The 144,179-nt window shown below is 39.8% G+C and overlaps 1 protein-coding gene across 4 annotated transcripts; it reads left to right on the top strand.

Moving 5' to 3' along the window:
* Positions 1–41,808: 41,808 nt before the first annotated feature.
* On the top strand, positions 41,809–114,661 carry TMEM185A (transmembrane protein 185A). 4 transcript variants are annotated; one of them, XM_066356810.1, is made up of 9 exons: positions 41,824–41,988; positions 42,711–42,868; positions 48,592–48,730; positions 100,483–100,659; positions 102,989–103,196; positions 107,848–107,931; positions 111,033–111,209; positions 111,735–111,858; positions 112,995–114,661. In XM_066356810.1, exons 4-9 carry the CDS (start codon positions 100,601–100,603, stop codon positions 113,237–113,239), a joined length of 897 nt encoding a protein of 298 aa, XP_066212907.1. In that variant the 5' UTR covers positions 41,824–41,988; positions 42,711–42,868; positions 48,592–48,730; positions 100,483–100,600; the 3' UTR covers positions 113,240–114,661. The 4 variants fall into 4 exon arrangements, with proteins under 4 accessions (XP_066212905.1, XP_066212908.1, XP_066212907.1 ...); XM_066356809.1 differs by lacking the exon at positions 48,592–48,730; XM_066356808.1 differs by lacking the exons at positions 42,711–42,868; positions 48,592–48,730 and having other exon boundaries at positions 41,809–41,988.
* Positions 114,662–144,179: the final 29,518 nt, after the last annotated feature.

Genomic DNA, 144,179 nt, shown 5'->3' with positions numbered 1-144,179 from the left:
TTTCTTTGTATTGTCTTTGCCAGGTTTTGGAATCAGAATTATGCTCGCCTCATAAAAGGAGCTTGGAAGTCTTCCTTCCTCTTTAATTTTTTGAAATAGTTTGAGAAGGATAGGAGTTAGTTCTTCTTTGAATATTTGGTAGAATTCTGTTGTGAAGCCATCGGGCCCTGGACTTTTCTTTGTTGGGAGTTTTTTGATGGCTTTTTCAATCTTCTTTATTGTAATTGGTCTGTTTAGGTTTTCTGATTCTTCCAGATTGATTTTGGGAAGATTGTATGTTTCAAGGAATTTGTCCATTTCATATAGGTTGTCTAGTTTTTTGGCATAGAGTTCTTCATAATATTTTCTTACAATATTTTGTATTTCTGTTGTGTCAGTTGTTATTTCTCCTGTCTCATTTCTAATTTTATTTATTTGAGTCTTCTCTCTCTTTTTCTTGGTGAGTCTAGTTAATGGTTCATTAATCTTGTTTACCTTTTCAAAGAACCAGCTCCTAGTTTCATTGATCTTCTGTATTGTTTCTTTAGCCTCTATGTCATTTATTTCTGCTCTGATCTTTATTATTTCCTTCCTTCTACTACATTTGGGCTTTACTTGCTGTTCTTTTTCTAATTCTTTTAGATGCAGGGTTAAGTTGTTTATTTGAGCTTTTTCTAGCTTCTGAAAGTGTGCCTGTAGTGCTATGAACTTACCTCTCAGCACTGCTTTCGCTGTGTCCCATAAATTTTGAGTTGTTGTATACTCGTTGTCATTCGTTTCTAGGAATTTTTTTATTTCTTCTTTGATCTCATTCTTAATCCATTCATTATTTAACAACCTGCTATTTAGTTTCCACGTGTTTGAGAATTTTTTAGCTTTTCTGTTGTGATTCATTTCTAGTTTCATGCCGTTGTGATCGGAGAAAGTGCTTGATACGATTTCAGTCTTCTTAAATTTGTTGAGAGCACTTTTGTGCCCTAACATGTGGTCTATCCTAGAGAATGTACCATGAGCACTTGAAAAGAAGGTATATTCTGCTGCTTTAGGGTGAAAGGTTCTGAAGATATCTATTAAATCGAGTTGATCTAGTGTTTCCAATAAGTCTGCTGTTTCTTTGTTAATTTTCTTTCTTGAGGATCTATCTAGTGATGTTAGTGGGGTATTGAAATCCCCTACTATTATACTATTGCTGTTGATCTCACCCCTTAAATCCATCAAAGTCTGCTTTATATATTTAGGTGCTCCTCTATTAGGTTCATAGATATTTATAATAGTTATATCTTCCTGTTGGATTACTCCCTTTATCATTATGTAGTGGCCTTCTTTATCTCTTACTATATCCTTTGTTTTAAAGTCCAATTTGTCTGATATAAGTATTGCTACCCCAGCTTTTTTTTCATTTCCGTTTGCATGAAACGTTTTTTTCCATCATTTTACCTTCAATCTATGTGTGTCTTTTGTTCTAAGGTGTGTCTCTTGTAGACAACATATGTATGGGTCCTGTTTTCTTATCCACACAGCTACCCTATGTCTTTTGATTGGATCATTTAATCCATTTACATTTAAGGTTATTATTGATATGTAGTTGTTTATTGCCATTTTCTTCTTTAAAGGTGTATTTCTTTTTTTTGCTGTATTCTTTTCCCACTTTGATCTGTTTACAACAGGCCCCTTAACATTTCCTGCAGTATTGGTTTGGTTGTAATGAATTTCTTGAGTTGTTTTTTGTCTGGGAAACTTTTTATTTCTCCTTCGATTTTAAAGGATAGCCTTGCTGGATAAAGTAGTCTTGGTTGTAGGTTCTTGTTCTGCATTACTTTGAATATTTCTTGCCATTCCCTTCTGGCCTCAAGTGTTCCTGTTGAGAAGTCAGATGTCATCCTTATGGGGGCTCCTTTGTAGGTGATAACTTTTTTTTCTCTTGCAGCTTTTAATATTTTCTCTTTATCGCTTAGCTTTGGTATTTTAATTATGATGTGTCTTGGTGTAGGTTTCTTTGGGGTTCTCTTTAATGGAGTCCTCTGTGCTTATTGAACTTGTGAGAGTTTCTCCTGCATTAATTTAGGGAATTTTTCAGCTATGATATGATTGAACAAAGTCTCTATCCCTTGTTCTTTTTCTTCTTCTTCAGGAACCCCTACGATGCGGATGTTATTTCTCTTCATGTTGTCACAGAGCTCTCTAAGAGTTTCCTCTGACTTTTTGAGTCTCTTTTCTCTTTTCTTCTCTGCTTTCATGCATTCATTCCAGTTGTCCTCTAACTCGGTGATTCAATCCTCTGCTCTATCTATCCTGTTTTTAATTCCTTCCATTGTGGTCTTTATTTCTGATATTGTATTTGTCATCTCGAACTGATTCTTTTTTATACTTGCTATTTCTTTATTTAGGTTTTCATACTGACCCTCCATTGTTGTTCTAAGATCCCTAAGCATCCTTACAATCATTATTTTGAAATCTGCATCTGGAAGTTTGATTATTTCCATATCACTCAGTTCATCTCTCGAAGGTGTCTCTTGTGGTTTCATTTGGATTGCACTCCTTTGTCTTCTTATCCTCTTTTTTGTGTGTTTTACTTATAGAGTTGGTTGAGTCTAGGCTTGGTGTTGTCTGCCTCTAGTTTTCAGTTGTGTCATTTTTAGGTCTTCTTGGGTTGGTACCAGCTGTTATCTGTAATCCACTTTTGAATTTGGGCAGCCTTGAAGTCTTGATTTGTTTGTTTTCTTAACAAGTGATAGTCTTGTTTACTGATCTCAGCAGGGGGCTTTCTTGAAACTGTATCCAGGAATGCAATGGGTGTAACCTGAGACTCTGAAGGCCTCTTTAGCCAGCTAATCTCATTGGGGGCAAGGTGTTTTCTCAGCTTCAGTAGGGGGAGGTATATCTCAGATCTCCATGGAGACCTGAGTTACTGCCCCTTCTCCCCACTTCTTGTTTTCAGCTGTGTCTTGGTGCGCTAATTGGAGCTGGAGAGATGTCTGGAGATCTCTGATCCAGAAGCACTTCAGCTCTGTTTTGTGAAAGTTTCAGTCCCTCCTCCAGCTATGGCCGCCTCCAGCATGGATGAGTCAGCCCTTTTAGCTCGTCTCTTGCATTCTTTAGCCCCTCACAGTCTGTCCCTCTCCCTGTCCTTTCCACCTGGGAGATAAGCTGGTCCTTTCAACACACCTCGCTCCCTGGTCACCAGGCAAGTGGCTGTGAGCAGTATTTTCTGCTCCCCTCCCTCCAAGATCCTCTCTGGGCTCTCAGCCCCCCCTCCATTCCAGCAAGCAGAGGAGGTTCAGGGGCTCCCTACCAGGACTCCTGTGGTTTCTTCTTTGCTCCTTGGTTTTTGAGAGCCGTTCTTGCAGTTCAGAGTTGGTTTTTCATGCTGATTTTTCCTAAATTGATTTGTATTCCAGTTTGGTGGTGAGAGCTAGGCGTCTGTGCATCCGCCTACTCTGCTGCCATCTTTTTCCTCCAAGATTGATGAACTTTTAAACAGACTCACCAAGAAAAGAAGACAGAGGACTTAAAAAATAAAATTACAAATGAGAGTGGAGAAATAACAAGTGACACAACAGAAATACAAAATATTGTAAGAAAATGCTATGAAGAACTGTATACCATAAAATTCGATAACTTAGGTAAAATAGACAAATTCTTTGAAACATATAATCTTTTGAAAATCAATTTAGAGGAATTAGAAAACCTAAACAGACCGATTACAACAAATGAGATAGAAACAATTATCAAAAAACTACCAACAAACAAAAGCCCGGGGCCTGACGGCCTCACAAGTAAATTCTACCAAATATTCAAAAAAGTACTAACTCCTATCCTTCCCAAGTTATTTCAAAAAATTCAAGAGAAGGAAGACTTCCAAGCTCTTTCTGTGAGGTGAGTATTATTCGGATTGCAAAACCAGGCAAAGATAACACAAAGAAAGAAAATTATGGGCCAATATCCCTGATGAATTTAGATGCTAAAATTCTAAACAAAATATTAGCAAACAGGATCCAGCAATATATGAAAAAAATCATACACAATGATCAAGTGGGATTTAATCTGGGGAGGCAAGGATGATACAATATTCACAAATCAATCAATGTGATTCAACACATAAACAAAAGGAAAGAGAAAAACCACATAATAATATCAAGAGATGCAGAAAAAGGATTTGAAAAATCAAGCACCCATTCATGATAAATACTCTAAGCAAAGTGGAAATACAGGGAACATACCTCAACATGATAAAGGCCATCTATGACAAACCCACAGCCAACATCATACTCAATGGACAAAAATTAAAAGCAATCCCTTTAAGATCAGGAACATGGCAGGGGTGCCCCCTTTACCACTCTTATTCAACATAGTTCTGGAAGTCCTAGCCACAGCAATCAGACAAGAAGAAAAAATAAAAGGCATCCAAATTGAAAAAGAAAAATTAAAACTATTGTTATTTGTAGATGATATAATGTTGTATATAGGAAACCCTATTATCTTAATCAAAAAGCTACTGGACCTGATAAATGAATTTAGCAAGGTGGCAGGATATAAAATCAATACTCAGAAATAAGAGGCATTTTTATACACCAACAATGAACAGTCAGAAAGAGAAAGTAAGGAAACAATCCCCTTCACAATTACAACCAAAAAAATAAAGTAGCTAGGAATAAACTTAACCAAGGAGACTAAAGACTTGTACTCGGAAAATTACAAAGCATTGATAAAATAAATCAAGAAAGATACAAACGAGTGGAAGCATATACCCTGCTCATGGTTAGGAAGAATAAACATCATTAAAATGTCTATATCTCAAAGCAATTTATAAATGCAATGCAATACCAATTAAAATACTAATGACATACTTCAAAATGACATATTTCAAAAATATAGAACACATATTCCAAAATTTTTTATGGAACCAAAAAAGAACATGAATAGCCTCAGAAATCTTGAAAAGGAAAAATAAAGTGGGAGGTATCACACTTCCTGATATGAAGTTATACTACAAAACCATTGTACTCAAAACAGCTTGGTACTAGCATAAGAACAGGCATATAGAACCATGGAACATAACAGAGAACCCAGAAATAAACCCACACCTTTATGGACAATTGATATTTGACAAAACATGTATGAGCATACAATGGAGTAAAGACAATCTTTTTTTAATAAATTTAATGGGGTGACATTGATAAATCAGGGTACATATGTTCAGAGAAAACAGCTCTAGATTATTTTGTCATTTTCTTATGCTGCATTCCAAGACAACCTTTTAAACAAATGGTGTTGGGAAATATGGACAGCCCTGCAAAAAAATGAAACTAGATGACCAACATATAGCATTCACAAAAATAAACTCAAAATGGATTAAAGACTTAAATGTAAGCCTTGACACTGTAAGCATCTTAGAAGAAAACATAGGCAGTAAGCTTTTTTTACATCTCTCGCAGCAATATATTTGCCGATTTATCTCCATGCTCAGGGAAATAAAAGACAGGGTAAATACATGGGAGTATATCAAACTAAAAAGTGTTTTCACAGCTAAAGAAAATAAGAACAGAATAAAAAGACAAACTACACAATGGGAGAACATATTCGACAATTCGTCTGATAAGGAGTTAATAACCAAAACTTATAAAGAACTTATAAAATTTAACATCAGTTAGATAAACAATCCAATCAAAGAATAGGCAAAAGAAATGAATAGACACTTCACCAAAGAGGACATACAGATGGCCAATAGGCATATGAAAAAATGCTCAACATCACTAATCATCATAGAAATGCAAATTAAAACCACAATGAGATATCACCTCACACCAGCCAGAATGGCGCTCATCAACAAAACAACACAGAATAAGTGCTGGTGAAGATGTGGAGAAAAGGGAACCCTCCTGTGCTGCTGGTGGGAATGCAGACTGGTGCAGCCACTGTGGAAAACAGTATAGAGATTCCTCCAAAAATTAAAAATTGAACTGTCTTTTGACCCAGCTATCCCACTTTTAGAGATATACCCCAAGAACACCATAGCACTGTTTGAAAAGGAGAAATGCACCCCTATGCTTATGGCAGCATTGTTCACAATAGCAAAGATCTAGAAACAGCCCAAGTGTCCGTCAGTGGACAAGTGGATTAAAAAGCTGTAGTGTGAAAGTCTTCCAAAAAATTGAAGAAGAAGCAATACTTCCAAACACATTTTATGAGGCCAACATAACCCTCATACCAAAACCAGGCAAGGATGGCACAAAGAAAAAAAACTACAGACTAATATCTCTAATGAATACAGATGCTAAAATACTAAACACAAAATACTTGCAAATCAAATACAACAACATATTAAAAAAAATAATACATCATGATCATGTGAGATTCATCCCAGAATCTCAAGGATGGTTCAACATACGTAAAACGGTTAACGTAATACACCATATCAACAAAACAAAGAACAAAAACCACATGATCTTATCAATAGATGCAGAAAAGGCTTTTGAGAAAATACAACACAATTTTATGTTTAAGACTCTCAACAAAATGGGTATAGAAGGAAAATATCTCAACATGATAAATGCCATATATGATAAATCATCAGCTAACATCATATTAAATGGCACAAAACTGAAGGCTTTCCCCCTTAAATCAGGAACAAGACAGGGTTGTCCACTCTCTCCACTCTTATTTAATGTGGTACTAGAGGTTCTAGCCAGAGCAATCAGACAAGACAAAGAAATAAAAGGTATCCATATCGGAAAATAAGAAGTAAAGGTATCACTTTTTGCAGATGATATGACCCTATACATCGAAAACCCTAAAGAACCCACAAAAAGACTACTAGAAACAATAAGCCAATACAGTAAGGTCGCAGGATACAAAATTAACATACAGAAGTCAATAGCCTTTCTATATGCCAACAATGAAACATTTGAGAACAAACTCAAAGAATAATCCCCTTCACGATTGCAACAACAACAACAAAAAATACCTAGGAATAAACATAACAAAGATTGTAAAGGACTTATATAATGAAAACTATAAACCATTGTTAAGGGAAATCAAAAAAGATATAATGAGATGGAAGAATATTTCTTGTTCTTGGTTAGGAAGAATAAATATAATCAAGATGGCCATATTACCCAAAGCAATATACGCCACCACCTGGTCAGACCTCTCCTATATTTAAATGTTCATTGGGAACCTCCTCAGAGGTAGACACTTGACTCCTCCTGAAGGATGGGCAGGGGAGATGAACCAAAAACTCTGGACAGGGACCTGCTGCTTCGGCAACTGGCACACTTGATTCAGGTTACTCATCCTTAAAACTAGCTCATTTAATAATGTTTTTTGCAATGGGTTTGGGAAGCCTAATTACCACTTCTGAAATGCCTTCAAGTTCTCAGAAGAAAGGTGATACATCATGACAAACTATGACTATGATAACTGTGATCTCCTCAAGCTGGTCCCAGGGCTAACCCGTATTAAATTGACATTCATGAAACTTTGGTATTGTAACAACTATTATCCATGATACTAATGTCTAAGGCAGTGGTTCTCAAACTTTTTGAAGTCAGGGTGCTTTCAAAGTCCTACAAATAATTGTAGGTGCACTAAATATAAATTTCTGAGACATGTTATAATAATTAAGACAAATATTAAAGAAAAAATATAAAGTCTAAGCATGCTTTTATGGTAATTAAATGAAATAAATATGACAAAATTAAATTTATTCTGACATTAGAAAAAACTTTTATTCAGAAAAAACTAAGAACTGCATGATTCCATACATAGGTGGAACATAAAAATGAGACTAAGAGTCATGGACAAGACTGTGGTGGTTATAGGGGAGGGGGGGAGAAGAGAAAGGGAGAGGAAAAGGGGGGAGGGGGAGGGGCAAAAAGAAAACCAGATAGAAGGTGACAGAGGATAATCTGACTTTGGGTGATGGGTATGCAACATAATTGAATGACAAGATAACCTGGAGATGTTTTCTTTGAACATATGTACCTTGATTTATTGATGTTACCCCATTAAAATTAATAAAAAATTTAAAAAAAGAAAAAAAAACTTTTATGTTACATTTTTTGAGTTATGCTTTTCAGAATTCATAAAAAAGAGGTTAAAAATTTTAAAAAACGACAAAAAAGTTATCTTTATACACACACACACACACACACACACACACACACACACATTCTCAGTAAGATTTAGTAAATTTGGCAGGTCTCAATGCGAATGTGTTGTTTTTTCATTCTTGTGTTTTTGAAAAACATGAGCCTGATGTATCCTAGTGATTTCTTCAATGTTTGGGCATATATTGGAAAGGCAAACTCCCATTTCCTTGTCAATACTTTGAAGAATTCCTCTTTTTACTCTTAATTGTGTTGAGTGCAGAAAACCCCCACCATACATATTATCTTAACTTTACAGCAAACAAAAAAGAAACTTGCCTCCAGTCTTTCTGGAAAACACGGAGGGTAGTGTAAGTAATCCAGAACCACAGTTTAACAGCCTTTTGCAACCTAATCAGGTAAGTGAGGTGGGTGGTTTGGCAGACTATCAGTTTACAGCCAATTCCTCACACTTCTGTCACCCAAAAATCTAAACTCCAAAAACCCTGTTGGTTTTTTGGTCCCCAACAGGCACATATTTCTCTGGAATACCATAGGGCACACCTGGAAATCTTCTAAGGTGGACCAGTGTGCCCTTGCACACACTTTGAGAACCACTGGTCTAAGGTATTGCTGTGCTCATGGAAAACTCTTAAATCATCTGGAAAGAAGTTGTAATAAGGTACCAAAAAACTGCAAAATTAATATTGATATTTTAGGAGGAAAGGTCAGGCTTTCCTCTCCTGTCCTTCCTTTGTGGAGGGGAGGGAGAAGAATGTAAAAGTTTCTGGCTTGCAAGAACAATGAGTCATTTAGTTTTAAATCTAAAATAAAGGTTATCCGAGAAACTTCTTTTCTTTCAATGGGAGACAGAATTTACATACCACCCTACATTGATTGTAGTTCCTCCCCCTTCCTAGAATCTTATTTTTTTTTCTTTTTTTTTACAGAGACAGAGAGAGAGTCAGAGAGAGGGATAGGTAGGGACAGACAGACAGGAACTGAGAGAGATGAGGAGCATCAATCACTAGTTTTTCGTTGCACATTGCGACACATTAGTTGTTCATTGATTACTTTCTCATATGTGCCTTGACCATGGGCCTTCAGCAGACCGAATAACCCCTTGCTCAAGCCAGTGACCTTGGGTCCAAGCTGGTGAGCTTTGCTCAAACCAGATGAGCCTGTGCTCAAGCTGGCGACCTCAGGGTCTTGTACCTGGATCCTCTGCATCCCAGTAGGATGCTGTATCCACTGCACCACTGCCTGGTCAGGCCCTTCCTGGAATCTTGAGAGTAACATACCTCTAGGCAAAGGAGGGAAGATGAACCCTAAAAGATTGTTAACATCTTTAATTGTGTTACTTTGAAAGTCTTAATGTTTCTGTGTATCCCCTAAACAAATGTTGTAAGCTTGTGCCATGATGTCATGCTCTCCCCAGCCTGTGTGTGATCAAGGGTATATAACTAGCCCCTGAGATGTATTTGGGGAACATAATTTGGATTTGCAACTGCCCCATGTCAGCCATATACACCTGGCATATTTAAAAAATCATCTCCTTTAATAAAACTCTTCAAAATTTATCTGGACTTGGTGTTTCTAAGTGAACCCGTGGAATTGAGGTATGGGTACTTTACAACATTTGGCGCCCAACGCGGTGCTGTGGTGTTTTGCATCACTGGGTAGAGACACCCTTAATTGGATGGTCTCTCTGGGGAGCTGCCCCACCCCGCTTAAATCTTGAAGAGAGGCGCCACCTGAGACATTTTCAGGGCTCCCAGTTTTCCTGTGGGTCCAGACAGTTCTTTGATATACACCTCCCAGTTCCCAAATTTGACAATTTGGACAATTCGGCAGAGAAATCAAGGAGGTAGGTAAGGCAACTCTTTTGCTTTACTAAATTCTGGCTTTCCTCTGAATTCTTGCTTCTGCTTTTCTGTTTGGGACTAGTACTGGTCAAATTTGTTTGGGACTAGGTTGTTGGTAGGGTAGATTTGTGGCTTTGCTGATTTGTAACTTCAGAGATTTGGAACTCTGGTGTGTAGGTAGGACCAATCTTCTGCTTTATTGTTTGGAACTAATCTGTCTGGATTGGACACTCCAAAACCGAGACATTGGTGGGGAGTTTTGGGTCCTGTCTCAGACTCTCAGGGATATCTGCTCATACTATAGAAGGACATTAGTGGGAACTGAAATAACCAGGTTAGTCAGTTCTGAACTAACCAGGTTAGTCAGTTCTTCCTCAGGCCTGCAGATATATCTGTTTCTCTAGGGAGAACTTTGTGGGAATTTTATCCTGCCCAGAACTTCCAGAGGTATCTAGTTGTGTTCTCAGTAAAAGACATTTGGGGACATTTGGTGTTGCCACATTTGGTAGTGCTCTCAGGCAGAAACCTGAATAGGGACTGAGTTGATAGTGAGCTGATCAGTTTTGTCTCAGGACTTTCAGGGACATCTTTGTATTTGTTGAGATCTCGTTCTTTGCTTTCATTGTTTCTGTCTGACACCCCTGAGCTTGAGTCTAAAGTCCTTCCAGGGATGCAGCCTGCAAGCACCTTGGAGGCCACTAGGGGAAAACCTTCCCTAGTCTATGGAGCTGTGTCTTTGTTAGTCAGAAAAGTTAAAATAAATAAAGCGCACTCATTATTTGTGTGTGAAGTCTTTGTTTAATGTATAAATGTGTCTGTTTTTAAGGTCTGGCTTGAGTTTTTGTGTCAAAAGTTGGAGGTTTCTGAGTAGAAGGCAATCTTAAGTCATGAACTGTTTATTCTCTTTGTTCTTGAATTTAAGAGCTTTAGGGCACTTTGTCTGATTTCTCCCCTGAAGAAATTATTCTCTTCTGCTGGCTTCTTCCCCTTGTCTTGTGTATTAATTAATACCTCTATAGTCAAACACCCTTTATTCTGAGTGCTAGTTAATTATCTGTCTTATCTTTCTTGCTTTTATTAGTGCACTAATTTCTGGATTTTCCTGGAGTAGTTTTAATTTTGTAATTGGTGGCCTTAGCTATTAAATATGGGAGGAGGGTCCAGTTCACAGAAGAACCCCTTAGGTTGTCTTTTAAAGCATTTTTAAGAAGCTTAGGGAGACAGCCGTGAATACGGAATTAAATGGCTCAAAAAAAGGCTTTGCACTCTCTGTGAATCAGAATGGCCCACTTTTGGGGTTGGGTGGCCAGGGACCAAAACTTTTAATCTCTGGCTAGTAAGGGCAGTTTGGAACATCATAACTGAGGATCCAGGCCACCCTGATCAGTTTCCATACATTGATCAATGGCTAAATTTAACAATGAATTTGCCACAATGGTTAAAAGCTTTTTCAATACAGAAAGGGTGCTACATCTTCCTAGTCTGGCCAGATTTATATCTAGGACAGAAAGGTGATTCAAGAGAAAGAATTAAAATTCTGCTAGGAAAAATCAATGTGTGTATTGCAGTAGGGAATATACCCAGAAAGTGTTTCTTCAGCCTTTAGGGGGAAGGGCTGGTAAGTAAGTGATTTAGGTGGAAAAAGAGTAAAAAGCCAAGCAAGGACGCTTGGTTTGTGGAACGATGGGTTAGGAACGTGACTGCGGAGAAGCAAGCAAAAGCCTGCTCCTTCTCACCGTGCCATGCTCCTGTCTCAGCCACCGCACTGCACCCGAGCGGAAGGCAAACAGCAAACAGGAGATCGAGCAATAAGAGGCGAACCCCGCAGCCACTTCCTGGTGCTTGGCCAGGCTAGGATTCAGCCTGCCTTGGGTTATACAAGGCAGTTAGTTACAAGTAATGAATTGGATTATGCAGGAGAAATGGCAGAAAAAAAAGAAAAAAAAGGTAAAAGTGGCAGGCTCCAAGTCTCCCAGTTCCTGGAGTCTGCTTCTCCCTTGGGTACTCCACTCCTTATATTGACTTAATAATGTAAGTTACTGTGGGTCAAAAGAGGGTTAGTATCTCTTTGCCAACTGAATAATTTATACCAAGAATCCCTTATTGTGTAAAAAGTATTTCCCATGTTAGAAATATATATTTTATCTCAAAGACCTTTTGTAAATTCTTTTTTTTATTTTTATTTTTTATTAATTTTAATGGGGTGACATTGACAAATCAGGGTAAACAAGCTCAGAGAAAATATCTCTAGGTTATTTTGACATTTGATTATGCTGCATTCTCATCACCCAAAGTCCAATTGTCTTTCTTCACCTTCTAACTGGTTTTCTTTGTGCCCCTCCCCTCCCGCAACCCCTCCTTATCCTCCCCCACTCCACGTAACCCCCACACACTTGTCCATGTCTCTGAGTCTTATTTTTATGTCCCACCTTTGTATGGAATCATATAGTTTTTAGTTTTTTCTGATTTACTTATTTCGCTCAGTATAATGTTATCAAGGTCCATCCATGTTGTCGTAAATGATCCGATGTCATCATTTCTTATGGCTGAGTAGTATTCCATAGTATATATGTGCCAAAGCTTTTTAATCCACTCGTCCACTGATGGACACTTGAGCAGTTTCTAGATCTTCACTATTGTGAACAATGCTGCCATAAACATGGGGGTGCATTTTTTCTTTTCAAATAGTGCTATGGTGTTCTTGGGGTATATTCCTAAAAGTGGGATAGCTGGGTCAAAAGGCAGTTCGATTTTTAATTTCTTGAGGAATCTCCACACTCTTTTCCACAGTGTCTGCACCAGTCTGCATTCCCACCAGCAGTGCAGGAGGGTTCCCTTTTCTCCACATCCTCGCCAGCATTTATTCTGTGTTGTTTTGTTGATGAGAGCCATTCTGACTGGTGTGAGGTGATATCTCATTGTGGTTTTAATTTGCATTTTTCTAATGATTAGTGATGTTGAGCATTTTTTCATATGCCTATTGGCCATCTGTATGTCCTCTTTGGAGAAGTGTCTATTCATTTCTTTCACCCATTTTTTTTTTTGTATCCCTCCGAAGCCAGAAACGGGAAGAGACAGTCAGACAGACTCCCGCATGCGCCCAACCGGGATCCACCCGGCACGCCCACCAGGGGCAACGCTCTGCCCACCAGGGGGCGATGCTCTGCCCCTCTGGGGCATCGCTCTGCCGCGACCAGAGCCACTCTAGCGCCCGGGGCAGAGGCCAAGGAGCCATCCCCAGCGCCCGGGCCATCCCCGCTCCAATGGAGCCCCGGCTGCGGGAGGGGAAGAGAGAGACAGAGAGGAAGGAGGGGGTGGAGAAGCAAATGGGCACCTCTCCTATGTGCCCTGGCCGGGAATCGAACCTGTGTCCCCCGCATGCCAGGCCGATGCTCTACCGCTGACCAGCTGGCCAGGGCCTCACACATTTTTTGATTGCATTGTTTGTCTTCCTGGTATTGAGTTTTACAAGTTGTTTATAAATTTTGATTATTAACCCCTTATCAGACGTATTATCAAATATATTCTCCCATTGTGTAGTTTGTCTTTTTATTCTGTTCTCAATGTCTTTAGCTGTGAAGAAGCATTTTAGTTTGATATAGTCCCCTTTATTTATCCTGTCTTTTATTTCACTTGCCCATGGAGATATATCAGCAAATATATTGCTGTGAAAGATGTCAGAGAGCTTACTCTCTGTTTTCTTCTAAGATGCTTATGGTTTTACGGCTTACATTTAAGTCTTTTATCCATTTTGAGTTTATTTTTTGTGAATGGTGTAAGTTGGTGGTCCAGTTTAATTTTTTTTGCAGGTAGCTGTCCAATTTTCCCAACACCATTTGTTGAAGAGGCTGTCTTTACTCCAATGTATGCTTTTACCTCCTCTGTCAAATATCAGTTGTACATTAAAGTGTGGGTTTATTTCTGGGTTCTCAGTTCTGTTCCATTGATCTATATGCCTGTTCTTAGGCCAGAACCAGGCTGTTTTGAGTACAATGGCCTTGTAGTATAACTTGATATCTGGAAGTGTGATACTTCCCACTTTATTCTTCCTTTTTAAGATTGCTGAGGCTATTCGTGTTCTCTTTTGGCTCCATAAAAATTTTTGGAATATGTGTTTTATATCTTTGCAGTAAGTCATTGGTATTTTAATCGATATTGCATTGAATTTATAAATTGCTTTGGGTAATATAGAAATTTTAATGATGTTTGTTCTTCCTAACCATGAGCATGGTATATGCTTCCACTTGTTTGTGTCTTCCCTGATTTTTTTTAATCAATGTTTTATAATTTTCCAAGTACAAGTCTTTAATTTCCCTGATTAAATTTACTCCTATGTACTTTATTATTTTGGTTGCAATGGTAAAGGGGATTGCTTCCTTAATTTCTCTTTTCGACAGTTCATTGTTATTGTATAAAAATGCCTCTGATTTCTGAGTATTAATTTTAAATCCTGCCACCTTGCTGAATACATTACCAGGTCCAGTAGTTTTCTGACTGAGACTTTAGGGTTTTCTATATACAATATTATATCATCTGCAAATAATGATAGTTTTACTTCTTCTTATCCAATTTGGATGTCTTTTATTTCTTTTTCTTTTCTGATTGCTGTGGCTAGGACATCCAGAACTATGTTGAATAAGAGTGGTGAAAGGGGGCAGCCCTGCCTTGTATTTGATCTTAAGGGGATTGCTTTTAATTTTTGCCCATTGAGTATGATGTTGGCTGTGGGTTTCTCATAGATGGCCTTTATCATGTTGAGGTATGGTCCCTGTATTCCCACTTTGCTGAGAGTTTTGATCATGAATGGGTGCTGGATTTTATCAAATGCTTTTTCTGCATCTATTGAAATTATCATGTCGTTTTTTTTCTTTCTTTTGTTATGTGATGAATCACATTGATTGATTTGCAAATATTGTACCAACCTTGCTTTTCAAGAATAAATCCCACTTGATCATGGTGTATGATTTTTTTCATCTATTGCTGGATTCGGTTTGCTAATATTTTGTTGAAAATTTTAGCATCTAAATTCATCAGAGATATTGGCCTAAAATTTTCTTTCTTTTTGTTGTCTTTCCCTGGTTTTGGAATCAGAATTATACTCGCCTCATAAAAGGAGTTTGGAAGTCTTCCTTCCTCTTGAATTTTTTGAAATAGCTTGAGAAGGATAGGAATTAGTTCTTCTTTGAATATTTGTTAGAATTCCCTTGTGAAGCCGTCAGTCCCAGGACTTTTTTGGGGGGGGCGTTTTTTGATAACTGTTTGAATCTCATTTGTTGTCATTGGTCCGCTTAGGTTTTCTGATTCTTCTAGATTAATTTTTGGAAGATTATATGTTTCAACAAATTTGTCCATTTCATCTAGGTTGTCTAGTTTTTTGGCATACAGTTTTTCATAGTATTTTCTTACAATATTTTGTATTTCTGTTGTGTCAGTTGTTATTTTTCCACTCTCATTTCTAATTTTATTTATTTGAGTCCTCTCTCTTTTTTTCTTGGTGAGATTGGTTAAAGGTTCATCGACCTTGTTTACCTTTTCAAAGAACCAGCTCCTGGTTTCCTTGATCCTCTGTATTGTTTTTTGAGACTCTATGTCATTTATTTCTGCTCTGATCTTTATTATTTCCTTTCTTCTACTAGCTCTGGGATTTACTTGCTGTTCTTTTTCTAGTACTTTTAGATGTAGGGTCAAATTGTTTATTTGACCTCTTTCTAGCTTCTTGAGGTATGCCTGTAATGCTATGAACTTTCCTCTCAAGACTGCTTTTGCTGTGTACCATAAATTTCGAGTTGATGTATGCTCATTATTGTTTGTTTCTAGGAATTTTTTAATTTCTTCTTTGATCTCCTTGTTTACCCATTTGTTATTTAATAACGTGCTATTTAGTTTCCAAGTGTTTGAGTATTTTTCAGTTTTTCTGTTGTGGTTGATTTCTAGTTTTATGCCATTGTGATCAGAGAAAGTGCTCGATATGATTTCAATCTTCTTAAATTTTTTGAGACCGCTTTTGTGCCCTAACATGCAGTCTATTCTAGAGAATGTACCATGAGGACTTGAAAAGAATGTATATTCTGCTGCTTTAGAGTGAAAGGTTTCAAAGATATCTATTAAATCAAGTTGATCTAGTATGTCCTTTAAGTCTGCTGTTTTTTTGTTAATTTTCTTTCTTAAGGATCTATCTAGTGATGTTAGTGGGGTATTGAAATCCTCTAATATAATATTGCTGTTGATCTCACCCTTTAAATCCATCAAAGTCTGCTTTATATATTTAGGTGCTGCTATATTAGGTGCATAGATATTTATAATGGTTATATCTTCCTGTTGGATTGCTCCCTTTATCATTATGTAATGACCTTCTTTATCTCTTATTTTAGTCTTTGTCTTAAAGTCCATTTTGTCTGATATAAATATTGCTTCCCCAGCTTTTTTTTATTTCCATTTGCGTGAAATATTTTTTTCCATTCATTTATCTTCAGTCTATGTGCATCCTTTTTTAAAGGTGTGTCCCTTGTAGACAGCATATATATGGGTCCTGTTTTCTTATCCATGCAGCTACCCTGTGTCTTTTGATCGGATCATTTAATCCATTTACTTTTAAGTTTATTATTGATATGTAATTCTTTATTGCTATTTTATTCTTTAAAACTGTATTGCTCTTTTACTACATTCTTTTTCACCTTTGATTTGTTTACAACAGGCCCCTTAACATTTCTTGCAGCTTTGGTTTGGTTGTAGTGAATTTCTTGAGTTCTTTTGGTCTTAAAAGCTTTTTATTTCTCCTTCAATTTTAAATGATAGCATTGCTGGATAAAGTAGTCTTGGTTGTAGGCTCTTGTTCTGCATTACTTTGAATATTTCTTGCCATTTCTTCTGGCCTCAAGTGTTTCTGTTGAGAAGTCAGAAGTCATCCTTATGGGGGCTCCTTTGTAGGTGATAGCTTTTTTACTCTAGCAGCTTTTAATATATTCTCTTTACCACTTAGCTTTGGTATGTTAACTATGATGTGTCTTGGTATAGATTTCTTTGGGTTTCTCTTTAATGGATTTCTCTATGCTTCTTGAACTTGTGAGACATTTTCCTGCCTTAATTGAGGGAAGTTTTTAGCTATGATATGTTTGAACAAAGTCTCTATCCCTTGTTCTTTCTCTTCTTCTTCAGGAACCCCTATTATGCGGATGTTATTTCTCTTCATGTTGTTACAGAGCTCTCTTAGAGTTTCCTCAAAATTTTTGAGTCTCTTTTCTTTTTTCTGCTCTGCTTCCATGCCTTCATTTATCTTGTCCTTTAACTCGCTGATTCAATTCTCAGCTTCATCCATCCTGCTTTTAATTTTTTCCATTGTGTTCTTGATTTCTGATATTGTATTTCTCATTTCTGACTGATTCTTTTTTATTATTTCAATGTCCTTTTTTGTATTTGCTACCTCTTTATTTAGGTGTTGTAATGACCATCTATTGTTGTTCTAATATCTTTAAGCATCCTAACAATCATTATTTTAAACTCTCCATTTGGTAATTTGGTTATATCAGACTCATTCAGGTCCCTTTCTGGGGATTTCTTTTGATTCATTTGTGTTGCATTTTTTTTGCCTTCTCATATTGTCTGTGTAAAAGAAGATTTTGGCCACTGGAGTCCACTGGCTGTGGCCTCTGTGTTCCCTAGGTGTAGTCTGTCTGCAGGTCTGTCACTACCTGTGCTGCTGCTGCCTAGAGCATTCCGGAATGGGTGTTGCCGGTGCCTGCCCACTGGGGCTGTTGCTGTAGTCTCCACCTCTCCTTCCTGGGAGTGGCTGTGATCACATACTCTGGTGTACAGCCCTCGACCTTGGCCTTTGCCCTGCCCCTGCGGGTGGCATTATGCTTGGCCCTGAGGGCAGTGGTGAGCACCTTTGCTCAGCTGCGCATCTCTGCCTGACTCCGGGCTTTTGCCCTGCTCTTGTAGGAAAAGCCTGCTCATGGGAAGGCTGTAAGCCTTGGCTCTACAGGCCAGGCGGGACGGTGGGCTCATGCTTAGTAGCGGGACTTGGCCTGTTCTGGGCTTTTGGCTCCACCCCCGTGGGAGGAGCTGGCTCCCAAGTCAGGCCACAAACCTCAGTTCTGGGAGTTGGCAAGGCTGCGCCTCTGCGCCCTTGCTCAAGGGCAGGTCTCTACCCTTCTGGGGTTCCCACCCTTCCCCCCCTGCAGGCTGGATTACAGATGTCCCACAGCTGGGCTAGACGACTTTTGCACGCACCCTCCTCCCTAGCCTTGCAAGAGTTAGCTCTCACCTGGGCCTCGGTGGTGGCCAACCAGCTTTTGCCCTTGTTGAAAGAACCATGATTCCACCTCCCACCGCTGCCGACCCTCGGGCAAGCCCTCAGCTGTGTGGGTGGGGGCACTGCAGCTCACACCCTAACACTCTCACTACTGTAGTCCCGAAAGCTCCCTCCTTCTAAGCAACTCTGCTCTGAGTGCCGTGGGAGAGCTTGTTTGGCTGGTGTCCTGCTTCCCTTTGCTGGTATTGCTGTTTCTAGGGGAAATATTTGCTACAGAGTTGGGGAGTGACTTGTCCCAGAGGTTAGAGTGTCTGTCTTTCAAAATGATTCTCCCTGTGTTTCCTAGATTACACTCTCTTCCTGCTACTCTGGTCCCCTCCTTTCTTCCTGTCCCCGGGAGCCTCAAGTGAGTGGTTGTGAGAGAGGTTTTCTGTGTGGTCCCTTTAAGGAGAATACTGGGTCTTAGAAAGCAGTCTCTTTTTTTTTTTTTTAAATAAATTTTTATTAATGGTAATGGGATGACATTAATAAATCAGGGTACATATATTCAAAGAAAACATGTCTAGGTTATTTTGTCATTAAATTATGTTGCATACCCCTCACCCAAAGTCAGATTGTCCTCCGCCACCCTCTATCTAGTTCTCTGTGCCCCTCCCCCTCCCCCTAACTCTCTCCCTCCTTCCCTCCCTCCCATGTCCTCCCTCCCCCCACCCCTGGTAACCACCATACTCTTGTCCATGTCTCTTAGTCTCGTTTTTATGTTCCACTAATGTATGGAATCATATAGTTCTTGTTTTTTTCTGATTTACTTATTTCACTCCGTATAATGTTATCAAGTTCCCACCATTTTGCTGTAAATGATCTGATGTCATCATTTCTTATGGCTGAGTAGTATTCCATAGTGTATATGTGCCACATCTTCTTTATCCAGTCTTCTATTGAAGGGCTTTTTGGTTGTTTCCATGTCTTGGCCACTGTGAACAGTGCTACTATGAACATGGGGCTACATGTGTCTTCACGTATCAATGTTTCTGAGGTTTTGGGGTATATACCCAGTAGAGGGATTGCTGGGTCATAAGGTAGTTCTATTTGCAGTTTTTTGAGGAACCACCATACTTTCCTCCATAATGGTTGTACTACTTTACAGTCCCACCAACAGTGAATGAGGGTTCCTTTTTCTCCACAGCCTCTCCAACATTTGCTATTACCCGTCTTGTTGATAATAGCTAATCTAACTGGGGTGAGGTGGTATCTCATTGTAGTTTTGATTTGCATTTCTCTAATAACTAATGAATCTGAGCATCTTTTCATATATCTGTTGGCCATTTGTATCTCTTCCTGGGAGAAGTGTCTGTTCATGTCCTCTTCCCATTTTTTTTATTGGATTGTTTGTTTGTTTGTTGTTGAGTTTTATGAGTTCTTTGTAAATTTTGGATATTAGGCCCTTATCTGAGCTGTTGTTTGAAAATATCATTTCCCATTTAGTTGGCTGTCTGTTTATTTTGATATCAGTTTCTCTTGCTGAGCAAAAACTTTTTATTCTGATGCAGTCCCATTCATTTATCTTTGCCTTCACTTCTCTTGCCATTGGAGTCAAGTTCATAAAATGTTCTTTAAAACCCAGGTCCATGATTTTAGTACCTATGTCTTCTTCTATGTACTTTATTGTTTCAGGTCTTATATTTAGGTCTTTGATCCATTTTGAATTAATTTTAGTACACAGGGACAGGCTGTAGTCGAGTTTCATTTAGAAAGCAGTCTCTTTCTCACAAACAATATCCTGACTTGTTTCCAGCTAAATACTGTCCATACGCCTCTTCTAGGCTCTGGGGCTGCAGGCTGGGGCTTTGTTTCTGGGACTCAGGACCCTCCTCTCTCTTCTAAACTCACTTCCCACCACATGAGACTGTCCCAGGTGCCATTTGGTCTGGGGAGCCGGGCAGCCCTCTCTGCATTCTGCTTTTCCTACCACTCTCTGTGTGGTTTCTTAGGTGTTCCTTGGTTGAAAAGTCCTCTTAGTTTAGTCCAAAGTTGGTTTTTCCAGATGATGGTTCTTAAAATTAGTTTGTAATCCACTTTGGTTCTAGGGGGTGGAAGTTTGTTCATCCGCCTACTCCAACACCATCTTGTCTCTTTGTAAATTCTTTTTATTTACTGTTTTATAGCCCTGTGATATTGAAATTTTGGTTTAAATATTAGGAATTGTTAATAATGTCTTTTTATGTAATGTTTAGTTTATTATCATTTTGAAACAGCATTGTTAAAATTTCTTTTGAATGCTAATATACTGAGTTATTCAGCAGCAGAGTAACTGTGGAATCCTAAAAAAGACACCATACCTGTTTCTCTTACAAACCTCTACCCTCTTTTATTTGATCCAGCTAATAACACTGTTTTTGTCTTTTTCAAGACTTATATAGACAGAAAAGGGCCCTCAAGCCCCTCTGCAAGATCTTCTGAGCATGGCTTTTAAAGTCTATAATGACCAAGAAAGAAACAGAAAAGGCAAATAGAGCCCAAAAAAGATCAGGAAAAATACCAGCTCTTGGCATATGCCATTTAAGGATTCAGTGCCCTGAAGGGATTCCATCAGGGCCCTGCTTCAAGATTGAAAAGAAAGGTCATTGAGCTAAAGCCTGCCAGGCTTCTCCACCCCCACCAGGGGACATACTTTTGCTGTGGGAAAAAGGGACACTGGAAGGTAAGCTGCCCCACTGCTCCTCTAAGGGAGGGTTCAGTCTCTTCCAGCCCTGTTCCAGCCACCTGTGACCTAACCTTGCCCAGCCTGCTGAGACTTGCCACTGAAGGCTAAGGATGCCCAGGGATGTCGGCCTCATCTCATGTCACCATGGATGAGCCTACAGTATTTCTTCCAAGTAGCAAGTAGACTGATCTTATTTGTAAACACAAGGGCCACTTACTATACCTTGCCTAATATTTGAGTTTTATTTATCCCCCGAAGATCCCTTCTGTGGGTATTGACAGTCTTATTTCTGTTGCTTTGTTTAATGTATAGTGTCTCCTTTATTTCTGTTGTCTCAATGCTCCCATGGCTATTTTAGGCTGAGACCTTCTCCTAATTCCAGCTAGAATCAGTGATCATTAGGACTTAGACTCTAGCTACAGAGTGTGGAATGTGACCACAACTCCAATGCCTTGTGGACTTTTCCTGAATATATGTGACTCCTGCTCTTTGGGACTTTTCTCAGACTGAGTGGGAATTGGGTTACATTTGCAAATAATATAAAGCAATAATGGTGTCAACATAGACTTAGTGAAATTACGTTAACATGTTAAGGACATTTAAGACTGTAAGAATTTTATTTTGAATCCTGTTATATTGGTTAGTACTTTGTTTGATAATCTGGTAGGCTTTGGTCACTTCATTGTATTAGGACACTTGTTATAGTATTTGTTAACATTAGCTATTTGAATCTTATTGTTTATTTCATATTTTTCCAGTCTGCCTAAAATCAGAACATAAGAATTAGGAATTCAAATAAATAGAAAGATTCCACCCAGAATCAGTGGGGTTTTGGGACCCTTATTGCCAAAAAGTTTATTTGAAACCAATTAGAAAAATATTTTGCCAACAGGAAAGGGATAATTAGAGAAGCCAGACTTAAAATCTATTACAGAAGGAATAATATCTGAGTTTTTATTTGTGTCCATGTGAATACTAAGCAAAATAAAATTATAGAAAGAAACAAGGAGAAAAGTGTTTCCCAGGTAAACATTTAGAAATAGACTTTAGTAAAATAATTGACAAGTAAATAGAAGCTTTTCCTTCTAGAAGTAGGGCCACAGTGGCAGTTAGGAAATTGCTATATAGAATTCTTTCCAGGTTTAGCTTGCCCATTCTAGTGTTGGGCCTGCATTTATATCCTAAATCTCATCACTGATAGGAAAGAAATCACATATTAATTAAAAGCTAATTTGGGCCCTGGCTGGTTGGCTCAGTGGTAGAGCGTTGGCCTGGCGTGTAGAAGTCCCAGGTTCGATTCCCAGCCAGGGCACACAGGAGAAGCGCCCATTGGCTTCTCCACCCCTCCCCCTCTCCTTTCTCTCTGTCTCTCTCTTCCCCTCCCTCAGCCGAGGCTCCATTGGAGCAAAGATGGCCCGGGCACTGGGGATGGCTTCTTGGCCTCTGCCCCAGGCGCTGGAGTGGCTCTGGTCGCGGCAGAGCGACGCCCTGGAGGGGCAGAGCATCGCCCCCTGGTGGGCAGAGCGTCGCCCCCTGGTGGGCATGCCGGGTGGATCCCAGTCAGGTGCATGCGGGAGTCTGTCAGACTGTCTCTCCCGGTTTCTAGCTTCAGAAAAATACAAAAAAAAAAAAAAAAGCTAATTTGAAGTTACACTGGGCCTACAGGCACCATAAGAATCATGGCAAGTAAAATGCATGAATAAACGTGACCATTTCCTCCTTAAGTACTTGCAGGATTTACAGGTTACTGAACAAGCTGTTCAAAATACTGTCCAAGAGGCACTTCCAGCATTGCCAGGAGATCCAGTAAATCCTTTTCGGCCTGCAGACTCAGTCTAGGTAAAGAAATACATCACCCAAGGACTGACTCCCATGTGGATGGGTCCACACACTGTGATCCTAACTACTCCCACTGCTGTCAAGGTAGAAGCCATGCCCACTTGGGTCCACTATAGCCTGTTGAAGCCTGCAGTCCCAGCAGAGACACCCTCATGGACAGCAAAGACTGACCCCACTAACCCTTGTAAGTTAACCCTGAGAAGGTTGGCATGCCCTACTCCAAACATAAACCAGAACCTGGTTTGTCTACGTACAGTGAATGCATGAAGAAATTCACAAAGAATTCCCTTTTTAATCAGACTTTTGGGGAAAAGGGAAATTAGGGTAAAATGAAATCCAGCTGGTCACTAAAGGTTAAAAGTTTTAAAATTAAGAGTTCTGACTAAAAGTAAATTGTTATAAAAACCAATTAGTTTTATGTATGTTGCAGAAAGGTTTGTACAGTTTGTAGGAAATTGATCGGTAACATTTGTTTCTTTAGTGAACTGTATTGCTATTAACGCTGTCTGTTAAATATCTGTTACATGTTATGAGTTAATATTCCTATACAACAGCCTCATGATCTTCAGTAAATTAAGTCAAGGATTTGACTTAGGAAATAAAACCAGTGGGGAATGTAGTAAGGTACCAAAAAGTTGCAAAATTAATATTGATATTTTAGGAGGAAAGTTCAGGCTTTCCTGTCCCATCCTTCCTTTGGGGATTGGAGGGAGAATAATGTAGAAGTTTCTGGCTTGCAAGAACAATGGGTCATTTAGTTTTAAATCTAAAATAAAGGTTAACCAAGAAACTTCTTCTCTTTCAATGGGAGACAGAATTTACATACCACCCTGCATTGATTGTAGTTCCTCCCCCCTTCCTGGAATCTTGAGAGTAACATACCTTTAGGCAAAGAAGGGAAGACGAACCCTAAAAGATTGTAAACATCTTTAATTGTGTTACCTTGAAAGTCTTAATGTTTCTGTGTATCCCCTAAACAAATGTTGTAAACTTGTGTCATGATGTCATGCTATCCTCAGCCTGTGTGTGTTCAAGGGTGTATAACCAGCCCCTGTGATGTATTTGGGGCACATGATTTGGGTTTACAACTTCCCTGTGTCAGCCATATGCAGTTGGCATATTTAATAAATCTCCTCCTTTAATATATAAAACTCTTCAAAATTCATCTGGACTTGGTGTCTCTATATAAACCCACAGAATTGAGGCATGGGTACTTTACAACAATGTGAAGATAGTAGACTAAATCACCTACTGTTGTTGTAAGGCATCAAAAGCTACAGAATTAATATTAATATTTTATGAAGATTAAAGAACATTTTATTAATTTGGGCTAGGTATGCAGAAATATTTTGTAAGTGTTATTTCTATGCTTGTGTGATTAGCATCAAAACTAAGATGGCTGATGGCATTGTGTTATAAATGCAGAAAAGGAAGGAGACTTGGGTTCTCTGACCTTCTCACATACTTATGGGGGAAGGGTAAATAGCTAGTCAGGTACAGGAAGAAAAAGATTAAATTAAAATATTTTCTTATACTGATGAACCATTTAAAGGCATTTGTCCCTATGGAAATTAGGGACAAATGGAAACTACCCCTCCCCTCCTGAAAGCATGTAGTTAATGTATGTATCTCTAAACAAAAGGTATAAACTTATAACATGATGTCAGGTTTTTCCACTCCCATGTATAATTAGGAATATATAAACAGCCCCTAAACTGTTTTGGGGGGCTACACAAGTTGGGTCTGTTGCCCTGTGTCAGCCATATGTGGCCGGCATATTTAATAAATTTTCTCCTTTAATAAAACTTTTCAAAAACTTATTTGGACTATGTGCCTCTACGAACAACTGTGAAATTGTGGTTTTAGTTATTTTACAACATGTGGCACCCACTGTGGGGCCTACGGTGTTTCACGTCACTGGGTAGAGGCACCCCGAATCGGCTGGTCTCTCTGGGAGCCTGCCTGGTCCCGCTTGATTCCCAAGGAGTGACATGCCACCTGAAATGTTTTCAGGGCTCCTGGTCTTCCTATGGGTCCAGATAGTTCCCCAGTAGACACCCCCAATTTCCAAAATCGGCAATTTGAACTATTCAGCAGAGAAATAATGGAGGTAAGTAAAGCAACTCTTTCTGCTTGGCTGAATTTTTCTGGCTTTCCTCTGAATACTTGCTTTCACTTTTCTGTCTGAGACGTACTGGTCAAATTTGTTTGGGACTAGAATGTAGGTAGGGCAGATTTGGAGGCTTTGCTGATTTTTGACTCTGGGGATGTGGAACCCCGGTGGAGTAGGTAGGGCCTTCAAAGCTACTTTGCTGAGATTTTCTGTTGGTCTTGATTAGGATTCTCTGGGATGCATTTAGTTATATTCTGGAAGGACAATTAGTAGGAGCTGAAAGTGACCAGGTCCATCAGCTTCTATCGCGATTTTGTGCTTGCGCATTTATATATTTCTCAAGAAAGATAATTAATGGGGACTGAGTAGAGCCACCAAACCTCCAGAGGCAGCTAATTGTGTTATGCTCTCAGAGAAACCTGAGTAAAGACACCTTTGTATTTATTGAGATCTCATTCTTCTTTGTTCTACTTACTTTTAATTCTAAAAGTCCTGGGTTTAAAGTCTAAAGTCCTTGCAGGGATGCAGCCTGAGTACACCTGAGAGGTCATGAGGGAAGCCCTTCCCTCATCTATGAAAGTGCGCTCGTGTGTGGTTGTGTGTAAGTCTTTTGTTTAATGTCTAAAATGTGTCTGTTTCTTTTCTTTCCTCTGAACTCTTGCTTTCACTTTTCTGTTTGGGACTAGAAGTAGGTAGAGTGTTTTAGGGGCTTTTGCTGATTTGGGACTCCAGGGATGTGGAACCCCAGTGGAGTAGGTAGGGCTTTCAAAACTACTTTGCTCTTTGTCACTAGTCTATAGTCTTTATGTTTTGGGGTACGGTGAAATAGACCAGACGTGGTTGGCATGTTTGCAGTATGCTTTCCAAGACCGAGACATCGGTGGGGAGTTTTAGTGGCCCTGCCTTGGGTTCTAGTTGCGCTCTCAATAGAATGTCAGAAGTGGAGACGATGCATCTATCTCTACGAAGGCTAGTGGAGGTTAAGTCTGTCCAGGATTAGTCAGTTTCACATCGCACTGAATCAGTGGAGATTGAGCTAATCTGGATTGATTAATCTCGACCCAAGACTTCCAAGAGACGTCTCTGTGTTTGTCGAGATCTCAGTTTTTTTAAAAGGTGTCTGTTTAGAAAACCCTGTGTTGGGCAGATAAAATATATTATGCTCACTTTGTTAAAGACGGCGCTGCCCACGTGAGGCCATCGCCCAGGTGATATTAATGTGTGTTGAGAATCCTTGTAGCCTGGGGCTTGGTTTTGGGATTAAGCCTTTCCCACCCTTTTTGATGTGGGGTGGTACAATCCAATCACGCCTCAGAGAAGTGACTGTATTAGAGACTTCCCTATTTTGTATATTGGATTAGAGATTGTGAAGCTACAATATAAAATGGGGGCAGAACGAGAGTTTGGGCTCTTGGTTCCTGGGATGACTAGCATGAGAGAGCAGAGGGAGCAGAGCAGAGAGCAGAAAGAGGCCATGTGGCCAGGAGAAGCAGCCAAGATGGCAGAGTGCTGAGTGAGATACCAGTTTGTGCAGTTTGTATCTGGGATAAGGAAGGAGATGGGGAAGTGAGGAGAATAAGTCTGGTGAGCTAGAAACCTTTGATTCTAGGAAACTCGGATAAATCAGTAGCTTTGTGAGCACTGAATGTGATTGGGTTTTGGAGCCCAGTGTGTATTTTTTACTTGCCCTCCAGGTGCAAGCTAGGATTAAAGATGAAGGCCCATCAGTTCTTGGCTCCGTTGTTTCTTTACCAACTGTCCGAATCCAATGCGAACCTGCATAGGCCAGAAGGCTGCTGTGATAGTGGCCCTGGCTCTGGCTTCTGGCTTTACACCCTGGTTTAAAGGAATCACTGTTGCAGCCTGTGTGCATCTGAGAGGCCATGAGTGGAAGCCCTTTCCTCTTCAGTGAGACACAGCACCTACAGCATCCTCCCTTGTCTATTAAACTTTGTCTTTGTTTGCCAGAAAAATTAGGATAAGTAAAGCATGCTCATTTAAACTTCTTGATTTGTGTATATAAATTCTTTGTTTAATGTCTAAAGTGTCTGTTTTAAGGCCTGTTTGAGTCTTTTGTGTTAAAATTGGAAGCTTCTTACGAAAAAGAAATCTTAAGTAGCGAACTATTATTCTCTTTGTTCTCAAAGAGAACTAGCTTCAGGGCGCGCTAGAATGGGCAAGCTAAGGTTTCTCCCCTGAAGGAAATTATTCTCTTCTGTTGGCTTCTTCCCTTGGTTTAATGTAATAATTAATACCTCTATAGTCAAACACCCTCTTATTCTGGGTGCTAGTTAACTATCTGTCTTATCTCTCTTGTAAGAGCACTAATTCTTAGATTCTCCTGAAACAAGTTTCAGTTTTGTAATAAGTAATAGCAACAAGGAATTCTAATCCCTGGATAATAAGGACAGTCTGGAATATAGTAATTGGGAACCCAGGTTGTCCCAATCAGTTTCCATATATTGATCGGTGGCTAAATTTAATAATAAATCCACCACAGTGGCTTAAAACATGCTCAATACAAAGTGGGTGCCACGTCTTCTTGGTCATGAAAAATTTGAGTCAAAAACAGAAAAAAAAGAATAACTAGAGCAATAGTAGCAGCATTCCAAGAGACAAACTCTTCTAAGGATAAGGGACCCTGGGTGGAAGAAGGATCATTCTCCCAGGCACGTGAGGAAATAGCTACCCTTGAGAAGGATTATGAGGAAGTTAATGTAAATTCTGAAAAGAAGAAGGAATTCAAGAAAGAATAGGACTAAGCTAGAAAAAAATCAATGCACATATTGTAAGAAAAATGGACATCGAAAAATTAAATGTCCCATATTACAAGCAGCCACGGGAAGAGAAAAAGTGGAGCCCACAAATTGAAAGTGTTCCACCATCCTCTAGAAGACTAGCAAGTAAGCAGTTTGAGTGAGAGAAAAAACCGAGCCGGGCTGTGTGGTGTGTGGAGCGAGGGGGTGGGGCCATGGCCAAGGAGAGGTGAACATAAGCATGCCCCCTCCCCTCCCCATTGTTCTCCAGTCTCTGTCATCGTGCTGCACCCAAGTGGCAGGCAAACAGTAAACAGCCCACTGCCTCCAGGTGCATGGTTAGGCTAGGATTCAGCCTGCTGTGTGTGTGGAGCAACAGGAAAGGCAATAAAGTAAGGATAAGGTAACTAAAAATATAGAATAAAAACTAGTTTCAAATGTCCACTTACTGACCAAAAGAAGTTTTACCCATTCAGAAAATACAGGAAATGTATTAAAATTGGAACTTAGCTTTAGAAAAATCTTAGAAAAAGAACAAGACCAAGTAAAAAGGATTTAAAAATTAACAAAACATAGGTGTGGACCTTGCTAGTTAATTGGTGGTTTCTTAAATTAAATTGCAACTCCAGAAGGAGTAATAAAAGTGTAAGGATCAAGAAAAGATCAAATTGTTAAATTCAGGAAAGTGTGCTGGGATTGCCAGAGTGTAGAAGCAGAGACAGGGAGGTAATGATAGGGACCCTGTAAGGCTAAGAACAAAGGAAGACAAACGTTTGCATTCCATTGGTTAGAGATCCTTATCAGAAGTTTATGTTTGAAGTTCGCCAATGAGTTAGACCCAGCCCCTGTTGCTATGCTATGTGCAACTCCCTTAGCAAATAGGTAACCGCCACTTCTGCTTCTGTATTATATGCTTGCTTACTTAGGATATATAAGGAACTAGCTGTAAGCGCCAGGGGCGATTCCCATTTGCAGCTCCTACTGAGTGCAGTGTCTCCAGACACCAGGGAATTCGCCCCTGCGCAGGTGAAACTGGCCAATAAAGTTACATTTATACCTCTGAAAGTCTCCAACATTTGTTTTTATACCCGGTGGGTGCTTCAGCTGGGGGCTCGCCTGGGATCTGCCTCGGCACAGTTTTGGGGTCAGAGACCAAGGAGACAGCTCAGGCTAAGTAAGTATTCTTTAAGGATCCTCATTTGGTTTCGTTTTGGGCTCCAGAGCATATTACCTGTGGTAGCAGGCAGGACGCTGCTGGTGACCTACCCAGGACTCTCAGAGGCGGGATGCCGCTGTCTGAGACGAGTTTGAAAATTAGGAAGTGACCGGTCACATTAGAAAGTCGCTGCGCTGCGCTGTGTAACTGTTGGGCAATTCAATGAGAGGGGGAAATCTAACTGAGAAGCTTGCTTGTGTGTGTTTAAGTCTGTTTATACTTTTAAGCACAATAGTTCTTGTGTGGTTTTTCCTTGAGGAAGCAGAAAAAAAGGGGATCCAAACTGAAAGCAGCAAAATGGGTCAAAAGGAGTCTGTCCCTAATTCCCCACTGGATTGTGTACTAACTAATTTTTCTGACTTTCAGAAATGAGCTCAGGGATATGGCGGAGCAGCTCCAGATCGGGAGACACTCTGCACCCTGAGCTAGAGTGGCCAACCCTTAACATTGGCTGGCCCGCTGCGGGCACCTTTGATCTTCCTGTTGTGTTTGCTGTACAAGCTATCATATATCAGGTGCCCCACCCAGATCAGTTTTTGTATATAGATGTATGGATTGATATTGCTACTGAGAAGCCAGGGTATATCAAGAAGTGCCTGAGGGAGAATAAGCGAGAAAAAAAGGGCAGTGTGCTTAGCTGCAAGCAATCAGAAGGCACGACAGAGAAACAGGAAGAAGAAAGGAAATTCTGAAAAACTTGGGCCCCCAGAACAGCCCAGTACGCTGTCATCTAGACTTTACCCAGTATTGCCAGGGGCACCAGAAGATCATTTAGATCCAGTGAATTTTCCCCCACCCTATCAGTGGCGGAGGAACCTGATTCTTCGAGGCAGGACGAGAAGGGCTTTTTAAGTCCGCCTCACACTTGAGGAGGGGCGGTTTACAGGGAGGAAGCAGGTTTGGTGGGAGGGACCGCCATCTTGCCTTCTTCTTCAGCAGGTTTGGCGGGAGGGACTGCCATCTTGTCTTCTCCTGCAGGTTTGGCGGGAGGGACTGCCCTCTTGCCTTCTTCTTCAGCAGGTTTGGCAGGAGGGACCACCATCTTGCCTTCTCCTTCAGGTTTGGCGGGAGGGACCGCCCTCTTGCCTTCTCCTTCAGGTTTGGCGGGAGGGACCGCCATCTTGCCTTCTTCTTCAGCAGGTTTGGCAGGAGAAACCCAGGAGAACGTGGCCATTTTACCACTCCGGGAGGTGCCGCCGGCACCAGATGCTGGTTCACGGGCGCCTCCTTGCCTCATCTATGTGCCTTTTTCTACCAGTGACTTGTACAATTGGAAGCATCAGAACCCTCCCTTTTCTGAGAAACCTCAGGGATTAATATCTTTGCTTGAGACTGTTTTTAGGACCCACCAGCCAACGTGGGATGATTGTCAACAGGTCTTGCAAACTCTTTTTACTACAGAAGAAAGAAACAGGATAATGAGAGAAGCAGCAAAGGTTGTTTTAGAGGATGGGGGAACGGATGGGGAAGTCGAGAATGTCCTTCCTAAACAACCCCCGAATTGGGACCCAAATACCTCAGGGGGAAGGGAAGCACTCTTCCAGTACCGCCGGGCTCTGCTTCGGGGTTTAAAGGCAGCAGCCAGGAGACCTACTAACTTCAGTAAGGTAAGTAAGGTTATTCTGGGAAGGGAAGAGTTCCCCGCTGCATTTTTAAAGCGGCTAATAGAGGCCTACCAGGTTTATACCCCTATAGATCCAGTGGCTGAAGAGAATCGCAGGTTGGTGAATATAGCCTTTGTGACGCAAGCTGCATCAGACATTAGAAGAAAGCTTCAGAAATTAGAGGGATTTGAAGGAGAAAATAGAAGTAAGCTATTAGAAATAGCTCAGAAAGTATACGTAAATAGGGATGACCCAGAATTAGGAAGAGCGGCTGTCAAAATCCTCCTTGCCGCTCACAAGTCTGAAGGGAAGGGAAAGAAAGGGCAGCAGCCCTGAGGTAAGGGGAGAGGCCCACCGCAGAAGCAAATAGACAAGGATCAGTGTGCATATTGCAAAGAGAAGGGACACTGGAAGAAGGATTGCCCTAAACTGCGGGCTGAAAGGCCCGAGCGGAAATCGCAAGTACTGCTCCAATTGGACTGACGGGGCCGGGGCTCTATCCCTGTTGGCTCCCAGGAGCCCATGGTCACCTTGACAGTCGAAGGAAAGCCCACTGATTTCCTAGTTGACACGGGAGCCACCTACTCAGTCTTGAAAAGCCCTCAAGGACAAATACAAAAAGAAACTACAAAGATAGTAGGGGTAACAGGAAAAGCAGTAACTTACCCACGGGCCACCGCAAGAATTACTAATTTGGGCCGCAGCACCATCACCCATTCATTTCTAATCATTCCAGACTGTCCTTACCCTCTGTTGGGCTGAGACCTCCTCCAGAAACTCCATGCCACCATCACCTTCAAGCAACAAGATAGCAGCTCTCAAGAGAAGAGCAAGGGAGGTAGTCTGGAGGTAACGGTGCCCATATCTGAAGAATATTTGATAGCAGCCCTCCAGGAAGGTAAAGATGAAGCTATCGGGGTCCCAGAGGAGTTACGGAAACAGGTGCTCGGAGTGTGGGCAGAAATCAACCACCAGGCCTAGCCGCCCATCAGCCACCTGTCATAGTGCAGTTGCTGAGCACCGCTAGTCCAGTGCGGGTAAGGCAATACCCCATACCTGCACGGGCTAAGCAAGGCATAGCACAGCATTTGCAGCGCTTATTAGCGGCAGGTATCCTCCGGGAATGCCAGTCAGCCTGGAACACACCTTTGCTCCCAGTCCAGAAGCCTGGGACCCAGGACTATCGCCCGGTGCAGGATCTGTGAGAAGTAATCGCCCGGGTAGAGACTATTCACCCTACGGTGCCAAATCCCTACACTTTGCTAAGCTCGTTGCCCCCTACTCATATCTATTACTCAGTACTAGATTTGAAGGACGCCTTCTTCTGTATTCCATTAGCCCCCAAGAGCCAGGACATATTTGCTTTTGAATGGAATGATCCAGAGAAAGGACTAGTGGGGCAGTATACATGGACCAGGCTTCCCCAAGGGTTCAAGAACTCCCCCACTATCTTTAATGAGGCTCTGAGCAAGGACTTGCAGGGGTTTCGAGCTGCTCATCCATCAGTTGTACTGCTTCAATATGTAGATGACCTTCTCATTGCTGCAGCAGAAGAAGAACAATGTAAAGAGGCCACCCTAGACCTACTCCTGGACCTCCAGCAGATGGGGTATCGAGTCTCTGCCAAGAAGGCCCAAATTGTCACCCAAACCGTAAGTTATCTTGGGTATAACTTACAAGGGGGACAAAGGACATTATCCAGTCGAAGGATTCAGACTGTATTACAAATCCCAGAACCTACTAACAAGAGGCAAGTACGAGAATTTCTGGGAGCAGTGGGCTATTGCAGACTTTGGATACTAGGGTTCGCCGAACTGGCCAGGCCTCTGCACGAGCTGACTAGGGGAAAGGAAGAACAGTTTATTTGGACAGACAAGGAAAGGAAAGCTTTCCAGGCATTGAAGGAGGCCCTAGTGGCTGCCCCAGCGTTGGCCTTGCCAGACATGGCCAAACCCTTTCAGCTGTACATTGCTGAAAAGAGAGGGGTAGCATTAGGAATCCTTAGCCAAGAGCTTGGGCCATGGAAGAGGCCTGTAGCATACTTGTCCAAAAAGCTAGATCCCGTAGCGTCTGGCTGGCCAACTTGCCTGAGGGCACTTGCTGCTACCTCAACCCTAGTCAAAGAAGCTAATAAACTGACATTGGGTCAGGACCTCCAGATAATTGGAGAACATTATTTAGAACAAGTGCTGCGAGCCCCACCGGATAGATGGCTTTCAAACGCTCGCCTGACGCAGTACCAGGCACAGCTATTGAATCCCCCGGCAGTGCAGTTTTTGAAAACAGCAGCCCTAAACCCTGCCACCTTGCTACCTTTGCCAGACCCAACAGTGGTCCATGATTGCAGACAGATACTGGATACTGTTACAGGGGCCAGACCGGACCTTCGGGACCAGGCCTATGAGAAGGCAGACCTCACACTGTTCACTGATGGAAGCAGCTATGTCCGAGATGGACAAAGATATGCAGGAGCAGCTGTAACCACCCAGAACAGTGTTTTGTGGCAAAGGGCATTGCCAAAAGGTACGTCTGCGCAGCGAGCAGAGCTAATTGGACTGACACAGGCCCTCCAGATAGCTGAGGGCAAAGTGGCCAACATTTACACGGACAGCAGGTATGCCTTTGCCACTGCCCACATTCATGGTGCCATTTACAAGGAAAGGGGCTTGCTAACAGCAGGAGGAAAAGAGATTAAAAATAAAACTGAGATCTTGGCACTGCTTGAGGCCATTTGGCTTCCCTCTAAAGTAGCCATAATTCATTGCAAAGGACATCAAAAAGGGGACTCTCCCATTGTTCAAGGAAACCGTTTTGCTGACATGGCTGCCAGAGAAGCTGCGGAAAGAGGGACTGCAGACATTCTTCCACTCTTGCCTCAACCCTTGCTGCCTCCAAACCCTAAGTATGCTCCTGAAGAAGAGCAAGAGGGAAGGCAACTAGGGGGTAAAAGAAATAACCAAGGGTGGATAGAACTTCCTGACGCCAGACTCTACCTACCCCAAGGAGTAATAGGAGAAATTGCAAAGGAGATCCATGCAAGTTCCCATTTAGGGCAAAATAAGATGGAACAACTAATTAAGAAGTATTATGGGGGACCCCAGATTAGAAATATAGTTCAATCTATAGTTTCTAGATGTAAGGCTTGTGCTAAGGTCAACGCTATTAATAAGAAGCTTCCCCCTCTAGTTAGGTATAGAGGAAAGTGCCCAGGAGAATTGTGGGAAATAGATTTCATGGAAATGACTCCAGGAAAGGCAGGATTCAGGTATCTACTTGTGCTAATAGATACCTTTACAGGATGGACGGAAGCCTTTCCTACCAAGGGTGAAACCGCTTCCACAGTTTGTAAAATTCTACTAAGAGAGATCATCCCTAGATATGGAATCCCTATAGCTATAGGATCTGACAATGGACCAGCTTTCATCTCTAAGATTTCCCAGGAATTAGCTAAGAGGCTAGGAATTAATTGGAAATTGCATTGCATTTACAGGCCTCAAAGTTCAGGACAAGTAGAAAGAATGAATAGGACTTTGAAAGAAACTTTGATTAAGTTGAAAGAGAAGACCTGCGAAAACTGGGTAGAATTACTCCCTTTTGCCCTATTCCGGGTTAGATGTACACCTTACATTAATAAGTGGACCCCTACGAGCTCATGTTTGGACAACCAGTTCCCCTGGTTCCCCAGCTTACCAGGGAGGAAATAGAGGTGTCTAATCATAACTTCCTCAAGTCCCTACAGGCATTGCAACAGATTCGGAGAGAAGTAAGGGAACTGCGGGAGCAAAGGATTGCAGAATCGGGAAGCGACACCCAGAGACCCTCACCACCGGACCCTGGACAGTGGGTATGGATCCTTAACCACTGCCGAGGAAACCTAGAACCGCGGTGGCAAGGACCATTCCAGGTATTACTCAGCACTCCCTCTGCAGTCAAGGTGGCTGAGAAACCTTATTGGATTCACCTCTCCCATGTAAAACCCGCTACGCTCAGTGAACAAGAGACTGATCCCAAGCAATGGAGAGTACATACAGACCCCAAGGATCTTTTAAGGTTAAGATTTTCATCTGTATCCTAGGAATACTATTTGATTTTGCTAACAGTGGGTTTGGACCTCCTGTAGACCCTGGAACATTTCTTAGAAAATTATATGGGCCCCCATGTGAGTGTAGGGGTGGCACATATAGTGTACCACCTGAGCAATGGACAAGGACAGTAGACTGCACCAATAAGGTAGCCTACCTCACTTATCAATGGTGGATACCTACTCTTATGGATATTAAAACAGGCAGACCCCTAAATTCAGGGGGATGGTCACGAGGAACACAAAGTCAGCTACCTACGGGGGGTTGAAAACAACATTGGGTCTGTCGTGTAAAGCCTCACAGTAAGCCACCAACCCTAGGAAAGGATAAGTCATGCCCCAGGGAGTGCGAAACCATTTATGATCAAATGCATTCCACTTGCTATCAGGAATTACAAGAATGCATTAAGGGCAATCTGACAGTATATACTGCAATTCTAATAAGAAACAGAGAAGGAAAAGCACCAGATATTGGGACAAACCACTATATGCAAGCCTCATGTAGAGGTACAGCGGGAAAACCAGTGTGCTGGACCAGGGAGCTACCGCTGCATATCTCAGATGGGGGTGGGCCTCAAGATGCAGTACGAGAGTTTCGAGTCCAGAAGAAATTAGAGCAAATACTGGAGAACATGTTCCCTAGAATAGACTATCACCCTCTAACATTGCCTAAGGGCCGGGATGTTGATTTGGATACCCAAACCTCTGAGATATTGTTAGCTACCTATAAGGCTCTGAACCTTACCAACCCAATTCTGGCTGCTGACTGTTGGCTTTGTATGACTCTAGGCACACCAATACCTATTGCAATCCCCTCCGCAGTTAATGAATCTGCACTTGCTCTTGTCTTAGGAAATAGAAACTGCAGTGGCAACATTCCTTTTAGAGTTCAACCCCTAGAGTTTTTCAATGTTTCCTGTGTAATCAGTTACCCACAAAATAATAGTTTAGACATAGATGTTGGATTGGCAGATTTTGCTAATTGCAGCCAGTTCATCAACTCCAGTTCACCTTATGTGCAGATACGGGGAAGGTATGGCTATGCAGAGGTAATTTAGCTTTCTCCTATTTACCTGTGAATTGGACCGGGGTTTGCGTACTAGCAACTTTAATGCCAGATATAGACATCATCCCTGGTGATGAACCCGTCCCTGTTCCCACTTTAGATTACATCAGTGGACGGCTCAAAAGAGCGGTTACACTAATCCCCCTGTTAGTTGGTCTAGGAGTAACTGGAGCAATAGCATCCAGAACAGCTGGACTAGGGGTGGCCCTTCACTCCTATAATAAATTATCACACCAGTTGATCGATGATATCCAATCTGTGTCTCGGTCCATCCAAGACATACAAGATCAATTAGATTCCTTAGCTGAAATGGTCCTACAGAATAGGAGAGGTCTAGATTTACTAACTGCAGAGCAAGGGGGAATTTGTCTGGCATTACAGTAGAAATGCTGTTTTTATGTTAACAAATCTGGAATAGTCAGGGATAGAATAAAGAAACTACAGGAGGACTTAGTAAAAAGAAGAAGAGAACTCTTCGAAAGCCCTTTGTGGAGTGGCTTTAATGGGATGTTGCCATACCTACTTCCCCTTTTGGGTCCGTGTATTGGCTTCCTGTGTCTTATATCCTTAGGCCCTATAATTTTAAATAAACTACTCGCTTTCGTTAAAGAGCGTATAGACACTGTTAAGTTAATGGTCCTGTCTCAACCCTACACCCTCCTTCCCTCTGATGAAGAATCAAGGGTTTGATTATGCCCCAACAGGAGTAGGGAATGTAAGGATCAAGAAAAGATCAAATTGTTAGATTCAGGAAAGTGTGCTGGGATTGCCAGAGTGTAGAAGCAGAGACAGGGAGGTAATGATAGGGACCCTGTAAGGCTAAGAACAAAGGAAGACAAATGTTTGCATTCCATTGGTTAGAGACCCTTATCAGAAGTTTATGTTTGAAGTTCGCCAATGAGTTAGACCCAGCCCCTGTTGCTATGCTATGTGCAACTCCCTTAGCAAATAGGTAACTGCCACTTCTGCTTCTGTATTATGCTTGCTTACTTAGGATATATAAGGAACTAGCTGTAAGCGTCAGGGGCGATTCCCATTTGCAGCTCCTACTGAGTGTGGTGTCTCCGGACACCAGGGAATTCACCCCTGCTCAGGTGAAACTGGCCAATAAAGTTACATCTATACCTCTGAAAGTCTCCGACATTTGTTTTTATACCCGGTGGATGCTTCAAAAAGCATAAGTAATAAGATTCTAGGAATTAAATTAAAAATAAGCCCTCTGTGGGTTTGGAATAGAGGCTTGCTGCCCTCCACTGGTGTAAAAATGAGAAAAAAGGTTCCAACACTCTCCCATGGGCTGAGAGGGTGTTGGGTTCTCTATAAGCCTCTCAGTTACATAGAAGGCATAAAGTTCATAAGGGCAACCTACTGCATTAGCCATAATGGTAAAAGTTATAAAAAGAATTTTCAGGGAATTGTGGGAAAAAATTGGAAACTTCATATAGGCTAAAGCAACTCACAATTGGGAAAGTAATTTTGTAAAATGTGTATTTCAATTAGCTGCTCAAAGCAAGGCAGTTAGTTTACAGGTGGCAAATTGATTCAAGCCTTGCTTAGGAGAAGTCCCATTATCTTGCTAAGGAGCTTGGCTACAAACTGCAGAAAAAAAAAAAGGGTAAAAGCAGCAAGCTCTTGGTTCTTGGAGTCTACTTCTCCCTCAGGCATCCACCCCATCCCTCATGATTGATGTAATAGTTTAAATTACTGTGAGTCAAAAGAAAGTTAACATCTCGTTGCCAGCTGGGTAGTTTCTACCAAGAATCCCCTACTGTATAAAAGTATTTTCGATGTTAAAATGTATATATTATTTTAAAGGTCTTTTGTTAATTCTTTTATTTGCTGTTTTATAGCCCTATATTAGAATTTAGTTTAAAATATGTAATAATTGCTAATAATGTCTTTTCATGTAATGTTTAGTTTATTATCATTTTACAACAATATTGTTTTATGCCAGGTAATATAAGGAAAGAAGTCATATCCTGGAACTCTTGCGAATCTATTTTATCATGCTTTCATTGAAATTTATTTTGAACGCTATGTACTGAATTATTTAGCACCAAAGAGATTCTAGAATTCTAAAGTAGACACCCAAACCTATTTTTCTTAAATTGATCCAGCTAATAACATTGCTTTTGTTTTTTTTTCCAAAAGTTTATGTAAACAGATAAGGACTCTCAAGTCCCTCAGCGAGATCTTCTGAGCATGGCTTTTAAGGTCTATAATGACCAAGGTAATAACAGAAAAGGCAAATAATGCCCAAAAGAGGTCAGGAAATACCAGCTTTTGGCATATGCTCTTAAAGGCTTCAGTGCTCCAAAGAGCTTCATAGAATTCCATCAGGGCCCTGCTTCAAAAGTAGAAAGAAAGGTCATTGAACTGGGGCCTGCCAGGCTTCTCGGCCCCACCGGAGTACATGTCTTTGCTGTGGAAAAAGGGACATGAGAAGGTAAGCTGCCCCCTTGCTCCATGGAGAAAGGGTTCAGACTCTTCTATCCCTGCTCCAGCTACCTGTGACCTGACCTTGCCCAGCATACTGGGATTTGCCACTGAAGCCTAAAAGGTGCCCAAGGCCGGCCATTGGCCCCATCTCATGACATCGTTCATGAGCCTAAGGTATTTCTTCCAAGTAGCAGGTAAACTGATGTCATTTCTTGTGAACACAAGGGCCATTTACTATGCCTTGCCTGAATATTTGTTTTATTTATCCCTTGAAGATCTCTACTGTGAGTATTGACAGTCTGATTTTATTGCTTTATTTAATGCAGGGGTCTCAAACTCAACTCAGCATGTGGGCCGCAGAGCAAGATCACAGCTGTTCGGCGGGCCGCACTAGGTCTACAAAAGGCAACTGTTACGCAACAATTTTCTCACTGCAGTTGAAAACAAAAAAAAAAAAAAATCAGTACAAAATTGTTCGGCGGGCCGCATGTGGCCCGCGGGCCGCGAGTTTGAGACCCCTGATTTAATGTATAGTATCTCCTTTATTCCTCTTGCTTAATGCCCCATGCCTATTGTAGGCTGGGACCTGCTCCTAATTTCAATTAAAAGCAATGATCATTAGGACTTAGACTCTAGCTACAAAGTGTAAAAATGTGACCACAACTTCAGTGCCTTATAGCAGTGGTCCCCAACCCCCAGGCCGCAGACTGGTACTAGTCTGTGGGCCATTTCTTACCAGTCTGCAGAGAAAGAATAAATAACTTACATTTTTCTGTTTTATTTATATTTAAGTCTGAACAATGTTTTATTTTTTTTTAAATGACCAGATTCCCTCTGTTACATCCATCTAAGACTTACTCTTGATGCTTGTCTCAGTCATGTGATACATTTATTCATCCTACCCTAAAGGCCGGTCCATGAAAATATTTTCTGACATTAAACCAGTCTGTGGCCCAAAAAAGGTTGGGGACCACTGCCTTATAGACTTTTCCTGAATATGTGTGACTCCTGCTCTTTATGACATTTCTCAAACTGAAACATAAATCAGGTTACATTTTTGAATAAAAAGCTGCAATAGTGTCAACACAGATTTAGTGAAATTACGTTAACATGTTAAGGACATTTGTGACTGTAAGAATTTTATTTTAAATCCTGTTATATTAGTTAGAATTTTATTTTGTTTAATAAGCTAGTAGGCTTTAGTCACTTTATTGTATTAAGATGCTTGTTATAGTATTTGTTAACATTAGCTATTTGAATTTTATTTTTAATTGTATATTCTTCTAGTCTGCCTCAAAATCGGAACATAGTAATTCAAATGAATAGATGCCAGCCAGAATCAGTGGGGTTTTGGGACCCTTATTGCCAAAGGTTTATTCGAAACCAATTAGAAAAAATTTAAAAACAGAGAAGAAAGGAATTTTCTCAGGTAAACATTTAGAAATAGACTTTAATAAATTAATTGACAATTGTTAGGAAATTGCTATATATGGTTCTTTCCAGGGTTAGCTTGCCCATTCTAGTATTGGACCTGCATTTGTGTCCACAGTCTCAAAGCTAGTAGAAAAGGAACTGAATATTAATTAGAAGCTAATTTAAAGTTACATTGTACCCACAGGTACCCAAAGGTTCAGGGCAAGTAAATTACATGAATCAAATAATAAAAGAAACATAACCACTCTTTCCTAAATACTTGCAGGATTTACAGGTTATTCAGCAAATTATTTGAAGGACTGTCCAAAGGTGCTTCCAACAGATTCAGTACATCACCCAACAACGACTGACTCCCATGCAGATGGGGCCACACACTGAGATCCTGACGACTCCTACTGGTGCCAAAAATAGAAGGCATCAACCACAAACAGGAAACTGGTTGGTCTACGTATGAAGAATATATGGAGAAACTAAGGACTCTTTAATCAGACTTTGGGAAAAGGGAAACTAAGGTAAAATGAAAGCCAACTTAATTGTCACTAAGAATTAAAGGTTTTAAATTAAAAGTTCTGACTAAAAGTAAGTTGTTATAAAAGCCAGTTAGTTTTATGTAAGTTGCAAAAGGTTTGTGCAATTTATAAGAAATTCATCAATAACATTTGTTTCTTTAGTGAACTGTATTGCTATAAATGCTGTCCGTTAAATATCTGTTACATGTTATAAATTAATATTCCTAGACAACAGCCTTATGCTTATCAGTAAATTAAGTCAAAGATTTGACTAAGAAATAGAATCAGTGTGGAATGTTTTAAGGTGACAAATGCTACAGAATTAATAATATTTTAGGAAGTTTAAAGAACATTTTATTAATTTGAAATAGGTGTGCAGAAAGATTTTGTAAGTGTGATTTCTATCTTGTATGATTAGCATCAAAACTAAGATGGCTGATGGCATTGTGTTATAAATGCAGAAGAGGAAGGAGACTTGGATTCTCTGACCTTCCCACATACCTATTGGGGAAGGGTGAATAGCTAGCCAGGTGCAGGAAGAAAAAGATTAAATTAAAATCTTTTCTTATACTGCTGAACCATTTACAGGCATTTGTCCCTATGGAAACTACCCCTCCCCTCCCGAAAGCATGTAGTTAATATATGTATCTCTAAACAAAAGGTATAAACTTATGCTGTGATGTCAGGTTTTTTCCCCTCCCATGTATAATTAGGAGTATATAAACAGCCCCTGAACTGTTTTTGGGGGCCGCACAAGTTGGGTCTGTTGCCCTGTGTCAGCCATATGCGGCTGGCATATTTAATAAATTTCCTTCTTTAATAAAACTTTTCAAAAACCTATTTGGACTACATACCTCTACAAACACCTCCTAATTGTGGATTTAGTTATTTTACAACACTGTGAGCCTGTCCTGCTCTCCAATTTCAAAACTAAAGATTCCTTGATGTAGGCAACTGAAAGAGTACCAGAGAACAACAGTATTCTTTGAGCACCTAGCGTGCATGATAGTGTTATGCAAGTTATGTCATGGAATCTTCCCAACAAGTTTAGAACATAGGTTTTATCATCTTCGTTTTGCAGCAGAGAAAAGTTAAAGCTCAAAAATGATGACTTGCACAATGAAGATGAACCTGAGAGTTTGAACACGATGGTTTATATTGGCAGAAGAGGCCAGATGTGAGGTAACCAAAAAGTCTATGCAGGAGCCAAGGGACCTCTGAATTAGATTAGTAAAGCTAAAACGATTCCCAAATTTACAGTTTGGGCACTATCCACCCTCCTCAGCAAAAAAGTTCTTCCACAGGATAGTGAACCCATGAAAGGCAGGCTGTGGGGAGGGAAGATAACTTTGATGCAGGGTAACCTGAGTTTAGGACAGCCAGTTTAACTTGAGCTGGATTGGTCCTTGGGAAAGAAATTGAGAAGTGGATACTGGAGTCACTCACAGATCTAACAGGTGAAGCCTGGGATAAGATCACCAAAATGCAAAGTGTCCCCTTGGCCGCAACCTCCAATCCCCAGGAGGCTTAGTGCTCACTAGGGGAAATGTCCAGAAGGCAGGGTGGGCCACGGTGACAGGTGTTATCTTAAGACCTCACTGCAGGCCTCCTAGGCGGCCCGCTCCCTCCCCCCAAAACTCCACCTAGTCAGCGTCCCCGCTAGGCTCTCCGTCCCCTCGCCGGGACCTCGGTCTCCACCAGCCTCTAACCTTCACAGTCTATTCAGCCAGCCTGGACCAGAGAGGGATGGCGCGTGGCGTCCCCCCGACTCCTGAAACCTCCGAAGGTCAGCCAGCGGAGCCTAAGCGCATGCGCGTCCGCTGTACGGAAGCCCGGATGGAGGGCGGGGGTGGCGGGAGGTGGCTCAGGTTTCTCCGGGTGGCGGAGGCGACGGCGGCGGAAGCGGGGACGGGTCTGGCGCGAGCACCATGAACCCGCTCTAACGCGTAGGCTGGGCGGCGAGGGGGGCGGGGGGAGGAAGAGGCCGCCGCGGTGAAGTTCTCCGCCATGAACCTGAGGGGCCTCTTCCAGGATTTCAACCCGAGGTGAGGCGCCGCAGGCTCGGCTTTAGGGAGGCGTAGCGGGTGGGATGCTGCAGTGGGAGGCCAGGCACCTGCAGCCCCTGACGCCTGCTCCAACCTCTCCGCGGGTGCGAGAGATTCTGAGAAAACAGCCATTCTTGGCGCAGGCCCTCTTTCTCCTCCCGCACCCGGTACCTTCATTCTTGTGGCCCGTCGCGCCAGATAGAACCTCCAGGCCAGGGCTCCCATCTGGCCTGGGAGGGAGCGAGCTCATTCTCGGCGTGCCCTCCTTCCTTGATATCCCAACTAACCCTTCTGTGTTCCTGCTTCTCATAACCCGCTGCCTACCACCCCATACCCTGCGCCAGAGCCATTTCACTTGCCCACACACTCCTAATCCCCAACTCAGCTGTTTCCTCCAGGTCTTCTCAGCGTTTGAGATTTTCCTTGGAGGTAAGCCCTTCTTTTCTTACATGTGGAACTGATACCTGGAACATTGAATCCTTGGAGTGGGTGTCAGGGTATGGCAATATCTTACATAATGCCTTTGGTGGTGAACCTGACAACTTTCCATACCCATTTTCTCATGTGTTCACTGTAAATTTATTTGCAGCAAGTAGATATTGCTGTCCTCTTTCCCGGTTGGGGAATATCCAGTGAACAGTGTGGAGAGAAGATTGGCTACAGAAACAAGAATCTGTCTATGCACTTGCCCAAATGTTCTGTAACTCTGTTTCCTTCCCCAGGCTATGAGCTCCCTGAAGCAGAGACCATCTCCTGCGCATCTCCCTATCCTCATCACCTCCCACCATCGTGTCTGACAAATAGTAGGCACTTAAGAAATATTTGGGGAGCTAAACTGGGCCAGCAGACCTAGATTGGAGACCAGGCCATCTGTAACTAGGTGATTCTCTGCTCATCTAAAAAAATAAAGGGTTGGCCTAATTGATCTCTTAAGCCCATTTCTCTGTAAAAGATATACTTTCCCCCCTTATTAACTGGTGAGAAGCCATGCACTCAATAAACCTATTGTATGCTAGGTCTTAAGCCAGGTGCTTCAGATGCTAGGCAGTCCCAGCTTGGAGGTTGAGACATGTAAATAGATGATTTACAGCACTATGAAGAATTATACTGTGAAAACCTAATGGAGCCCATTGCCTGGGCAGCTTGTGGGAAATGAAAGGAAGTCTTGGAGGAGTGTGTTGGGAGTGCAGTCTCCTTAAGAACAGTGACATTTTAAGCTATAAGCTTAAATGTGACTTCCTGGGTGCTCTTGTTCCTCTGAGCACTTTTGAGTTCATATTTGGGTCTGGAGTGCCAGTGTCCCAATCACAGTATAGTCACGGTAATTGTTGGTCTTGAAGGCACGCTTCATAGAGGATCTTATTGAGGGCAGGTAACTGACAACTGCAGTGTCTTCCTCTGCTGCTGTAGGAGTTAGGACTCTTCTGCAGGGTAACAGGATTGGTTGTAGAGTTGGACAGGCCTTGTGTGTCTGCTTTGTTTGGTGAAGATGTTAAGAAACATAAGTCAAACCTGAATTGTTTTGTATCCTTAAGCCACTTGCTTATCTATCCATTTAATCTGTAGAATTAGTATATTCTCCCAGCAGGATAGGAAGGCCAAATTAATGATTGACTGTGAAGTGCTTTACAAGTAGATAGTTCCAGGACTACTTTGTAAGGTGACAGATAATTCAGAAGCCACAAAGAACTGCATGGAACGATCTAACTGGCTTTTAGAGTTGTCAAAGCAAAATATTCACAGATAATATCTTTAACCATTGTTTCTTATACCTTCTCTCCCCCCCAAAAAATTGGTATATGAAAATTACAATGAACTATTAGGTATCTAAACAGATTTTTTGTAGTTTTCTGAAGTGAGAAGCAGACAGGCAGGATGCACCCGACCAGGATCCACCCAGCATGTCCACTAGGGGGCGATGCTCTACCCATCTGGGCTGTTGCTCCATTGCAACTGGAGTTATTCTATCACCTGAGGCAGAGGCCATGGAGCTATTCTCAGCGCCTTGGCCAGCTTTGCTCCAATGGAGCCTTTGCTGTGGGAGGGAAGGAAGGAGGAAAGGAGGGAGAGAGAGAGAGAAAGAAAGAGAGAGAAAGAGAGAGAGAGAGAGAGAGAGAGAGAGAGAGAGAGAGAGAGAGAGAGAAAGAAAGGAGAGGGGAAAGAGTAGAGAAGCAGATGGCCACTTCTCCTGTGTGCCCTGGCCAGGAATTGAACCTGAGACTTCCACACACCAGGACAAAGTTCTACTGCTGAGCCAACCAGTCAGGGCTCATCAATATATTTGTCAACAGTTTAATTCTGAGAAGTTTAAAAATCTTTTATAGAGTGCCATTTTCCTAGATCAGTAGGAGTGAATGGAATTACTTCATGGTGGTGACTACCACTACCGGCACAGTGGCCAGGGAATATCGGCAAGTCTGATTTTTTTAGCTGGTGGTGTGTCATATCTTATGGCCACACCTAGTTTTGACATTGTCCTTTAGTCCATTCCATGATGAGGAGGATCTTCTAGACAATTAGAAAGCAAACTGAGGGATTTAGTAGGAGGTGTTCAGGACCTCAAACCTTATTGCTGCTCCCTGCCTCTAATTCAAAGCCAGTTCAACATCTCCCTCCTACCCCAGGATTTTGGCACACATGCTGTACTCTTTTCCAGGAATGTTTCCTTCTCCTTCTCCTTTCTTCCTGACCTACTTAACTCCTATTTATTCTTGAGTTCTCAGTTTACTTGTTATTTGCTAAGGGAAGCTATTCTCACTTCCCCAAATCAGGTCCACTGATTCCTGTTTGTACAATCTCTGTAGCATGCCATACTCCTCCATCATAGTACTTATTTGTACCTTTATATTTGTCTCTGTTTATTTGATTAATGCCTATCTTCCCTACTTAATGCTCCCCTACTGTACTCTCCTCCTATAAACTCTATGGCAGGGGTCCCCAAACTTTTTACACAGGAGGCCAGTTCACTGTCCCTCAGGCCTTTGGAGAGCCGGACTATAAAAAAAAACTATGAACAAATTCCTATGCACACTGCACATATCTTATTTTAAAGTAAAAAAACAAAATGGGAACAAATACAATATTTAAAATAAAAAACAAGTAAATTTAAATCAACAAACTGACCAATATTTCAATGGGAACTATGCTCCTCTCACTGACCACCAATGAAAGAGGTACCCTTCCAGAAGTGCGGCAGGGGCCGGATAAATGGCCTCAGGGGGCCACATGTGGCCCGCGGGCCGTAATTTGGGGACCCCTGCTCTATGGGGATAGGGCCAAGACACTCTTCATTATGGTATCACACATACTTGAATTGTACCTGGCTCAATAAATATTTTTGGAAAAAATGAATTAATTACACTCTAGATCCTATGAGAAAATTCTAAAGCTATTTCTCTCAATCACTGCTTTCCTGTTGGTCTATGGCCTGGTTCTCTTTTGCTTCACCCTCTTCCCTCCCTCAGAACATAGCCATTCCATTGGAGAGACAAGAAAGATCATGACACTAAGACAGAACATGGTTGCCTTTGCTTTGTGAATTATGTATGTCACATAAATAGTTGCTATCATGGTTTGGTGGGTCCCAATTTGTGGCCCATTGGACCAGATCTCTTGATAAGTCTGAACCCACTGCCATATTGCCAATGCTCTAATAAACTACAGTGACAGAGAATGATTCACAAGTGTCATCATTCATTTGTGGAAGGCTGCCAGCTAACCCTCTGCCTATTTCCATCTGGCATAGAACTGGTTCATCATGAACTTCTTTTTAGTTATACAGATTAGGAAACTGCTTCTTGGACCCACCAAGTCCTTCCTTGAATGCCCAAGGCTTCCTAATAACTAGGGAGCCCTATTCATTGAATTGGCAAACTGTTAGAAGTATACAGAATTGGGAAACTCTGACTCCAGGGTGTTCGAGGAGGTAGCAACCTGGTATTAGGTGGCATTAAGCTGGCACTTTGCCCTCCCTGTGGAGCTTTGGGATTTTCTGCTATCTTGGTGGAGTTGCTGGGTCAGGGAAGGACCTTCAGCTCTGGTAGGTAACAAAGCAATGATCCAAGGCTGTGAGGACTCTGCTAGGCCTTCTGAGTCATCCACTGGGTGAGCTCACTGATGGAGAGCGGTACATCCTATAGGTATGCAGAACTGGGACAAAGGCTGAGGAATCTGCTCTAGGGATTCCTTCCAGTGGGCTTGGAGTACTGAGAAGGTCAGTAGTGTTTAGGAACTTCCATATGCTGCAACTTTTAATGTTATTCTGGAACCTAAGTTATCTTGTCTCTTATTTGAATTCAGGAAGAATAGGAAATGTGATTGCTGGTGATTATTATTAAAGGCAGCTATCTGGCCTTTAAGAGTCTGTGAAATATTTATATTTAAAGAATTCATTACTCAAATATCTCCCAAGTTATTACTGTGTACCAAGAGATGTGCTAGATGCTCTAAATACAAAAAGAAATGTGATATAGTCCCTCTCCATGCTCAAGCCCAGCAAAAGAAGCAGAAATAGAGAAATTACATTTCAACACAGGACGAGGCATTCCAGAGATAGAAACCAAATGCTGTGAGAGCATAAGGGCAGAGTGAGTTTTGTTAGAACAGAGGGCAAGAAAGGCATCTTAGGGGGGACAAAGTATGCCAAGGTACTGGGTCATGGGAGGGTGCGGTATGTTTAGACAGTGGTGAAAGGTCAGTGTGCTGGGAACACTGCTGGCAACATGTCATGTGATTTAAAAATACTGTACACACAATTCAAATTTTATTTACATATTGGGTTTTTTTTAAACAGCACTGGGTGTATGTTGGTATTGTTATCACCCAAATTGTTACCATGTCATTGTGTCATGTCAAAACACCTATAGTGAGAAAAGTCTCTTGATTATATTAAGGTTATTATTAATATTAGCTGTGACTTAGGGGCACCTACCACATTCTAGGCACAGTGTCAGTGCTTTGTATCTATTATCTCAAATCTTTACAACAGCTCTGTGAGTTAGGTATCAGCCTTATTCTGCAGTCTTAGAGAGCTTGTGACTTCCCTAAAGTCATATAAGCAGCAAGGGGCCATGTCAGAATTCTAACACAAGCAGGTCTCCTAATAAAGCCTGTGTTCTTTTCTACATGCCATGCTACCTCTTTCATTTAGTGACATTTCTCTCACCCCCATGACATAGTAGGTCCAGTATACTAAGGAGCCTTCTATTTGTAGTTGTAAGTGATTAAATAAAAGGAACCTTATTCAGAGTTTACACATCCAAATGTGTATTATCTTTTAAAGAAGTTACTTAGGGAAAAGAGAAATATATGCAGGGTAGAACAAAAATAAGTTTACAGTTGTTCATATGGAAAATAATACAATAATTAAATAATAAAAAAATAAGCTCATTTTGCATACTCACAACTATAAACTTACTTTTGCAGCACCCTGTATATATACAGTATATACCTATTCTATTGCTCATGCTCCTTGTTACATAGCTGCAATTTTTTTTGGAGTCAAATTACAAATTATATAAGGAAATCAGTTTTGTTATTCTTTAGTCATATACTATTTCTGAACCCAAATAATGCCACCTAGTTTGATCACACATCTTATTCACTAAACTTGGCTCTGACTGACTTTTGGCTGTTTCCAAAAATCAAATGCCCTTTTGGTGAAGATTTGACAGCATTGACGATATTCAGAAAAACAAGACTGCATGCTCTCAAGTGTTTCTCGAAGGCGGGCTCTAAAGATGCTTTGAACAATGAAGTGGAATTGTGCATTGCCTCCCAGGGGAACTGTTTAAAGGAGAAGAGTTTCATTTGAATGCATAATTTCTGGTTTAAATTTTTTTTTCTCATTACTTGACAATTACACATATATTTCTTGGCTGTGAATTCTTTGAAGGCCAGCATGTTGAGGCATTCAATAAATATACTGATGAGTGATGTTGAGTACCAGTAGACATGTACCACTGGACACTCTTTGTTGTAGGAGAGAGAGAATGGGTTAGATGGGTTAGAGGAGTTTTAGATGGTTTCCTAGGACTCTGGGGATTTTGCTTCCCAATATTGAGCTTGGGGTTTCTAATTGCCTTGCCTGATGCCTGGTTATAGTTCATGCCCTTACAAGGTGACTAGAATTTAAGATGAAAGCCTTGACTTGAACTCTGGAGATGGGCTCTTTATAACTGATAATTTGTACTTTGTCAGCTAAGACCTAATAGTGAGAAAACTGATTGCTAAATGAGATTGTTACTGCTGTTCTCTTTTATAATAGTAGTAGTAACTAAAATAGGTAAAATTGATCATTGACACAGGGCTTTTACTTCACTTATCTTAATGTATTGATATATGAGCAACCAGATGAGGAGACAGGCTTAGGTAGAGAGTGACGCACAAATGCACAGATTTGTGCCAGCCTGGGCTATTTGTAGTCCTCCTTAAAAGTAGTTTGTGCTCATCACCCAAAGGTCAAATCATTTTTCATCACAGTATATTTGTCCCTGCACACAACACAATCAATAGTTCAAATACTATAGAAATGTTTACCCGAAACTTAAGTATTCTTATGGATCAATGCAACCCCATTAAATTTAATTTTCTCTTTTTATTAAGTGAGAGGCAGGGAGGCAGAGGACAGACTCCCACATGTACCCCCACCAGAATCCACCCTGCAAGTCTCCTGCGGCCAATGCTCTGCGCATCTGGGACCACTGCTCTGTTGCTTGGCAACCAAGCTCTTTTAGTGCCTGAGGTGAGGCCATGGTGTCATCCTCAATGCCTGGGGCCAACTTGCTCAAACCATTCGAACCATGGTTGCAGGAGGAGAAAAGAGAGAGAGAGAGAGAAGGGGGAGGAGGAGAGGTAGAGAAGCAAATGATCACTTCTCTTGTGTGCCCTGACCAGGAATCGAACCCAGAACTTCCACACACCAGGCTGACACTCTACCACTGAGCCAACTAGCCTGGGCCAAAGTTTAATTTCCAAATAAAAAAATTAAAATAATTTGTTTTTATTTGGTTTTTGTGTTTTCCTATATATATTGGCTCTTAAACATTTTTCATTTCAATAAAAACCAGTTCAAATTGCCATTAAATTTTGTCACTGAGGTCTCAGTGGGAGAGGTACAGCCCCTTTAGCAGTTTGGGAGAGTGTGAGCAGATTGTTAGCTGGGGTCATTGTCTGGTGTTAGAGAAGCGCTCATAGGGATGTGTCACACAGAATTTTCATATGTGTGGGTATGTATGTCTGTGTGCATGGTGCCTGCTCCAGTTAAGCAATCCAGCTTTCACTGTAGAAAACTGAAGAGTCTAAATGGAGGCCAGTTCTATTCTTTTGATTTTCAGGAAACAGATACTAGAACTTTTTACACTCACAGAGTCATCTCTTTCCTAGGTATATTCCATCCCTCCTTCAGTCCCTCCCTTTTCTCCACAGAGTGGAGAGAGGAAATTTGAGCCTCAAGCCAAGGCTCCATATACATTTTAGAAAGGATACTAACTTTCTAGTTTGACTTATATCTCACTATGAGTGATCACATGCTATCATTCCTGATTCAGATGAGAGAGAAATAAATCTATTTTAAAGGTGTAATTGGAAAAGTAAAGTTTAGGAAGTAGTGATCAATGTCAGAATATCCTATGAAACCTCCAGTTGCTAGTTTGTGGAGAACTAAGAAAAGGTTATTTTTATACTTGCACTCTGATCTGAATGTTTCTTTTTATTTTATTTTATTTTTTGTATTTTCCTGAAATGAGAAGTGAGGAGGCAGAGAGACAGGCTCCCAAATGTGCCCGATAGGGATCCACAGGCCACTGCTCTGTTGTAATAGGAGCCATTCTAGTGCCTGAGGTGGAGGCCATGGATCTATCCTCAGCACCTGGGCCAACTTTGCTCCAGTGGAGCCTTGGTTGTGGGAGGAGAAGAGAGAGATAGAGAGATAGAAAGGAGAGGGGGGAGGGGGAGAAGCAGATAGGTGCTTCTCTTGTGTGCCCTGGCCAGGAATCGAACCTGGGACTTCCACATGCCAAGCCAACTCTCTACGACTGAGCCAAACAGCCAGGGCCTGATCTGAATGTTTCTTGAAAAGTCAGAGTTCTTTAGGCTTTGACCATGACTTTTTAAAAATAATTTTTCTTATTACTGTGTTATTGCTGCATCATATTCTGTTCTTGCCAGTCAGGTTTGGAATTTACTATTTGTTATGCAGTCATTTTTTTTAGATTCTCCAATGTATTAGCATAGTTGAGATACTATTCTTCCTTCCTCCAATTAAAGGTGTATGTATAAATTACATCTTTTTAAATTCCTGATTGTATTAATTTTTTTTGATCAGCTGTGTAGTTCCATTTTCTTTGAAGAACCAGTTACTAGTGTAACTTGTCAATTCCATTTTTGTATCTATATTTCTGCTTTCAGTTTTATTATTTCTTTGGCTTCTTTAGGTTTTTGTCCCTAAATTTTTTAGAAACTAAGTTCACTAATTTTTCTTTGCCTCTTTTTTATTTCTTTTCTTTTTTTCTTTATTTACACATTTTTGAATGGATACATTTTCTCTAGTTTTGCTTGGGCAGCAGTACAGGTGTTTTTATGTTTCAGTTAAGTTGTAACATTATTTTAAATATTCTGTGATAGTATTGCATTTCATCCTTGATTTAGTCGTTATTTAAAGAGGGAAACTAACATTCATTGAATATTTTCTGATAGTTATTCATACTTATTTCAGCACTGCCTGGTAGAGATTACATTACATGGGTTTTGCTCACAAGGAACCTGAGGCTCAAATAAAGTTGCACAAATAATCTCTCAACACAACTATACTGCTTAACAAGTGAATACTGAAAATAGATGCACATGAGTAGACCATTTCCAGTATGTTTTATTAGTTTATTAGGAATTATGTGGAGTTTCTGCCTCTGTTCTCTAGCAATTACAGTCTAGCGTACCTAGTCTTCTATACCTTCTGTCACCCTTTTCCTTGGGAAATCATCAGTATCTTCCTATTGCCTATTAATGAATTTGAAGGACTTTACCTTGATATTTAAATCCCCTACCTTCTTACCTAAGCCAGCCTTTCCCTTATTTCCTCAGATGCCTTTTCTTTTGTTTCCCCAGCACCCCCTTCCCCCAATTCACAGAATGTACTCCATGTGTTCCAGTCTTTTGGGATACAAAAGATTGCCTCCTATTTTTAAAAATCTTATCCTCCTTTGTCTATAATTTCTGTCCCCCACCTACTGCCCCATTCCCACCTCCCTTCCCAGCTTTCCCAGAAAATTTAGTCTCCTAAGTCCCAATATACCATGGTATATATAGTTACCTGCTGATTGATCATCCCTCTCTGCTCTTATTTGTCTATTTGTCTTTGAGCAGGGCATAGACTGTTTTTTTTTTTTTTTATCATCTTTGTAAATATCACATTGCAGACACTCAAACAGTTTTTTAAATTTTAAATTAGACTTGTGTTTATTGTGATCAGTGTCCCATGATTCTTTCCCCACCACTGGGAAAAAATTGTATAATTTTTTTACAAGAGAAATTTACAAAAAGAAAGAAAAGGAAAAGAAAACTTTTTTTTTTGTCCTGCTACTTAATTCTCTTGATAGAACTGTGCTATTTTTTTTTTATCTACTTGAGTTTTATTTCATATTTTCTTTAGGATCTTTGTCTACTTTATTATGATTTAATAATAGTATGTAGAAGCCTACAATGAGAATATTTCTGTATATTCTTTTTTTTTGTGACACAAACAGAGAGGGACAGATAGGGGCAGCCAGGAAGGGAGAGAGATGAAAAGCATCAGTTCTTTGTTGTGGCACTTTAGTTGTTCATTGATTGCTTTCTCATCTGTGCCTTGACTGGTATGTGTGGGGGCTACAGCAGATCGAGTGACCCCTTGCTCAAGCCAGCGACCTTGGGCTCAAGCTGGTGAGCCTTGCTCAAACCAGATGAGCCCTGGTTCAAGCCAGCGACCTTGGGGTTTCAAACCTGGGTCCTCCGCGTCCCAGTCCAACACTCGATCCACTGTGCTACCATCTGGTCAGGCTCTCTGTATATTCTTTATTATTTTTTCTTTTTTGTATTTTTCTGAAGTTGGGAACAGGGAGGCAGTCAGACAGACTCCCGCATGCGCCCAACCGGATCCACCCGGCACACCCACCAGGGGGCGATGCTCTGCCCATCTGGGGCGTTGCTCTGTTGCAACCAGAGCCATTCTAGCGCCTGAGGCAGAGGCCATAGAGCCATCCTCAGCACCCGGGCCAACTTTGCTCCAGTGGAGCCCTGGCTGCGGGAGGGGAAGAGAAAGACAGAGAGGAAGTAGAGGGGTAGGGGTGGAGAAGCAGATGGGCGCTTCTCCTGTGTGCCCTGGCCAGGAATCAAACCCGGAACTCCTGCACGCCAGGCCGATGCTCTATCACTTAGCCAACCGGCCAGAGCTTTCTGTATATTCTTAAAAGAAAAAACTGTCAGATTATTCTGTGGCCATGTTGTTAGGTTTTTGTTATTTATGTTTTCCTTGTTAATTATTTTTGTATTTTAATTATTATTTTTTTTTGCTTTGAAATCTAATTTATCAAATTACTATCCTAATGAACTGCTTCTTTTTTCTTAGTCATGATAAACCTTTGTCATCTCCTTTTTTGTATTTGGTTTGACTTTTCACATTAGTTGCAAGTGTGACTCTTAAACGGAGCAGATTTAGATTTTATTTTTTAATTCAGTAAGTGACCTTTCTTATTATTGGCCTGTGGTAGGCAGTGCAGCAATCCCCCCCAGCCCCCAAGCAAATATGCCCTCATCGTAATCCTTAGAACCTGGGAATGTGTTCTTGGTATCTAGCTAAGAGAAACTAAGGTAACAGATGGAATTATGGTTGGTAATCAGCTGACCCAAAAATAGGGAAATGATTTTGGATCTTCTGACTAGAAGATATCAGAGTGAGTCAGTGTGAGGAGGACTGGACTCTCCACTGCTGGCTTTGAAACTGGGGCCAAGAGCCATGAGCCAAGGGACTTTGAGGCAGCCTCTAGAAATAAGACAGAGAAACTCTTTTTCCTAGTACCTCCTGAAGGATCGCAGCCTTGATGATACCTTGATTTTATCCCAGTAATACCTATCTTAGGTTTTTGATGTCCAGAACTGCAAAGATAAAAAGGTTTTACTTTTTAAGCAACTAGGGTTGCAATTTTGTATGGCAGCAATAGAAAACTAATACAAGGATATTCTACTTTCTTTGTTTTTCCAACCCAAGTATTTGAATTAGGAATTATATTTTTATACCATTATTTCTCCTCTTGTAAGTTCATCTTATATCCTTCCTATTCTTCATGTTTCATGTAATAGACCCAGAACTCTTAATTTCCCTTTAAATTATATCATAAATAATAAAATAATCACTTTTACATTTTAAATATTTTGATATTTCTGTTTTCATTATTTCCACTATTTTCTTTTATTAAATAAGAAAACTCAATTTTTCAAAGTCTGAAACTCATTCAGAAAAATTTTACCTCTACATATCTAATTTACCTATGAATCCTATGTTTATCTTTGTCCTTGCATTTGTTAACATTCTGATTCACGTATTTCTTTTTCTTTTAATATGAAGGGGGAGTTTTGTTTCTATATAAAGTCAAATAAGATTGCCTGGATATGGACTTTTGCCCAGAAGGAATAATGAAATTGAGCCACAGTGAACAATAAAGTTACTGACATCACTAGCCCAAAACTTCTGCTTTAGTTACAGAAAAGAGCACCAGGGTTTCCTTTCCAGCTGTATAATTCACTTATTTCTTTTAAATAGTCTTGTCTGTTTTTTTTCCTTCTTTAATCTGTCTATTTTTTAAAAGGTTTTATTTTCTGGGTCAAAGGGCAGTTCCATTTCTAATTTTTTGAGGAATCTTCATACTGTTTATGGCAGCATTGTTCACAATAGCGAAGATCTGGAAACAGCCCAAGTGTCTGTCAGTGGACGAGTGGAATAAAAAGCTGTGGTACATATATACAATGGAATACTATGTGGCTATGAAAAAGAAGGAAATATTACCTTTTGCAACAATATGGAGGGACCTGGAAACTATTATGTTGAGTGAAATAAGCCAGGCAGAGAAAGAAAAATATCATATGACCTCACTCATTTGAGGGATACAAGGAATAATGAGAACTGTGGAACGGAATTGAGACAGAGGAGGGATCCAAGGGACCAGAGGAAAAGAGGACAGGGAAAGGGGATGATAGGATGGGATAAACCTGAAGGGAAGGGGGAGGGCATTACGGGAGGGGGGCAAGGAGAATGGGGAGAGGGGGGAGGCATTTGGGGTGACCCTAGAATCTATGTAAACACAATTAAATAAAATGTTAAAAAAAGATTTTATTTGCTGATTTTAGAGTGAGGGGAGAGAGTGAAAGGATGGGGGAGGACCGGGAAGCAACTCACAGCAATTGCTTCTGTGTGTCTTGACCCAGCAAGCTTGGGGTTTTGAACTGATTGACCTCAGCATTCCAGGTTTATCCACTGTGCCACCACAGGTCAGGCAATATTCTGTCTATTTCTAAGTTAATTGTTTCTGGTAATGACACAAATAGATAAATTAAGTTGACAAATAAGTTCTGATTTTTTAGATTTTGCAATTTTCCCCTTTGATTTCAGAGTAAAAGTCATCTCAAATGGTTATTTTATTTAGGGTGCTCATTCCATTTCTGTTAGCTTGTTAACCGCCCTTTTTCTCCTCTAAAGTCTGGGCATCTTTCCGTGGTAGCTCTCTTTTTCTTTGTAGCAGCTTATAAAAGCCTTCCTTTGTCTTTGAGCATTAATAATCAAAACTAGCATGTATTTAGTGCAGCAGTCATAACTATTTTCCACAGACCCCTGGGGTACCTTGAGAACCTTTCCAGGGTTCTGCAAAGTCAAAACTATTTTCATTATAATACTAAGATATTCTTTGCCTTTTTCTCTGTGTTGACATTTGCACTGATGGTGCAAAATCAGTGGTTGGTAAACTGCTGGCACCTGAACACAAATCAGGCTGGTGAGAGGAAACTGTACTAGTTGTCTTTGGATTCTTCACCACAGTGTGCTTGCATTAAAAAAATAAAACCAGCTCACTTAAGAATGTCTTTAATGCCTGACCATCGGTGGCACAGTGGATAGAGCGTCGGACTGGGATGCGGAGGACCCAGGTTTGAGACCCCGAGGTCACCAGCTTGAGTGCGGGCTCATCTGGTTTGAGCAAAGCTTACCAGGTTGGACCCAAGGTAACTGGCTTAAGCAAGGGGTTACTCGGTCTGCTGAAGGCCCACGGTCAAGGTACATGTGAGAAAACAATCAATGAACAACTAAGGTGTTGCAGCGAAAAACTAATGATTGATGCTTCTCATCTCTCTCTGTTCCTGTCTGTCTGTCTCTATCTATCCCTCTCTCTGAGTCTCTTTCTGTCTGTTAAAAAAAAAGAATGTCCTTAATAAAGCAGAAAAATACATATTATTCAGTCTTGACCCTTGAGTATACATCTATTTTAATATTCCATGTGACAAAATAGAAACAATACATAAGGCCCTCTGCTGTATATTGAACTACAGTAGTTCACTCAAGAAAAAAACACTTGTGTGCCTGAGTTGTAAGCTGCTGTTTTCATGGAACACCATTTTTACCTGGGACAGTGGCTATTTGTATAGTATGGCATTTGACAGATATTTTCTCAAAATGCAAATGAGCCTATCAGCTTAAGGAAAACAACTGATAGTATTTTTGTAAATGGCAAAATTTGAGCTTTCAAGGGAAAATCAGAATTTATAGAATGTTATATCATCTACTATCATAAGCTTGAGAGCCTCTCAATACATAAAATATCTCTAGTTGTGGAATAACTAATGTGATTTTTTTTTTACTTTTTTACTATTGTATAGTGAAATGTATCAACATATGAAAGATCTTTATTATTCAGTGAACCAATATTTTCCAGAAGTTCATTGATAGTTTCCACACAACAGTCAACCATCCATAAGAAATTGCCATTTGTACAGTTTTGGTATCCTATCAAAGAAGAATATCTTCCCTTATCTGAAAAAGCTATTAAAATATTTAGTTCTTTTCTACCTACATATTCCTGTGAGGCCATATACTTGAACAGAATCAACATATTGCAACAGAATGAATGTAGATATGTGTGTGTTTGTGTGTGTGCGTATTTTTTTTTTTGAGAGAGAGAAAGAAACGAGAACAGACAGGAAGGGAGAGAGATGAGAAGCATCTACTTGTAGTTGCACCACTTTAGTTATCCATTGATTGCTTTCTCACATGTGCCTTGACTGGGGGGCTCCAGCCAAGCCAGTGACCTTTGGGCTCAAACCAGCGACTATGGGGTCATGTCTATGATCCCATGCTTAAGCCGGCGACCCTGCACTCAAACTGGTGAGCCTGCGCTCAAGCCAGCAACCCTGGGTTTCTAGCCTGGGTCCTCATCATCCCAGGTCAACGTACTATCCACTGCACCACTGCCTAGTCAGATGCAGATGTATATATTATAATCTAGGAGTTGTCTATGAAGCCAGACATTTAAAAATATTGCAAAACTGTAAAAATAATTTTGGAAAATAGTGTTTATTAAAATTATATTACTTGTATTAATATGAGTATTAATTTTAATACATTTTTAATAGTTTTAAAATTTGATAAAGTACAATAAATAGCAATAGATATAACCTATATAAACAAAACTCTTTGTGACCCTCAGTAATTTTTATGATTGTGAAGGAGTCCTGATACAAAATATTTTGAGAACCATTAATTTAGTGTTTTACACTTTTCATATTTATTATCTTATAATGACAACTGCTTTATGAGGTTCATATTACACAAAAAGGCAATATATATATATATATATATATATATATATATATATATATATATATGGAAATTAGCAACCTCTCCAAATCACTGCGGTTTATACTCTTAGGTCTTTGCTTCAGAGTTGAATTTTTAAGTTCTTCTCTCCTTACAACATTCCCCCTTTTTTCCAATTGAAGTTCCTAATGTTGTTTTTCATAATATAAAATATACATAATACAAGATGCATACACCTTGTAGAAAAACCAGCAATTGTATGTAAGAGTGTGTGAAGACTATCCTTAATCTTCTTTGCTAGAGATTTCTGTTAATCTGCTTATCTGTCTGGGTGTTTTTCCAAAAATGTTGACTTATCAGTATAAAGTTAGTGTTGTATAATATTCAAAAGGATTTTGGCATTAAATAAATCTTTGTTTGAATCCCAGCTCTGAGCTGCTAGCTGCTTGGACAAATTAGCGTCTAAGCATTCATTGCTCATCTATCTCTAAAGTGGAAACAGGAAAAGTGGCTCCTTCATAGGATTGCTGTGAGGCTTAAGAGAGATAATGCATGAAAAACAGTACAGTATCTGACATTCCACAAACATCTAGTAAATGTTAGCTGTTGATATTCTTGCATATGTGTAGGTAGATCAATAGCTATTCCACATTTATCCAAGTGTATTTAACATGCAGCTGGTCTTAGTGCACAGTCCTATGAATTTTGATGAATCCATACACTTGTATAACTGCCACCCAAAGATAGAGAATAGTTTCATTGCTGAAAAAAACTTTCCTCATGTCCCTTTGTAGTCTTTCACCCATCACAGCCACTGGTAACCACACTGATCTGTTTTGTATCTATATGTTTGCTTTTCCAGAATGTCAAATAAATGGAGTAATAAAGTGTATTATGTCTTCATTCTGAGTTATTTTACTTAGCATAGTGCATTTGAGGTTTGTCCATATTGTTGCATGTATCCCTAGTTTGTTACTTTTTACTGCTGATTAGTATCCCATTGAACAGATAAGCTGCAATTGGTTTAACCATTCACCAGTTTATAGATATTTGGCTTGTTTCCAGTGGCTGGCTATTATAGCTAAGATGCTTTGAATATTTGAATGCAGGTCTTTGTGTGGATGTATGTTTTTCTTTTCCTTGAGTAAATACATAGGCATGGAATTGCTGGGTTGTATAGTAAGTATGTATTTAATTTTATAAGAAACTGCAGAAGTGTTTTCTAAAGTAGCTGTGCTATTTTGCATTCCCACCAGTGCAATATATGAGGGTTTCAGTTGCTCCACATCCTTAGATGTCATAGTTGATCATTTTAATTTTAGCCATGTGGTGAGTATGTAGTTTTATGTCATTGTTTTAATTTGCCTTTCCTTAATGTCTAAAAATATTATGTATCTTTTCATGTACTTATTTGCCTTTTGTACAACTTCTGTTCTTATTTTTTCTATCATTTTAATCAAATTTATTTTTAGTTATGTAAGTCCTTTATGTATGCTGGCTATGGGTACATTGTTACATATATGTTTCTAGAATATGTTCTCCTAGTTTATAGCCATATTTATTTTTTTACTGTCTTTTAGAGAGTAAGAGTTTTTAATTTTGGAGAAGTCCAATTTTGTATACCATCTAAGATCTTTGCCTAATCTTAGGTGGCAAATTATTTTTCCCCTATGTTTTCTAGACATTTTGTAGTTTTTGGTGATTATATTCAGGTCTATGATCCATTTCATGTAAATTTTTATATATGCTTTGAGGTTAAGGGTATAGGTATATTTTACCCATCTATCCAGTTTCAGGAATATTTATTTGAACACAGTCCTTTCTCCATTGTGTTGCCCGGGTACCTTTTATAAAAATTAATTCACTGTATGCATGGGTCTGTTTTTTACTCTGTTTTATTTCTGTGTGACTCAAATACCCATTGTCTTGATTATTGTGGCTTTATACTAAGCTTTGAAGGCATGTAGTATAGGATCTCCAATATTGTTCTTTTTTACAGTTGTGTTGCCCATTCTAAGTCCTTTGTATTTTTATATAACTTTTAGAATCAGTATGTTGCCTGACCTGTGGTGGCGCAGTGGATAAAGTGTCGACCTGGAAATGCTGAGGTTGCCGGTTCGAAACCCTGGGCTTGCCTGGTCAAGGCACATATGGAGTTGATGCTTCCTGCTCCTCCCCCCTTCTCTCTCTCTGTCTCTCCTCTCTCTCTCTCTCTCTCTCTCTCCTTTCTAAAATTAATAAATAAAATAAAAACAAAAAAATTAGAATCAGTATGTCAATTTCTATAGAAGAGGCTGCTGGGATTTTCAATGGGATTGCACTGAACCTTTAGAATAATTGGATGAGTTCTGCAAGCTGAATAATGGCCCTCAGAGATGTCCACTTCTCAACCCATAGAACCCGTAAATATTTATATTAGCTTCTATGGAAAAAAGGTGATAATTACCTTATATGCTGAAAAATGTGATTAAATTAAATGTCTTTCTATGGAAGAGTATCCTGGATCATCCAGATAGACCCTAAATGAGTCATAGGTTTCTATATAAGAAGGAGGCAGAAAGAGATACTATCAAGAGCAGAAGGCAATTTGATGGAAGCAGAGAAAGAGATTTGAAGATGCTTCACTGCTGGATTTGATAATGGAGGACAGAGGCCCAAGGAATGCAGCTCTAGAAACTGGAAAAAACAAGGAATGGATTCTCCCCTAGTCTCTGGAAGGATCAGGGCCCTGCTGACACCTTAGTTACAACTGAGTGAAACCCACTTTGAACCTCCAGAAGTATAAGAGAATTTGTTACAGCAGCCATAGGAAACTAATACACAAAGGATATAAATCTTTTTTTCATTGATTTTAATTTATTGTGTTTACATTGGGCAATATTTGCATGGAGAATTATTTTACAATCTTCTACTTTGAGTCTACTTTTGTCCTTGAAGCTTAGATGTGTCTCTCGAAGGCAGCATATGGTTGGGTTTTAATTTTTGATCCAGTCTTCTATTCTGTGCCTCTCTTTATTTTATTAAGTGTGCTGTTCTTTGTCTATTTCTTTTGCCCATTTTTTTTTTTTTGTATTTTTCTGAAGCTAGAAACGGGGACAGACAGACAGACTCCCACATGTGCCCGACTGGGATCCACCCGGCACGCCCACCAGGGGGCGACGCTCTGCCCACCAGGGGGCGATGCTCTGCCCCTCTGGGGCGTTGCTTTGTTGTGACCAGAGCCACTCTAGCGCCTGGGGCAGAGGCCAAGGAGCCATCCCCAGCACCCGGGCCATCTTTGCTCCAATGGAGCCTCGGCTGTGGGAGGGGAAGAGAGAGACAGAGAGGAAGGAGAGGGGGAGGGGTGGAGAAGCAGATGGGTGCTTCTCCTGTGTGTCCTGGCCGGGAATTGAACCCGGGACTTCTGCTCGCCAGGCCGACGCTCTACCACTGAGCCAACTGGCCAGGGATTTTGCCCATTTTTTGATTGCATTGTTTTTCTTCCTGGTGTTGAGTTTTACAAGTTCTATATAAATTTGGTTATTAACCCCTTATCAGACGTATTGTTGAATATGTTCTCCCATTGGGTAGTTTGTCTTTTATTCTGTTCATATTGTCTTTAGCTGTGCAAAAGCTTTTTAGTTTGATACAGTCTCATTTGATTATCCTGTCTTTTATTTCACTTGCCCGTGGAGATAAATCAGCAAATACATTGCTGTGAGAGATGTTGGAGAGCTTACTGCCTCTATGTTTTCTTCTAAGATGGTATGGTTTCATGGCTTACATTTAAGTCTTTTATCCATTTTGAGTTTATTTTTGTAAATGATGTAAGTTGGTGGACTAGTTTCATTTTTGCAGGTAGCTGTCCAATTTTCCCAACACCATTTGTTGAAGAGGCTGTCTTTACTCCATTGTATGCTCTTACCTCCTTTATCAAATATCAGTTGTCCATAAAGGTATGGGTTTATTTCTGGGTTCTCTGCTCTGTACCATTAATCTATATGCCCATTCTTATGCCAGTAACAAGCTGTTTTGAGTACAATGGCCTTGTAGTATAACTTCATATCAGGAAGTGTGATACCTCCCACATCATTCTTCCTTTTCAAGATTGCTGAGGCTATTCGTGTTCTTTTTTGGTTCCGTATAAATTTTTGGAATATATGTTCCATATCATTGAAGTATATCATTGGTATTTTAATTGGTATTGTATTGAATTTATAAATTGCTCTGGGTAATATAGACATTTTAATGATGTTTATTCTTCCTAACCATGAGCATGGTATATGCTTCCGCTTGTTTGTATCTTCCTTGATTTCTTTTATCAGTGTTTTATAAATGTCCGAGTACAAGTCTTTAATCTCCTTGGCTAAATTTACTCCTAGGTATTTTGTTTTGTTTTTCAATAGTGAAGGGGATTGTTTCCTTAATTTCTCTTTCTGACAGTTCATTGTTGGTATATACAAATGACTCTGATTTCTGAGTATTAATTTTTTATCCTGCCACCTTGCTGAATTCATTTATCAAGTCCAGTAGTTTTTTGACTGAGACTTTAGGGTTTTGTATATAATATATCATATCATCTACAAATAATGATAGTTTTACTTCTTCTTTTCCAATTTGGATGCCTTTTATTTCTTCTTCTTGTCTGACTACTGTGGCTAGGACTTCCAGAACTATGTTGAATAAGAGTGGTGAAAGGGGGCACCCCTGCCTTGTTCCTGATCTTAAGGGGATTGCTTTTAATTTTTGCCCTTGAGTATGATGTTGACTGTGGGTTTGTCATAGATGGCCTTTATCATGTTGAGGTATGTTCCCTGTATATCCACTTTGCTGAGAATTTTGATCATGAATGGGTGCTGGATTTTATCAAATGCTTTTTCTGCAACTATTGAAATTATCATGTGGTTTTCCTCCTTTTGTTTATGTGATGAATCACATTGATTGATTTCCGAATATTGTACCAGCCTTGCCTCCCTAGAATAAATCCCACTTGATCGTGGTGTATGTTTTTTTTCATATATTGCTGGATCCGGTTTGCTAATATTTTGTTGAGGATTTTAGCACCTAGATTCATCAGGGATATTGGCCTATAATTTTATTTTTTTGTGTTGTCTTTGCCTGGTTTTGGAATCCAAATAATGCTCTCCTCACAGAAAGAGCTTGGAAGTCTCCCTGCCTCTTGAATTTTTTGAAATAGCTTGAGAAGTATAGGAGTTGGTTCTTCTTTGAATATTTGGTAGAATGCACTTGTGAAGCCATCTGGCCCAGGGTTTTCGTTTGTTGGGAGTTTCTTGATAACTGTTTCAATCTCATTTGTTGTAATCGGTCTCTTTAGGTTTTCTGGTTCTTCCAGATTGATTTTTGAAAGATTATATGTTTTAAGGAAATTTTCCATTTCACCTAGGTTATTTAATTTTTTTGGTGTACAGTTCTTTATCGTGTTTTTTTACAATATTTTGTGGTTCTGTTGTGTCAGTTGTTATTTCTCCACTCTCATTTCTAATTTTATTTATTTGAGTCCTCTGTCTTTTTTTTTCCTTGGTGAGTCTCGTTAAAGGTTCATCAATCTTCTTGACCTTTTCAAAGAACCAGTTCTTGGTTTCATTGATCCTCTGTATTGTTTGTTTAGCCTCTTTGTCATTTATTTTCACTCTGATCTTTATTATTTCCTTCCTTTTACTACCTCTGGGCTTTACTTGGTGTTCTTGTAGTTCTTTTAGATGCAAGGTTAGGTTGTTTATTTGAGCTTTTTCTAGCTTCCTAAGGAATGCCTGTAGTGTATTGAACTTCCCTCTCAGGACTGCCTTTGTTGTGTCCCATAAATTTTGAGTTGTATGCTCATTATCTATCATTCGTTTCTAGGATTTTTTTAATTTCTTTTTTGATCTTATTGTTAACGCATTTGTTATTTAGTAACGTGCTATTTAGTTTCCAAGTGTTTGAGTATTTTTAATTTTTTCTGTTGTAGTTGATTTCTAGTTTCATGCCATTGTGATCAGAGAAAATGCTTGATATGATCTCAATCTTCTTAAATTTGTTGAGACCGCTTTTGTGCCCTAACATGTGGTCTGTCCTAGAAAATGTACCATGAGCACTTGAAATGAATGTATATTCTGCTGCTATAGGGTGAAAGGTTCTGAAGATATCTATTAAATCCAGTTGATCTACTGTTTTCTTTAAGTCTACTGTTTTTTTGTTTGTTTGTTTGTTTATTTTCTTTCTTGAGGATCTATCTAATGATGTTAGTGGGGTATTGAAATCTCCTACTATTATAGTATTGCTGTTGATCTCGCCCTTTATATCCATCAAAGTCTGCTTTATATATTTAAGTGCTCCTATATTAGATGCATAGATATTTATAATGGTTATATCTTCCTGTTGGATTGCTCCCTTTATCATTATGTAGTGACTTTCTTTATCTCTTACTATAGCCTTTGTTTTAAAGTCCATTTTGTCTGATATAAGTATTGCTACCCCAGCTTTTTTTTATTTCCATTTGCATGAAATAGTTTTTTTTTTCACTTTTTTACTTTCAGTCTATGTGCATCTTTTGTTTTGAGGTGTGTCTCTTGTAGACAGCATATGTATGGGTCCTGTTTTCTTATCCATACAGCTACCCTATGTCTTTTGATTGGATCATTAATCCATTTACATTTAAGGTTATTATTGATATGTCGTTGTTTCTTGCCATTTTATTCTTAAAGCTGTATTCCTCTTTTGCTATATTCTTTACCCCCTCTGATCTGTTTCCAACAGGCCCCTTAACATTTTTGCAGCATTGGTTTGGTTGTAATGAATTCCTTGCGGTTTTTTGTTTTTTTTCTGGGAAGCCTTTTATTTCTCCTTCAATTTTAAACAATAGTCTTGCTGGATAAAGTAATCTTGGTTGTAGGCTCTTGTTCTGCATTACTTTGAATATTTCTTGCCATTCTCTTCTGGCCTCAAATGTTTCTGTTGAGAAGTCAAATGTCATCCTTGTCGGGGTTCCTTTGTAGGTGATACCCTTTTTTTTTTCTAGCAGCTTTTATTATTTTATCTTTATCTCTTAGCTTTTGTATTTTAATTTTGATGTGTCTTGGTGTAGATTTTTTGGGTTTCTCTTTAGTGGAATTCTCTGTGCTTCTTGAACTTGTGTGACTTTATTCCTGCGTCAGTTTAGGGAAATTTTCAGCAATGTTTTGATTGAACAAAGTCCCTGTCCCTTGTTCTTTCTCTTCTTCTTCAGGAACCCCTATGATGAGGATGTTATTTCTCTTCATGTTGTCACAGAGCTCTTTTAGAGTTTGCTCAGACTTTTTGAGTCTCCTTTCTGCTCTTCTTCTGTGCCTTTGTTTATCTTGTCCTCTAACTCGCTGATTCATTCCTCAGCTTCATCCATCCTGCTTTTAATTCTTTCCATTGTGGTATTCATTTCTGATATTGTAATTGTCAATTCTGACTGATTCTTTTCTATTATTTCAATGTCCTTTTTTATATTTGCTATCTCTTTATTTAGGTGTTTGTTATGACCATCTGTTGTTATTCTAAGATCTTTGAGCATCCTAACAATCATTATTTTAAACTCTGCATCCAGTAATTTGTTTATATCTTACTCATTCAAGTTTTTTTTCTGGGGATTTCTCTTGATTCATTTGCGTTGCATTTCTCTGCCTTCCCGTTTTGTCTGTGTATAAGAATGGTATGGCCACTGGAGTCCAGTAGGTGTGGCTTCTGTGTTCCCTAGGTGTGGTCTGTCTGCAGGCCCGACACCCTCTCTGCCACTGCCTTGGACGTTCAGGGGTAGGCATTGCCAGTGCCGGCCTGCTGCGTCAGTCCCTGCGGTTTCTACCTCTCCTCCATGGGAGGGGCCATGTTCATGTACCCGGTCTATAAGCCTTGGCCGGCTTCGGCCTTTGCCCTGCCTCTGCAATTGGGGCTGTGCCCACAAGCCTTGGCACCGCAGTTGGGGCTGTACAGCTATGCTCAGCCGTGGCTCTCTACCTGTTCCCTGGCTTTTGCCCCACCCCCGTGATTGAGCTGCACTCGCTTGCCGGCTGTACGCCCCAGCTCTGTGCGCTTGGTGGGGCTGGGGCTGCTTTCCCATGCTCAGTTGCTGGTCTCTGCAGTTCCCTGGCTTTCGCCTTTCCCCTGTGGGCGTGATTTTATGCAGGCCTGCTCTTGCTCACCTGTCCCACAGCCAGGTTGGACCACTTTCTTGCACCCCTTCCGCCCTTCCCGAAGAGACTGAACTCATGCCATGGCCAGCCCAGCTTCTGCCCCTACCGACAGGACCGCACTTACACGTCCCACTGCCACCCACCCTCTGGCGAGCCCTCTGCCATGTGGATGGGTTTGCTGCTCCTCAGACCTCAGCACTCAATACTGTATCCCTGAAGGCTCCCTTCTTCTAAGTGACTCTGCTCTGAGTGCCACGGGAGAGCTTGTTTGGCTGGTGTCCTGCTTCCCTTTGCTGGTATTGCTTGTTCCAGTGGAAATATTAACTTTAGATTTGGGGAGTGACTCAGCTCACGGGTTTGGGTGGCTGTCCCTCAAAGTGTTTTTCCCTGTGCCTCCTAGATTACATTCTCTTACTGCTACTCTGGTCCTCTCAACTCTCCTGTCTCTCAGAGTCCCGTGTTAGTGGTTGTAAACGAGGTTTTCTTCATGGCCCCTTTAAGAAGAATACTGTGTCTGAGAAATCTGTCTTTCTCACAAACAGTATCCTGGCTTGTTTTGCAGCTAAACACTCTCCATATGCTTCTTCTAGGCTTTGGTGCTTCAGGCTGGGGCTTTGTTCCTGGAGCCCAGGACCCTCCTCTCTCCTCTACACTTTCTTCCCACCACACGAGTCCCTCCAGGCTGCCATTTGCTCCCCGGAGCTGGACAGCCCATTCTGCATTTCCAATTTTCCTACCAGTCTCAGTGTGGCTTCTTCAGTGTTCCTTGGTTAAAGAGTCCTCTTAGTTTAGTCCAAAGTTGGTTTTTCCAGATGATGGTTCTTAAAATTAAGTTGTAATCCACTTTGCTTCTGGAAGGTGGAAGTTGGTATGTCCGCCTACTCCATCACCATCTTGCCACCCAGAGGATGTAAATCTTAATATTGACTTTGTAATCTGTAAACATGGTTTATGTTCCCATTTATTAATATCTTTAATATTCTTCGGTAGTGTTTGGAATGTTTCAGGGTACAAGTCTTGCACATATTTTGTTTCGTTATCTTTATTAAGTATTTGATATTTTGATGCTGTTGTTAGTGATAGTTTTTCAATAAACTTTATTATTTTTAGCATATGCTCGCCTGCGAGAGAAACAGACAGACATGGAAAGACACAGGAAGGGAGAGATGAGAATTATCAATTTATAGTTGTGACACTTTAGTTGCTCATTGATTGCTTTCTCATATGTGCCTTAACTGGGGGGCTCCAGCCAACCCAGTGACCCCTTGCTCAAGCCGTGACCTTGGACTTAAAGCCAGCAACCAACTGGGCTCATGCCAGTGACTATGGGGTCATATCTATGATCTCACACTCAAACTGGCAACCCTTCACTCAAGCGGTGAGCCTGCGCTTAATCCAGTGACCTCTGGGTTTCGAACTTGGGTTCTCAGCATGTCTGGTTGACACTCTATCCATTGTGTCACCACCTGGTCAGGCTTATAAGTTGCAGTAGATGATAATTTTTAAAATTTCAGTATTCAATGTCTCATTGCTAGCATTTTAAAATGCAGTAGTTTTGGTACATTTATTTTGTGCTCTATAACTTTGCCTAATTCACGTATTGGATTTGGTAGCTGTTTTGGTAGATGATTTGGGACTTTTTACACAGATAATCATACTGTCTGCAAATAACAAATTTACTCCTTCCTTTTAAATATTTTCATTTTATTTCTTTTTCTTCTGTTATCACTGTGGCAGAGACCTGCAGTACAATATAAAATAGATATATTGAAGTGGCCATACTTGTCTTGTTTACAGTCTTGGGGGAAAGTATTAAGTCTTTCACTATTAAGCATTATAATTGTGGAGTTTTTATAAATACCCTTCTATTTCTAATTTGTTTAGAGGCTTTATCTTGAATGAGTAGTAAATTATATCATGCTTATTCTGGAGCTATTGAGATATTATATACTCTTTTTTATTCTGTTAATATCATAAATTTTATTAATTGATTTCAAATGTTAAGCCAAGCTTGCAATCTTGACTGAAACCACAGTTGATCATAATATCCTTTTTAAAAATATATATATTGCTGGATTTAATTTGCTGATTTTAAAAGGGTTTTTGCATCTATGTTCACGAAGGATACTAGTTTGTAGTTTTCTTTCTTGGTCACGTTTTGATATCAGGGTAATGTTGGTCTCATAAAATAAATTATGAAATGGTTTTTCCCCTCATTTATTTTTGCAAGAGTTAGTAGGGAAAAAATGGTGCTATTTCTTCCTTGTGTTTGGTAGACATTGGCTGACATTTTCTTTGTTAGAAGGTTTTTAACTACAATTCTATTTTCTTTAATAGCTATAACGTTATAAAGTATCTATTTCTTATGTAAATATTGTTTTTTAAGATATTTTTATTTAGAAATTAAATTTAATGGGGTAACATTGATCAATAAGAATATATAGGTTTTAGGTAAACATCTCTATAGCATTTGAACTGTTGATTGTATTGTGTGCTCATCACCCAAATTCAAATCATTTTCTGTCACCGTATCTTGTGTGAACTTTGATAATGTCTTTCTCTCAACAGATAATTTGCATAAAGTTGTTCATAATTTCCCCTTCTAATCCCTGCAATATTTGTGGGATTTTGTGTAATGTCCTCTGCTTTCATTCCCGATACTGGTAATTTGTGTCTACTATCTTTTTCTTAATCTATAGGTTTACCAATTTTTTTGACCTTTTAAAAGAAACATTGATTTTTCTCTAATGTCTTTATAGTGTATTTTGTTGATTACTGTGCCTATATTTGTCACTTCCTTCCTTCTGTTTACTTTTAAAATCTCCTCCTTGTAGTTTCATAAAGTGAACTTTAGATCATTAACTTGAGATCTTTTTGAAAGTAAACATTGATGCTATAAATTCCTTAAGTATTACTTTAGTTGCACCTCACAAATTTTAGTATATTTTTTCTTTTTAATTGAATTTATTGGGGTGACAGTGGTTTGCAAAACTATATAGGTTTTAAGTATACAACTCAATAAAAGATCTTCTGCACACTGCATTGTGCACCATTGCCCCAAGCAAAGTCTCTTTTTGTCCCCATTTCCCACCCCCTTTGCCCACCTCCACCTACCCCCAACCCCCTTTCCCTTTGGATATCACCACAGTGTTTTCTGTGTTTATGTGTTATATATACGGTTTTTGGCTTAAATCCTTCACATTCTTTCATCCAGCCATGCAAGCTCCCTCCACTCTGACAGCTTGTCAGTCTGTTCCATGTATCTATGCCTCTGTTTCTATTTTGTTCATCAGTTTATTTTGTTTAATAGATTCCACATATAAGTGAGATCATATGGTATTTGTCTTTCTCTGACTGGCTTATTTCACTTATAATAATCTCCAGGTCCATCCATGCTGTTTTAAAAGGTTAGATTTCCCTTTTACAGCCTAGTAGTATTCCATTCTGTAAATGTACCACAGGTTTTTTATGTACTTATCTATTGATGGGTACTTGAGTTTTTTTTTCCCCACATCTTGGTTATTGTAAATGTTGCATTGAATATAGGGGTACATATTCTCCCAAATTAGTGTTTCGGGTTTCTTAGGATATATTTCCATAAGTGGGATCTCTGGGTCAAAAGGAAGTTACTTTTTTAAATTTTTTGAGGAAACTCCATACTGTTTTCCACAGTGGCTGCACCAGTCCACCAACTGTGCATGCGGGTTTCCTTTTTTTCTACATCCTCACCAGCACTAGTTGTTTGTTGATTTATTAATGATAGTTATTCTGACAGGTGTGAGGTTATATCTCATTTTGGTTATAATTTTCATTTCTCTGATAGTGACATTGAACATTTTTTTCATATCTCTATTGGTCCTCTGTCCTCTTTCGAGAAGTATCTCTTCAGGTCTTTTGCTCATTTTTTAAATCGGGTTGTTTGTCTTCTTGGTGTTGAGTTGTGTAAGTTCTTTTTATATTTTGGAAATTAACTCTTATGAGATGTATCATTGACAAATATGTCTCCCATTCAGTGGGTTTCCTTTTCACTGCTGATGGTTTATTTTGCTTGCAAAAGCTTTTTAGTTTGATGTAGTTCTATTTTTTCCTTTGTTACCTTTGCCTGAGGAGATATATTGGCAAAAATATTGCTTTAAGAGAAGTGTATGATTTTACTACAAGTGTTTTCTTCTAGGGTTTTTATGATGCATGATTTACATTTAACTTTTACCTAGCTTCTTCTTGTGTATGGTGTAATTTTGTGGTCTAGTTACATTATTTTACATACACCTGTCCAGTTTTTCCAATACCATTTGTTGAAGAGATTGTCTTGATGCTTTTTGCCTCCTTTGTCAAATATAAATTGACCCTATAGATGTGGGTTTATTTCTGGGTTTCCTGTTCCATTGATCTGTATGCCTATTCTTATGCCAGTACCAGGCTGTTTTGATTACAATGTCCGTGTGTGGTTTGATATTAGGTATTGTGATACCTCCAACTTTGTTCTTTTTTTTTTTTTTTCAGCATTGCTGAGGCTATATGGGGTCTTTTGTGGTTTCATGTAAATTTTTGGAATATTTGTTCTAGCTCTATGAAATACGCCATTGGTATTTTAATAGGAATTGCATTGAATCTATACAATGCTTTTGGTAGAATGAACATTTTAATGATGTTAATTCTCTCACTCCATGAACACGGTATATGCTTCCACTTATTTGTTCTTCCTCACTTTCCTTCTTCAACATCCTATACTTTTTTGAGTATATGTCTTTTACCACATTGGATAAATATATACCTAGATACCTTATTTTTTGTTGTTATAGTAGTAAATGTGATTATTTTCTTAATTTCTCTTTTAGATAGTTCAGTATTGGTGTATAAAAATGCCAACAACTTCTGAATATTAATTTTGTATCCTGCTACTTTGATGTTTTCATTTATTAAATTTATTAGTCTTTTGGTAGAGTCTTTAGGGTTTTCTATGTACAATATCATATTATCTGCAAGTAATGACAGTTTTACTTTCTCCTTTCCAATTCGGATGTCTTTTATCTCTTCTTCTCTGACTGCTGTGGCTAGGACTTCCAGTACTATGTTGAATAGGAATGGTGAAAGTGGATATCCTGTCTTTTTTTCTGATCTTGAATGGATTGCTTTTAGTTATTGCCCATTGAGTATGATGTTGGCTGTAGGTGTGTCATATATGGCCTTTATTATGTTGAGGTATGTTCCCTGTATTCCCACTTTGCTGATAGTTTTGATCATAAATGGGTGCTGGATTTTATCAAATACTTTTTCTACATCTATGGATATGATCATGTGATTTTTATCCTTCATTTTGTTTATGTGATGTATCATGTTATTGATTTGCAAATATCATACCAGCCTTGCCTTTCAGGAATAAATCCCACTTGATCATGGTTTATGATCTCTTTAATGTATTGCTGGATCCGATCTGCTACTGATCTCTTTAATGTATTGCTGGATCCGATCTGCTACTGATTTGTTGAGGATTTTAACATCTATGTTCATTGGGGATATTGGCCTATAGTTTTCTTTCCTGGTAGTATCTTTATCTGGTTTTGGAATTAGGATAATACTGGCCTCATGAAATGAGCTTGGAAAGGTTTCCCTCATGAATTTTTTGGAACAGTTTGGGAGGGATAGGTGTTAGTTCTTTGTGTGTTAAAATTTGCCAGTGAAACCATCCAGTCCAAGACTTTTTTGATCACTGCTTCAGTTTCATTAGCTGTAATTGATCTATTCAGATTATCTGGTTCTTTCTGATTCAATTTTGTAATATTATAGGTTTGTACAAATTTATCTATTTTATCCAGATTTTCCAAATTTGTTGGTATATAGTTGTTCATAGTATTTTCTTACAATCCTTTGTATTTCTGTAATATCCATTATTTCTTCTCTTTTTTCATTTCTGATTTTGTTTGAGTCCTTTTTTCTTTCTTGATTAGTTTGGTTAAATGTTTGTAAATCTTGTTTATCTTTTCAAAGAGCTTTTGTCTCAGGACTGCTTTCACTTTGTTCCATAGATTTGGGGTTGTTGTGTGTTCATTTCTATTTATTTACAAGTGTGTTTTCTTTTATTTCTTCCTTGCTCTCATTGTTAGCTCATTCATTGTTTAATAGCATGCTGTTTAGCCTCCATGTGTTTACATGTTTTTCAGGGTTTTTTTTTATTTCTAGTTTCATACCATTGTGGTCATAGAAGATGCTTGATATGATTTCAGTATTCTTGATTTTTTTTCAGACTCATTTTCTGACCTAACATATGGTCTCTCTTTGAGAATGTTCCATATGCACTTGAGAAGAATGTATATTCTGCAGCTTTGGGGTGAAATGTTCTGTAAATATCAATTAAATCCATCTGATTGAGTGTGTCATTTTAAGGTCACTGTTGCCTTATTGACTTTCTGTCTGTAAGATCTAGCCATTGATGTCAGTATGGTGCAAAAATCTCCTACTATGACTGTTTGTCTATTAATCTGTCACTTAATGGACACCAAGGTTTTCTTGATGTATTTAGGTGATCCTGTGTTGGCTGCATATATGTTTACAAGGGTTATATCCAGTGGTGAGATTGAAATAATTTAACAACTGGTTCTCTGCCCTAATGACCATTTTAAATACAGTGGTACCTTGACACGAGTTTAATTCGTTTCATAGCTGAGCTCATGACTCAATTTGCTTGTATGTCAAATTGAATTTCTCCATTTAAATTAATGGGATTGCAATTAATCCGTTCCAGCCCCCAAAAACCACACGATTTTTTTGTTTTATATGCTTTTAAATAAGGAAATATAACAAATACATATGTGTGTGTGTATACACACATACACATAATAAGAGAGAATGTAAATAAATAAACTGGCTTATGAAGTGTATTTACCTTCAAAGTCAGGCAAAGATGCTGGCAGAGGGGGAGGAGACTGGTGGAGGAGATTTTCATTTCATGTGCTATTGCTTAATGTAACTTACTGTCTACACACTTAATGTTGCATTTAACTATAAAATTTAACTTACACACTATGTATGATATGTAACTTTATCGCTAAACTTAATTGCTATTTTTTTACTTTGCTTAATCATCATTTTCTTCACTGACTTTTGGCTTTTTTGCCACACTTTCCTCACTTTCACTTAGAGGCTGTTTCAACAAAAATCTTTCCATGGAAGTTTGTTTCTTCCTCCCTTTCAGAACGTTCAGCAGGCCATCTAGTGGAGGGTGGTGGAAACTCATGATTTAAATATACACTCATTGCCTGACCTGTGGTGGTGCAGTGGATAAAGCATCGACCTGGAACTCTGAGGTCGCCAGTTCAAAACCCTGCACTTGTCCGGTCAAGGCACGTATGGGAGTTGAGGCTTCCTGCTCCTCCCCCCTTTCTCTCTCTCTCTCTCTCTCTCTCTCTCTCTCTTTCTCTTTATCCTCTCTAAAAAAAAATGAATAAAAAAAATAAATATACACTCATGACTTAAAGCAAAAAATCCCGCGAGTGACTGCTTGTCTCTCAAATTGCTTGTGATTTAAAGTGCTTGTGCGTCAAGGTACCACTATATAAGACAACTATATACTGAAAAGTAGTTTATTATTTCATGCATTTAATACTTAAATAAGAATAATAAATGAGGTATACAAAACTAGATTATAAAAATGAGTTTTAAAATATTAATGAAAAAACATGAAATAATACCTGACAAAAAAGAATACTGTGATTAAAGATATTGTATTTCCATGTTGCTTGATTGTCATCCTCACTTGCAGTTTTCTTCACTTTTATCTGAGCAGCATCCTTGGCTGTGTGATTTATTCATAACCATCTTTTCACTGTAGTATTTCATCAAAGGTATAGTGAGTTTTATGAAATAAATATTACAGGCATAGTTCTGTCAAATTTTTTTCACCTGTGGACGGAATGAACATTACTACAGGTGCTTAGAATATGCTGTTGCACAGATGAACATTAAAAAAGAGTAAGGAATGTACATTTGTGATTTCCACACTGAGCAGGTGCCCAGATGCCCACCTTAGAAAGAACCTTGATTACAAGTGCCATATTAACAACTGGTTCGCTGAACTCAGCAAAAAATTGGTATTGGTTTTGCTGAACTGGTGCGAAGTGGCTGAATTCCACCACTGGTTATATCCTCTTGTTGGGTTGATTCCTTCAGTATTATGTAGTGACCTTCTTTGTCTCTTGTTATGGACTTTCTTTTGAAGTCTTTTTTGTCTGCTATAAGTACCAAAGCTTTTTTTTTTCACTTTCATTTGCATGGAATATTTTTTTTCCATCCCTTCACTTTCAATCTGTATCTTTTGTTCTGAGGTGGGTCTCTTGAAGACAGCATATATTTGAGTCATGTTTTCTTATCCATTCAGCTACCCTATGCCTTTTGATTAGAACACTTAATCGATTTTTACTTATATTATTGGTAGGTACCTCTTTATTACCATTGTATTCTTTGTACCTATGTTTCTCTCTCTCTCTCTCTCTCTCTCTCTCTCTCTCTCTCTGTTTCTAATTATTCTTCTTAAAGCAGGCCCTTTAACATTTCTTGCACTACTGGTTTGATGGTAATGAGCTGGTTTAGTGTTTTTTGTTTTCTTTTTTGTCTGGGAAGCCCTTTATTTTGCCTTTTTGGATAAAGTAATCTTGGTTGTAGGTCCTTGCTTTTCATCACTTTGAATATTTTATGCCAATACTTTGTGGCCTGGAATGTTTCTGTTGATCCACGAAGTCTTATGGGAACTCCCTTGTAGGTAGGTAGCTGCTCTTCTCTTGCTACTTTTAATATTCTCTTTGTCTTTAACACTTGGTATTGTAATTATGGTTTGAGCTCCTTTGAATTTATCTTTATCAGAACTCTATATGGTTCCTAATCTTGTGTGAATTTTTCCTTTATCAGGTTAGGGAAGTTTTCAGCCATTATGTCTTCAAACAGGTTCTCTATCTTTTCCTCCCTGTCTTCTCCTTCTGATACCTCTATGATGAGGATGTTGGCATACTCTGTGTTGTCCCAGAGGACCTGTAGACTTTCCTCATTTTTAAATAATTCTCTTTTCTTTTTGATACTCTGTGTGTATGCTTACTGCTGTCTTATACTCTTAAGTCATTCAGTTGATTCTCTGCTTCATCTAACCTGTTGATTCCTTCTAGTGTATTCTTTGTTTCAGATATTGTATTTTTCATTTCTGGCTGGCTATTTTTTTATGGCTGCTATTTTTTTTAATACTTACTATCTCTTTGTTTAATTTCTCACTGAGATCATCAATTTTTCCCCTAAGGTACTTGAGCATCTTTATAACCATTGTTTTAAACTCTGCATCTAGGGTTGCTTCCACTTCATTTAATTATTTTTCTGGGAATTTCTCTTATTCTTTCATTTAGAGCATATTTCTTTGTCTCTTTATTTTGCTTGCCTTTTTCTGTGTTTGTCTTTCTGTATTATGTAGATCTGCTATGTCTCCCATGCATATTATGAGGGCTTTCTGATGTCAGTGTCATGTGGGTCTCAGTTGTACAAACATGTAGATCATCTGAGCTAGGTGTTCCAGAAATGATTCTTGTGTGATTTAAGCGTCCTCTTTTTCTTTAGCTGAGTCTTTAATGCTGTTGGTTCATGTGTGGGTAGAATTAATCCTCACGCTGGCTGAATATATGAATAGACCGATTTTACTGTGTACAAGTCACTGTTCAGAGGCTGCCCCTTAAGGTGGAGTTGCTTCCAGCAGGCTATATGATCAAGCTCTGGTGTGGCTATCTGATCAAGCACTACTTGCATTAATTTTGGGCTGCCTTGGCCAGGGCTTCAGTGCAGCTCGATGTTGTATGTAACTGGCCTTGTGCTACCCATCTAGAGCTACCACTCTAGTCACTGTGGCTGCATCTACTATGCCAGGGTGTGTGGGAGGAGCCAGGTTGTGTACTAGGATAAGCTTCCTGAATCCCTGAGCTGGGGTTAGATCAATAAAAGTCCAAGACTCTCTGATGTCAGCATCCACCTTTAGACTACTCCACCCCCCCCCCCAAGATTGTCTCAGCCTCCTCCAAAGTCTTATGAAGAAATGCTCTAGAATGTGCCCAGGCTGTCTGCACCCCACTGACCCTCTACAATGCTCAAACTCAGTATGAAGGGGCTAATGGGTCCTCTTTTTGGAGGCATTATGGTCAAGCACTCAGTAGGGAGAATGTGGCCCCTACTCCAGAGCCATACCACTTAGTCTCTGGTAGAGTCTCCAACTCTAACTTCCCCAGGAGGAGTGCACCACAGGTTCAGGGTGTGTGCAGCCAGCTGTCCGCACTGAAGGAGCAAGCTCAGTAGGACAGGACTATAGTGGGACTTGGGAAAACAGATCAAGAAAGACTTATGTTGGGGGTGGCACAGGCTGGGCCATGGGAGAGGGAAAGCTGTACTCCTGCCATTAGCTCTGTAGCCATGCCTGCCCCAGTCCCAAAGTGGCACCCCAAGGGTGATACACTCCAAATGTTCAAACTCTGAGTGGAGCTGCCTTCCCTCTGTAACTGAACCTAGCTGGATGGGGCCAGCAGGACTTAGAAGAAACAGATCAAGGCAGTCTTCCTTTGTGGGGTGGCACTTGCCCACATGTAAGGAGCAAACCACACACCTACCAGCTCCACAGCTGTGTCTCCAGAGAACCCAGTGAGGTTGCAGTCCAAAGGTCCAAACTCTGGGCTCTGCTTCCTGATCCCCCCCACCCCCCAGCTTTGGAACTCAGCCCAGGAAGATGGGGCCAGTGGAACTTGGGAGAAACAGATCAAGGCAGCTCTCCACTGGAGGTGGCACTGGCCCTCAAGTTAGGGGTGAACTGTACACCTCCTCCTAGTAGCCAAGCCTCAAGAGGCCTTGATGGGAAGCTCTGAGGGGTTCACACCAAAGACTCTAGCTGTGAGCTTCACCCTCTTACCCTGTGGAACTGAGCTCAGCATGACAGGGCCAGCAGGATTTGAGAATGCAGATCAAGACTACAGATCAAGGGAGCCCTCCTTTGGGGTGGTACAAGCCCATGGGAGGGGAACAAGCTGCATCCCTCTCCTTAGCTTTCAACTGCACAGGCAGAGACCCTGACTAGGAAGTCTTCCATTGGGGCTGGCACCTGCTGAACTCCTGGGAGTGGAGAGAGATTGGCCCCTGTTCCAGTTACACAGTTCAATTACCATCTGAGAGTCTGCCTATAGTTTCTCCAGAAAAGAGGCACCACAGGTCCCTATTGGGTGCAGCCAAAGTCCTTTCTGCCTGCTCTGACTTGTTAAGGTAGTGTTGTGAATATTTAGAGGACCAGTTAGTATATTCCTCCAGCTGATGCTGTAAGAATAGGAGTGCCTGATCCTGGAAGATGGCACCTGAGGATGGTGTGGGATATTTACTTAAGATCAGGACCTCAGAAGCTGGCCCTCCAGATCTCTCTCTGGAGCCATATCACCCAGATCTTCTCTGTACGGCTTTCTGTATTACCTGAGTCACCTTCTGTCTACCAGAGTCGTGGGTGAGTGTTCAAGAGCGAACTTCTGTGTGTTGGCCTTCTAGGAGAGCACCTGGGATCCTCGTAGACTCCCTTCTCTTTCCAGGGGACAGAGTCCCTGCTGATTTTCACAGCCAGATTCTATGCAGGCTCCTCTTCCCTGCTCCGGTGCTCTGGATTTGGGTCTCAACATAGGGTTGTGACCCCATGCTCTTCGAGGGGAGGTACTTTTGCAGCCAAGATATCCCTTCAGCTTCTGAGTCACTGCACCTGGGTGCAAGGAGCAGCACTCTCCACATCTCTGCCCTTCTTCTCCACATCTCCACCCTTCTTACTAGTCTCTGTGTGGCTTCTTCTATAAATCCTTGGCTAGAATACTCCTGTTCAGCTGTCCTGCCGTTTGTCACTCAGACTGATTGCTCTATATTTTAGCTGTAAATCCTGTTTGGTGCCTGGAGATATGTATAGCTTCCAGCTACTTTGCAGCCATCTTGGATCCCACCAATTTTGGTATATCCACTTTCATTTAGTGATTTTTTCAAATTTTCCTTGTGTTTTCTTTTTCTTTCACCTATGAATTATTAGAAAAGGTGTTGTTTAATTTACACATATTTTGAGAATTTTTCCATATATCTTTTTTATTGGTTTTTAGTTTTTCTTCATTGTGCTTAGATATTTACTTTATATGATTTCAACCTTTAAACTTTGTTGAGTCTTCTTTTATAGCCTACAATTCAGTCTGTCTGAGTGAATGTTCTGTGTGTACTTGAAAGGAATTTTTATTCTACTGGTATTGGAAGGAATGCCTTATCAATTTCAATTAGGTCATGTTGTTTGATATTGTTATTACCATCTTGTATATCCTTAGTAATTTTCTGTTTATATTATCAGTTACTGAGAGATAAGTGTTAATTAGCAATAATTGTGCATTTTTATTTCTCCTTAATATTTCAAATATTAATATTTTCTACATGTATTTCAAAGTTTTGTTATTACATACATAAATATTTACAATTGTTAGATCCTCTTTGACAAATTAATTGTTTTATCATTATTAACTGCTCCTATTTGACTCTGGTAATTTTCCTTGTTTAAAAATATGCCTTGTCTTATATTGTGGTAGGCAGAAAGTCCCCCAAAGATATCCAGGTCCTAAGCCTTAGAACCTGTGAATATGATATATCACTTGGTAAAGGAAACTTTGAAGATGTAATTCATCTTACATTATTAGTTGCCCTATTTTCCAGGACAAATTACCACAGATTTGGTATCTTAAAATTATACAAACTTATCTCACATTCTGTAGATCAGAAGTATGGGTACAGCATGGCTCAGTTGGATATTCTGTTTAGATTCTCACAGGTTGAAATAAAAGTGTCAGAAGGACTGGTTCTTGAATAATGTCATTATGTTTTAACATTGATAAGATGCCATAAGAACTTAACTTTTGTTTATATCAATTTGCCTATAATAAAATTAGTTTTACTTAGAGTCACAGAACCTATCAACAGTGTTAACTGAGAACTTACTATATTTCTTTCTGGAGGCCCTAAGGATTGATCTGTTTTCAAATTTATTCAAGTTGTTAGAATTTAGTTCCATGTGGTTGTAGGGCTAAGGACGCCATTTCCTTGCTGGCTGTCAACCAGGAATATTCTCAGCTTCTAGAGTCTGCCTGCATTCCTTACTTCATGGACACTGTGGGGAAAACATCTGTGTGAGGCTTCCTCGCTGGTTTTCCAGCTGCAAGCATGTGGCAGAAAGCCATGTGTATAGGCTATGTAAAGCTATGAATGCTTGTGCAGATGGAGGATTGCCTGCTTGCCACTGTGAGGAGCCACTTCTGCTGTTTCTTTGCCTGAGAAGTGGTTTTCCCTGCCTGTTTGCTCATCTATAGTTGCAAGAATCTATTAAATGGAAATGACCCAATGCTTTCTGGCTCTGCAGTTTCTATACCATCTGTCTGAATCCAATGTAGACCTTCCTGGCCTTGGCTACTAGCTTTATATCTTGCCTAGTTGACAGGATTCAGATCAGATCACTATGGAGCCACTGACTCCCTTGAAGGGTGGGATAGAAGGGTGTCTATTCCCCATGGCTGTCCCTTTGGGGGCTGTGGGCTGGGTATTTAGCCCTGTGAGCAGAAACCAAAAGCTCTACATGAGAGGCTGCCCGGGTTCGAGACCTCCAAGATGATCTATAGACTAACAGCAGCAGCAACTATAGCATTTGCTGGAAAAAGAGATTGACCATGGCTCGATTGGAGCAAGTTGGCTCTGGGTGCTAAGGATGGCTCCATAGCCTCTGCCTCAGGTGCTAAGAAGAACTCGGTTGCTGAGCAATGGGGCAACGCCCCAGATGGGCAGAGCATTGCCCCCTAGTGCTTGCCAGGTGAATCTGGTTGGGGTGCATGTGCGAGTCTGTATCTCTGCCTCCCCTCCTCTTACTGAATAATAATAATAAAGCTATGGGTTCTTTTCCTCAGGGGCAATTCCCCCAGATTGCTCTCCCACCACTGCAAAGTGCCGTTCCCTAATTCCCTCAGCCACTACCATGAAGGGAAGTTTTCCTGATCCCTTGCCCTCCACTGCTAAAACAAGTTTCCTTGACTTACTTGCTCACCCATCTCTGCAAGCCTCCAATAAATGGGTAATAGTCTGATGTTTTCCAACCTACAGTTCTACTGTCTACCCAAATTCAATGTGAACCTGCCTGGGCCCAACCACCAGCATTACAGACCCTTTTCTCTGTCTTCAAAGCCAGTCAAGGCATGTGTTGGGGAAACGTTTTCTCACTTGTACTTTGCCTAATTAGTATGTGAGCATGTGGCAGTGCCACGTGTATATAGTCTATACAAGGTTATGAGTGCTTGCCCTCAGGGTGGATTGCAGACTATGGATTGCCTGCCCACTACCTTAAGGGGACATTTTTACTGTTTGTTTGCATGAGAAGTGGTTTTCCCCTGTTAGTTTACTCGTCCACCATTGTAAGACTCCATTAAATGGGAATGGCTCAATGCTTTCTGGGTCTGTAGTTTTCTCTGCCATCTTTCCAAGTCCAGTGTGAACCCGCCTAGCCTCAGTCACTGGCATTACATCTGGCATAGTGGGCAGGATACAGGTCAGACCGGTATGGAGCTGCCAACACCGTTGAAGTGTAGAGTAGAAGAGTGGTCATTGTTCTCCAGCTTATGGGTCCCTGTGCCTGTCCTCTGGGGGCCGGGGGCTACATGTTTTTTATAACCCTGTGAGAAGAAACTAAGAGCTCTGTGTGAGAGGTACCTGTGGTCAAAAGCTCCAGGATGAGCTGCAGACTGAGTGCCTATGGCTTGAGCTGGAATGGTTACTGGATAAAAAGTTGGAGATTCGAAAACTGCATAACAGGCTACAAGCTGAGAACCAGCAACAGCTTGACCTGGAATGAGCACTGGAGAAGGAGGCTGACTGCACTTGAGAAATACAGTGTGAGATGCAGGCTGAACACCAGCAGCACCTAGAACTGGGGCGGTTACTGGAGAAGGAATTATGGGTTCATGGGTTGCACTTTGCCTTGGAAGCTGAACATTGGTAGTGACAGTTGTTAGAGAAATAACTGTAGGTTTAAGAGCTTGAGCTTCAGCTTCTGGCTGGGAGCCAACAGCTGCCAGAGCTGAAGTGGGCATGGAAGAAGGAGCTGCATTTGTGCTGGCGGAGTGACTCTGAGTGAATGGTTGTAGTTGTTTTCAACTCCTCTTCTGAGGAGGAGGTTTGGTCTGAAATTACCATCTGCAGACTCAGAGCCCAGCTAGTAGTCAACCAGAAGGTAAAAACCCAGCAGCCATGAGTCTCTAAGAAGCAGGAACAACCCCCTAAGCAGGTAGTGGGGCACTCTGTGGTTCAAGACCTACACTCAGACACAGCTGGTGGAGTTGGGGGCAAAATTTAGGCAGAAACCCACCAAACCCCTGGAAGCCTGGCTGCTGTGGTTGTGAAATATAGGGGTGGATGGCATCATGCTCACTGGAATAGAGATGGACAAATTGGACTCTATTACCACACTCCTCCTTGAAGCAGCATCTTCAGAACTGATATGGCAAATCAGGAAACCATGCCCTATTAGAGTGGGTGATGGCTGCCATTCATACAGTCTGGCAGAGTGCTGGAGACTTGCCGGGGGCAGTGAGTCGGTGGCAGTCAAATACTAAGCTGCCAAAGGTGCTTTGCAAACTGGGTATGAGGAATGCTTCTTTCAATATGAGGTCCTGTGGGCCAGATGAGGAAGTGTTTACAGCAGGCATGAGGAACTTTATTCTCTGTAGTTCCCTGTCAGCCCTTTTGGGGTCACTAGGTCACTATTGGCTATCTTGAGTCCTTACGTGGGGTAGCCTATCAACATGGTTACACAGATGGTAGCAGATTTGGAGGAGCTAGAGACAGTGTGGGACTGTAAGGCTGTGAGGACTGTTGCCCGTACTTCCCCTCCCCTCAACTAAAGGTTACCCAAACACAGGTGTGGGTAGATTTGATTGCGGTCAAGGAAGATAGGGTGACATTTTATGGTAGATCTAATAAAATCTTGTTAGAGCTTTGGCGGCTGCTTAAGCTGGGGCAGAGGTTGCAGCCACTGAATAAGTGGATGAAGTGGGCAGCCCCAGCAGCTGCCAAGAAAATGGTTGGCATTTGGGTTGCACATTTGCAGGATTATATGATGGAGACAGCTGATAGAGAGGAGGATCCCCAAGACCCGTTGTCCCAGATTGAACAGGGGGAAGCCCAAGGGACCCATCTAACAGGGACAGGTGGGGGTTGGAGGCCCCATGTGAAATTGGTAATCCACTGGTCCCCTTCTCTAATGTGCAGCAGGTGTTGGTATTAGAAGATAATAGGTGCTTTTTTTAGTAGCATCAACAGCTAAGAGAACTATCAAGTTGGCACAGGCCTTGAAGGTGTGTGACCTCCTTCAAGCACTGTAAACTTGCTGCGGGGTTTGGATGGGGCTTGTGGCAATAGACAGAACATTTATTGAAAGGCCCTGAGGTCCATTAATAAAGAGCTATATGGTAGTTGCTGTAATAGATGATTTACTAGATGATTTACATAGACAGTGGGGCTGTGTATCATGGCCTAATCACTGAGTGGTGTAATGGACTCTTGGGCTGTGACCAGAGGGTGTTACTGGATCCCTTGCTGAATGGATACGCCACTTGTGGACAGTACTAAAAGAGATCTTGATGAGGAGCCCATGGCACCTGTGGAGGCTGTCTTGCACGGGGCAGTTGCTCCCAACCAGTTGCAGAGATGCACCATAGACACTTTATAGTTTCAATGGACATAGCCCCAGAGTATACTGGCCCTCCTACCTACCATGGGGTGGTGAGCTAGAGATAGGTCTCCAGTTGATGCCCTGGACAGAGTGCTCAGGGAGACATTGTGAAGGGCACTTTTGTAATTATTGTATAACGTCTACTGTTGCTGTAGTCTATGTTTATGTAAAGTATCTCACTTCTTGCACAGGAACCATTGCGGAAGATACCTGTTGCATAGATTATGAAGCAAGCAACCCTTAAGGGGTGAAATGTTGTTTAAAACAGGTGTGTTAGGCTTTCTCACCTGTACTTTGCCTGACTAGTGCGTGAGCACGTGGCAGTCATGTGTGTATAGTCTATGTAAGGCTACAGGTGCCTTCCCTCAGGGCAGATTGTGGATTGTGATTGCATGCCTATCACTGCGAGGGGCCATTTTTGCTGTTTATTTACCTGAGAAGCAGTTTTACCTTGCCGATTTGTTCGTCTGCCATTGCAAGACTCTATTAAATGGGAATTACCCAACACTTTCTTGCTCCACAGTTTCTCTCCTGTCAGCTTGAATCCAATGTGAACCTACCTAGCCTTGGCCACTGGCATTACAGCATATCAGGTCCTTCTCATGTTTGAATTCTCTGAATCCCCCTTCTGCCTCATCTCTCCTCTTCTGCCACATCTGTCTGACTTACTTATGTGCAGCCCTCTAATTTTAAGGGCTCATATAAATATATTGGACTCACCTGGATAAGATGGAATGATCCTCCTATTTTATGGTCAGTGAATTAGTAACCCTTATTCTATCTAAGTTATTTCATGGTAATATCTACATTTGTGTTTGAATAACAAGAGGACAGGACTCTTTGGGAATATCTTTGAAATTCTCCCAATCACAGTTACAGACTTTTAAGATAGCAATAGTTGGCCCTGGCCAGTTTGCTCAGTGAAAAAGCATCAGACTGGCATGTGGATATCCTAGGTTTGATTCCTGGTTAGGACATATAGGAGAAGCGACCATCTGCCTCTATCTGTCTCTCTCTTCCCCTCTCATGGCCATGACTCAGTTGAAGCTAGTTGGCCCCAGGTGCTGTGGATGGCTCCATGGCCTGGCCTCAGGCACCAAAATAGCTCAGCTGCTGAGCAGTGGAGTAATGGCCTCAGATGAGCAGAGCATCACCCAGTAGGGTGCTGCCAAGTGGATCCTGGTTGGGGTATATGTGGAGGTCTCTCTGCCTCCCCACTTCTTACTTAAGAAAAATTAAAAAATAAATAAAATAAAAAATAGAAAAATAAGATAGAAATAGTATCCTGGATTATCCAGTTGAACCCAAACAAATCATATTAGTTCTTAAAAGCATAGATGTTGTAAGTTGGGGGCGCAGAGAGAGAGATCAGCAGATGAAATCATCAAGGACTAGCAAAGGACCACCACTGGCTCAGGCAAATGACCCCGAGTTCACACTGTGTTGTATTTTTATTCACAAGATTTCAAAAAGCTTGTTTACTGAGAAATTGGCATAACATCAAGCTTAACTTTTACTTAAAGATATGTGGAGTACACCTGCATGATAGTTTAATAACAACATAATATCAAAAGGCATTAATTGCTATTGCTTCTATGGTTTCCACAACATTCCTCTCCTTATCTCAAGGGATAACCTTGGAAGGAACAGAAATCTTATGAGAATGTTTTACTGAGAAAAAAGCCCAGCAACTGCCTTCAGTCACATAGACCTGTTTCAGTGACCCGCCTTCAAGTCACAAAACAATTTTCTTGGCAAAACATTCTTTTCCTGTTGACTGTGTCCCGATCCAAGGCCATGCAATGGATTATTCCATTACATTTCCCCCTTTTTGTTTATGCTGAATGTTATGAAGCACCACAGAAAACACAGCCTTCTGTCGTTCATTCATTATTTCTCTTGCTTTGATTTGTCAACAGACTACATATAAAAGAAAACATAGAATTAAAACTATTATAAAAAGTCCTACAGTGGATCCCCAAAATCCTTTAGTATATTCAATAGAATTTAATTGCAATAAGTTATCCATTAATTCCTTCAATATAGGTTGACATGTTAGAATTTCTAATTTTCTTTGAAAAGCTTCATGAATATGCCTTTGTAATTTAATGATTTCTTTAGTTACATTATCATGATTTAACAAATGCTTTTTAACATTTTCCTAATGGAAATAAATACGATTTTAAGAAATAGGGGTAACACAAAAAGTAGTTAATTCTAATCACATCTTAGCTTAATTTGTCTTTGCAGGCTAACAATTTGATCTCTTAACACATAGTCTGTTCTAAATCATTAACTTTAGTATTAATGTTACTATCTATATGTTATTGAGAAGTCCACAGTTGTTCAGAATCTTCATGCCATTTTTGTACAAAGTCCACAGTCTATATTTTGATGTAATGCAACTCCAGATACAGCAGCCATGGTGGTTACAGTTATTAGTCCTATATTGATGGCAATGATCAGTCTAACCATTCTCTTGGTTTGCTTCAAGGACTTAATAAGATGTTGTAACAGCATCATGGAAGGGGGGGAACCCTGCCACATCTGATGCATGTGTACTGGAATCCAGACTCCTGTTCCGTTTCTTAAAATGTAAAGTCTTTGACTATTTTTATTAAAAAGAATAGAAGAATTAATACATGTATAAAAAGCACACTTATTGCAAGTTATTGAATAATTTTCAGCTATTTGATTTCACCTATAATAAACATATAAAGCAATCTAACACAAGCAGATATAAAATGTATTTCATTCTTCTTAAAGATTAACATAATATGATTAGAAGGATAATCTTTCTAGATTTCTCCTTTCTACAATGACATATGTTTAAGTACCATGGCTACTTTCCACAAATGATACTGTATAGGATCATATTTTATATGAGGAGCTTGAGGTGACATCCCTCCTCTATGCTATAATATGATTACTTTGATCACCAGCTGTAATTAAACCATTGTTCTTATGCCACCTTAAATCAGCACCCTGCCCTTTAACTTGGGTGGAGCTATGAGGGCTTTAATCTATAATGTTTTATGTACAGATGTATTACTTTTAAATTTATATCCTTGTAACAAATGTTTTTTTTCCTTCTCCTTTACTGTTATTTTTGACAATAGAGAGCCAAGCTTGAGCTTCTATTTTTAAACAATGTGGCTCATGTCCTATATATATAGGTAATCTCTCAACTCCTGTTGTGTAATTTTCTAATTTCATGCCTTCTTCTGTAGGTGCTAAGGGACCTCTATCATTAAAAGGTCCTGGAAGCCAGTTAAAGTCATTAACAAAAATAGGAAAGGCACTATTTTCCTAATGAATACCTCTACTTAATGGAAGATTAGGGTCATATGCCTAATAACTAAAATTTTCAGCTCTACTTACCGGAATTGTTACCAAAGCAATCATTGCTATAAACAGGTTAGGAGCGTTTTTTTTCTAGTGGCTTATTTTTACCATTAAAGGTCAGCTTTTTAAGTTGAACCCAATTTGGTATTTTAGCCTTTTCAATACCAAGCAGCAGCACCTTTAAGATTCTTCTTTTGAAATTCATTTCTTCCATCTCAGCAATGGGAAGATATAGAAAGAATCTGTTGTTCTTATTCATGTTGTTAGTTTAATTCTGCAAGCAGGAATCCAAAGGACTTCACCGGATTCTGCAATGAAACAAGCAAACCCTCTTCCCCAATATTGTACTACACCAGGTACCTATTGATCCAACTCACTTTTATAATATATAGGTTGATTAATATTAGAACTGTTATTTTTTTTCCAATGTCTGTCTGCAGCCATCAAATTTTCTTCTATTGTATTTAAGAGATTTAAAGTAAATAAAACTTTGTGTAACATAATTTTAGGGGATAATCTCCTTTCTTCCCCCTTTTAAGTAACATATTTTTCAGAGTGCAATTACTGCATTCAATAATTGCCTGTTCTTTTGGATTATATGGAATTCTAGTAGTATGTTTAATATTCTAAAATGCTAAGAATTGTTGAAATTTAGTAGATGTATAGGCAGGACTATTGTCAGTTTTAATTGCTTTAGGAATGCCTATAACATTAAAAGTTTCAATAAGATGTTGAATGACATAATCAGCCTTTTCTTTAGGCAAAGGTGTGGCCTATCGAAAGGAAGAATAAATATTAATAAACCCGTACATAAGATAGTTTTTTTTAAAGAAGAAATATGAGTAACATTTATTTGTTATAGGTTATTACTGTGTTGTCCTCTAGGATTCATTCTTCTCGGTAATAAAGGAGTATTTATAATACTATACTGAGGACAGTTTCTATAACAATATTCCATGCTTCTTGCCAGGTTATTTTAAATTTTTGCATAAAATCTTTTTTATTTGTATTAGTCTTTATATAAAACTTAGTAGCTGTTTTTTTGATCTAATGAGTAATTGATCAACTTCATTATCTGTAGTAGACATAGATCCTGGTAAAGCTTTATGAGAATAAATGTGAGTTATATAGATAGGCAAATTTCATTCCTACAATAAAAGTTTTAACTCTTGAAACAATTTGTGTAATTCAGAACCATCATTTGAAATGTAAACAGTTTCTATAAGTTTAACTGTATGTTCTACATATTGTGAATCAGTAACAACGTTAACAGGACTGGATGTTTGAATTTTGTCTTCAACTACAACCAAACTACACTGATTTAAGGTTTCAGAAGCATTTTTAAGGATGACTGAAAGTTCAGCATTATTTTTATAAGCTATTAATATGTCATTTATATAATGGATTAAGGATTGAGGATATTTGTAATGAATTTTTTCTAAAGGTTGATTTACATAATGTTTATACAGTGTCTGACTATTCAACATTGCTTAAGTAATATAAACTTAGTAAGAATAGTTATGCTTATTATTATAGACACAAGAGCTAGCATTGCTAGAAACAGAGTCAAAGATATTTTTTGAAGTCTTAGTCTTAATTAAAAAAATTTTTCCTCCTAGGTAAGTTTATTTAATTGTCAAATTTCCCTTTTTTCTATTTCCAACTTAGGCCGAGGCTTCAATTTTCTGGAAGGTATCTACTGGTCTCCCGTATCTGTGGAGATAAGAGCAAATCCTCACCCCTACATTTTGCCTACATTGCTGTTGTAAATTAGTAAACTGTCCATCTAAAAAGTTCATCTTCTGTAATATTAATAAGAGGGTTAGCATTAGCATTTTGATTAGCTTGAATACAAGCCTGATTCTCCTACTAAGTCATAAATTGTAACTCTTTCGCTTTTGAAAGAACAGTCCAAGCTAACATTTCTAAATTTTTTGAAATAAAACATTCAGAGTCCATGAAGGAGGATAGCAATTCCTGCGTATAAAGACAAGTTAGTTTTATACTGGGAACAAGCTGTTTTTAACTCTTTAAGAGCTTTGACAGAAATTTGGTCATAGTGAGTGTAAAAAACTTCTTGTCAGAAAGTTTAGACTGTAATTTAAAAAGTTGCTCTTTTAATTATTTATAAGAGAAATGTTTTTCTTTATGAGAGGCCAAATGACCCTTGTTATTTTCCTATTGTAAAAGAAAAATCTTAGAGCTTTGTTAGGGACTTTCCCTAAGCTATACAGCTTAGTGACTACTGTCTATGTGGGCTAAAAAGAAAACTAATGTTGCTTAGCAATAAGAGATGCATCAACTTCTATATCTAAAAGTCTCTTGTATTGTTAAGTCTATCATAAGACATCAGAGGAACTAAATTCCTGCTTTCCTTAGTGCCTCCTTTTTCAGGATGTTGCCTTACAAGCAGCCAACTGCCTGAAGCAGCTTGAGATAAATTCTTAAAATGACTTAATTTTACTTAATTCCTTAGTTTTACAAATTTGAGCATATTTTACACACAAACAAGACAATTTTCAACACATAAACACAAGTATAACATATAACTAATTAATCCAAATACTTCAATTCTTATTTGATTTCAAACTTTGAATATACTTTACAATGTATTAACCAAATTAGCAAGTGTTAAGGATCCATATTATATTAAATTTAAATTTAAATGAGCACTCCTTATAATTTCTAATTTTAAAGCAAAAAATATATGGATGAAACTATTTTCAATATAAAAGCTGGCATTTTTGATCTTTGTATGTAAACACTCAATTCAGGCCTTAAAAATCACATTTTAGACAACATTAAACAAAAACTAAACAGAAATTAGAATCAGACAAACCAGACCAAACCAAAGAGAAACCCAGGATTTCAGAGCACAGTCAGACTAGAAAGATGCCTGCCTGATTTTAATCAGGGCATTTTCTGACAGAGGGACTGACAATGGATGAGACTAAATAAAATTTCCCCAAGAAAATTCTCTTGGCAGCTGCTGGGATATTTGCTATAGTCAGATCCAACACATGTCCCCTGCCTCAGTTTCCAGGCAAAGAATAAGAAAGAAACAAAATGATAGCTCAGAGGAGTGTAGCTAAAACACCAAAGAAAATTAGTATTTATTTATTTTATTATTACAAAGACTAGAGAATTCTAAGGACTTCATGATTCTTCTATATGTCCTAATTCTAATTGAATTTGTACCAACTGATGTAAAGCTTTAAGCTTTTCTTCCTTGTTTCCAACTCCATGAATTTGCATCCAGGCTTTAAGACAAGCGATCTAATCTGAGCTATAACAGCATCAGTATAACCAGTTTGCTGTCCCACAGCTGCATAAGCGTCAATGCTGATGAGCATTTCAAAAGTAGCTCCCGGGGGATTATTTCTGGCATTCACGTGAGATATGAGATATTTGAAGAGCCTCCTCTCTCCACCAAGATTTGAATTGTAAATATTTGTCCTGGTTCCAAAACTGTACTAGCAAGTAAATCCCAATCCAAAGGAATCAGGAATCATTAAATGATCATTACAATAGGAAGAGATAAGGCCTTGAACATGTGGGGCCTGAGGTCCATACATAGCAACAGATTGTTTGACTAGCTTTAAGAAAGTTAATTCAGTTTGGTCAAATTAGATATTATGCCCTCCCCCAGGATCTGGAGCATTAAGAGGAAAAGGCTGTCAAATAATTGGAAAAATAGATGCAGAAAAATTACTAGAATTAGATTCTAAATCATGATGCACAAGCACCTGTTGCATTTCAGAGATTTCAGGGAGTTGAAAAATCCTTCCCCTGCCAGTACCAATTAATTCTTGACATTGAATTGGAGGAGCCATAGGTTCACATATATCTTGCTTTTGAACAGGATAAGCAGTATACTGATTTTCAATCTCCTGTTCCAGTATAAATTGTAGTTTATTTAATAAATGTTTTAGACAGGCAACATCATCCGTAGGGGCTCCCTCATTTTTTTAGAAGGAGGGATGAAAGCCTGTGGACGGCTGAATTTCATTAACGTTATCAGTAACTTCAGAAGCGGAGACAGTATTGTCCAAGTCATTATTGTGTTCATTCTGTGCTGAATAAAATTCTTCAGGCTCATTATAAATAACCTCACTCAAGTCTTTAACAGAATCTCCATATGATGGCAAAGGGCTAAGGGCTGTAGCAATAAGATTATAAGCAGCCCACATTTCAGCATCAAGCGGATCTCCGTGCTGATGAGCATGGTGTAAAGATTTTCCTACTTGTTGCCAAACATTTAAATTCAATTGATTATGATGCTAAGGAGTATACCAATAAAAATGTTTCTGAATAACATTTAAAAGATGTAACAAGGCCTGACCTGTGGTGGTGCAGTGGATAAAGCGTCAACCTGGAAACGCTGAGGTTGCCGGTTCAAAACCCTGGGCTTGCCTGGTCAAGGCACATATGGGAGTTGATGCTTCCTGCTCCTCCCCCCTTCTCTTTCTCTCTCTCTCCCCCTTCTCTATAATGAATAAATAAAATTAAAAAATTTAAAATAAATAAAAATAAAAGACATCAAAAAATAAAAAAAAATAAAACACGTAAGAAAACCTTGTCTTTTATCTGAATCCCAGACCGTTTTAAAAGGGATTTTAAAACTTGAACATAATTGTCCAATAATGAATGGGAATTTCCCATGACCTTGCTAGTTACCCGAAAGTTTCGCATACACAACGTGTCCAGCTTACCCTTTCGGGGTTCCATCTGTTCCCAATCTATTATTAAGGCCCCATGGTAGGTGTCAAATGTTGTGAGTTGGGGACGCAGACAGAGAGATCAGCAGACGAAATCATCAAGGACTAGCAAAGGACCACCACTCACTCAGGCAATTGGCCCCGAGTTCACGCTGTGTCCTATTTTTTATTCACAAGACTTCAAAAAAGCTCGTTTACTGAGAAATTGCCATAAAATCAAGTGTCACTTTTACTTAAAGATGCATAGAGTACACCTGCATGTTAGCTTAATAACAACATAATATCAAAAGGCATTAATTGAACACAACTGAAAACTGGAAGCAGACAACACCAAGCCTAGACTCAACCAACACTACAAACAAAACACCCAAACACAGACAATGAGAAGACACAAAAGTGCAATTTAAATGAAACCACAAGAGAAACCTTCAGGAGATGAACTAAGTGATATGGAAATAATCAAACTTCCAGATGCAGAGTTCAAAATAATGATTGTAAGAATGCTTAGGGATCTTAGAACAACAATGGATGGTCATGATGAACACCTAAATAAAGATATAGCAAGTACAAAAAAGAATCAGTCAGAGATGACAAAAAAAATATATCAGAAATAAAGACCACAATGGAAGGAATTAAAAACAGGATAGATAGAGCTGAGGATCGAATCAGCGAGTTGGAGGAAAACTGGAATGAAGGCATGAAAACAGAGAAGAAAAAAGAAAAGAGACTCAAAATGTCTGAGGAAACTCTTAGCTCTGTGACAACATGAAGAGAAATAACATCCGCATCATAGGAGTTCCTGAAAAAGAAGAAAAACAACAAGGGATAGAGACTTTGTTCAATCATATCATAGCTGAAAACTTCCCTAAATTAATGCAGGAGAAACTCTCACAAGTTCAAGAAGCACAGAGGACTCCTTTAAAGAGAAACCCAAAGAAATCTACACCAAGACACATCATAATTAAAATGTCAAAGCTAAGCGATAAAGAGAAAATATAAAAAGCTGCAAGAGAAAAAAAAGCTATCACCTACAAAGGAGCCCCCATAAGGATGACATCCGACTTCTCAACAGAAACGAGGCCAGAACGGAATGGCAAGAAATATTCAAAGTAATGCAGAACAAGAACCTACAACCAATACTGCTTCATCCAGCAAGGCTATCGTTTAAAATCGAAGGAGAAATAAAAAGCTTCCGAGACAAAAAACAACTCAAGAAATTTATTACAATCAAACCCGTGCTGCAGGAAATATTAAAGGGCCTGTTGTAAACAGAGCAAAGTGGGAAAAGAATATAGCAAAAAAGGAATACAGCTTTAAAGAATAAAATGGCAATAAACAACTACATATCAATAATAACCATAAATGTAAATGGATTAAATCAGAGGTCTCAAACTCGCGGCCCGCCAAACAGTTTTTTGCGGCCCGCAGACTAATCCATGAACTACAGTTTCTGGTCGTTTTCTGACACTGAAAAGTGTTGCGTAACAGTTGCCTTTTGTAGACCTAGTGCGGCCCACCAAACGGCTGTGATCTTGCTCTGCGGCCCACATGCTGAGTTGAGTTTAAGACCCCTGGATTAAATGATCCAATCAAAAGACTTAGGGTAGCTGCATGAATAAGAAAACAGGACCCGTACATATGCTGTCTACAAGAGACACATCTTAGAACAAAAGATACACATAGATTGAAGGTAAAAGGATGAAAAAATTTCATGCAAATGGAAATGAAAAAAAAAAGCTGGGGTAGCAATACTTATATCAGACAAATTGGACTTTTAAACAAAGGCTATAGTAAGAGATAAAGAAGGCCACTACATAACGATAAAGGGTGTAATCCAACAGGAAGATATAACTATTATAAATATCTATGCACCTAATATAGGAGCACCTAAATATATAAAGCAGACTTTGATAGATTTAAAGGGCGAGCTCAACAGCAATACTATAATAGTAGGGGATTTCAATACCCCACTAACATCACTAGATAGATCCTCAAGATAGAAAATTAACAAAGAAACAGCAGACTTATTGGACACACTAGATCAACTGGATTTAATAGATATCTTCAGAACCTTTCACCCTAAAGCAGCAGAATATACATTCTTTTCAAGTGCTTATGGTACATTCTCTAGGATAGACCACATGTTAGGGCACAAAAGTGCTCTCAACAAATTTAAGAAGATTGAAATCGTATCAAGCACTTTCTTTGATCACAACGGCATGAAACTAGAAATGAACCACAACAGAAAAGCTCAAAAATTCTCAAACACATGGAAACTAAATAGCAGGTTGTTAAATAACGAATGGATTAAGAATGAGATCAAAGAAGAAAAAAAGATTCCTAGAAACGAATGACAATGAGCATACAACAACTCAAAATTTATGGGACACAGCAAAAGCAGTACTGAGAGGGAAGTTCATAGCACTACAGACATACTTTAAGAAGCTAGAAATGGCCTTGGCCAGTTGGCTCAGCGGTAGAGCATCGGCCTGGCGTGCGGGGGACCCGGGTTCGATTCCCGGCCAGGGCACATAGGAGAAGCGCCCATTTGCTTCTCCAGTCCCCCCTCCCTCTCTGTCTCTCTTCCCCTCCCGCAGCCAAGGCTCCATTGGAGCAAAGATGGCCCGGGCGCTGGGGATGGCTCCTTGGCCTCTGCCCCAGGCACTACAGTGGCTCTGGTTGCAGCAGAGCGACACCCCGGAGGGGCAGAGCATCGCCCCCTGGTGGGCAGAGCGTCACCCCTTGGTGGGCGTGCCGGGTGGATCCCGGTCGGGCACATGCGGGAGTCTGTCTGACTGTCCCTGTTTCCAGCTTCAGAAAGATAAAAAAATAAAAAATAAAGAAGCTAGAGAAAGCTCAAATAAACAACCCTGCATCTAAAAGAACTATAAAAAGAACAGTCAGTAAAGCCCAAAAGTAGTAGAAGGAAGAAAATAAAGATCAGAGCAGAAATAAATGACATAGAGGCTAAAGAAACAATACAGAGGATCAATGAAACTAGGAGCTGGTTCTTGGAAAGGTAAAGATTGATGAACCTTTACCTAGACTCACCAAGAAAAAGAGAGACAGGATTCCAATAAATAAGATTAGAAATGAGGAGAAATAACAACTGAAACAACAAAAATACAAAATATTGTAAGAAAATACTATGAAAACTGTATGCCAAAAAATTAGACAACCAAGATGAAATGGACAAATTCCTTGAAACATATAATCTTCCAAAAATCAATCTGGAAGAATCAGAAAACCTAAATAGATCGATTACACCACATGAGATCGAAACAGTTATCAAAAAACTCCCAACAAAGAGAAGTCCAGGGCCTGATGGCTTCACAAGTGCATTCTACCAAATATTCAAAGAAGACCTAACTCCTTTCCTTCTCAACCTATTTCAAAAAATTCAAGAGGAAGGAAGACTTCCATGCTCCTTTTATGAGGCGAGCATAATTCTGATTCCAAAACCAGGCAAAGACAACACAAAGAAAGGAAATTATAGGCCATTATCTCTGATGAATATAGATGCTAAAATCCTCAACAAAATATTAGCAAACCAGATCCAACAATATATGGAAAAAATCATACACCATGATCAAGTGCAATTTATTTTGGGGAGGCAAGGCTAGTACAATATTCACAAATCAATCAATGTGATTCATCACATAAACAAAAAGAAGGAGAACAACCACATGATAATTTCAATAGATAGAGAAAAAGCATTTCATAAAATCCAGCACCCATTCTTGATCAAAACTGTCAGCAAAGTGGGAATACAGGGAACATACCTCAACATAATAAAAGCCATCTATGAGAAACTCACAGCCAACATCATACTCAATGGGTAAAAATTAAAAGTAATCTCCTTAATATCAGAAACAAGGCAGGGGTGCCCCCTTTCACCACTCTTATTTAACATAGTCCTGGAGGTCCTAGCCACAGCAATCAGATAAGAAGAAATAAAAGGCATTCAAGTTGGAAAAGAAGAAGTTAAACTATCATCATTTGCAGATGATATGATTTTGTATATAGAAAACCCTAAAGTCTCAGTCAAAAAACTACTGGACCTGATAAATGAATTCAGCAAAGTGGCAGGATATAAAATCGATACCCAGAAATCAGAGGCATTTTTATACACCAACAATGAACAGTCAGAAATAAGGAAACAATCCCCTTCACAATTACAACCAAAAAAATAAATTACCTAGGAGTAAACTTATCCAATGATACTAAAGACTTGTACTCAGAAATTACAAAGCATTGATTAAAGAAATCAAGAAAGATACAAACAAGTGGAAGCATATACCATGCTCATAGTTAGGAAGAATAAACATCATTAAAATGTCTATAGTACCCAAAGCAATCTATAAATTCAATGCAATACCAATTAAAATACCAATGACATACTTCAAAGATATAGATCACATATTCCAAAAATTTATATTGAACCAAAATAGAACACGAATAGCCTCAGCAATGTTAAAAAAGAATAAAGTGGGAGGTATCACACTTCCTGATATGAAGTTATACTACAAGGCCATTGTACTCAAAACAGCCTGGTACTGGCATAAGAACAGGCATATAGATCTATGGAACAGAACAGAGAACCCAGAAATAAACCCACAGTTCTATGGACAACTGATATTTGACAAAGGAGGTAAGGAATACAATGGAGTAAAGGCAGCCTCTTCAACACATGGTGTTGGGAAAATTGGACAGCTACCTGCAAAAAAACGAAACTAGATCACCAGCTTACACCACTCACAAAAATAAATTCAAAATGGATAAAAGACTTAAATGTAGGCCATGAAACCATGAGCATCTTAGAAGAAAACATAGGCAGTAAGCTCTCCAACATCTCTCGGAGCAATATATTTGCTGATTTATCTCCACAGGGAAGTGAAATAAAAGACAGGATAAACAAATGGGACTATATCAAACTAAAAAGATTTTGCACAGCTAAAGACAAGAAGAACAATAAAAAGACAAACTACACAATGGGAGAACATATTTGACAATATGTCTGATGAGGGGTTAATAACCAAAATTTATATAGAAGTTGTAAATCTGAACACCTGGAAGACAAACAATCCAATCAAAAAATGGGCAAAAGAAATGAATAGACACTTCTCCAAAGAGGACATACAGATGGCCAACACACATATGTAAAAATGCTCAACATCACTAATCATTAGAGAAATGCAAATTAAAACCACAATGAGATATCACCTCACACCAGCCAGAATGGCGCTCATCAACAAAACAACACAGAATAAGTGCTGGCGAGGATGTGGATAAAAGGGAACCCTCCTGCACTGCTGGTGGGAATGCAGACTGGTGCAGCCACTGTGGAAAACAGTATGGAGATTCCTCAAAAAACTGAAAATTGAACTGCCTTTTGACCCAGCTATCCCACTTTTAGGAATATACCCCAAGAACACCATAGAACGGCTCCAGAAGGAGAAATGCACCCCCATGTTTGTGGCAGCATTGTTCACAATAGCGAAGATCTGGAAACAGCCCAAGTGTCCATCAGAGGACGAGTGGATTAAAAAGCTTTAGCCTGACCTGTGGTGGCGCAGTGGATAAAGCGTTGACCTGGAAATGCTGAGGTCGCCGGTTCGAAACCCTGGGCTTGCCTGGTCAAGGCACATATGGGAGTTGATGTTTCCTGCTCCTCCCCCTTCTCTCTCTGTTTCTCTCTCTCCTCTCTGAAAATGAATAAATAAAATTAAAAAAAAAGCTTTGGTACATATATACTATGGAATACTACTCAGCCATAACAAATGCTGACATTGGATCATTTACAATAACATGGATGGACCGTGATAACATTATACGGAGTGAAATAAGTAAATCAGAAAAAACTAAGAACTTTATGAATCCATACATAGATGGAACATAAAAATGAGACTCAGAGACATGAACAAGAATGTGATTGCAATGGGGATGGGGTGGGGGGAAGAGGGATGGGGCGAGGAAGGAGAGAGGGGTGGGGAAGGGGAGGGGCACAAAGAAAACCAGATAGAAGGTGACAGAAGACAATTTGACTTTGGGGGAGGGAAAAAAGAAGAAAAAAAGCATTAATTGCTATTGCTTCTATGGTTTCCACAACATTCCTCTTTTTATCTCAAGGGATAACCTTGGAAGGAACAGAAATCTTATGAGAATGTTTTACTGAGAAAAAAGCTCAGCAACTGCCTTCAGTCACATAGACCTGTTTCAGTGATCCGCCCTTAAGTCACAAAACAATTCTCTTGGCAAAACATTCTTTCCTTGTTGGCTGTGTCCCCATCCAATGCAATGGATTATTCCATTACACATAGAACTTTCTCAAGAAGGAGGAGTAATATGGCAGAAGGAAAAGCCAGAGGAATTCCAAACATGAGAAATATTTGATATGCTGTTGCTGGTTTTGAGATGTAAAGGGCTATGCGCAGGGATCAGGGAGAAACCTCTAGAATGTAAGGGTGGCCCCCACCTGACAACCAGCATCTCAGTCCAACAATCACAGGAAGCCAGATTGCCAATAACCTTAATGAAGTAGATCCCTCCCAGAATTCACAGGTAACAGCCCAGCTAACTGACATCTTAATTTCAATGTAATGAGACTGAATAGAGAAACCAACTAAGCCTGTCTGGACTTCAGACCTACATAACTGTGAGATAATATATTTATATTATTTTAAGCTTCCAAGTTTGTGATAGTTTGTTACTACAACAATAGAAGACTATCTGTGACTTTATAGATAGTCTGGGGCAGCTGTGTTAGGCTTTCTCGTGGGGTTACCAGCTGCAAGCACTTTGCCTGATTGGTATGTGAGTGTGTGCCTGTGTCATGTGTATATGGCCTATATAAGGCTATGGGTGCTTACACTGGAGAGAGATGGGGGATTGTGGATGGCAGGTTGGCTGCCTGCCACTGTGAGGAGCATTCTTGCTGTTTGTGTGCCGGAGAAAAGATTTTCTCCTGCCTGTGTACTTGTCCACCATTGTGAGAATTTATTAAACAGAATGGCCCTAACACTTTCTGGCTCCGCAATTTCTTTACCGTCTGCCTGAATCCACTGTGACCCTACCTGGCCTTGACCACTGGCATTACATCTGGCATATTCAGCATGATTTGGAGCAGATTGGTATGGAGCTGCTGACACCCTTGAGGGGTAAAATAGAGCCTGGCTGTTCCCCGTGGCTCTCCTGGTAGGGACCATGGGCTGGGTTTTTTTTTACAATCCTGCGAGAAGAAACCAAGAGCTCTGTGCGAGAAGCTGAGTGAGGTCAAAAGTTTCAGGATGAGCTGCATACTGAGCACCAGTGACGGTGTGAACTGTAGCAAGTGCTGGGGAAGGAGGCTGACTGGGTCCGAGAGTTTCAGTGTGAGGTGCAGGCTGAGCACCAACGGGGCCTGGAACTGGAGTAGTCTCTGGACAAAGAGTTACAGGTTTGCAAGTTGCAGTTTGCCCTAGAAGCTGAACATTAGCAGTGACGGCTGTTGGAGAAACAACTGCAGATTTAGGAGCTGGAGATTTAGCTTCAGGCTGAGAGCCGGCAACTACAGGAGCTGAAGCAGGTGCGGAAGATGCAACTGCCTTCATGTGGATGGAGAGGTTCTGAGTTGGTGGGAACAGGCATTTCCAGCTCCTCTTCTGGGGATGAGGAGGCTCAGGCTAAAGCTGCCATCTGCACACTTAGAGCTTGGCTGGTGGTCGCCAAGAAGGCAAAGACTCAGGGGCAGCCACAGCCTCCTCCCCAGGTAGTGGAGCACTCTGTGGTCCAGCCATACACCCTGGCAGAGCTGGAGTGAAATTCAGGCAGAAACCTATTGAGCCCCTGGCAGCCTGCTTGGTGTGGCTGCAGGACATGGGGTGGATGGCATCATGCTCTCTGGATCAGAGGTGGTCAGTAAGGCTGTGAGGGCTGCTGCCTATGCTTACTCCCCCCCCCTCCAACTAATGAGAAACAGGTCTGTGAAAGTTACCCAAACACAGATGTAGGTGGATTTGATTGTGGCTGGGGCAGATAGAGAGAAATTAAGTGGCAAACCTAATAAAGTCTTGTTGGAGTTTTGGTGGCAGCTTGAGTCAGAACAGAGGTTCCATCTGCTGATAAAGCCAGGTAAGTGGGTGGCCCCAGCATCTGCCAGGAAAATGGTTGGTGTTCAGGTTACAGAATCCCCGAGACCTGTTGTCCCAGTTTGAATAGGGGGAATGGCAAGGGACCCATCCAACAGGGACAGGTGGGGGCCAAAGGCCCCATGTGAAACGGGCCATCCACTGGTCCCCTTCTAATGTGCAGCAGGTGTTAGCATTAGATGGTAATAGGTGCTTTTTTAAAACAGCAGCAGCAGCTAAAAGAACTGTTAAGGTGACACCTTGAATGTGTCTGACCCCACCAGGCCCTGTGTTCTTGTTGAGGGATTTGGATGGGGGTTGTGCCAACAGACAGCACACTATGGAAGGGTGCTGAGGTCTGTTAATAAAGAGCTTCCATGACTACAGGGATGAGGGGGGAGGCCTGAGGCCCTATGTGAACCTAGTTGCCTGTAATGGACCTTTACCTTGGTGACTTGCACAGACAGCTGGGCTGTCTATCGTGTAATGACTCTTGGACTACAGCCAGAGGGTCACACTGGCTCCCCAGTTGGATGAACATGCCATTTTTAGATAGTATGAGAGACCCTGATTGGAGGTCAGTTCAGGTGGACGCCCTCCTACACCAGAAAGTTGCTCTCATCCAATTGGATAGATTCACTAAGGACACTTTAAGGTTTTCATGGACACAGCCCTGGAATATACAGGCCCTCCCACCTACCGTGGGGTAGGGAACTAGAGAAGGGTCTCCAGTTTGTACCCTGGGCAAAGTGCTCAGGGAGACATTGTGAAGGGAACCTTTGTAATTACTGTGTAACTTTTGCTGTTGCTGTAGTCTCTGTTTCCTGTCATATAGATTGTGATGTGAGCAACCCTGAAGGGGTGGAATGTGGGGTGCTGCATTAGGCTTGCTTGCGGGATTACCAGCTGCAAGCACTTTGCCTGTTTGGTACATGAGCATGTGGCTGTGCCATGTGTGTATGGCCTATATAAGGCTATGTATGCTTGCGCTCGAGAGAGATGGGGGATTGTGGATAGCACATTGCCTGCCTGCCACTGTGAGGAGCTATTCTTGCTGTTACTGTGCCAGAGAAGAGGTTTTCTCTGACTGTGTGCTTGTCCGCCATTGTGAGAATTTATTAAATAGAATGGCCCTAATGCTTTCTGGCTTCGCAATTTCTTTACTGTCTGTCTGAATCCAATGTGAACCTGCCTGGATCCAGCGACTGACATTACAGATAGGTAAAATGGGTTTCTTTTTTCTTTTTTTTTTTTGTATTTTTCTGAAGCTGGAAACGGGGAGAGACAGTCAGACAGACTCCCACATGCGCCCGACCGGGATCCACCCGGCACGCCCACCAGGGGCGACGCTCTGCCCCTCCGGGGCGTCGCTCTGCCGCGACCAGAGCCACTCTAGCGCCTGGGGCAGAGGCCAAGGAGCCATCCCCAGCATCCGGACCATCTTTGCTCCAATGGAGCCTTGGCTGCGGGAGGGGAAGAGAGAGACAGAGAGGAAGGAGGGGGGGTGGAGAAGCAAATGGGTGCTTGTCCTATGTGCCCTGGCCGGGAATCGAACCCGGGTCCCCCACACGCCAGGCCGATGCTCTACCGCTGAGCCAACCGGCCAGGGCCAAAATGGGTTTCTTATAGATAGCATACAGTTGTCTTGATTTTTAAATTCAATATGACAGTCTTTGACTTTTAATTTGTATTTACATTTAATGTAATTGTCAGTAGGGTTGAGTTAATTACTTTCTTGCTATGGCCTGGAAACTGCCTCAAGGCAGTAAGCTGGGATAATAAAGTTTACTGTCATTTTGTTTCTTTTGTTCTGCCCTCATGGTCCTCCACTGCCTGCTGTCCAGTATCTGAAAACTGTTGTTTCATATATTTCGCCCAGTTTCTTGTTTGATGTGGGAAGAAAAACCTCATTCCTCTTATTACATAAGAATATGGAAGTAGAAATCCTTTGCAATGTAATTTCTAATTAATATTTTAAGGATATACTCTTCAGGAAGCCCCTTTTATATGGAAATGGAGAAATTTATTGAGTCACAAAAAGTACAACACATGTAATAAAATATTACTGTATATGAACATGGAAGATGGCAGCCTTTTTAAAATAGAATCAAATAATTAATCAGTGACAGAACTCAACCATTTTCTGAACATGTCAACCTTTCCCAGTCTCCATGTCTTGGTATGGCTAGTTCCTTCTGCTTGAAATGCTTCTTCATCTCACATTCTTTCCTGCCTGGCATCTTTCCATATGTCCTCTAGAACTAGATCTATGATCATTACCTCTGTGCTTTACAGTGCCCATATTTTCTCTTGTGAGCACCCATTGCACCCTGCTTCATAGCACCATTATATGTTTCTGTGTAGGCTTTCTTCTACAGGAAGCCCTCCTAAGCAAGGAACTGATTTTAGTCTTATGTTTCTCTTTATCCCCTAACATAGTAAGTCTACTACATAGAACTTTTCAATAAACAATTGTTGAATTAGTGACTCTTCATGCTGAAAAATATTGCTGTTATTACTCCCCATTTCAGTATCACACATTTGTACATATGAATCCTTGTTAATCATTTTACTTTTCTTTTAGTAAATTCCTCATCTATGCCTGTCTGCTGCTATTTTCTGTGCTGCTGGCCCTTCGTCTGGATGGCATCATTCAGTGGAGTTACTGGGCTGTCTTTGCACCAATATGGCTATGGAAGTTAATGGTCATTGTTGGAGCCTCTGTTGGAACTGGAGTCTGGGCACGAAATCCCCAGTATCGGTAATATTGCTTTATGGAACCCATTGTTCTCTATCCCAAGGGATCACTAGCTTGCTTTTCACTTTGAATAAAGTAAGGACTGTTTTCTTTTCTACCTATCCAAGATATTATAAGAACTATAATACAGGAAACTGAATTCTAGTTTGTTTTTAAAAATTAGGTGTTTGACATGCATTTTCTTGTAAAAGCAGTATTATTTAGGGTGTTTCATTTGTTAGCCAGCCCACAGAAGGTGATGTAATCTAAAGTTCATGCCAAATATAGAACTGTTATGGCTATGCTAGACTAGGTTATGGCTAGACAAGGAAGTATAAAACCACCATGTTTGTAGGAGCAGTTCTAGAAACCAGTTCTAGCTCTGGTCATTAGGGATTTATCTTTCTCCAGTTCAGTCCTAGAAATAGAACTCTCCTTGTCCCTGCTGTTTTAGGACTGTTATCGCTGGGGGAGATAGCTTGGTCAGGAAACAGTCCCTAAAACAGAGAAAGATGGGGCCCAGATGCTGTGCAGGAGATCAAAACCTTTAGGAGCCAGGCAGAGGTGTGACCTTTCCCTTCAGCTTGTCTGTTCTTGGATGGTTCAGCTGGTCCAAGTGCCTGGAGTTGACTCATTCAAGCATGTAACCTGGATCTACTAGGACCTGTGAGAGTCTCTCTTTGCTCCCTTTCAGAGACTGGAACTTCAAAAAGGATAAAAAAGGAGAATTGTGAGGGGGGGGGGCTATTCTTAACTTTCACCAGAATAGGGGGAAGTGAAGGAATACCCAGTAGGAAGATGGGGACAAAAAAGAGGAATACAAGCAGCCTCTTGCGTGAGAAAAGTATAGATATTCTGACACTTCAGCTTGTTTAATTATTGGTTATTGACATTAAAATAAGATGTAGGTCATATAAAATATATTGTCATATACATGCCTAACAACTTTAAAATAGACACACAAAGAGCTTTGGAAGGTGGGGGACATTCTTATGTAGATGTTCTACAGTTATTGGATTTTTTTTCAGATTACCTGGGTGACTGCAAATCTTTAATGAGATACTTTCAGATATCTAACATCTACTGCACCAAAAATGAAAAAAATCACTGAATATTTGGGGTTCCACTAATTGATATTTAGAAGTTATTTAAACTTTTCTCTATTTGTTTAAGATTTTTAGAGCAAGGAAAGGAATTGTATTGTGTAGTTTAATGTACTGAGTGTACAGTTGTGGTCATTTTAGTCAATAATAGTCAAGGAAAATTGTTGGGCCCTATAGAAATAACCACTGACCTTAGTTTCTCTTTGTCCTAAAGTCAGGTTTATTTATCATCATCAAGATACATCATAAATGTTTATATTTTGTTTGAAACATTATAGGTCTTTCAAATGTATTATAAAGCATTTTTATGATTAGTGGCCTTATTGTTTTTCTATTGTTCCATTCTTTAAGTTCATGCATGATATTTAGACAGCTAATTAAACTAATTTTAAGAAGTTTTACTCTTGCTCTTCTCTCTTTCATCCACAAGTGTCAACTCATCCTAATAGAATAGAAAGGAAAATAAAAAGGCATTAATATTTTTATTTGCATTTTAAAATAGCACCTAACAATAGTTACTATATTTTCTTGAACTATCACCCACACTTGTTCAGAAAGCTAGAGTTATTTTTGTAGCATTGCATGAAATATGATTTACATGGGTTTTAATTCATTAAGAAATGGGGGTCATAAAATGTAAGGGATATTTGTCAGTTTTTAGCAATAAAAGCAATCAACTTGAATAATCTTGGAAGCAGTTGAATTTAAAGGTATAAACAGGCCTGACCTGTGGTGGTGCAGTGGATCAAGTGTCGACCTGGGACACTGAGATTGCCGGTTCAAAACCCTGGGTTTCTCTAGTCAAGGCACATATGGGAATTGATGCTTCCTGCTCTTCCCCCTTCTTTCTCTCTTTCTCTATCTCTCTTACTCTCTCTCTCCCTCCCCTCTCTAAAATGAGTAAATAAAATAATAAAAGAATAAAGGTTTGAACAAAAGTGTTTTATACACTGTCGGGGAAATAATAACTGCAATTCTTCTGAGAATATCCTTTCATAATTAAAACTTTAAGTCTGGTTTGTTGCAATGTTTATTTCTTATCATGTAGTAGTTCTTCTATGTTTAGAAGATTACCTATTAAATATTAAGTTTAACTAAGTTTTCTGCCTTATATTTCCTTTGCTTTTTGTCAAATTTACAAATATGACTCATAGTAACAACCTAAGTTGGCGTATTCCCTGGACTGCTTGCTTATTATGAAGATTCTGAACTGAGGGTGTTTTTTTTTTTCTTTCTTCTGTCCCTTTTAGAGCAGAAGGAGAAACATGTGTGGAGTTTAAAGCCATGCTAATTGCAGTGGGCATCCACTTACTCCTGTTAATGTTTGAAGTGCTGGTCTGTGACAGGATCGAGCGAGGCAGCCATTTCTGGCTTCTGGTATTCATGCCACTGTTCTTCGTTTCCCCGGTGTCTGTTGCAGCATGTGTCTGGGGCTTTCGACATGACAGGTCACTAGAGGTGAGATTTAATATATTTAAGAATGGTCAGTTATAGTGTAGATTTCTTGTCCTTTGTTAGGAAATTGATCATTAACTCTAGATCATGGTGTATTAGGAAACAAAAGACCATGAAATAATCATTTTGCACTATCTTGAGTTAAAACACTGGTTTTTCACCCAGGCCATCAGTCTTCTTTCTTCCAGCTCTGCCTGTCTACCTGTTTCAGTCAGGCTTCTTGTGAGAAACAGAACCAATAGGATAGATATAGGTGTAGGTATAGATACAAATATAAATATAGATGTAAGGAGACTTATTTTAAGGTTCTAGCTCATTCAGGGCAGGACTTTAATCCCATTTCAGTTCATTTTCATGGAACTGCATGGAAGCTGCAGTCCCACTGCCCTATACAGATTGGTTCAGGGGAGAATTGTACACTATGGACACTTTGTTTTGAGCTTTTTGGGTAAAAAGTAGAAGAAGGTGATGGAGGTTGGATTGGAGGAAGCTGGAGAGTGGCTCACTTGTAGGTTGTGTGAACCTTGTAGAGATGCCTGTGTAGAAGGAAGGTGATGGAGCGAGGACCTTTGGGAAATAGAGGAAACAGGACCTTAAGCACCAGAAAGAGCTTGGCCTCAAAAAGGAAGAGTAATTTGTCTGGTGCTAGTGGGAAGGGTCTGGGCAGACTGGGGGAGAGAGTACTCCTGAGGGCCCACTTTTACCCTCCCTGCACTTCCAAACCAGCCACTTCCCTGCACTGACCCTTGTGGCTGCTTGCCAGTGGTATTAAAATTTCATGAGGTAATGTTTAAAAAGACTCCTGGAAGGGCAGTAATTTGAGCAAGGCCAAGGAACTCTGAATTAGATCCTCCTTTCTCCTCTTCATCCTGTTACCCAGCCATATATCTCTGCATGGGCCTCTCTTTGCTCCATGTTCCCCAGGTGTCATTCGAGATCACTGTCTGTTCTCTCTTATCCCTGCCTGTCCATCCTCCCTCCTGGGGCAGGGCACTCAGGCTTGTATTTAAGCCCCTCTCCCCTTTTTATTATTTTAAGCATTTGCTGCTGAACTTATCCATACTCTCTCTTATAACTTTGGTCTCTCAGCTGAACAAGAAAAAAGAAGACAACATCAAAACCCTCTCAGTCCTCTGGCTGCTGTGCCTTTTCCTTCCATTCACAAAAAAGACTCCTTGAAACAGTGCTGTTACAACCTTGTGCTCCCTGCTCAACTCCTCCACAGCCCCTGCATACCCTGAAACTGGCACTGAACACCCTCTGGCCAAATCCAGTGGGCCCATTCTGTCTTCATTTTTTCTGGCCACCAGCCCCTCTGTAGCTCCAGTCACTCCTCGTCCTTTGACCAGCCTGGCCACCTCTGTGTTCAGTTCTATTGTTAGTTCTTAGGATTCTAGTCTTGGACACTTTCTCTCCTCACTGTGTATACCTCTTCTGAATATTTTGTGTACATTTTTTGTTTCCACTGCCACTTATGTGCTGTCCTCCCCTAGTTTCATATTTCAAAACCCAAATTTTTCCTCTAGCTCCAGGCTCCATATCTTTCACCCAAATTTGTATCCCCTTTGTTAGTTAAAGGTACAATTCCCACGCAGTCATCCTAACTTTCTACTTTATGCATGTCTTGTTTTGCATGTTTTTCTCTTACCTGAGCAAACGAAGTAAAATCAAGCTTTAAAAATCATTTGCAAAAGATTATTTTAAACAAAATTACTGAGGTAAAACATTCTCGGTATTACCTGTTTGATTCAGCATTTCTTAGTGGAGCATGGTGTATGCAGTTGGCCTCTGGATAGGAAATGTTTTGTTGAATAGGACTGTCCTATGCAATGCAGGACCTCTGCCTAGCCCCACCCCAAAAGAGCACCTCTTACCCAGGTTGAAAAGGACCAAGTTGGATAGGGGCTCAGAAGGAGTTTTAAGAAAACTAAAAATGTGTTACTTTGTTTCTTAAAACACTAAAGCATATACAAGGGCCAGGACTGCAGAGAATGAAATGGTATTATCTTAATTCACAGTTATAAAAAATTATTCACTCATATAGCCACATTCTTGGTATTCCTACCTATAAGAAGAAACAGCATGCTAGGAGTTTAGCTCCCTGTTGCTTCTTGTGTTCCAGTAGGAGGATTGCCTACATTTGCTAAGGGCTGTTGGGGATAGGCTCACACAGAGATGTGAAAGAGGAGTCAGGGTTGGCCAGTGAGACATGTGCAGGTAGGGAAGGAGAAGGTATTTTCCAGGTAAAGGAAATAACACATACAAAGGCAGAGGCAGGAGAAAATCTGTCATGTCGAGTGAACAATGATGGCTCAAATGACAAGCATGGTTTTGCAAGCTGCCAAGTTTTTGGAGCAGAATAGTGGTAATATTTTCACAGTATGAATGTACTTAATACCACTGAACTGTAAAAAGATGGTTAAGATGGCAAGTTTTATGTTGTGTGTATTTTACCACAATAAAAAAATATGCCTGGAACATAAGGTGGAAAGGAGGATATTGTGGCAATTTGGGAAAAGGGAGGCTATATAGAGAGATTGGGCTGAGTAGGGGCCAGATCCTCACTCCTCAAAGCATGTGCCCAACTACTCTAGCTTTCATAGTGAACTCACAGGGAACCCATGAGATATTGGACATTTTTTAAGGGAAAAGCAGTGATAATTGTCATCTGTGAAGGTACCATATGACCTACTAGCTCCAAGTAGTTTATGGTTTTATTAGTTCACATTACATTCCTTTTGATAATGTCACAGAAGAAGATGGGTTGTTGGCAGTTCCTGTGATGAGAAGGTAGTAGTGGAAAAATTGGTATGGAGAACAGGTAATGAGTTTAGAAATACCTTGGGAAATCGAGCAGTAGCCAACAGGCATACCCATCCCATTAGCAATTACTTGTGTTTATTTAAGAATGAAATTAAGATATTTTCTTTCAATTTGTGTGAGTTTTTTTTTTTAGGATGACTAGTTAGCAAACAAATACTAAATTTAGATCTAATGACTTAAATACATGTAACTATTAGGTCCTTCTTTTGGCCCAGAGGCCAACAAAAGAATTGCTGAGTCACAAATGCCCTGTGAACTGCGAAGTTTTGAGAAGCTCTGGCCCAGGTCCAATGGCCTCATGTGATTCTACTTCTCTGGGCACTGGTGAGCCATTGAGGAGCAGTGAGCACTGCGGGCAGAAGGCAGGCAGTCTGGAGGGCTTTGGGGACCTGAGGGCCATTCAGGACTGGAGACTGAGAAGCTTGTCAGAGGGCTGTTGGAGTGCTTTGGGGGTTGGGGATGAAGAGGGCCTAATTAGGCAACAGTAATTGAGATGGAGAGAAGGCAGGAGATTCAAAAATAGTCTGGATGGTAGAGAGGACAGAATGTGGTGACTCTGGGAGAATGTGGGAGGAGGTATATAGGGTGCTTTCTGGCATCATGGTTCAGGTAATTAGGCCACTGTGGTACCTTACAACGAAATGGGAGGCTATCAAAAGGGGTGGGACAGGGTAAAGGGGTAAAGGTATGGGGAATAATGAACTCAGTTCAGGACTGGTTTCATCTGAGGAGCATCGAGGAGAGCTGGGTCTGGGCCACAGCACAAAGGCTAGATTGGAGACAGAGATTAGAGGACCAGTCAAGGGGAGGTAACACAAGTCAGGGGCGTGGATGACAGTTCTTCTCCCCTATCCCTATTGGCAGAGCAAGTGAGTGAAAGCATGTGTGTTTGTGTCTATGTATCTGTAGTGGGGAGAGAAGAGTGAATTTAAGGCTGTGGGGAGCATCACCATTTAAAGTGAGAAAAAGGAGACTGAAAAGAATTGTCAAAGAACCAATACGTGGGCAACACTGTGCACTGGGATTCTAGAAGCTGAAAGGAGTAGTCAGCAATATCAGATGCTACAGAGACCTCTATGAAAACAGTTTCTGAGATCAGACAAGATCAAACTGAAAAAAAGAAAAAAACAACAACAGTTTCTGGGCAGTCATGAGGGTATGGTCTGGATCACTGTGTTTGGAGCTTGGAATGGCAGGGAAGGCCATGAGGCTTAAGTCTCACAAAGCTTGATGGTCATGGAAAGAGAGAGGTAGAGCTAGGAGGGCATACTGAATCAAGGGAACAGTGAGGTCATTTGGTCTTCACGTTGTTTTATTTGTAATAGGAATGAATTGAACTTCTTTCTGTGATTCTGGGAAAAATCAGTGTAATAGGTAAGGTTAAAGAAGCAGTAAAGTATTTATAATTGACATCTTGATGTGACAATGCTCGTAAAGCCTGAAAGAAAAGGATGGATGCAGGGCTGAGTCCTGGGTACAAGAAGGAAATACAGGGATGGGTAAAGAATAGAGGTTGTGGTAGGGGTAGGAAGGAAACCAAGGGAGTCCTGTGGATTGCCTATATACTCAGCAAGCCTGGAAAAAAGGTCATTGCCTGGACAAGCATAAGGGGCAGGGCAGCCACTGAGCAGAGGGGTCAAGGCAGGGACATTTTCTCTTTGACACAGCATTGCTTTGCTCCTGTGGTGCTGAAAATCGGACAATCCCAGTGTAACTTAATAAAACTTGTACAGTATTGTAAATTGCATTGCCTTTTAGTTTGTTAGCCAAACAAGTACAATACTGAATAGAACTTTTACTTTGTTTAATGGATTCTTCTCTTGATTTTTAGTTAGAAATCCTGTGTTCTGTCAACATTCTCCAGTTTATATTCATTGCCTTAAGACTGGACAAGATCATCCACTGGCCCTGGCTTGTATGTAACTATTTAAATCCTTAAATAAACTTTTTTTAAATTATAAAAGTAATTTGTGTTCATTGTAGAAAACTTGAAAAAGACAGATAAGCATAGGTAATAGAATAAAATCATCCATAATGCACTGGAAGATAAGATGTTTATTTTATTTCTTGTTTTGTGCTATATTGTTTCATAAAGATAGTTGAGAGCATACCATGTATATAAGTTTGTATCCTGATTTCTTGTTCTAATGTTGTATCCTAAATACTTTCTCATGTCAATAAAAGGTCTTTAAAAACATAACTATTAAAGTTTTATTGATGGATAATATTCTTCAAATGCGTTTACCAAAACATTCTCTTATTTCTGAATATTGAAGTTGTTACCAATGTTTTGTGATTATAAATCATGCTGCAGTATATATTTTTGTGCATAAAAACTTTTGCTTGATTTCCTTATTGTTTTATTGGGAAAGACTCCAGGTACATTATTACTAGGCCAGAGAGTGGGAACTTTTTGAGATTTTGAAATACCAACTGCGCTACCAATTTGCTTTTCAAAAAAGCAGTGCCAGTTTATACTACTGCCAAGGGTGAAGTATATGTCATGCTTATAACTCATAGCTTCAATTTACGTGTGTTTGGTTAATATTGACTGTGCATAGATAGATAGCAGAATGGATAAATGTATACACTCATACATATGTACATATGCATAGCAAGCTATGGATTACAGAACATGCTGTGGTTTCAACTATTAATGCAGAGAAAGAAGATGAGAATGAAAGTAGAAAAACTACATTGAATTTTAGAGGCAGTCATGCTGGTGTTTTTTTCCCCTTGCTGCTTGATATTAATTTTTGCACACAAGACATTTTCTGTAATTCATGTGGTTTACCTATTAACAATATATAAGATACAGTGAAAAAAAGAGGAAATATTCATTCGGCAACAGGAAATAAAATAAGGGAACATATATTGCCTTCACAATGACTAAAGACAAGGCTCAACACTTCTGCCTAAAGTCTTTTATAAAATATTAATAAAATAAAATATTATCCAACCACCCATTGTACATCTTCAGGGTGCTGTATTTGGAAAACAGTAATTAGGTTTCAGACTTTTTGTTGTAACATGGAGGGAAAAAATCATGCTAAGACCAAAAATTAAGTGTAAGGTATATCAGGGAAAAAAAAAAAGGAGTTATGAATGTTTTCCATAGTTGAACAGAGGGATTTTTTCAGGCCCAGTCCTGTCTGATCTCAGCAGATGAAGCAGTCTGGTTGCACATTTCCCAAAGTGATCAAGAGAGACCAAATTTGGCCATCAAGACCACTAACATTTCACCCACAGGGGGCATGCCACTAAGTGAGAGTCTAGTTACAGGGAAGATACTGTGCATAGACTGTACAGCAAAACCTATGATCAGGAACTCCGAGTCACTCAGGAGGACTAAAAACTCAAATCATTGGCCTAAAAAATAAAATGTAAAACCAAAGAACTATTAGAAGGAAACAGGAGAAAATCTTTGAGACTTGGACTTAGGTAAAGAGTTCCTGAAAATGACACAAACAACATGGTTCATAAAAGAAGCTCAAAACTTCAATGAAAAGACAGGCCACAGGGTAGGAGAACATATTTGTAAAGTACATGTCTGACCAGAATTTGTATCCAAAACATCTAAAGAACTCTAAAAATTAAAACAAACCAACCTAATTTAAAAATTGACAGAAAACTTGAACAGACCATTTACAAAAAGAATGTACAAATATTGAATGAGCACAAGGAAAGAACATTGAACATTAGAGAAAGGCAATAAAAATCAGGATGCAGTACCACAACACATTCACCAGAATGGCAAAAATAACACAATACCAAGTGCTGGGGAGGGTGCAGAGGGACATGGACACTCGCATGTCACTGGGAGGAATGCCAAATTGTATAGGCATCTTGGAAAAATAGTTTCACGATTTCTTATAAAGTTAAACATAGAATTGCCATGTGACTCAGCGCCAATCCTGCATATTGCCCCCAGAAAAGTGAAAATGTAGAGCCACACAAAAGCCCATTCACAAGTGTTTATAGCAGTTATATTTGTGATAGCCAAAAGTGGGAAAACCCCCAAATCTTCAAAGGGTAACTGGATGGGTTGTTGTACATCTATCCAGTGGACCACCACTCAGCAATGAAAAGGAATGACCTGTTCATGCATGCAGCAACTTGAATGAATCTCAAAGACATTCTGCTGACTGAGAGAGGGGAGTCTAAGATGGTGACATGCTATATGATTCCATCTGCAACACTTTTGAAAAAACGAAAGTGCAGTGATACAGAACAAAGCAATGGTTTCCAGAAGTTGTGGGTAGAGTAAGGAGGTGACACAGTGAAGGGACAACATGAGGGAGTCTTATGGGGTCAAGGAGCTGTCCTGTATCCTACCTGGGGCTATGCCAACCTACACGTGCATATGTGAGAAGTCATAGAACTATATAATAAAACAATTTTCCAGTTTGCTATCACAAGATAGGGCTAACAGATGTGGGAATTATATGAGGTTTTTCTGGTATGACAGCAGCAGACACAGGACCCACCTGGGAGACGTGGCAGGGACCAGGTTAGCGCAGACCTCCCAGCATCAATGTGCAAGTTGAGGGCCTGTGCACCCCGGGAAGCCAAAGCTTCCAAGGCACACAGTCCCCAGTTTATGACCAAAGTACCTCCGGCAGGATGGGTAAATGGCCTGTGAAGAAGGTATGTTAGGGTAAGTGGGGTGAGTGTGCATGAAGTGGTAGCACTGTCCTGTTTCCCTGGCAGTTGGGAGCAAGAGGGTGATGCTGGCAGAGTAGGTACAGGCTGTTAGATCATACCTTAATTTTGAAAAGCAGCTGCAAGGCTCTTCACCCTAAGAGTTACCCATGGTGGAAAACTTCCAGGGCAGGTGGCAGGTCTCACAGTGAGTGTACTGTGTGTCCTCACAGCATTCCCAGCATGTAGGGTTATCCTAGTTAGTACTTGCACTATCTTCACCACAGATATCCTGCAAGGGGTTTACCATGTTTCCCCTCAGATGCTGAGGTAGAAACTAAACTACTATAAAGACATTTTTTCTCCTTCCCTTAGGTTGTGTGTGTCCCCCTGTGGATTCTCATGTCCTTTCTGTGCCTGGTGGTTCTCTATTATATTGTGTGGTCTGTCCTATTTCTGCGATCCATGGATGTGATTGCAGAACAGCGAAGGACACACATAACAATGGCACTGAGCTGGATGACCATTGTCGTGCCTCTCCTTACTTTTGAGGTAAGCTTTTGACAATAGAACTTTCAAGGCTTTCCTATGACAGCACTCTATGTAACTATAAGGTCAGTCCACTCTCCCTGAAAATCACCATGAGTTAACTCTTGGAGAGTACACCAAGAGACAATAACAGTAAAATTAGAAAGTTGTTTCTTCACAGGTGGTGGGGGCTGTCAGTGAGAAATGTACCTTTCTAGGTATGATGCATCTATATGCATTAATTTGTCTACTTCTACAAAGAGAAATTGGTGGTTGTATTTTCGTGTATGAATTCTGGGGAGAATTATAGGATGGGCATTGTTGACTCCTCAGAACCAACACAAGGAGGAGTTTCCCAAAACAATCCTAGTGTTGAATACTTTGCAGATGGGTGGATTTTGTTTCCTCTAAAGTAGAGGGTTTTTGTGGTCTTCTGTGGAGCTGACTTCCCCCCTTATGAGAACTGATAAGGGAAGAGCACGCTGGCTTCTGACATTGTTCATTTTCTGATGCTGTATCCAAGAACCTCAACTGTTTCTCTTTTCTTAGATCCTGTTGGTTCACAAACTGGATGGCCACAATGCATTCTCTTGTATCCCAATATTTGTCCCCCTTTGGCTTTCCTTGATCACTCTGATGGCAACCACATTTGGACAGAAGGGAGGAAACCACTGTATGTACTCAGCATTTCAGAAATCCTTGGGGGGGGGGGTGCCCGCACATAAGGACCTGCTCTATGAAAGGATGAGCCTGAGGGCCCCAATTAGGGAGTTTACATTGGAAAGCTGGTGCTCAGGAAGGCCTGGAATCTTCTAAGGGAAGGCTGTACTGTCAACCTTGATTTCCATGCCCTGCACCATGACCTCCAAAGCAGTACACTAAAGTTTGAGGTAGGACTGATCATGGCAGATAGCCTATCTGAGCCCATCCTGTCCTCTGCAACATGGAAATTAAGATATCTATTTTTCAGGGGATCCTGAGGATTAGATGAAAATCCAAATTGCTCATTGAATGCCAGGAGGTCTAGGTCCTATTTCCAACTCGCTTTCCCCAGTGTCATTTTTGATGTCACCGGGTCTTGTCAGTGGTGCCCTGCTTGTTCTCTTTTTCTTCACTTACATGCTGTGATACTCAGGTTTGAAGGGATCTATGAAGAGGGTCTTTACCTCACTAGACTATGAGCTCCTTTGCATGTAGTCCCTGAACATGCCCTCTGGAAGCCAGTGGAAGGGTGTGTTGTGTGCCAGCATTAACTTCAGGTCCTATGGTACACAGGAAGAGCAGACCTCTGAGAAGTAGCTTTGAGGTGGCCCCTTAAGCTCAGGCCACCTCCTAGCCTAAACCAACATGTATCTTTCATCCTCCTGGATTGCGAGAAATTACAGAAATACTTCCTTGGATACCACTCTTTGTCATACATAAGTTTATCGTGGGTGGGGAAGATTAGAGGATGTCCACAGAGTCTAGATGTCACAGGTATTTGAGACTCACTAGAGCAAGTACTCAAACTGGAGCACCCATCAGAATCCCCAGGAGGGCCAATTCTGATTTAAGAAATATGGGCTGGGCTGAGATTGTATCCCTACTGAGGTCCTAGGGACAGTATCACAGCTGGTCTGGGAACCCCTCTGGGAGCTCAATCTGGAATCATGGAGCTCAGATATGACTTCTTGTCCTTAGTGGGTATTTAGGACTTGCTCAGTCTTTATTTCCAAGATACCAGGATAAAAATTCTCATTCAGGAAGGAAAAGTAACATGAAATGTATTACAAAGACTTGTACTTTTAAAAATACATTCTTCTTTTGCAGGGTGGTTTGGTATTCGTAAGGATTTCTGTCAGTTTCTCCTTGAAGTCTTCCCATTTTTGAGAGAATATGGAAACATTTCTTATGACCTGCATCATGAAGATAATGAAGAAACTGAAGAAACCCCAGTTCCAGAACCTCCTAAAATTGCTCCTCTGTTTCGAAAGAAGACCAGGGTAGTTATCACCCAGAGCCCTGGGAAGTATGTCCTCCCACCTCCCAAATTAAACATTGAAATGCCAGATTAAACAGCACTTCCTGGGGCAGAACACAAGTGCACTGGGACGCATGCACTCCTGTACCTTCCTCTGCCTCCTTGTTCACCCCCTAGAACTGGAAGTGGAGCTGGAGCTCCAAGCACTTCAATCTCATGCCTTGTTTGCACTCAGTGCCTACCAGTGACTCGCCACAATGGGACACACAGGTAGCAGATGATTGGATCATGTGGTGTGGCTTGGGGCGTGTCAGAGGATGTGGATGCAATAGATGAAGTGTATATGAGAGGGAAAGATCAAGCCAGTTCAGAACCACTGGTGGTGGGCTGATCAGGCAAGAGAAGTAACATCTACAGAGCTGTTTTTTCAAAGTGCTAAAATACCTATCAAAAGTGTTATTTGAAATTGTATTTTTAAACTGGGCTAGCCTCACCGCTTAGCTCCGATATTCCTGTTGTGGCGTAGTTGGTAGGAACTGTAAATAGGCCTCTCTGGCACCACGTGTATATCCACATCATCATTATTGTTCGTGTTTCTGCTGTGGAAGTAGTTTCTTTTTGGGCATGCTGACAGCAGTTTTTAATGGCCCCATTGGTGAGCCCTTTCTAATGGAGTGACTCCTTGCTTGTATAGTATTTATATAAATATTTTAGCATTGTAAAATACCATGTTAAACCCTAGTTCTGTACAGTATATTCTGTTAAAATATTTTTTTTTACAAGCTTGTACTGGAGACATATGTGTTCATTGCAGAAGTAGAAGTTGGTGGCATACTGTCCCATCCACTGTGGTGCCACTCCTTAACAGGATATCACCATTTCCTTTTTAATTTCTCCGCATACATAGTAGCAGCTACTTCCAGAACACCTACAATAAGCAAGAAATGGTCTGTGTGTTTCTAACATTCTGGGAATATTGGCTTGCCAGAAAATTATAAAGCATGACTTGAAACTGGAACACTGGAGGAAGTTGCTGAGACTAGGAATCAGTGGAACTGTGTATATGAGAAGATCTTAGGCTTTTGTCTGCCCCAGCAAGAAAGCTTCTGGCTGGGTCCATGTTTTTAACTAGAAGGACAGTTGCTCCAAAAGCTGGTGGTGAAGCCATGAGTCAAAGGGGAAGAAAGCAGATCCTACAGGTAACACCCTTCTTCCTGGAAACAATTAGGCCATTTGTTAAAGGAGGGTAAAAGGAGCACTGACATTCTCATCTAGGGAAAGAGTGGGGGGTTTAAGGCCAGCATCTGCTAACTTGTCTAAGCTGGGATCACCTGATGTCCACCACATGTGTGACTTGAGTCTGACTCTGGCGTCCAGCCAGACAGCTCTGTCTGAGGGAAAGGAGACATTTGGAATGGCTGTAGCCTTTCCTGCTTGGTGTGTAACAAATGTAAATCAATCCACTATTTTTGCTCCTTTTAGCTGTTTAATAAACTGTTTCCTCATTTTCCATGCACTCTGTGTGGGTCTTGCTTTAGATACCAACAGGATATGGGAATTGTTATAAACCAGTGGGGAAGAAAACTGTGGCTGCCTCAGGTGGCGGAGGTATGTGAGGATGGGTGAATATCCCTGAGTCTTCAGGTACAGTCTAAAAATGCAGCATGCAGAGGGAAAGAGGGGTGTTATGGAAATTCTACTGTTGTCTGATGAACACAGTTCTTCAATTATTATGCCTCAGGGGCCTTATGAAAGTATTCTTGGGTTCCAGGACAGTCTCAAGCTGAAATAGGCTATTTAGCGGTCCCAAGGCATTCACATCAGCAGCTGAGTATTACTTATGGCCAAATAAAATCTTCAGTTGCTCTCTAGCTCACCCTAGCTGCCTGTACAGTTTAATGGGCATTTAACTCAGGAGGTGTTTTAGCCCATGCTTTGCAGCATCTGACAAGGAAGTCCACCACTTGCTGGTAATAGATTATTTCCTGCAGAAGCCAAAAGCCACAGATGGATTATTATGAAAGTTCATTAGATTTCAGACATTCTGTTAGACAAAACACACTTTTCTGTAAACTGCAGTAGCTATGGCTTAAGTGTCAGATACCTTGCTACCTAATGTACATTCCATTGGATCCTTATAACCCAGTGAGGCACATGCAACTACTATTATTCCCATGAGGAAATGGAGCCTCAGAGAGGTCAAGTAACAGGCCCAGAGTCATGCAACTAGGAAATGTCAGATCCAAGCCAACAGTATGATCTCTGTAACAGCCCTTTCCCTCTGTATACTACATGTTCAGACTGTACCCAAACACTCATTAGGAGTGTTCACTCATCCTTGCATGCCTTGGCCACCTGTGGTAACTTGTGGCTTTCTCTGAGGGGAGAAAGAGAAAACTGTGGGGGAGAAGGATACTTAGCATAATCAGACCCAGAGCTTGGTTAAGGTGGGGCAAAGTCCTCTTGGTGGTCCCCACCTGCACTTCACAAGACCTGGGCCCATGTTCTCTGCCTATGTGAGTCTTCCGCTCTGACCAAGGCTGTCACTCTCTGAGTTCCCTGAGGAGGTAGAGGTGGGGATTGCTTAGCCTGACAACCCTGCTCGAGGTCCCACAGAGCCAACAGTAGCATCTGGAGTTGGCATCTGTGAGTCCTGGGTGTTGAGGCTGGTGGACCCCTCGGATCTCCCTTAGGAAGTTCCTTACAACTCTTGCAGAGAATGCTTGCAATACCAGGACAGATGCTAAAGGAGAAACTGCCTCACCCAAGACATGGGGAAGGGTTAAAGAAGAAAAACCTTTTTTATGATATCTCTTCACCAGACAGGCTGACACTTTGGAAACCCTGCGTTCTAGAGGTTTAGGTATTACTGAAGACTCTGAGCAGAAGCAGGGATTTGGGGAGGTCCTGCGGGTTTGCGGTTATCTGCCTACTTTTGCCTGTTGTTGCAGGCTTTTTTGTTTTTGAACCTCATTCATAGTGAATAATACATTTTACATCTCTACCTAGTGTGTGTAATAAATTATTTCTATATAACATAAATGCAGATTAGATGTGCTTATATCCCCATATATGTACAAACCATGTAAATAAACATGTATATAGGCATGCATGTTATATATATTTATATATAATATACTATGTTATTTTACTTAAAAACACCTACTCTTACTGTGCATGATTCACTCATACTATGTAACTTCTAGTCTATTCTTTATATTCTATTAGAATAATATTTTTTGAAAGGCCAATTACCTGCTAAGATTGTTTCAGAGGTTGTTAGCACAGGCTCCGAGTCACATGCCTCAGTCATCCCATCTTTCCTGCTGTCCTGCTATTGTCCCACAATAACTGGCATGTGTGGTCTGAGGGCCTCAGGTTTGTGCAGTGAAGTGTGGACAGAAGTTTAAAGTCTTCCCTTCTATCCATCCTGTCATCTGCATCATGCAGCCAATAACCCCTCCAAACTTGCCTTCTTTCCTATGCTCCCACCCCAATCACAAATACCAGCCTTCAGTCTCCTCCAGGGCTTTTTCATGGTTGTTGTTTATATATATATATATAACTTGTTGTACATATTGTGTTTGTGTTTTGTTAAGACTTCACTTTTTGGAATACTTTTAGTTACACAGGAAAATAAAGAGATTTCCCAGTAAACCCTTGCCCCCACATATGCTTAGCCTCCTCCATTATCAATGTGCCCCACCAGAGTGGTACTTTTGTAATAACAGCTGTGCCTACATTGATACATCCCCCATCACCCAAAGTTTATATTCAGGTTCACTCTTGGTGTTGTACACTCTGTGGGTTTGGACAAATATATAATTGCATGTACCCATTATTATAGTATCATAAAGAGTGTTTTCAGTACCCTAAAAAATCCTCTGTGTTCTGCCTATTCATTCTTTCCCGCACAGTCCCTGGCAACCACTGATAATTTTACTGTCTCCATAATATTGCCTTTACAGAATGTTATATAATTGGAATCACACAGTATACAAGATTTTCAGATTGACTTTTTTTACTTATTAATATGCATTTCAGTTTCTTTCTTGTCATCTTGTGGCTTGATACAGCTCATTTCTCTTAGCACTGAATAATATTTCCTTATCTGGATTACCAGTTTATTGATCCACTCACCTACTGAATGACATCTTGATTGCTTCTGTTTTGTCAATTATTAGTAAAGCTACTATAAATGTCTGTGTGCAGGTTTTTGTGTAGACAGAAATTTTCAGTTCCTTTGGGCACATACCCTTACAATTGTTGGATCACATGATAAAAGTATGCTTCATTTTACAAGTAAATGCCAAAATGGCTATACCATTTTGCATTCCCACCAGCACTGAATGCAAGTTCCTGCTTCTCCACATCCTTGCCAGCATTTGGTGTTGTCTCTGTATCAGATTTTGGCCAGCCTAATAGTTATAGTGTATGTGTGTGTTTAAATTCATTCTCTCTTCTATAGTTTTCCATCATTGATTTTGGGAGTGGAAGACAGAAGTCTGAGCTTGTCATTATGGAAGCTGTGGGTAAGACAATAAATCTGCAAATTTAGGCAGAATTGACATCTTTGTAATATTTTGTTCTCTCTCAATGAATATAGCATATTGTTCCATTTGGGAAGACTTTTACCTGAAATTATAGCTGAAGATGTATAGTTGCACTATTAAGAAATCTGTAGATTTTTGTTAGTTATCTTAGTTAAATTTTGGATTTTGTTGCTATTGTGAATGGAGTATTCTCTTATATATTGTAAATAATTTTTGCTTCTTTTTTTGTGGCAAGGTTCTTGATTTTGTTTTGGTGCTCTTCTATGCACTATTTTACTGAAGTCTCTTTTTCATTTGAACATTTCATGTGCCCATTACTTTAAGTTTTCTTAGAAAGTTGATCACCTTGTCATACCAAATATGAACTCATTCTTTCAGTACTCATATCTGTCCTTTATTTTGATATTCATAGTTCGGGCTTTATATATATATATATATATATATATGACATATATCTAACAAGAATGCTTATAACATTTCACACCTAAGTGTGTTTGCTGTTGATTTCAGCAAAGTATAATTCCCTTTTAATCTTATTTTGCTAATGGTTTTTCCCTTATAAATTCATGTTGTATTTCTTTCAAAGAATTTATCTGTAACAATTGATGTGATCAAGTATTTTTCTTTTACTAATTTTTAATGTAGAGAATTGTAAGTGAAAGAATTTTCTGATATTAATTTATATTTCCATTCATTAAACTAGACCTGTTAGTCCATTTAATTCCCTACTATATTAAATATGCTACTAATTTATTTAGGATGTTTGCTGCTATGTGACTGGTTTTAACCCAACTATTCTTGTCTCATGGTGAGGTGCTCCTCTGGTATTTAAGTTAAGGAGAACCAGTTTGGGAAAATGATTTGAAAAACTGCACATATTCCTTATGGATCCAAAGAATTTGCCTAAGATGGTAATGAGTTCTCTCTGTCCATTTGGTAGAAATGGCAAGCAAAACTATCTTGATCTGGAACATTTTAACGTTGATTGAGCTAAGAATACAGTTATAGTTTGTAATGAAAACTTAAGGCTTTCTATTCTTTCTGGATCTATCTGGAAATACATACATATACACAAACAGGGTGGAGCAACAGTAGGTTTATTATTGTGAACACACAAAAAAGAATTCAATCATGTATTATTATATATTAATTGTTGCATTATTTTCCATACAAACAACTGTGAACCTACTTTTGCAATTTTTTCATTGATCCATTTTCACTTAGGATTTAAAATTTAATGGCATGTTATTTGCAAATAAAAGCACACATTTCTACTTTAAGCTCAATTTGATTTTTCTTTTTTTTTTTAAAGATTGAAAAGATACTCAGTATTTATTTTTGCAAATGAAAAATTTACAGGTCAAGGTTATTTAGCTAAGATGTTTTTTCACCAATTCAACTTTTATAATTATTGTGACAAAGTAAGACATGGTCATGGTTAGATTTTCAAACTATATAAATTGTTTTATGTACTAACAACTCATTTGAAATCACAAATCTCTAAAATATGAAATGTGGCCCTGGTCGGTTGGCTCAGCGGTAGAGCGTCGGCCTGGCATGCGGGGGACCCGGGTTCGATTCCCGGCCAGGGCACATAGGAGAAGCGCCCATTTGCTTCTCCACCCCCACCCCCTCCTTCCTCTCTGTCTCTCTCTTCCCCTCCCGCAGCCAAGGCTCCATTGGAGCAAAGATGGCCCGGGCGCTGGGGATGGCTCCTTGGCCTCTGCCCCAGGTGCTAGAGTGGCTCTGGTCGCGGAAGAGCGACGCCCCAAAGGAGCAGAGCATCGCCCCTGGTGGGCGTGCCGGGTGGATCCCGGTCGGGCGCATGCAGGAGTCTGTCTGACTGTCTCTCCCCGTTTCCAGCTTCAAATAAAAATAAATAAATAAATAAATAAATAAATAAATAAAAATAAAATATGAAATGCTAACTATATTACTTTATTAGAAAATTTAAAACAACATAATGGCTAGAAAGCTATTAAGAGTACATATAATCATGTCAGGTAGGCCATTATTTTATAATAAGACGTTACATTACCTTATTTAATCTCACTTAACAACAGTTTTGCTTAAAATAACTGCCTCTTTTAACATATCTTCTAGAATGAATTAGAAGCATCTCAAATTCACATATCTAAAATTGAAATCGTCTCAGCAGTTTCCATACCTCTTCTTCTTTTTTTAAAATTCTTTTTACAAACTCTTGTGTCTAGGGCTGACTTCCTTTTTTTATAAATAATTTTTTAATAATTTTAATGGGGTGACATCAATAAATCAGGGTAAATATATTGAAAGAAAACATGTCCAGGTTATCTTGTCATTCAATTATGTTGCATACCCATCACCCAAAGTCAGATTGTCCTCTGTCACCTTCTATCTAGTTTTCTTTGTGCCCCTCCCCCTCCCCAATCCCCTCTCCCTCCTTCCTCCCCCCCCCCATGGTAACCACCACACTCTTGTCCATGTCTCTTAGTCTCATTTTTATGTCCCACCAATGTATGGAATCATGCAGTTCTTGTTTTTTTTTCTGATTTCCTTATTTCACTCCATATAATGTTATCAAGATCCCACCATTTTGCTGTAAATGATCCAATGTCATCATTTCTTATGGCTGAGTAGTATTCCATAGTATATATGTGCCACATCTTCTTTATCCAGTCTTCTATTGAAGGGCTTTTTGGTTGTTTCCATGTCTTGGCCACTGTGAACAATGCTGCAATAAACATGGGGCTGCATGTGTCTTTATGTATCAATGTTTCTGAGCTTTTTGGGGTATATAACCAGTAGAGGGATTGCTGGGTCATAAGGTAGTTCTATTTTCAGTTTTTGAGGAACAACCATACTTTCTTCCATAATGGTTGTACTAGTTTACATTCGCACCAACAGTGAATGAGGGTTCCTTTTTCTCCTCAGCCTATCCAACATTTGCTATATTACCTGTCTTGATGATAATAGCTAATCTAACAGGTATGAGGTGGTATCTCGTAGTTTTGATTTGCATTTCTCTAATAACTAATGAAGATGAGCATCTTTTCATATATCTGTTGGCCATTTGTATTTCTTCCTGGGAGAAGTGTCTGTTCATACCCTCTTCCCATTTTTTTATTGGATTGTTTGTTTGTTGTTGAGTTTTATGAGTTCTTTGTATATTTTGGATATTAAGCCCTTATCTGAGCTGTTGTTTGAAAATATCATTTCCCATTTAGTTGGCTGTGTGTTTATTTTGTTATCGATTTTTCTTTCTGAGCAAAAACTTCTTAGTCTAATGTAGTCCCATTCATTTATCTTTGCCTTCACTTCTCTTGCCTTTGGAGTCAAATTCATAAAATGCTCTTTAAAACCCAGGTTCATTAGTTTAGTACCTATGTCTTCTTCTATGTACTTTATTGTTTCAGGTACTATATTTAGATCTTTGATCCATTTTGAATTAATTTTAGTACAAGGGGACAAGCTGTAGTCGAGTTTTATTCTTTTGCATGTGGCTTTCCAGTTTTCCTAGCATCATTTGTTGAAGAGGCTTTCTTTTCTCCATTGTGTGTTGTTAGCCCCTTTATCGAAAATTATTTGACCATATATATGTGGTTTTATTTCTGGGCTTTCTATTCTGTTCCATTGGTCTGAGTGTCTATTTTTCTGCCAATATCATGCTGTTTTGATTGTCATGGCCCTATAATATAGTTTGAAGTCACGTATTTTAATGCCCCCAGCTTCATTCTTTTTCCTTAGGATTGCTTTGGCTATTTGAGGTTTTTTTATAGTTCCATATAAATCTGATAATTTTTTGTTCCATTTCCTTAAAAAATGTCATTGGAATTTTGATGGGAATTGCATTAAATTTTTAAATTCCTTTGGGTAATATGGCCATTTTGATTATATTTATTCTTCCTATCCAAGAACAAGGAATATTCTTTCATCTTATTGTATCTTTTTTTATTTCCCTTAACAATGCTTTGTAGTTTTTGTTATATAGGTTCTTTACATTCTTTGTTATGTTTATTCCTAGGTTTTTTTGTTGTTGTTGTTGCAATCGTGAAGGGGATTATTTTTTTGAGTTTGTTTTCTAATATTTCATGGTTGGCATATAGAAAGGCTATGGACCTTTGTATATTAATTTTGTATCCTGCGACCTTACTGTATTGGTTTATTATTTCTAGTAATCTTTTTGTGGAGTCTTTGGGGTTTTAAATATATAGGATCATATCACCTGCAAAAAGTGATACCTTTCCTTCTTTGTTTCCGATATGGATGCCTTTTATTTCTTTGTCTTGTGTGATTGCTTTGGCCAGAACTCCTAGCACCACGTTAAATAAGAGGGGAGACAGTGGACAACCTTGTCTTGTTCCTGATTTAAGGGGGAAAGTCCTCAGTTTTATGCCATTTAATATGATGTTGGCTGATGGTTTATCATATATGGCCTTTATCATGTTGAGATACTTTCCTTCTATACCCATTTTGTTGAGTGTCTTAAACATAAAGTTGTGTTGTATTTTCTCAAATGCCTTTTCTGCATCTATTGATAAGGTCATGTAGTTTTTGTTCTTTGTTTTGTTGATATGGTGTATTACATTAACCGTTTTATGTATGTTGAACCATCCTTGAGATTCTGGGATGAATCCCACTTGATCATGATGTATTTTTTTAATATGTTGTATTCGATATGCTAGTATTTTGTTTAGTATTTTAGCATTTGTATTCATTAGAGATATTGGTCTGTAGTTTTATGTTTTTGTGCCATCCTTGCCAGGTTTCGGTATAAGGGTTATGTTGGCCTCATAAAATGTGTTTGGAAGTATTGCTTCTTCTTCAATTTTTTGTAAGACTTTGAGTAGAATAGGAACCAAGTCTTCTTTGAATGTTTGATAGAATTCACTGGTATAACCGTCTGGGCCTGGACTTTTATTTTTTGGGAGGTTTTTAATAGTTTTTTCTATTTCCTCCCTGCTAATTGGTCTGTTTAGGCTTTTTTTCTTTTTCATGACTCAGTCTAGGAAGGTTGTATTGTTCTAGGAATTTATCCATTTCTTCTAGATTGTTGCATTTGGTGACATATGGTTTTTCGTAGTATTCTACAATAATTCTTTGTATATCTATGATGTCTGTGGTGATTCCTCCTTTTTCATTTTGAATTTTGTTTATATGAGTCCTTTTTTTCCCTTGGTGAGTCTTGCCAAGGGTTTGTCAATTTTGTTGATCTTTTCAAAGAACCAGCTTTTTGTTTTATTAATTTTTTCTATAGTTTTTCTGTTCTTTATTTCATTTATTTCTGCTCTGATTTTTATTACTTCCTTTCTTTGGCTAGTTTTGGGTTGTCCTTGTTCTTCTTTTACTAGTTCCTTAAGGTGTGAAATTAAGTGGTTTACTTGGCCTCTCTCTTGTTTGTTCATATAGGCCTGAAGTGAGATGAACTTTCCTCTTATTACTGCTTTTGCTGCATCCCAGAGATTCTAATATATCGTATTGTCATTTTCATTTGTCTGTATATATCTTTTGATTTCTGTGCTATTTCTTCTTTGACCCATTCATTTTTTAAAAGTATGTTGTTTAGTTTCCACATTTTTGTGGGTTTGTATACCTCTTTCTTTCCAGTTGAATTCTAGTTTCAAGGCTTTATGATTAGAAAATTTGCTTGGTACAATTTCAATTTTTCTGAGTTTGCTAATGTTATTCTTGTGGCCCAACATATGGTCAATTTTTGAGAATGTTCCATGTACACTAGAGAAAAATGTATACTCTTTTACTTTGGGATGAAGTGTCCTTTAGATGTCTATTATATCCAGGTGCTCTAGTGTTTTGTTTAAGGACAATATATTTTTATTGATTTTCTGTTTGGTTGAAGGATCTAGAGCCATCAGCAGTGTATTGAGGTCTCCAAGTATGATTTTATTTTTGTCAGTTTTTGTTTTTAGGTCAATAAGTAGCTGTCTTATATATTTTGGTGCTCCTTGGTTTGGTGCATGTATATTAAGGATTATTATGTCTTCTTGATTTAGTGTCCCCTTAAACAATATGAAATGACCATTTTTGTCTCTCAGTACTTTTTCTGTCTTGTGGTCAGCATTATTAGATATGAGTATAGCTACACCTGCTTTTTTTGGGGTGCTGTTTCCTTGGAGTATTGTTTTCCAGCCTTTCACTTTGAATTTGTTTTTATCCTTGTTGCTTAGATATGTTTCTTGTAGGCAGCATACTGTTGAATTTTCTTTTTTAATCCATTCTGCTACTCTGTCTTTTTATTGGTGAGTTTAATTTATTTATATTTAATATACTTATTGACACTTATGGGTTCCCTATTGCCATTTTATAAATTGCTTTCTGTTAGTTTTGTATCTTGTTTGATTCTTCTCTTTTTTTTCCTATCATTTGTTTTTGTTTGTTTGTATTCTATACTTCTTTTCTCTTTTGCTACCTTTTTTAAGTCATGTGCTTCTGTGGTGGTTTTTTCAAGGATGGTTACCATTAAGTAATGAAAAGGTTACCTACCATATTCATTGTAGTACCCTATCTTATGAGTGTTTCTGCACTCCATCGTCCTTTGCTCCTGTTAATCTCCATCCTCTCCCCTTTTGTTTTTGTTGTCACAGTTTAAATTTGTTTTTACTGTGTTCTTGGTGGAGATTTTTCTTGTGGTTTTGTTTTGTTCTTTCTATCTGGTTGGAAAACCCCCTCTAGTATTTCCTGGAGTGGAGGTTTTCTGATGATAAATTTCCTCATCTTTTCTGTATTTGTGAATGTTTTTATTTCTCCTTCATATTTGAAGGATAGCTTTTATGGGTATAGTATTCTTGGCTGGAAGTTCCTCTCTTTCAGGACTTTAAATATTGGGGTCCACTTTCTTAAAGCTTGTAGAGTTTCTGCTGAGAAATATGACGATAATTTAATAGGCCTTCCTTTATATGTTGTATTCTTCTTTTCCCTGGCTGCCTTGAGAATTTTTTCTTTGTCATTGGTTTGTGCCAATTTTATTTTGATGTGCCTTGGAGTAGGTTTGTTGTGGTTAAGAAACTCGGAGTTCTGTTTGCTTCTTGAATTTGAGGCTTTAGTTCTTTCCACAGGCTTGGGAAGTTCTCATCTATTATTTGTTTGAGTATGTTCTCCATTCCATTTTTTCTCTCTTCTCCTTCTGATATACCTATTATTCTTATCTTATTCTTTTTGATGGAGTCAGATAATTCCTGTAGGGCTTTCTCGTTTTTTTTAATTTTTGAGTCTCTCTCTTCTTCTCTCTGTTGTGCCTCAAGTTGCTTGTCTTTTATGTCACTAATCCTACCTTCTATCTGGCCTGTTCTATTAGCTAAGCTTGTTACCTTGTTTTTCAGTTCATGAATTGAGATTTTCATCTCTGTTTGATTTATTTTTATAGTTTCAATTTCCTTCATAATATATTCTTTGTGTTCATTAAGTTGTTTTCTGAGCTCCCTAAATTGCCTTTCTGTGTTTTGTTGTATATCTCTGAATATTTTTAGGACTTCTATTTCAAATTCTCTATCATTTGGCTCCAAGGTTTCCAATATATTAAATTTTTTCTCCATAGATTTTTCCACATCTATCTGTGTTACTTCTTTATCTTTTGTATACATGATATTCGATTTCCTTTTTCTTAATGGCATCTGAAGGTGGTCTTGTTAATAGCACTTCGCCTTCAATGTGTGGGATTCCCAGATGCTCCAAGGATAGATTTTTCTGTCTCTAGTTGATGAGCTTGTTGAAATTTTGGGGAGATTTGTCGGTCGCTCTCCTAATGGCGCCATTTCTCTGAAGTCACTCTCATTTTGATTTTTCTTTGCGTCATAGTTTCTTTTGCATCTCTGTAGGATTATATCATAATTTTTCCCCTCTGTAAAGAGAAATTATTGATAAAAATGATCTTCCTTTATATGTTATTCATCTGGAAAGCATTAATATTCATTGAAAATATATTAGGAAATATACTAATATAAGAAATAAAATGATAAATAAAATACATAGGAATAAACTTAACAAAGAATGTGAAGGACCTATATATTGAAAACTACAAAATATTATAGAAATTGAAAAAGACACAATGATATGGAAAAATAGTCCATGTTCATAGGTTGGAAAGAATCAACATAGTTAAAACTGCCATCTTACACAAAGCAATATTCAAATTTAATGCAATACCTATCAAAATCCCAATGTCATTTTTTAAATAAATAGAACAAAAAATCAACAGGTTTGTATGGAACCGTAAAAAACCCTGAATAGCCAAATCAATGCTGAAGAAAAGGAATGAAGCCAAAGACATCAAACTACCTGACTTAAATTGTACTATATGGCCAAGATAATCAAAACAGCATGATATTGGCAACAAAGCAGACAGACAGGCCAATTGAACAGAATGGAGAGCCCAAAAATAAATCCACGTTTATGTGGCCAAATATTCTTCAACGAAGGAGCCAAAAACACACAATGGAGAAAAGAAAGACACTTTGATATTGGTGCTAGTGAAATTGGAAAGCCACATGCAAAAGAATGAAACTTGACTACAGTTTGTCCCCTTCCCAATAATTAATTCAGAATAGATCAAAAACCTAAATATGATTTCTGAAACAATTAATTACATCACAGGAAACATAGTTACTAAACTTATGGACCTTGACTATAGAGAACATTTTATGAATTTGACACCAAAAGCAAGAGAAGTAAAAGCAAAAATAAATAAGTGCGATTATGTCAGGGACCGAAATATCAACAGGGTTTTTAGAGTTATTTCTGGGGGACAGAGTTGTGGGGAACTAGCTGCTGCCTAACCTCCCACCTCGCTTGCAAAAAGCTAAGCCCTTCCACACACCTCCATGTTAGCTATGATGCTCTTCCTGCTTCCTATGTTCTCCAGAAAACCTGGAAGTAAGTTTCCTTTTTATGTAAAGTTAGGATGTTAAGTATTGGTGGGGGTTTTTTGCAGTTGGTGGAATTCTTGGGTTGCCTTGAAAACTGTAGTCAGAAAAGTAATTGATTTGTTAATGTCCCACTTTGCCCTTTAAATAAAGGAAGGTGTGGTTTTGGGGCTGTGGCCTGTGGCCATGTTTTGTCTGCTAGAGTGGTGCTTCTTCCAGCAATAATTGCAAAGCCCTCCTGAACCCATCTTTTATTTCTTTTATTCTTTAAGTGTTTTTTCTTTAATTCTGCACCATTCTCACTCAGGACCTAAATATACTGGTCATGGCTGGCTCATGACAGGACTATATCAAACCAAAAAGCTTTTGAACAGCAAAAGAAACTGACAACAATAAAACACAGGCAGCCAACCAAATGGGAGATGATATTTACAAACAAAGCTGATATGGAGTTAGCATCTAAAGTATACTAAGAACTTCCAGAGCTCAGCAAAAATCAAGCAAACAATCCAATTAAAAAGTGGGGAGAGAGAGGAGATGACGTCAGAGTAATGGCGGGGTAGGAAGCGATACCGATAAATCTCCCCCAAAACTCAACAAGATCTTCAACCAGAAACAGAAAAACCTATCCTTGGAGCCTCCAGATGTTTTGCAATACACCCAAAGGTATGATCGAGCAAAAAATTGGCTAAATATATAACCAAACCACGAAGGAAATAGGGAGTAAGAAATGCTCCACCTTCCTCACTAACCTAAACAGGGCAGCTTTCACTGGAAACTGAGAATATAGAAACTGAGGCGAGCAAAGGGGGTGAATAGATCCAGGCCGCGGCACAAACGGCCGAACCAGGCTGTGGCATGGAGATCCAAGCCGAGGAAAAACTGTTCCTGTGACAACCCTGGCAATACAGCTAACACTCGCGCAAAACCGAGACAAAGAAAGACAAGCGGGTCAGCCATTTTACCCGATCTCCTGGTCGGCGTGCGCAGATAGTGGGCGAGAGATTCCTTCCAAAGCCCCGGGAGGGTGCGCCCATGTTACCCCACAGAGAGGCAGAGTCAGAGGCCTTTGTGTGGGCCGAAAGCCTCCGGGCCGCCGCAGCACCCTGGGAGAGCCGCACACGGGGAGGGAGCGAGAACTAATTCCAATGCTGGAACTTTTCTGTACAGGCGGGGTTTTCACTCAGAGGGTGAGGCCGCTGGTCTGATATCCTGGTCTGCGCGTGCAGATAGTGAGTGAGAGATTCCTCCAAGTGCCTCGGCAGTGCCTGCCCGTGTTATCCCACACAGGGGCAGAGTCAGAGGCCTTTGTGTGGGCCAAAAAGCGGAATCTTGGGCCGCCCCAGTGCCCCCAGGGAGCCACGCATGGGAAGGGAGCAAGAGCTACTTCCAACATTGGAACTTTTCAGTGCGGGCGGGGGGGTTTCCCTCAGAGGGCGAGAATTCTGGCCTGACATCCTGGTCTGCGTGCAGAGAGTGGGCAGGAGACTCCTCCCAGCACCTCGGGAGTGGGAGCCCGTGTTGTCCCACGGAGGGGCAGAGTCGGGGGCCTTTGTGTGGGCCGAGAGTGGAGTCTCAGGCCGCCCCAGCACCTTGAAAAAGCCGCACACGGGGATGCAGAGAGAGCCAATTCCAACGCTGGAACATTTCAGTGTGGGCGGGGGGTTTCACTCAGAAGGCGAGATTTCCGGCCTGACATCCTGGTCTGCGCACGCAGATAGTGAGCGAGAGTTTCTTCCAAGCGCCCCGGAAGTGGGTGCCCGCCCATGTTACCGGACAAAGTGGCAAAGCCAGAGGTCTTTGAGTGGGCGGAAGCCCCGCCTGATTATGCAAGCGGCTCTGACTGACTGAGCCTTACCCAGAGCCCTGCGCTGAGTGGGAATAGAGTGGGGAGTTGCCAGCTCTTTGAGCCTCTTACTATCCAGGCAGAGGCAGCAGCAACTCCATAGCTGGATTCTCAGGCTACTAATTGAGGAAGGAAAGACTAGGAGAGAGGCTCCAGGAACACGGACTCTCTCACTGTTGGAGCCTATAAATGCTAATGAGCCTCAACTGCCAACGAGACTGAAGCACAATACATGACATCGCCATGGAGACTTATCAACTGCAAACCTCTACCTGAGCGTGCCAAAGGGGCAGAACCCGGGGTACAGAGTCACCGACCAGGAAGAGGGAGAGAAAAGAAAAAGCAAGAAGATAACCTCTCAAAATCAAGAATAATCCACAGACTTTATAACCTATCCCATTTTATTATATTTGTTCATTTGTTTCTCTTATCTTCATCCTTGATTTTTTTTTTTCCTCCTCCAATTTGGTGATTTAACTCTCTACCGGTCTTCCGGTCTTATTCTCTCCTCTCCTTGAACTACACTACCCATAAGTGTTACATCTCCCATTATCTTTTCTTTTCACTTCCTTTCTCTCTATGAGGGTTGCACTCCAAAACCCTTAACACTCTCTCTCTCTCTCTCTCTCTCTCTCTCTCTCCTTTTTCTTTTTTCTTCTTTTAGTGGTTCCCTCTTTTTTTTCTCTCTCTCTCTTTCTTTTCTCCCTCTATATTAGTTTCTTCCTTTCTCCTTTACGTCTCCTCTCATTCAAACCTCAATAATTAACAAATTATCTTATCTGGGACTCAAACTTAAGTTTGCGGCATTTTGGGGGGTTTTTACTTCACCTTTTTAAATCACTAGCAGTGCTCCCATCCCTGGCTCTCCATTTTACCAAGCTCTTGTTCCACTAAATACAATAGTAATTTTTTTAATTTATCCCCCCATTTTCCTGTTTCCCTCTTATTCCTCTCATCATAACTCTTAGTCAACCAACACCTAAATGCAAATCATTTTATTCTTGATCCAAATTTTTTCATTATTTGCTTTTTGTGGGTCCATACTTTTTTATTTTATTTTATTTTATTATTATTTATTTTTCTTGCCCCTTTATTACTTTTCCCCAATTCAGGCCCTCCATTACAGGCATTGTTTGTTCTATTAAATACAATATAATTCACAGTTCACCACAAGATTTTCTCAAAAAAGAGGGGAGAGGAGAGGAAAGGAGAAAAGGAGGGGGGGAATAATTTCCTTTTTTTAATTTTAATTTTATTTTTATTTATTTCATTATTAATTTTTTTAAAAAAACAACTTTTTCAATTTTTTATTTTTTTAACTTTTTATTCTTTATTAAATCTCATTAATACTATCAACAAAACCACCCTCAGATGCCATTAAGGAAGAGAAAAATCAAATATCATGGATACAGAAGAAATAGAGGTAACACAGATAGATGAGGAAAAATCTATGGAGAAAAAATTTAATATATTGGAAACCTTGGAGCTAAATGACAGAGAATTCAAGATAGAAATCCTAAAAATACTCAGAGATATACAAGAAAACACAGAAAGGCAATTTAGGGAGCTCAGAAAACAACTCAATGAACACAAAGAATATATGTTCAAGGAAATTGAAACTATAAAAACAAATCAAACAGAGATGAAAAACTCAATACACGAGCTGAAAAACAGGGTAACAAGCTTAGCTAATAGAACAGGCCAGATAGAAGAGAGGATTAGTGAAATAGGAGACAAGCAACTTGAGGCACAACAGAGAGAAGAAGAGAGAGACTCAAAAATTTTAAAAAATGAGATAGCCCTACAAGAATTATCTGACTCCATCAGAAAGAATAACATAAGAATAATAGGTATATCAGAGGGAGAAGAGAGAAAAAATGGAATGGAGAACATACTCAAACAAATAATAGATGAGAACTTCCCAAGCCTGTGGAAAGAACTAAAGCCTCAAATTCATGAAGCAAACAGAACTCCGAGTTTCTTAACCCCAACAAACCTACTCCAAGGCATATCATAATGAAACTGGCACATACCAATGGCAAAGAAAAAATTCTCAAGACAGCCAGGGAAAGGAAGAATACAACATATAAAGTAAGGCCCATTAGATTATCATCAGATTTCTCAGCAGAAACTCTACAAGCTAGAAGAGAGTGGACCCCAATATTTAAAGTCCTGAAAGAGAGGAACTTTCATCCACAAATACTATACCCATCAAAGCTATCCTTCAAATATGAAGGAGAAATAAAAAAATTCACAGATACAGAAAAGATGAGGGAATTTATCATCAGAAAACCCCTACTCCAGGAATTACTAAAGGGGGTTCTCCAATCAGATACAAAGAACAAAAAAAAAATAAAGCCACAAGTAAAAGCTCCAAGAAGAACACAATAAAACCAAATTTAAACTGTGACAACAACAAAAAGAAAAGGGGGAGAGATTGGAGATTAACAGTAGCAAAGGACGATGGAGTGCAAAAGTACTCACAAAATAGTGCGCTACAATGAACAGGGTAGGAACCCTTTTCATTACTTAAAGGTAACCACCATTGAAAAAACCACTACAGAAGCACATGAGATAAAAAAGATAGCAACAGAGGAAAGATGTATGGAATACAACCAAATAAAAACAAAAGATAGAAAAACGAAAGAGAAGGATCAAACAAGACACAAAACTAACAGAAAGCAAGATATAAAATGGCAATAGGGAACTCACAAGTGTCAATAATTACACTAAATGTAAATGGATTAAACTCACCAATAAAAAGGCACAGAGTAGAAGAATGGATTAAAAAAGAAAATCCAACTGTATGCTGCCTACAGGAAACTCATCTAAGTAACAAGGATAAAAACAAATTCCAAGTGAAAGGCTGGAAAACAATACTCCAAGCAAATAACATCCAAAAAAAAAAGCAGGCGTAGCAATACTCATATCTGATAATGCTGACTACAAGACAACAAAAGTACTCAGAGACAAAAATGGCCATTTTATAATGGCTAAGGGGACACTAAATCAAGAAGATATAACAATTCTTAATATATATGCACCAAACCAAGGAGCATCAAAATATATAAGACAGCTACTTATTGACCTTAAAACAAAAACTAACAAAAATACAATCATACTTGGAGACCTCAATACACCGCTGATGGCTCTAGATTGGTCATCCAAACAGAGAATCAACAAAGATATAGTGGCCTTAAAGAAAATACTAGAGCACCTGGATATGATAGACATCTACAGGACATTTCATCCCAAAGTGACTGAGTATACATTTTTCTCCAGTGTACATGGATCATTCTCAAGAATTGACCATATGTTAGGCCACAAAAACAATATCAGCAAATTCAGAAAAATCACAGTTGTACCAAGCATATTTTCTGATCATAAAGCCTTGAAACTAAAATTCAACTGCAAAAAGGAGAGAAAAAATTCCACAAAAATGTGGAAACTAAACAACATACTTTTAAAAAATGAATGGGTCAAAGAAGAAATAAGTGCAGAGATCAAAAGATATATATAGACTAATGAAAATGACAATACGACATATCAGAATCTATGGGATGCAGCAAAAGCAGTGATAAGAGAGAAGTTCATATCACTTCAGGCATATATGAACAAACAAGAGAGAGCCCAAGTCAACCACTTAACTTCACACCTTAAGGAACTAGAAAAAGAAGAACAAAGACTACCCAAAACCAGCCGAAGAAAGGAGATAATAAAAATCAGAGCAGAAATAAATGAAATAAAGAACAGTAAAACTATAGAAAAAATTAATAGAACAAAGAGCTGGTTCTTTGAAAAGATCAACAAAATTGACAAACCCTTGGCAAGACTTACCAAGGAAAAAAGAGAAAGAACTCATATAAACAAAATCCAAAATGAAAGAGGAGAAATCACCACGGACACCGTAGATATACAAAGAATTATTGTAGAATACTATGAAAAACTTTATGCCACTAAATTCAACAATATAGAAGAAATGGATAAATTCCTAGAACAATACAACCTTCCTAGACTGAGTCAAGAAGAAGCAGAAAGCCTAAACAGACCTATTAGTAGAGAAGAAATAGAAAAAACCATTAAAAACCTCCCCAAAAATGAAAGTCCAGGCCCTGACAGCTATACCAGCGAATTTTATCAAACATTCAAAGAAGACTTGGTTCCTATTCTACTGAAAGTCTTCCAAAAAATTGAAGAAGAAGCAATACTTCCAAACACATTTTATGAGGCCAACATAACCCTCATACCAAAACCAGGCAAGGATGGCACAAAAAAAGAAAACTACAGACCAATATCTCTAATGAATACAGATGCTAAAATACTAAACAAAATACTAGCAAATCGAATACAACAACATATTAAAAAAATAATACATCATGATCAAGTGGGATTCATCCCAGAATCTCAAGGATGGTTCAACATACGTAAAACGGTTAACGTAATACACCATATCAACAAAACAACGAACAAAAAACACATGATCTTATCAATAGATGCAGAAAAGGCTTTTGATAAAATACAACACAATTTTATGTTTAAGACTCTCAACAAAATGGGCATAGAAGGAAAATATGTCATCATGATAAAGGCCATATATGATAAACCATCAGCTAACATCATATTAAATGGCACTAAACTGAAAGCTTTCCCCCTTAAATCAGGAACAAGACAGGGTTGTCCACTCTCTCCACTCTTATTTAATGTGGTACTAGAGGTTCTAGCCAGAGCAATCAGACAAGACAAAGAAATAAAACGCATCCATATCGGAAAAGAAGAAGTAAAGGTATCACTTTTTGCAGATGATATGATCCTATACATCGAAAACCCCAAAGAATCCACAAAAAGACTACTAGAAACAATAAGCCAATACAGTAAGGTCGCAGGATACAAAATTAACATACAGAAGTCAATAGCCTTTCTATATGCCAACAATGAAACAACTTAGAACGAACTCAAAAGAATAATCCCCTTCACAATTGCAACAAAAAAAAATAAAATACTTAGGAATAAACATAACAAAGAATGTAAAGGACTTATATAATGAAAACTATAAACCATTGTTAAGAGAAATCGAGAAAGATATAATGAGATGGAAGAATATTCCTTGTTCTTGGTTAGGTAGAATAAATATAATCAAGATGGCCATATTACCCAAAGCAATATACTAATTTAATGCAATTCCCATCAAACTTCCAATGACATTTTTTAAAGAAATAGAGCAAACAATCATCAGATTTATATGGAACTATAAAAAACCCCGAATAGCCAAAGCAATCCTAAAGAAAAGGAATGAAGCTGGGGGCATTACAATACCTGACTTCACACTCTATTATAGGGCCACGACAACCAAAACAGCATGGTATTGACAGAAAAATAGACACTCAGACCAATGGAACAGAATAGAAAGTCCAGAAATAAAACCACATATATATAGTCAAATAATTTTTGATAAAGGGGCCAAGAACACACAATGGAGAAAAGAAAGCCTCTTCAATAAATGGTGCTGGGAAAACTGGAAAGCCACATGCAAAAGAATGAAACTGGACTACAGTTTGTCCCCCTGTACTAAAATTAACTCAAAATGGATCAAAGATCTAAACATAAGACCTGAAACAATAAAGTACATAGAAGAAGACATAGGTACTCAACTCATGGACCTGGGTTTTAAAGAGCATTTTATGAATTTGGCTCCAATGGCAAGAGAAGTGAAGGCAAAAATTAATGAATGGGTCTACATCAGACTAAGAAGTTTTTGCTCAGCAAGAGAAACTGATAACAAAATAAACAGAAAGCCAACTAAATGGGATATGATATTTTCAAACAACAGCTCAGATAAGGGCCTAATATCCAAAATATACAAAGAACTCATAAAACTCAACAACAAACAAACAAACAATCCAATAAAAAAATGGGAAGAGGACATGAACAGACACTTCTTTCAGGAGGAAGTACAAATGGCCAACAAATATATGAAAAGATGCTCATCTTCATTATTTATTAGAGAAATGCAAATCAAAACTGCAATGAGATACCACCTCACACCTGTTAGATTAGCTATTATTAACAAGACAGGTAATAGCAAATGTTGGAGATGCTGTGGAGAAAAAGGAACCCTCATACACTGTTGGTGGGAATGTAAAGTAGTACAACCATTATGGAAGAAAGTATGGTGGTTCCTCAAAAAACTGAAAATAGAACTACCTTATGACCCAGCAATCCCTCTACTGGGTATATACCCCCAAAACTCAGAAACATTGATACGTAAAGACACATGCAGCCCCATGTTCATTGCAGCATTGTTCACAGTGGCCAGGACATGGAAACAACCAAAAAGCCTGTCAATAGATGACTGGATAAAAAAGATGTGGCACATATACACTATGGAATACTACTCATCCATAAGAAATGATGACATTGGATCATTTACAGCAAAATGGTGGGATCTTGATAACATTATACGAAGTGAAATAAGTAAATCAGAAAAAAATAGGAACTGCATTATTCCATACATAGGTGGGACATAAAAGTGAAACTAAGAGACATTGATAAGGGTGTGGTGGTTACGGGGGGAGGGGGGAAAGGGAGAGGGAAAGGGGGAGGGGCACACAGAAAACTGGATAGAAGGTGACAGAGGACAATCTGACTTTGGGTGATGGGTAAGCAACATAATTGAAAGACAAGATAACCTGTACTTGTTGATCTTTGAATATATGTAACCTGATTTATTGATGTCGCCCCATTAAAAAAATAAAATTATAATAATAAAAAAAGTGGGGAGAGGGCCTGAACAAACACTTCTCCCAAGGAGACATACAAATGGCCCACTGACATATGACAAGATGCTCATCTTTGCTAGCTATTAGAGAAATGCAAATCAAGGTTGCAATGAAATACCCCCTCACACCTGTTAGATTGGCTCTTATCAATAAGACAGGTAATAGCAATGTTGAAGAAACTGGAGTAAGAGGAACTGTTGGGCAGATAAAATATATTATGCTCCCTTTGTTAAAGATGGTGCTGCCCACATGGAAGCCCATCGCCCAGGTGATATTAATGTGTGTTGGGAGTGGGCTGTGGGCAGGCAAGATGCTTGTAGCCTGGGGCTTGGTTTTAGGACTAAGCCTTTCCCACCCTTTTTGATGTGGGGTGGTGCAATCCCATCATGCCTCAGATAAGTGACTTTGTATTAGAGACTTTCTTATTTTGTATATTGGATTAAAGGTTTTGATTTCTACACTATAAAATGGGGGCAGAATGGAAGCTTGCTCTCTCAGTTCCTGTGATTAGCATTAGAAAGCAGAGAGCAGAGAAAAGCCACGTGGAGGAGGCCAGGAGAAGCAGTCAAATGGCAGAATGCTAAAGGAGAAGCCAGTTTGTGCAGAGATTGTGCAGAGAGAAGGAGATGGGGAACAGAGGTGAATAAGGCTGGTGAACTAGAAACCTTAGATCAGTGGTTCTCAACCTGTGGTTTGCAACCCTGGCAGGGGTTGAACGACCAAAACACAGGAGTCACCTAAAGCCATCAGAAAATACGTATTTCCGATGGCTTTAGCTGCTGAGAAGCCACGCTACCGTCTGCAGCAGCGCTATTCAGCTTGAATGCACGCCATTATGGATGTGCGTTCCAAACTGAATGCCTGCGGTCATGCGCAGACGTGATTGCATCATCAGTCCGGGGCCTAAGGGGTGGGGGAAGTGGGGTGAATGCTCCACAGCCCATAGCAGCACGGCTGCTCATCCATAGCAGCACATTACGTGTGTCCGGTGCTTGCTGATGTCATCAGTGGGCGGGTGCAGCAAGCGCTGGAGGACAGAAGCCTAGGAGGCGGATAGGCAAGAGTTGGAGAGCCAGGAGAGCCTGCAAGACAGCCTGCTGGCATAAAAAAAGGTTAATAATGTAAAAACAGTACACACACCATACACACAGTACTGTGTAAGTGTAAGGTGCTTTGTGTGTAACCATTACACGGTACACAAAGCAGCTTACACTTACACAAAGCACCACACATTTACACAGTGTGAACTACATCGGTCTTATACTATAAGAGACCACTATAAGATGTAGTTCACACTGTTCCCCAATGTATAATTGTCTCCCATATCTCCCACTGTTTTCCCATATTCTCAATGAGGAAACTGCTGAAATCAGCGGTTTCTGGCATTGAATCTGCTTCCTATTGATTTCATTGAGAGTGTGGCAGATTTTGTGGAAGAGAGCTCCTGAGAATCTCAGATTACCACACAATTCACCGCAGCCTCCTTTTGATTTCAGTAAGAGGCGGAGAAATGACAGTTTCCGACACATTTCTTCCTCTCCTATTCAAGTCAATGGGAGGCTGCAGCAGATTCCGCTCAAATATAGAGCATGTAAGCATGTTGCTTAATTTATTCCATGCTAGAACTTTTCCTAGAGCAGAAAAATTCCATAGGTGGAATCTGCCACCCCCAATAGACTGAAAGAAGCCTCACACTGAGGAATCTGCTGTGCGGATTCTGCCGTGTAAAAGATCTGCCTCCTATAGAAGTCTATTGGGGGTTGCAGACTCCACCTTTGGAATTTTCTGCTCTGGGAAAAGTTCTAGCATGGAAAAAATTAAGCAACATGCTCTATATTTGAGTGGAATCTGCTGCGGCCTCCCATTGACTTGAATAGGAGAGGAAGAAATGTGTCAGAACTGCATTTCTGCCTTACAGGGGATCTCTCTTCTGTGGAATCCACGGGTCTCCCATTGAAGTAAATGAGATGTGGATCCCACTGCAGAAATCGCTGTTTATAGTGTGAAAGAGCCCTGAAAGATACCATGCTGTGCAGAAACTGCAATGTATCCTATGACGTAGTTCACACTGTTCTATATAGAAAACTTGCCACTAATCTGTAAAACACAGATCCATTAGTTAAGCAGCTATTTACGGAATGGTAGCCCCAATACACTAGGTAAGGAGGTCCATTAGTAATAAATATTTCTCAATATATAATTAAATATTGTTTTTGTGATTAATCCCTATGTTTAAATTATGTTTGATTTGTAGCAATGAGAATACATAATGCATATCAGGTATTTACATTCTGAATCATAACTGTAGCAAAATTACAGTTATGAAGTAGCCACCAAAATTATTTTTTGGTTTGGGGTCACTGCAACATGAGGAACTGTATTGCGGGATCACGGCATTAGAAAGGTTGAGAATCATTGCCTTAGATTCTAGGAAACTTGGATGTCAGTAGCTTCGTGAGCACTAAATCAGTGGGTTTTGGAGCCCAGTGTGTGTTTTTACTTGCCCACTGGGTGCAAGCTAGGATTAAAGCTAATGACCCAGCAGTTCTTGGATCAGTTGTTTCATTACCAACTGTCAGAATCTAATGCGAACCTGCATGGGCCAGGCGGCTGTGATGGTGGCTGTGGCTACTGGCCATACAGGGTACTTTACAACATAACAATGTTTTAGTTTTTGGGGGGTAGATACCCAGTAGAAGAATTGCTGGGTCCTATGGTAGTTCCATTTTCCATTTTTGGAGGAACCCATACTTTCTTCCATAATGACTGTGCCAGTTTACATTTCCACCCATAATGAGTGAGGGTTCCTGTAGAGCCAGTAGTCAGGGCCACCATCACAGCAGCCTGGCTCAAGCGGGTTTGCAATGAATTCGGACAGTCGGTAAAGAATCAATGAAGCAAAAAACTGATGGACCATCATCTTTAATCCTAGCTTGCACCCAGCAGGCAAGTAAAAACACACACTGGGCTCCAAAACCCACTCATTCAGTGCTCACAAAGCTACTGACTTATCTGAGTTTCCTAGAATCAAAGGTTTCTAGCTCACCAGACTTATTCACCTCTGTTCCCCATCTCCTTCTCTCTGCACAAACTCTGCACGAACTGGCTTCTCCTTTAGCAATCCAACATCTTGACTGCTTCTCCTGGCCTCCTCCACGTGGCCTTTCTTTGCTCTCCTACAGCATGGGATCCTTCTAGAACATAATCACTCTTTTCCCGGAACAATGTGATCTCTCTTCCTTTTAAAATCTTTTGGCACGAAAGCCCTCCCTCAACACACATTAATATAATCATGCCCATCCCAAGCAAAACGGGCAATTAATATTATCACCTGGATGATGGGCTTCCCGTTGGCAGTGCCATATTTAACAAAGTGAACATAATATATTTTACCTGCCCAACAATCCACCCCTATGCTCATGTTACTACCCACAGTCTACACCAGGGGTCCCCAAACTACGGCCCGCGGGCCACATGCGGCCCCCTGAGGCCATTTATCCGGTCCCCGCCACACTTCTGGAAGGGCACCTCTTTCATTGGTGGTCAGTGAAAGGAGCCTAGTTCCCATTGAAATATTGGTCAGTTTGTTGATTTAAATTTACTTGTTCTTTATTTTAAATATTGTATTTGTTCCCGTTTTGTTTTTTTACTTTAAAATAAGATAAATGCAGTGTGCATAGGAATTTGTTCATAGTTTTTTTTATAGTCTGGCCCTCCAACGGTCTGAGGGACAGTGAACTGGCCCCCTGTGTAAAAAGTTTGGGGACCTTTGGTCTACACCACCAGCATTCCTGTCAAGGAAATTAGACACATTACACAAATTACAACATGACAAATCATAAAATTTCAACAATTACAAAGGTACATTTCACCAGTCTTTGAGCACTTTGCCAAAAGTGCAAAATGTCCTCGCCTTCTTTCTAGCCATGAGAAAAGCTTCCCGGGGCAGGGGAGTGCTTCCAGCAAAGCCGCCCCCCACCCCCATCAGGGTATTTCACATTGCCCAAAATCCATAAGTCTATCCAACAAATGAGCCAGTGCCCACTCTGGTCATAGTCTAGGCATCAGTCCAAGCACATGGGGCCTCAGCCACCCCCCTCATCACTGCCATCTTGGCAGGTCTTACACTTTCCCATTGCACGTGGCAATGGCAGTCAGCATTTCCATCTCTGCTCCAGAGAGCATGATGGCATCCACCCCTATGTCCCAAATCGCAGACCTACCAGAGGCATAGCAGGTACTCCTTGCTGCTGGGCTCTCATCTTCTGGAGACTGCAGATTGCAACTCCAGCCCAGATTTTCTCATCCTCCAAAGATGAACTAAAAACATCAGTTCGCGCTGCCAGGCTTGAGCTCTGGGCTGCTGCCACCTTCTGCTCTGCAGGCCTTGCTGCTCCAGCTCCGGCCTCAGCCCTGGCCTCCCGCTGCTGCTGGCTCTCCACAACATCCAGGGCAATCTGCAACTCACGAACCTGTGATTCCTTCTGTAGCGGCTGCTTCATTTCCAAGAGAATCTCACAAACCTTGTCGGCCTGCTCCAGTGCTTGCTTCGGCTCCAGGGTCAGCATCTCTTTCTCCCACATTTGCTCCAGCTTCTTCTACTGCTCAGTTTGCAGGTCCCAGGCAGCCTCTTCCACAGAGCTCTTGGCTTCCTCACACATGGCTGTAAAAGTCAGCCATCCTACAGCCCCCAAAGGACAACCATTGGGAACCATAACAACAGCCAGTCCTCTACTCCACCACTCAAAGGTGGTGGTGGCTCCATACCAAACTGTATCGAATCCTGCCACAGACTATGCCAAATGTTTGGCCATTAGCCATGGCCATGAATAGAGCTGCCTGGCCTGTGCATGTTCGCATTTGATTAGGACAGTCAGTAATGAAACAATGAAACCAAAAATTGCTGGGCCATTACCTTTAATCCTAGCTTGCACCCAGTGGGCAAGTAAAAACACACACTGGGCTCCAAAACCCACTCATTCAGTGCTCACAAAGCTACTGACTTACCTGAGTTTCCTAGAATCTAAGGTTTCTTACCTCACCAGCCTTATTCACCTTTGTTCCCCATCTCCTTCTCTCTGCACAAACTCTGCACAAACTGGCTTCTCCTTCAGCATTCTGCCATCTTGGCTGCTTTTCCTGGCCTCCTCCATGTGGCCTTTCTTTGCTCTCCTACATCATGGTCTCCTCCTAGAACGTAATCACTCTTCTCCTGGAACAATGTGATCTCTCTTCCTTTTAAAACCTTTTGGCACGAAAGCCCTCCACCAACACACATTAATATAATCATGCCCATCCCAAGCAAGAAGAGCAATTAATATTATACCTGGGTGACAAGCTTCCACGTGGGCAGTGCCATCTTTAACAAAGTGAGCATACTATATTTTATCTGCCCTACATACTCAATCCTCAATTCTGTGGGTTTTTGTAGAGGCACCAAATCCAGATAAAATTTGAAAATTTTTATTAAAGGAGGAAATTTATTAAATATGCCAGCCACATATTTCTTACATGGGGCAGCAGTCCCAAATCGTGTGTTCTGTTAATATTCTAGGGGCTGGTTATATACCCTTTATTACACATGGACAGGAAAAATGCATGACATCACAACCTTTGTCTTTACCTACACAGGTTTGGGAAAAGGATGAAGAAGGGGGATGGGACATGAATCATTAGCAAGTTCATAACATTTGTCTATAAGATTCATAAAAACATTTCTACACATTAAAACTTATAAGGTAACCTAATAGTAAAGATGTCACTCTGCATATTAAAAGATATTCCTATATTTTCTAGTGTTCACCTGCCATTCCTTTTTCAGAGATATATATACATTAACTACACACTTTCAGGAGAGGAAGGGTAGTTTCCATGTGGACAAATGCCTGTAAATGGCCCATCAATATAAGAAATTGTTTAATTTAATCTTTTCTCTTCCTGCACCTGGCTAGCTATTCACTTGCTTCCTCACAAATGTGGGGGGAGGTCAGAGATTCCAACTCTCCTTCCCCTCTGCACTTAAAATACAATGCCATTGGCCATCCTGGTTTTGATGATAATCACACAAGTACAAAGATAATTTTCAAAATCTCTCTGTATGTCTAGTCCAAATTAATAAAATGTTCTTTAAGCTTCCTAAAATATTTATATTAATTCTGTAACTTTTGATACTTTACAACAGTTACAGAAAGGTGCATGCACCTCATATATTCATCACATCATTATTCACAGTAGCCAAGACATGGAAAGAACCACAGTGTCCCTCAATAGAGCATTGAACAAAGAAAATATGGTACATATATAGAATGGAATACCACTCAGGCATAAGAAATGTCATACTGTCATTTGCGACAATATGGATGGACCTTGAGAACATTATAATGAGTGAAGCACGTTAATTAGAAAAAACTAAGAACTATATGACTTCATACATAGGTGGGATATAAAAATGAGACTCATGGACATAGATAAAAGGTAAGGGGAAAGGTGTTGTGAGGAAGGGGTGGAGGGGAGGGGAGTAAAGAAGGACAAATATACCATGACAGAAAATTATTAGAATGAGTGCTGGTTACACAACATAATCAATATTTCAAATGCTACAGAAATGTTTCTCTGACACCTATGCACTCTTATTGATCAGTGTCACCCTGTTAAATTTGATTTTCTAAATTTAAAAAATGGAAAATATTTAAATAGATTTAATTCACCTAAAAATAAATGTACATGTCAACAAGAAAAATTATGCATGGATTCATTTCGGTTTCGTATAACATTAGAAGTATTTAATTTCAAGTTTGTTTTAAAAAACTATATTTTTTATTATGAAAACTCAAACATATAAAAAGTAGGGACTAGTCTAATAATCCCCATTTACCTGAAACCTAGCATCAACATCTCCCATATATTGCCAGTCTTTTTCCAGATCTCAGATCTCAGCTGCTTGAATACATGTAAAGTGTCTATAAAACATCATACCATTTCATCTGTAAGTATTTCAGTATGCATTTATAAAACATAAGTACTCTTTTATGAAACATGAAGCCAATGTGACTATCATTAAATAGGTAATATAGTGAAGTATCTACTTATTTATCACACATTTTTGGCAGCCGTATACACATTTTAAAATGCAGTTTCTTCCAAAAATGTATGTGGACCCAAAATAGAACCCAAATAGCCTCAGCAGTCTTAAAAATGAAGAACAAGGTGGGAGGTATCACACTTCCTGATATCAAGTTATACTATTATAAGGGGATTATAATCAAAACAGCTGGGTACGGGCATAAGAATAGGCATACAGATCAATGGAACAGAACAGAGAACCCAGAATTCCACGCCTTTGGGGTCAGTTCATATTTGACAAAGGGGGCAAGAGTATACAATGGAGTAAAGACAGTCTCTTTCATAAATGGTGTTGGGAAAAATCAAACAGACACATGCAAAAATATGAAACTAGACTACTGACTTACACTATTCACAAAAACAAATTCAAAATGGATGAAAGACTTAAATATAAGTTGTGAAACCATAAAAATCTTAGAAGAAAACATAGGCAGTAAACTCTACGATATCTCTCATAGCAATATTTTTGCCAATATATCTTCGCAGGCAAGTGAAATAAAGAACAAAATAAATAAGTGGAACTATATTGAAGATGTGAACAGCAAAAGACACCATGAACAAAATAAAAAGACAATCCAATCAATGGGAGAACATATTTGCTGATACATCTAATAAGGGGTTAATAACCAAATTTATAAAGAACTTCTAAAACTCAACACCAGGAAGGTAAACAATCCAATTAAAAATGGACAAAGGATCTCAATAGACACTTCTCCAAAGAGGACATACAGATAGCCAATAGGCATATTAAAAAATGTTCAACATCACTAATCATCAGAGAAATGCAAATTAAAATCACAATGAGATACCACCTCACACCTGGCAGAATTTGTCTCATTGACAAATCAACACACAGCAAGTGCTGGCGAGGGTATAGAGAAAAAGAAACCCTCCTTCATTACTGGTGGGAATGCACACTTATGCAGCCACTGCGGGAAACAGTATGGCACTTCTTCAAAAAATTAAAAATGAAACTTTCTTATGACCCAGCTCTCCCACTTCTATGAATATATGCTAAGAATCACAAAACACTAATTCAAAAGAAGATATGAACCCCCATGTTTGTTGTGGCATTGTTTACAATAGCCAAGATCTGGAAACAGCCCAAGTGTCCATCAGTGGGCTAGTGGATAAAAAAGCTGTGGTACCTATACACAATGGAATACTACACAAGCATGAAAAAGAAGAAAATCTTACCTTTTGAGACAGCATGGATGGACCTGAAGATTATTATGCTAAGTGAAATGAACTAGGAAAAGAAATAAAAACGTCATATGATCTCACTTATATGTGGAATCTAATAGACACAATAAACTAAGGAACAAAACAAACAGAGGTAGGGTTACAAGGAACAGAAGGACAGCTCTCAGAGTGAGGGGGATGAAGGGATACAATCAAAGAAGGTGAATGGATTAGCAAAATTATATATACATAACACATAGGTACAGATCCCTGTGCAGCAAGTCCCAGAGGGAAAGGGGAGTTGAGGTAGGGAGCAGGGGGGCAAAGGGGATGAAATGGGAATAGAAAGAGACTTTGCATGGAACATAGGGGTCACAATGCAGGGGGTTGAATGTGTTATATTGCATGTGACATTTGAAACCATGTTAACACAATAAATTAAAAATTAAAAATAAAATAAATTTAAATTTTTTAAAAAAGTTAATCAACAAAAAACTAATAAAATACAGATTCAAATAAGAATCAGTGTCAAAATATTTTTTGTACATTTTGACTATCCAGGTCCCTTAAGTTTTTCTAAATCTACCAATTCTCCCACATCAACTCATTTTTTAGCAGGTGTTGAGTGTATCTTGTGAGGTATGCAAAGTATATAGGTTCTAAATGACTAAAAGCATGTTTACTTAAAATAACTGGATAT

This window comes from Saccopteryx leptura, chromosome X (genome assembly GCF_036850995.1).
Source record: "Saccopteryx leptura isolate mSacLep1 chromosome X, mSacLep1_pri_phased_curated, whole genome shotgun sequence".
Lineage (NCBI taxonomy): Eukaryota > Metazoa > Chordata > Mammalia > Chiroptera > Emballonuridae > Saccopteryx > Saccopteryx leptura.
This window is presented reverse-complemented; position numbering and strand designations above follow the sequence as displayed.

Bases quoted from the DNA above. Each gene is read 5' to 3' on its own strand.
- TMEM185A (XM_066356808.1), top strand. From the start codon at position 41,951: ATGAACCTGAGGGGCCTCTTCCAGGATTTCAACCCGAG. The intron at 103,197-107,847 runs GTGAGATTTAAT...CTTGATTTTTAG, and splicing joins GACATGACAGGTCACTAGAG to TTAGAAATCCTGTGTTCTGT. The intron at 111,210-111,734 runs GTAAGCTTTTGA...CTCTTTTCTTAG, and splicing joins TGCCTCTCCTTACTTTTGAG to ATCCTGTTGGTTCACAAACT.